Raw genomic sequence first — 144,179 nt, forward strand, 5'->3', positions numbered from 1 at the left:
CCTTCAGCTGTCTAGACGCATAGGCAATCATCCTACCATCCTGCATCAACCTCGCGCTGAGGCCAACACGCGACGCATCACGGTATACAGTGTAAGACCCCAAACCCGTAGGCAATACCAACACTGGGGTTGTAGTCAAAACTGTCTTGTTGTTTTGAAAGCTATCCTCACACTCGTTGGTCCACCTGAATGGAGCACCCTTCTGGGTTAATCTGGTCATAGGTGCAGCAATAGATGAGAAACCCTCTACGAATCGGTGGTAATACCCTGCCAAACCAAGAAAACTCTGAATCTCAGTAGTTGAAGATGATCTGGACCAACTCTGCACTGCTTCAATCTTTTTCGGATCTACCTTGATCCCCTCACTCGACACTACATGCCCCAAAAATGCCACTGAAACAAGTGTTGCTCATGATCCTCCCGGCTCCGGGAGTACACCAAGATGTCATCAATAAACACAATGACAAATGAGTCAAGATAGGGCTAGAATACACTGTTCATCAAGTGCATGAATGATGATGGGGCATTGGGTAGCCCAAATGACATCACAAGGAACTCGTAATAACCATACCGAGTCTTGAAGATAGTCTTCGGAATATTTGGCTCCCGAATCTTCAACTAATGATAGCCTGACCGCAAATCAATCTTTGAAAATACTCTGGCACCCTGTAGTTGATCAAATAGGTCATCAATACGTGGCAATGGATACCTGTTCTTCACCGCAACCTTTTTCAACTGGCGATAATCAATACACATGCGCATAGAACCATCCTTCTTCTTTACAAACAAGACTGGAGTATCTCAAGGTGACACATTGGGCCGAATGAAACCCTTATCAAGAAACTCCTGCAACTGCTCCTTTAACTCCTTCAACTCTGTTGGGGCCATACGATATGGTGGAATAGAACTGGGCTAAGTGCTTGATAACAAATCGATATCACTGTCGGGCGGCATGCCTGGAATATCCGCCGTAAATACATCTGGATAATCCCTCACTACCGAAACTGACTCAACGTTAGGTGTATCAACACTGACATCTCTCACATATTCTAGATACGCATCACACCCATTTCCAACCATCTGTTGTGCCTTAAGGAAAGACACCACCCTGCTAGGAACATAATTCAAAGTACCCCTCCACTCCAACCGTGGAAAACCTGGCATAGCCAACATCACCGTCTTGGCGTGACAATCAAGGATAACATGATAGGGCATCAACCGGTCCATGCCCAAAATAATATCAAAACCTACCATACTGAGCAACAGTAGATCGGCTATACAGTCAACAATAATGGAATCTCCTACATACGTGGAAACATAGACAAGAGAACTCAAAGAATCACGGGATATACCCAAATACGTAGCAAAATAAGACGATACATAAGAATAAGTGGATCCTGGATCAAATAAGACTGATGCATCTCTATGAAAAACCAGAACAACACCTGCGATAACTGAGTCGGATGCAACCACCTCCGTCCTAGCAGGAAGAGCATAATATTTGGCATGGCCTCCCTCTCTAAGGCGACCTCTACCTGCCCGACCTCCACCTCTAGTTGGTTGTGCAGGTGGAGTGGCAATCGGTGCGGTAACCACGACTTGAGAATCCTGAGGGCCCAGTGGAATACGTGGGGCCTGAGTAGTCTGTGGAGGTGTACCCCTCCTGAGTGGGGGGAAATACCTCACCATATAATGAGTGTCACCACACTCAAAATAAGATCTCAGAGGACGTGGCTACTAAGACTGACTCGGGCCTGGTCGGTTGGATTCACCGCTGAAAACACCCCATGTATGAGGTGCACTAGACAGTGGCAGTGCATAATAGGTGACCTATGGTGTGGGAGTGGCCGGAATACCGCTAGAAAATGGAAGTGGTGAATGAACATGGCGGCTCACATAGCCCTTATCATGACGGGCTGCAACTGGGGCACGGGCACCACTATATGTGCCGGAATCTCGAGTCCTCTTGGCCTCCCTCTCCTCTCTCTTCCGGGCCCACATATCCTCCAATCTCCTAGCGATCTCCACTACCTTCTGGAATGGGGATGTTGAATCTGATACCAGGGTTGAGCCCCTTCTATAAATCGATGAACTCGTTCTCTGACAGTGGAGACTAAAGTTGATGCATGCCTGGAAAAATCACTAAACCGGACTGCATACTCTGATACGGTCATAGAACCCTGGTGCAACTGCTCAAACTCTGAGCACCATGCATCCTTAAGACTCTAGGAAGCAAACTCCCTCATGAACAACTCTAAGAACTGAACCCACGTGAGTGCAGCTGCCTCGGCTGGGCTACCCAACGCATTCGCTCGCCACCACTGATAAGCCGCTCCCTTAAGTTGGAACGTAGTGAAAGCAACCCCATTCGACTCCATAATACCTATAGTGCGGAGGATACAATGGCACTCCTCAAGAAAACCTTGGGCATCCTCTGAAGCCAAGCCATTGAAAGTAGGAGAGTGGTACTTTTTGTACCTCTCGAGCCTAAGCTTCTCCCCTTCAGAAGATGTTGCCCTAACCTCGGGCTGAACTGGGACAACCGGTTGTACTTGTATGACCTCTAGCCTGGGACCTGGTCAACCTGGTCCCGCTGCTCAAGGGTACGGGTTATGGGAGTTTGTGCTCCTCCCCCAGCCTAAGATGTGGCAGGAGCTAGTGGAATCAACCCTGCCTGAGCTAAAGTACCAAACATGCTCAAAAATGGGTGAGAGTCTCCTGAAGTGTAGGTAGTAACAGACGTCTCAGTTGCCTTCTCTCCAACAGGAGCTACTGGTGGTTCCTATGTATTAACTCGTGCAGGTGATCTCGCTGCACCACGTGGACATCCTCGGCCTCTACCACGGCCCCGGCCTCTCGCGGCTCTAGCAGGGGTTGTAGGTGTCTGATCATCAAATCGAGTTGTGCGTGTCCTCACCATCTATGAGAGAATAAAAAGACATAGATTTAGAATTTTGAAGTCAACAAATTTGCACGATAAGAAATCAAAGAAGTGAAACTTTTCCTAACAGTTCCATAGCCTCCCGAAGATAAGTACATACGTCTCTGTACCGATACGCGAGACTCTACTAAAATTGTTTGTGACTCATAACACCTATGAACCTAGAGCTCAAATACCAACTTGTCACGACCCCAATTTTCCTCCGTAAGATGTCATGATGGAACCTAGTCTCTAAGACTAGGTAAGCCTAACATTCATACAGAAATAACTGAAATAATGTTTAAGAGTCTCAAAACGCAACAACTAATAATAATAAAATCTCCACAACCTAGTATACACATAATTGCCCAAAACCCGGCGAAATACAAGTCACAATCTCTATGAAGTAATATTGAATATCTCTATACATCAGTGGCTAATAAGGGATAAGGCAATAAAATAAACTGGTAGAGGGGGACTCCGAGGACTGCAGACGCCGGGCAGGTATACCTTGAATTCTCTGAAACTGAGCTCTCACTAGTGCTTGGTCTAGTAAGAGGTACCTGGATCTGCACAAAAAGATGTGCAGGCACATAACATGAGTATACCACAACGATACCCAGTAAGTGCCAAGCCTAACCTCGGTAGAGTAGTGACGAGGTCAGGTGAAGGCCCTACTGGATTAAATAAGAAACTGAACAAGTGTATAACAATAAAAATAATGATAACAATAGAAATGAGACAATTAAATAAGCATACAGAGAATAGCTACACTGAACTAAGGCAAATAATACTTCACAGAAGAAAACATGGGATACTATGACATAGAACAAAAAAACAAAAGCACAAGTGAAGAAATAGAAAGTATCAACAAGAGTCACTACGAAGGTATCGCCTCGTAGACTAAAATCACAAATTAATTCACAATCTCTTCTTATACCACCTCGGGCCTTGCATTTAGTTTTTAAATCATTTTTCCTGAAATAACATCCCACGTTTTAATCCACCTTATCACACCGTATGACTTCTAGTAGTTCCCCTACTAGCCACGCGTATCAAGCCCACCTTATTTCACTGCATGCGTTTCAACCCCAAAACCTTATACAACCGCATGCGTATCAATATCACCACATATCACAAATCGCACCTGAAGTGCCCAATGTCACCACTTACCAAAGAAACTAACAATAACAGTGTTTTCATAATAAAGAGCCCATGGCTCAATCACAATGTACACAAGAGTCTCAACAATAACAATTGGAAATGAATAACTCAACAGACTGGTATTTCACAACTTAACACTTTGTCTCAATGTGAATCACGGCCTTTATAACTCAATATCAATTTCAACAACAAGATATTCCAATAATAACAACTTCGAGTAAAGAGTTTAACGATTAAATAATGAATATGGAATAAAGGAACCAAGAACTTCAACTAAACATATAGGGCAATTAGCATGTAGAGAAAAGACAAGTAGAACATGTGAAAATGGACTAATAATGATGAATATAACATATTAAGATAACTCAATTAAGGCATGAAAGGAATCTATATAGCTAAACCGGTAAATTCCATATTTAACCCGTGTACACACTCGTCACCTTCCGTACACGGCTTCCACACATCACAATTATCACAAACAACCCCAAATCCTAAGGGGTAATTCCCCCACATAGGCTTAGACAAGACACTTACCTCAAAACACGGTAACTCAATCCACTAGTAGGCCTTTCCCTTGATTATCCAACTCCGAACGGCTCGAATCTAGCCAAAACAACTTCATACCATAAATATAAACTATAGGAAGCTAATTCGAATAATAAAGTTACGATCATTGCAAATAAATAAAAAGTCAACTCAAAAAGTCAACCCGAGCTCGTGTCTCGGAACCTGACCAAAATTACAAAATTTGAACACTCATTCGATAACGAGTCCAACCATACAAGAACTACCCAAATTCGACCATAAATAGCCTTTCAAAACTCAAAAATTTAGTCTAGGAAGTTTTACCATTTTCCCCCAAATTTCCAACTCAAATCCCTAATTAGATGATGAAAATAGTGATAGATTAATGGAATATAGAGAACCCAATCGCGAACGCGATGGCCATAAGATCTTAAGCATCGCGAACGCGAAGCCTTATTCGCGAACGCGTAGGCCAAACGTGTGATGTCCCCAGCCTACCTCTATTCTTTGCGAACGCGGCTCCCTGCTCGCGATCGCAGTGCACAAACACACTGACCCTTCGCGAACGCGTGGCCTTCTTCGCGAACGCGAAGGGTAAATCTCCAGCAACCCCTGAGCACTTTATGCAAACACGGAAAAACCTTCGCAAACGCATAGAAGGAAACAAGACCTGTAGAAAACCAGTAGCTTCAACAATCCTTAAGGTTCTGAAATGCGCCAAACATGGTCCGAATTACACCTGAGGCCCACGAGACCTCAACCAAACATACAAACAAGTCCTAAAACATCATATGAACACGCTTGAAGCGTCAAATCACATCAAACAATATTAGAACCACGAATCGTGTATCGATTCAAGCCTAATGAACTTATGAGCTTCCAAATTCCAAAACTAATGCCGATTCATACCAAAACAACTCCTATTGACCTCAAATTTTGCACAAAATTCATAAATGGCATGATAGACCTATTCCAACTTCCGGAATCTAAATCTGACACCGATATCAATAAAGTTAACTTTCGGTCAAATTTTTTAACCTTCCAAACCTTTAACGTTCCAACTTTCGCTAATTCACGGCGAAACGACCTACGGACCTCCAAACCAACATCCGGACACGCTCCTAAGTCTAAAATCACCATACAGAGCTATTGGGACCATCAAAACTCTATTCCGGAATTGTCTACTCAAAAATCAAACTACAGTCAACTCTATCAACTTAAGACTTTAACTTAGGGACTATGTGTCCCATTTCACTCTGAAACTCACCCGGAATCAAACACAAACACCCCGGCAAGACACATAATCATGATACAATATAGAGGAGGCAATAAATAGGGGGTCAGGGCTAAAACACTCAAAACGATCGCCGGTTCCTTACACTTACCTCAAAACACGCTAACTCAATCCACTAGTAGGCCATTCCCTCGATTATCCAATTCTGAACGGCTCGAATCTAGCCAAAATAATTTCATACCATAAATATAAACTATAGGAAGCTAATTTGAATAATAAAGTTACGATATTTGCAAAAACAATAAAAAGTCAACTCAAAACGTTAACCTAGGCCCGCGTCTCGGAACCCGACCAAAATTATAAAATTTGAACACTTATTCGATAACGAGTCAACCCATACAAGAATTACTCAAATTCGACCTCAAATCGCCTTTCAAAACCCCAAAAATTAGTCTAGAAAGTTTTCATAATTTTTCCCAAATTTTCAACTCAAATCCCTAATTAGATGATGAAAATATTAATAGATTCATGAAATATAGTCCAATCTGGGTTAGAATCACTAATCTTCTTGAAGAACCTTAAAATATCTCCTCACACCGAGCTCTCTGGGTCTAATATATGAAAAATGAGATGAACCCTCGTTTTTGAAATTTTATTCTGCTGCCCAGTGATTTCTTCTTCGCGAACGGGGAAAATGCCTCGCGAAGAACAAATTAAGTTGCTGCCCAAATTCCTCTTACGCGAACACAAGAACCCACTCACGAACGCGATGACCAAAAGACCCAAGCTTCGCGAACACGAAGCCTCATTCATAAATGCGTAGACCAAACGCGTGAGGTCCCCAACCTGCCTCTCTCCTTCACGAACGCATCCCCCTGCCCGCGATCGCGACGCACAAACATACTGAACCATCGCGAATGTGTGGCCTTATTCGCGAACATGGAGGACAAACTTCACCTGACTCCCAGGTACTCCTCGCAAACGCGAGACCTCTCCCGCGAACGCGTATAAAGACACCAGACACCAGAAAAATCTGCAGCTCCAAGGTTCTGAAATGCGCCGAACATGATCTGAATTACACCCGAGGCCCCCAGGACCTCAACCAAACATACCAACAAGTCTTAAAACATCATATGAACACGCTCTAAGCGTCAAATCACATCAAACAATACTAGAACCACGAATCGCGCATCGATTCAATTCTAAGGAACTTAAAAACTTATGAATTACAAACTAATGTCTTTTCATACCAAAACAACTCCGATCGATTTTAAATTTTGCACACAATTCATAAATTATATGACGAACCTATTCCAACTTTCGAAATAGAAATTCGATCCCGATATCAATAAAATCAACTCCCGGTCAAACTTTCCAATCTTTCAAACCTTCAATTTTTTAACTTTCGCCAATTCACGCTGAAACAACCTACGGGCCTCCAAATCGACATCCGGACACGCTCCTAAGTCCAAAATTATCATACGGAGCTATTGAGACCATCAAAACTTTATTGCGGAGTAATATACACAAAAGTCAAACTATGATCAACTCTATTAGCTTAAGACTCTAACTTAGGGACTATGTGTCCCACTTCATTCCGAAACTCACCCGAAACCAAAATCAAACACCCCGGCAAGTCACATAATCACAATATAACATAGATGAGGCAATAAATAGGGGATCGGGGCTCAAATACTCAAAACAACCGGTCAGGTCGTTACATATACTTACGAAGTTATATTAAAGTTTTATGTAAATTGTATATAAATTGTATTCTGTTGTAATTATATATATTTTTATTTGAATATTATATGAAAGTTAAAAAATAGTCGTATAATATATGAATCATTGTATAAAATTTATATTTAAGTTATAAATACTATCTTTTTATATAAAGTTGTTGATATGTATCAAAATTATTTTAAGAGATAAAGTTTTGACTAAAATTTCAGAGAGGAAGAAGAACACATCACTTACAAAATATATACAAATCATATACAAAATACATACAGAAGATATATTGTATAAAATTCATATAAAAATTATATTTAAGTTGTATGATGATGTAATTGTATTTAACTGGGTAAAAATAATGTATGAAAGTTGTAGATAAGTTATAAGTAGGTTGTATACTATATAATTAGTTGTATAAAATTTATTTTTACTACATATGTTGTTGTAGATATTCAAATTTGCATTAAATTTGTATGAAATTTATTTTTAATTTGTATGTTGATGCACCATACATTGTTCTTTTCTCAATTGATTTATTAAAGAAAGAAAAGTAGAGAATGAATTCCAAATCAACTCATGTGCACTAATTCATATTTGTTTGAACGGAAAAACTTGAATATTGATGGGAACTGAATGATTTGGGTGGAGAAATTTCGAGTTTCACAGTAAAAGCGCCACCGTCGTGCTTCGGAGAAACTGAGTTTTATTTGAGATTTTTGTGTGAGAAATTAATTGGGTAGCATAGATTCTTGTTGGAAATACTAATACAAAGTTGAATCCGAAATTTGGAGGCGATTGAATTTAATTTGAAATCTGCTAAAACTTCGAGTCTGCTCAATTATGCTTTTTGATTCAACTGCGATTGGTGCTGTAGTTTGACAATGTTGGTAAGAATCTATTCAGTAAAAGCAGAGTATAGCAATCGTAGATATGGAAATAGGGATAAATTTTGGCGACAATTGCGTTCAAAGCTGTTGTCATATTGTAGCGTATCTTTTTCCTTTTTTGTCACTGAAATTCCATTTGTTATGGCATAAAATAGGTAATACACATGTGGAAGGAGTCTTATTAAAAGATGAATGGAGAGAAAATAGAAAAAAGATGTAACTAAATCCCCTAATTTAAGGCACTAATAATGAATTTTATATAATTTGTAAATAACTCGTGTTTAGAGCGGGTAATATACAAAGTTAGGACAGTTTTGGTAAATAAATTTTAAATATTATATAGAAAAGAAAAAATCCCGTTAAAATATATCTCACCTCTATTTGGATTCATGTGAACCATTACCGTTGCCAAAAAGTCATATGCTGGTGTGGCCTGACTTTTAGCTTGGCTTAAAAGCAAAAATATTGCACAAATATGATACTTTTTTGGGATGATCTTTAATTTACGAGGACAGAACTTTAATATAAGTTAACATTTATTAAAATTAAATATTTTGCTCAAGCAGAGATAAAAGTTCAAGACTAACCACTTTAACATAAGTTAGCAAAAACTAAAATAAATTAAAAAGTGCTAAAAATTAGTTTGATCGGTTTTTAACCCCACCAAAATGCCCTCTTTAGTTCTATAAAACAGATTGTCTATATATAACATTTTTTTACAAAATCAAAAGTTCAAAATGATTCTTTTATTATATAAAAATTTAGTAATAGTTCTTCAAGTTTGTCAAAGTGGGTGGGTCAACAACAACAACAATAACATACCCAACAATATCCCACACTGTGGAGTCTAGGGAAGATTCTGTGTACGCAGACCTTACCCTTACCTTGTGAATATAGAGAGGTTGTTTCCATAGATCCTCGGCTCAGGAAAATATAAGCACCACATTAATGAAAATATAGACAAGAAAAGATAGTAACCAAAAGCCATATAAAAGCAGAATAAAAATAACAGGACGGTAAGGTGATCAACAATGAAAGAAAATGACGGTTAGTCATAAAAATCTATTACCAACAGAAAGCGAGATTGCGTGCCAATACTACTGTTATGAACACTCTAGACTACCTACTCTACTACCCTAATCCTCGACCTCCACATCTTCCTATCAAGGGTCATGTCCTCGATCAGCTGAAGCTGTGCCATGTCTTGCCTAGTCACCTCTCCCCACTTCTTCTCTGACCTACATCTACCTCTCTGTAGGCCCTCCAGTGTCAACCTCTCACACCTCTTTACCGGTGCGTCTGTGCTTTCCCTCCTCACATGACCAAACCACCTAAGCCACGCTTCCCGCATCTTGTTCTCAATAGGGGCCACACCCACCTTGTCGCGAATAACCTCATTTCTGATCATATTTAACCTGTTGTGCCCGCACATCCATCTCAACATTCTCATCTCTCCTACCTTCATCTTCTAGACATGAGCGATCTTGATTGGGCAACACTCATCCCCATACAATATTGTTGGTTTGACCACCACTTTGTAGAACTTACCCTTAAGTTTCAGTGGCACCTTCTTGTCACACAAAATACCGAAAGCGAGCCTCAATTTCATCCATCCCGCTGCAATACGATGTGTGACATCTTAATCGATCTCCCCATCCGCCTGAATAATAGACCCAAGGTACTTAAAACTCCCTCTCCTAGGGATGACCTGCGAGTCCATCCTTACCTCCCCTTCCCCTCCTTGAATCTCGCCACTTAACTTACACTCCAAGTATTCTGTCTTAGTCCTGCTCAACTTGAAACCTTTATATTTCAGGGCCTGCCTCCATATCTCTAATTGCGCGTTCATACCATCTCGCATCTCGTCAATCAGTACAATATCATCTGCAAATAACATGCACCACGACACCTCTCATTTGATGTGGCGTAGTACGTCCATCACTAGAGCAAACAAAAAAGGGTTGAGTGCCAACCCCTGATGCAAACCCATCACAACCGAAAAATGGTTTGAGTCCCCTCCCACTATTCTCACTCGGATTTTTACTCCATCATACATGTCCGTAATAAACCTAACGTAGGCAACATGTATACCTCTAGCCTCTAAACATCTCCACAAAATCTCCCTCGGAACTTTATCATACACCTTTTCTAAGTCGATTATCACCATATGCAAGTCCTTGTTTCTCTTCCTATACTGCTCCATCAATCTCCTAACAAGGTGGATAGCTTCTATAGTCGAACGCCCCGGCATAAACCCAAACTGGTTCTAAAAAATAGACACACTCCTCCTCACCCTTAGCTCTGCCACTCTCTTCCAGACTTTCATAGTATGGCTAAGTAGCTTGATACCCCGATAGTTATTGCAATTTTGGATATCACCCTTGTTCTTGTATACAGGAACCATCGTGCTCCACCTCCACTCGTCGGGCATTTTTTCGTTCTAAAAATTACATTAAATAACCTAGTGAGCCACTCCAAGCTTGCCTTGCCCACACTCTTCCAAAATTTCACCGGGATTTCATCTGGTCCGGTCGCTTTGCCCTTGCTCATCTTACGCATAGCCCTCTCAACTCCATCAACTTTAATCCGCCTACAATACTCAAAGTCACAATGACTCCCGGAGAGTTCCAAATCACCCAGGAGCTCCCAGAGAGTTTAATCCCGGGTGGGTCAATTAACAATATATTTTTGATGCATTTGTTTCAAACTATCCGGCATAACTTTTCGTACTACAAAATTCAACATAACATTTAGTTTTTATATAAATTAAGATATTTTCTCACGATATTTATGCACTCGTACATATTACTAATTATATTATACTAATCCCTGGATACACGCATTGTGAGTGTATCCCATATAATTAGTACAAAATTAAAAATATTATATTATTTTGTACATGAATGGTAAAAAAAGGAGAGGAGAAGATAATATAAGAAAAGTAAATGTTAGCTCAAAAAATTTATTATATGCATGGAAAGTTAAATTAGATAGATGTACCTTAATAAATTCTTTGACAATTTCAAGTCAAATTTAATGTTACAAAGTTAACTTTTGTAGCTTACATATTTTATTAATATTGAAAGTATTATTAATATAACCTTAAGAGCATAAAAGTTCATTAATATTATATGGTCATTAATACTATAGCTTTAAGGGCATAAAAGTGCAATAGTATGATTATACTTAGCGATTGACCCCAGTATTCTCTGGAGCGTTCTTTTCCCGCCAAAACAGCGTGAAGTTTTTTCCCTCGCGGAGAGCGTTGGACCAATCGCAGTCGCAATCGCCATTTCGCCATGAGCGGAGAGATGATGAAGAACGGGAAGATTCAACAGAGATTGACGGATTTTAGCGGTTTCTCTAAAATATTGTCTCTCTATTTCCCTAACATCGATTTCTCTCTCGATGACTCCAAGTTCAAAGTCTGCCTCTCTTCTCAGCTTGCTCGCTTCTTCTCTTCTCCTTCCGGCGAACACTTCGTTTCTCAGGTTAGCTCGATTTTAAACAAAATTGTAATGTGTACAAATTGAGAAATGGATGAATGTACATTGAAATTTATATGAATTGACCGTTGTACTCCAAATTCTGAGTATTTGCTGGTTCCTAGGATTTTTTTAGGCTAAACGGTTTGTGTATTTAATGTTTTCGAATGATAAACTTGATGAGTGGAGTCTGTATCTGACTATCTGTGCTGTGAATGAAGGCGAAATTGATATTATTAGTGAAAGAAAATTACTGATTTACTGATTTTCTAATGTAACATTACTTCTGAGTAATTTTCAATTGTTGTTTGAATGAAAAACTTTGTCCACTCAAGTAATTTTCAATTGTTGTTGTACTCAAAATTCCGAGTGCATTTGCAATTTTCCCTAGGATTTTGACTCTGCTAAACTGTTAGTGTATTTGATGCTTTCGAAGATGAACTTGATGATCGGGGTCTGTATCTGTGACTTTGAATGAAGTCGAGATTGATACTATTAGTAAAAGAAAAATTACTGATTTACTGATTTTCTTATGTACCATTACTTCTAAGTAATTTTCAATTGCTGTAGTTGAATGAAAAACTTTGTCCACTCGAGTCTGTGTCTGTCAATTTATGGCATAGCTTGGTACTAATAGTAAAGGAAAATGGCTGATTTACTGACTTTATCATGTAAGATTTTGATTTTATTGGCCAAGTTAGTTATTTTCAATTGCTGGATAATTATGATAATTAGAATTTTAAGATAAAGGTGAAGGACTGACATTGAATTGTTATTTCTAGGTGAAGGAGGTTGATGGCACGTTCTCATTGCCACTGGACTTTCTCCAGTTCCGTAAACTTTCTGAACTACAGGAATTTTGTGTAATTTTAGAGAGTAAACCTAAAGATGCTCTGTTGTGTATGAGTGCTTCATTACACAAGGTAGTAGGTTTATATTTATGAAATTCAATTTATTCACATATTTATATCGTTTTATCTTAGTTGTATCAGTGTGTTGCTGATGCTAGCAGGTTTTCTTTGAGAAATTGGGAGATGAAAGTTTTGATGATTTTGTGAAGATAAATATCCGTCTCCACAACTACCCTGAATCAGTGATTGCATTGAAGAACCTAAAAGCCGCTTATATTGGTAAAAGATGATATTCAACTTTACATTTACTCTTTAGATATGAAGTAGTTTAATGCAGCGTTATCAAAGTTAGGGCTTAAAGCGCACTTAAGCCCTAAAGCGAGGCTCAAAACGTGTTGAGCGCTTCGCCTCGCTTAGGGGGCGCTTCAATGCTGTCATCAAGGCTCTAAGGCATACTTTTCCTTACCGATGAGCGTAATCCTGAAGAGGCGACACTAAATAATTGATATTTTATTTTATAATAAATTTTCTTCAATTTCTTTGTGTACATTTGGTATTCATGCTTATAGATATTAGTCTTGGACTACACTACACATTTGTAGTTTTTCTCCATTTGCGCCTTTTTTTAAATTAAAGCTCACGCTTTATTTGCGCTTAGCCCCAGTAGACGTTAGAGCTTTTTTGCGCTTTACGTCTTTGATAACTCTGGTTAAATGCTGCTTAGATTCTAAATAATTGAGTATGATGCTTTCAATTGACAGATAGGCTTGTCTCTGTACGTGGTACAGTGGTAAAAGTCAGCACAGTCAAGCCTCTGGTGATGCAAATGGATTTTGCCTGTACTAAATGCGGAACCAGTATTACTCGTGACTTTCCAGATGGAAAATTTTCACCTCCACCAATATGTAAATTGCATGGTTGCAAAGGCAGGACTTTTAATCCCATAAGGTCTACAGCTCGACTTATCGACTTTCAGAAAATAAGGTAAACTCCTCTTCTTTGCTGTCTGCACTTAAACATCTTTATAAATCATACTATTTGAGTTAAAGATTTAACAGAAAATTCTTGTCTGTTATTCTTTTTATTCATCGTCTCACCTTGCTAATTTCATGTTCATTTCTTATCTTATAATTATCCGTTTCTCCTAGAATTCAGGAGCTGCTGAAATCTGAAAATCATGAAGAGGGGCGGGTACCTCGAACTGTTGAATGTGAACTAACTGAAGATCTTGTGGATGCATGCATCCCTGGAGATATTGTCACTGTCACCGGCATAATTAGGGTTATTAACAACTACATGGATATTGGAGGAGGTAAATGATTTTATAGAGGACACATCATGGATCTGTTTGGATTGTAGAAATGTACTTCCTCCACCTATAAAGCAAATTAATGCCTCTTGTGAGTCTCTTTGCGCCTTTCAACAAAAATTCTAAATGTTTTTCCCCAACAAAAGTTTCACAGTTAGGTTGCTGCATCTTATGAGCAAAATTTTCTACTAATTTCCTTCCATTCCATATAATATATATATATATATATATATATATATATATTATATGGAATGCATATACTGTAATATTGCTCCTGAGAAATGAAAGAAGACTTCATTCAATCACCTGCATGAAGCTTTACTCATATTTTAAATGTAGTTTGTTTCTATTTTAGTGTAGCAAAAAGCGTGTTACGTCTGATTTTCTCCATTGAGTTAGATGATATACGTGATTATCAACAATAGCATTCTTTGATTGGATTGTAACATATTCCCCTTCTGAATTAAGGATATAAAGGAGAAATTTTTGACAAAAGTTGATCCAGTGTGCTGACCTTGTTTTAACGCATGAGTCTTTTAATTTCATGTAAAAATATGTTTTTGGTCACAAGCTTCAAATGCACCTGACTGATAGGAAATAGGAATCAGATTCAATTATAGGCTTAAACCTGATGCAGACTAGTAACATCATCAGTGTTAATGAATCTTGTAGCTTATTGTTAGTATTGCTTTAAAGACTCTTTGAAAAAATCTGAACGACTTGGGTTAAATCCAAAGGGCAGTACCTTCTTATATGTTACCATCTTTTATTCTGAACCTATGTTATTAAGTACTGCTGCTGTCTGCATAAAGTACAATTGATAATGCACTTTGAAATTTCTAATAATGCATTAAAGTACGAACGCTGCTTTTGTTCCTCCGTGTTTGGTCAAAGTCTTGGGTGGATGACATCTATGCTTTTAAGGAAAATACCAATCCAGTGACCAAAATCGCCAGATATCCTCTTTGTTAAATGAGTTTATTTAGGAAAAGAAGGTTTAATGTCTTAATATACTTGTCATTCAAAATGCATATTACTTAGATCAAGTAACTTATGAGTTCTCTGTAAATTTCTTTGCACATAACACAATGGATTCAAAATGATATATTGATAGAGTGCCTTATAATAAATTGACATTCGATATAGTTATGTTTTAGCACCCTACATTGAGCCAAAAATCACAGATATTTTGCCTTTGCCTGAAATAACTGATATCTGGGACAGACAAACTCATTTTACCAATCTTCCTACTGCACTGGAGAGAAATATGGGATGGTTACATTGAATAATATTGTAGATGCTGTTGATAACTGGATCAAAAATATGCTTTTGATTTGCTGCTATGTACTTCATTTTCAGTTAACCTATGTCAGATGTTAACTGTAAGAGAACCTTGGTAAATGCAGGAAAGTCAAAAAGCAAGAATCAAGGACTTCATTATTTGTATCTAGAAGTAGTTTCTATTACAAACTCGAAGTCTCAATCAACACTGAAGGGTTCACAAGATAATTCTAATGCTAGATCTACAGAGCTTTTTGATTTATTCTCATTCACTTCAAAGGATTTGGAGTTTATTGTTAAGTTTTCTGAAGAATATGGTTCTGATGTCTTCCGACAAGTACTTCAATCTATTTGTCCCTCGATCTATGGTCACGAGCTCGTTAAAGGTATACATAACCACTGAGATGAGTTTTTATTATTATTTCTTTAATAAGCTATCTTTCTTTAATTTATTGATGTGTACTCTGCTGCATGGTGATGAACAAGAGCTTACCTGGTTGTATTAGGACATATATCAAATTGGGAGTCTTTGAAGATGAATTGAGTTCTTTGTATCCAACCCTCTTGTTGGACATTTGGCTTTTCTTTATATCTCATTTTCACAGCATAGAGTAATTATCCGGGGTAGGATTGTTTGTCTTTGGACTCAAGATTAATGCCTTCCAGTCGTAATCCCTTTTCATATGGTGATGTGTACCTTTTACTGCAGAATAGAAATCGAGTAGATTCACGTCTATTGGGTGGATGACTATTTTCTCCTTGACTTTTTGTTAGTTTTAGGAAAGCAATCTATATAGGTTTTAAGAGTTGACTTTTATTTCGATTAAGGATTTCTGTTATGAAACGGCCGAGTTTTTGAGGTCAAATATTCAGGTGGTAATCCTAGAAAGATAAGAGAAAGAAAAATGTTACAAGCTATGCTAGCTCTATTTTTTTTTACAGTTTGCACTACTCTACTATTAAACTAGAGAATCATGAACTTTTCAAAGCTCTGATGAGGGACAATGGTCAATTTTAATAGTCATGGCTAAATGCTTATATCTGAAGAAGCTCATCAACATTTACAGCAACTATCATGATGCAAGGTCCTATGTACAACTGATGGTGCTGAGATATGTCTAAGATCTCCATGATGATAAAACTTCTTCCATACTGCTGTGTTATGAACCAAGATATTGGGCCAAGAAGAACTATTGGGCCGAGAAGAAGCCACAGAGCCAGAAGGCCTTCGAAAGGGTTAATTTGGGATCCGGGTCCAAGAAGTGCAATCACGAATCGATTAAAAGGGACTAGGCGTCAGCACGGAGGGATTAGGCTGAATTTTGTAGAAACTTCCCCTCTCTAGTCTCTCTCTCCATTGACTATTTCTCTCTGTGGCTCTGTCTTCCCATCCCCTTTCTTTCTGTTGCTATCCTTAATTATTGCTACTTTTCAGTGTAGTTTCCTTTGTTATCAGTATCAATATACCAATCTATTATTTCTGTATTTGGTTGCGGATATTGGATCCATAACATTGGTGCTTTCATTGACTTGTCTACCATGGTAGACCACAACATCCAGCATTTTGGCTTTGGTTTTATTCGTCCATGGAAGCTACATCGGTGACAATACCCAGATTCAACGGCGATAACCCTAAGGCATGGATATTCCAGGTAGAACAGTATTTCACCCGCTATAATATTTTTTCTGATCATAAGTTGTCGTTGGCTTCTTTATATTTGGATGGCGAGGCTTTGGATTGGTATTGTTGGTTATATCGAAACAAACAACTTGCGGATTGGGACCATTTTGTGGCCAAATTGTTTATTCGTTTTCGGAATCGGGATGCACCTAAGGGGCATTCAGCCTTTCTCCGACAACTTACAACAGTAGACTATTATCCGACACGAGGTGCGGCTATTCCGCCATGGTGCACTATGGCCAATTCGCTTTTGCCCCAATCTTGTAATGCACAATCAGACTACAACAACTTCAACCTTGCCCACAAGGTGTTTGGTGAAAAGTCGGATACAAATACTGATATTGTTGTAGATGTTGAGACAATGCTACCAACGCCAGATGCTGTGAAACCAGAGGGTTGTGACGAGAATGCATCAATACTAATTGAAAATGATAGTGCTGGAATTTTGGCAACTCAAGCGAAAGAGGAGATCTGTCACTCGGTTTTAGATGCAAACACAGAGAATGCCGACTTCCCTTTGCCACAATACTTTGTTGAGCCATCTGTATACAACAACAATGAGGCGCAGAAGGTGTTCGTGGAATTATTTGATTGGTCTAAAGACACTACTCTGGACACCATTGAGGCACAGTTTCCTACTGATCCCGAGTGTCATGTCGCTCTAAGTGATGAGGCAAATGACTGTGCTAATGCTGTTGAAAATAAAGACAAAAATGACGAAGAGAAAATTGTTACTATTGGAAAAGAAATACTGCAATTTGTTCCTGCAATTATAGTGCAACCTTTATCATGGATTGGTTCTACATTTTCTTGTTCTGGTGACCTTGTCATGTTTAATACTCAACATGGACTTGAGCTAGCCCAATGCTTGAAGGAGATGTCTTGTATATTTTTAAATTGTAATTGCGACCAACTTATAAAAAGAGGTATATTTAATCACTTCAGTGGACTTAGTTATGCTGCGCCGATCTTAACTTTGCGTCTATTTCCACCTGACCGTTTGGGGTTAGATTTCCCATTTGACCCTGGCTCTAGTTTGCTTACTATGTTCCTTAGAGTTACAAGAATTTGTGTATTCTGTGCTGCTGTGGGCGTCTTGGAACTTGATAAGTTCATGGCATCAACCTTGTGGGATTCTTGCAATTGGGTTGATACTGAACATGAGCGAAATCTTCATGGTTCCTTGTTATCTAAATTGGGAGAGCTCGCTGTGGAGGACAAAATACATGGGGTGCTCGAGGCATTTGCTGGGCGATATTTTGAGCCGCCGCCAAATATTCTAGTCAACAGAGCACTCGGTAGTGAGGTTACCCTTATTGCAGCTCTAGATCAACTTATTCCAGGATTTGCTCTTGAGATTAGTAAGTTATCTCAACAGGTTCTGATACATCCTAAGAAAATTGAGCTAGGAGATGAACTTCATGGTCTTGAGAAAGAAACATACAAAGCTAGCAAAGCTCGACGTGTTGAAGTGACAAAATACCTTGTTTATTTGAGGGACAAACTGCAGTATGTGATTATGCGGTATAAGATAAAGAAGGAAAGAATTGCTGAGATTCGCAGGCTCAATCAAAAGCGCGACCAACTCAAATATGCTTTTCAAGAAACTAAAAGGGGATATGATATTGTTAGAGCAACAGACATTAAATATGAGGCTAGTCAACAAATGCGCGCTGCAATAGCAAAGCGTGAGATTAGTTCAAATGAGAATTCAATGTTAATCGAGACCCTTAGAGAGCATGGACTTGCTATACCTTTGGTTGAGCAGCTGTCAGATGATGGCAAGATGATTTTCAGCAAAGGCGTGGATTGCTGGTTGTATTATATATCCAATGCTTGCAAACCTCCCTTTGACCTTAGTTGTGCTCTTGATGGCTTTATTGGCATCCAATTGTCTTCGGCTTTTATCTACCTAGCACCCTGTCATGTGAATACAACATTTGATAGACCAGGAATAGACTCTACTGTGTACAGGAAGGATTTTATTTGGTAATCATTTTCTATGACACAAATCAACTTAACTACCATTGTTCTTTCAAAAGAGTGTCCTTTCTCGAACCTTGAGGACAAGGTTCTTATTGAGGACGGGAGTATTGTTATGAACCAAGATATTGGGCCAAGAAGAACTATTGGGCCGAGAAGAAGCCACAGGGCCAGAAGGCCTTCGAAAAGGTTAATTTGGGATCCGGGTCCAAGAAGTGCAATCACGAATCGATTAAAAGGGACTAGGCGTCAGCATGGAGGGATTAGGCTGAATTTTGTAGAAACTTCCCCTCTCTAGTCTCTCTCTCCCTTGACTATTTCTCTCTGTGGCTCTGTCTTCCCATCCCCTTTCTTTCTGTTACTATCCTTAATTATTGCTACTTTTCAGTGTAGTTTCCTTTGTTATCAGTATCAATATACCAATCTATTATTTCTGTATTTGGTTGCGGATATTGGATCCATAACATGCTGTTTGCTGGGGAGTAAATTTATCTCCAGCTAAAATGGAATAGAATTCAGGGCATCAAGGACAAGTTATCGGGATACAGTGGACTGAGAATATCTTCAAACATGAATTTTCTCTTTGATCTGCTCATAACTGTGTTTGCTGTTGAAAAGTATATCAAGCAGTTATAGACCAAAAAAAAAGCCCAGTGAATACCCACAAGTAGGGCCTGGGGAGGATAGTCTTTACGCAGTCCTTTCCTCTACCCTGGGAGGGCAGAAAAGCTATTTCCGATAGACACGGCTAAAGACAAGATGAAAAGAAGCAGTGGCAACAAGTAATAATAACAACTAGATATTAAGAAAATCGAAGCGAAAGATAGCAATCAAATAGTAGTTAGTAATAGCAATCTAAGAATAAAAGTGTAAAAATCATTTACATCCCCCAAGTTTACTCTAAAAATCAAACTCATCCTCCAACTTTAAACAATTGTCATTTTCATCCTTTTATCCTACGCAATGTCTATTGTACCCTTTGACATTTTCAACTCCCCATATACGTAATACCTTTTTTATATTATCTAGATATTTTTTAATGCATGTATTTATTTATTCATAATTTAAATAATATTATATCTTATTATATCATTTAATCCAAGTTCAATAACATTATAAATAAAATAATCGTATTATATATTTAATATAAGATGTATTGCTTTATTATTATTATTATTATTATTATTATTATTATTATTATTTTAATAATATGTAGATTAAAATGCATATAATGTATGTCAGTGTGTGTGTGTGATTTAAGTTCTGCTATTTTTAATATTCTTCATGCGTGTATAAAGTTTCGAGTTTTGATTGTTATTAGTAGAATTTTTCTAAATTATAATTAAAGTTCAGGTAACGTGTAATAGATAATTTTTGCAATTTTATTATATGATTTACCTCTATTTTTCGCCCATCATTTTATTATTACTTTCATTGTATAATTTATAAAATTCACTTTTTGTTGTAAATAGATTGAGTTTTGATTGCTATAAATAAAATTACTGATAAGAGTAAAGTATTTATTGTAATTTTTTTATTTTTCTCATTATTTCACTACTGAATGTCATTAACTTATATGCTTGACTACTACTTCTCACTTTTTTTGGTTTCGAAAAAGTTTCTTTAATTTGTCTATAGGTAAATCGATAACATAAATTGAAATTAAAAAAAAATCATTATATTAAAGAATAAAAATAAGAGATAAAAATTTTAGAGGGTAAAATAGGCATTTTAAGAAGTCACCTTTGATATGAGGAGCAGAATGATAATTGTTTAAAGTTGGAGGATGAGTTTGATTCTTAAAGCAAACTTGTGGGATGTAAATGATTTTCACCCAAGAATAAAAAGATACCATGCTAATACTAATGCTACCGGCCTGAGATACAAAAGGAAAACACTCAACTACCTACTAACCTTCCACCCTAATTTTCGACCTCCATACCCTCTTATCAAGGATCATGTCCTCTGTAAGCTCCAACTACGTCATGTTCTCCCCAATACTTCTTTGGCCTATCTCTACCCATGTCCCCTCCTCATACCCACCAAGGCCAACCTCTCACACCTCCTAGCTGGGGTATTTGTACCTCTCCTCTTCACATGTCCGAACCATCTCAGTCTCGCCCCCCGCATCTTATCTTCCACGGGGGCCACTCCCAGCTTATCCCAATAACTTCATTCCTAATCTTATCTAATTTGGTATGTCCACACATCCATCTCAACATCCTCATTTCAGCTACTTTCATCTTCTGGACATGAGAGTTTTTGACTGGCCACTATTCTGCCTCATATAACATAGTCGGCCTAACCACCACTTTGTAGAACTTACCCTTGAGTTTTAGTTGTATATTCTTATCACACAAGACACTGGAAGCGAGCCCCCATTTCATCCGCCCTGCTCCAAGTACGGTGTGTTATATCCTCATCAATCTCCCCATTTCCTTGTATTACTGACCCAAGGTACTTGACACTACCTCTCTTGGGGATGACTTGAGTACCAAACCTCACATCCATGTTCGCTTCCTAGGTTACGTCGCTGAACTTGTACTCCAAGTATTCTGTCTTGGTCTTCCTCAACTTGAAACCTTTAGACTCTAGGGTCTGTCGCCAGACCTCCAGCCTCTTGTTAACACCACCTCACGTCTCTTCAATCAGAACTATATCATCTGCAGTGCAAATAACATACACCACAACACCTCCCCTTGAATGTGTCGTGTCAGTGTGTCCATCGCCAAGGAAAATAAAAACGAGCCAAGGGCTGATCCTTTGTACAACCCCATCACAACCGGAAAGTGTTCTAAGTCTCCTCCCACTGTCCTTACCCGGGTCTTAGTTCCATCATACATGTCTTTAATCACCCTAATGTAGGCTACAAGCACACCTTTAGCCTCCAAACATCTCCAAGCAATCATAGACACATAACAAGAATTTTGTTCAAATTTTGATGGTATCGTGTGAACTCTCTTCCATAAATAGGAAGTATGATCCAGGTTGATTGACTAGTCCAATGCATCTCATGCAATTTTTCATCTTTAAACAAGAGTGTTCACAATTTCCGGCAGTCCTTATGGTAATTCATATCAAGGTTTACCCTCCAAGAGCGTCTTTCTGTTTTTTGGGTATACGTAAAGAAAAGCTTTATATTGATGAATCATTTTGTAATTTATTTATTGAGTATACTAATGGTTGAGAAGACAGGGGGCCTGCTTGGCCAACCACCATCAATCATACTACATTAGTTTTTGAAATTGTCAATACAATGGAGCAATTATATGATTATATTTGACGGTCTTTCCTTCAGACTTGTTCTCTGGTTAGGCATGGGAAGATACCCGACTTTTGTGCCCTTTAATTTCTTTGTAGTTGTCATTGTCATCGTTTCTGTTTCCCCTTTTTTGGCTTTGGTGTGCTCTATCTCATGAAGTAGGGACTTGATTTCTTGAGCTGTCAACTGTCTATCCTGCCACTTTTCTTGGAAATACTTCAAATGAAAGAGCGTCTTTTTATTGGATTCGTTAGGTATAAATATATCAAAGGTGAAACACAGCTATCTTCCACTTACTACTTAGATTTTCTTCATCTTTCTCCTCTTAACCAGAAGAAAAACACTGAAATAATCTCTTTGCCTGAACTAGTATGGAGGAGATTGTTATCACTTGTCCTACTTCCCAAGTGTTTGGCTCGCTTACTTTTGTGCCTTGAAAAACTCTTGCATTACTTTACCTTGCGTTTGCTTATTATAACTACGGGTATTTGAGTCATGGAAAAAGGACATACATACATTTGAAACATGATCGCATTCCTTTCTTGTTTTGTTTACATTGTGTTTTGAGGAATTTGTTTTGTTCCCATGAACTGTTTCAAGTGGTCATTCTGTTGGTTTGTAGATGGCTTGATCCTCTTTACTCTTTTACTTGTTCTCTTTTTTTCCTATATAGCGGGAATTACATTAGCTTTATTTGGGGGTGTGAGGAAGCATTCAATGGATCAGAATAAGGTTCCCGTGAGAGGAGATATCCACATAATAATTGTCGGTATGTGACAGAATAGTTTGACTTCTTTGGTCCTTGTGGAAATAAATTCTGGAAAGCAGTTACCAATTTTTTTTCTTCTGGAAAGCAATTTAGGTGATCCTGGATTGGGTAAAAGTCAACTACTTCAAGCGGCAGCTTCCATTTCTCCTCGTGGCATATACATTTGTGGTAATGCAACAACCAATGCTGGCCTTACTGTTGCTGTTGTCAAGGATCCTTTGACCGGTGACTATGCGTTTGAAGCAGGTAATGGTTTCTTTTTCTTTTTGCGTGGGATGCAATTTAGAAATTCACCATTCTATTGGATCTTTATGCAGAAAGTTATATTTAAAGCAATATTGAACACATAGAGGAACTAAAATGAACATTTGGTGTATCATAGTTATATGAGAATTCTTATTAATTTGTTTATTTTTGAGGGAGGGTGTGTCTTGTAAAAATGATTTGAACTTGTTATAGTTCCTTGTAATAAAACAGGTGCTATTATAATGGTTCCTAGTTTGTATGGTTGGTAGTGTCCTTTCTCACCTTCCAGATAGAGGAAAAATCATGAATAACCTGTAAATTTGTCTAGCTATATTCTTTTAGAAATTTATAATCTGTATTGTTGTATAGATTTTTTTTTCTTTGCCTTTTGATGTTATATACTCATTTGTCTAGCTTCAAAATCCAACAAAGAAACCTACTTCCCTTCTCAATCCGAAGAGGAAAAGTTGGACTAGTTGAATGTGACGAGTCTGTAATGTAAAACAAGTCCAGCTTCTTGTAATTCCCCAACAGTACTATCTTAGTACGGTATATCAATAAAATCTTACCTTATAAAAAAAAATTAGTGCGCGAACTATGTGAATTTTGGTTGTAGCTCCAGCTTATAACAGGTAAGCATATTAAACATCCTGCTGGATTAATGTTAAGAGCCAATATATCTTCCGGAGCTATAGGAATGGTATTTAGTTGTAATATCAAGTGAAGGGACAGCTAAGACTGTTGACCTAAAACATAAAAAGATATGTGTCTGATCTCTAATAGTTTAAGCTTTAAACAAGGCAGTTTACATAATTCTGTATGGAATGAAAAGGTATTGGTCTATAAAAAAGAACCAGGTCAGCATGTGATCGATCGTGTTGTAAACCTAAAATAACTAAATAAATGTGACCCCATTCTAGTATTTTAACTTCTAGACAAGGCGGTTCCCACATTTAATTAAAACATTTCTGGTGACCGGAAAAATATCAATATATATATCAATTTTCATACAGCAAGAGTTATCACAATCTTGAAGCACATCAGTGCGGGGCCTTGCAGCCTCAACCAGAATCATAGAAGTCAAAAAGGGATGCTCACAATTAGAAGTTAGTGACTGCCGATATTGTTAACTCATCATTGGTTGCTCATATGATTAGTGACTTTGCTAGTACTGCTGACTCATCATTGATAAGTTATGTGACAATAGAACACCACCACTGAGGATGGTGATTCTTTACAGCATTGAGTCTACAAAGAGGTTCCCCAATTGGGAGAAACTTGCTTGAGCACATGGAAGCTTCTGCTTTTGGTCATCCAGTTGATATGTATGTTCTAGCGAAGAAGATAAAACTGACTGTCAGTTATCTCATTATTAGCCTGTCAAGGCATCAGTTCGTCAAGGGAAAACTGTTTGGCAAACAATTTTTCCCGGAGAGTTCAGATTTGTTACTCTGAGTTCTGCATACTTGTAGATGCAACTGATGAATACTTTGCTCAGTATAAGGCTTTCTTTCTGCTCTTGAGAAAAGGCTTTTATATTTGCTTCTTTGATGTTGCCTCATCCAATCATCCTGTTGCCCTTTGGTTTTTAGTGTTAGGAATGGTTCGAGGAAACAAATGAATTTGCTACGGAGCAATGCTTGGTAATTAAAATTTCTAGGGCTTGCAATTGTGAGACTGTGAGGACAAGTATGTCGACAGGCATTTTGGCGACTTCACAAAGGTTAAGGCCCTTTCTGACTGGCGGCTGAGACTTTGTAAAAACGTGAAGGTTATATCAGTCAATGAATCATAGAGACTGAAAATAGGGTGCTTGGGATGAAAAGATCTGAATAAGAAATAAACATGGTAAATGAATCCATTTTGTATAATTAATCACCCAAGATTCACAAGTTAAGCACCTAGGCTACCAATTTAAAAAAAAAGACACGTAAGTGAATCACTGGGATAAATCTGGTACTAGAGTTTAACTGTGTTAGAGGAGCATGCATCTGAATCTGAAAGAGAAATTCAGAAAAGAATCTTATGAGGCAGAACCCAAACAAGAGCAAGTGTCTCATTGCCATTTTTTTTGTGTATTTTTCAGCAAAAGCAGTGATCCCAACCTAGGTTTGGTAGCCTATGTTCTCTCTGAAAGTTTTGGTCTTTCCTTTCCGTAAAGAGAGAGCTTCATTCACCCTTCCAATTTTCTGCCAATAGCCCAATAGACAAGATCTCTTGCCCATTAGCTGCAACATTATTATACCTTGCACATGTTCAGCTTGATCTTCTTCTAGCTCCAGAAGATGTAAGTCAGTCGAGACTTTGAAATGAAAGACTTTCTAGCAGCATAGGTCATAAGACATGCATTTTCAGACAACCAACCATTGCTGCGATATTTCTTGGCTTGACATACTCCTGAGGTAAACTGACCATGGAATTGAAGCTTGACAAGGAATAAAATAGTCAAAAACCAATATAAGCATGGAACTGGCGGATGGTTTTCAGATCATCATATCAATAGCGGCAAAGAGTTATATTCAAGTAGCTATATGGAGCACTGCATCATCACTTTTGAGTTTTGAGGAGTGAGTGTTGTAATTCCTGTCCAAGTACTGTTGTATCCTGTGTTTCTCATTGTAAAAGACATAAAGATTCCTCTATATTTCCTTTCCCCCCCTTTTTCTTTTCTTCTTTTTAAGTGGAAGAGAAGTTATGCCTTTAGTCATTGCTTATGGTAGTCATCTGGGTCCCAAAATGCTTAATTATACTGTCCTGCATTGCTTTTTGGCATGGTTAGGTGCTATGGTTCTTGCAGATCGTGGATTATGTTGCATTGACGAGTTTGACAAAATGTCTGCAGAACATCAGGTCTTTCTTATTAAATGAATTATACTATCAATTGGTATTTCACACTTAATATCAGGACCTAATTATTTTATCATGACTATAGGCCCTATTAGAGGCTATGGAACAACAGTGCGTCTCTGTTGCAAAGGCGGGACTTGTTGCAAGTTTGCCAGCACGAACATCTGTTTTAGCAGCAGCGAACCCTGTCGGTGGCCACTACAAGTATTTTGAAAAACTCACTCATGTTAATCATTTGAATATTATGGATGGTTGGTTTAATGATACTTGATGCCTTTAGATCACTTATTGGGTTATGTAAGCAAAGAATTATTGACAAAGCAGTGAAGCACGATGATAATGCTGGACATTACAAAAAGAGGGGATATCCAACATACAAGTGGTCATGCTATCCTCCTTATATACATTTCTTAGATTAGACCAGAGAGATTCCAAACATAAACACTTCACTTTAAGATAAGTAAAGTAGTAATTTCGCCCTCAAAGCATCTCTGGTTCCTTTCTTTCCATAGACCTAGCAGACACATGCTGGAATTGTTCTCCATATCTGTCTCAGTTCTTTATTGCATTTGCAGCCCATCCAGCTGCTAGAGAGCTCCTTAACAGACAGTGGCATCACCCATTCTATCCCAATAATCTTAATTGTTAAAAGACAAGTTCCAAAGTTGCCTAGCTAAAGAACAACACAGAAAGAGATGACTACTGTCCTCCACCTCCTTTTTACACATAAAGCATTTACTGCAAGTTCATCATTTCTCTTTTTTGCAAATATATCTGAGTAAGACATGCATCATATCCTAGCACCCAACAAAAACAAGCTACATTACTGGGGACTTTTGGATCTCCACATCTTCCTCAAGGCCATGAAGGGAATTGGACACCGATGGTTAGCCTCCTGTAGCATAACTTTACAGAAATGTCCCCGCTGCTATGTGAAGTCCAAAAGTTGATGTCTTTAGATCATTATTGGGCTAAAATGCACAAAAGCTCTTCATAATTTTGCTTATTTGTTTTAGTTGCTTTGCCTAATGCTTATTTTGCCCTATTTGATCTATTATCTGTTTACCCTTTCAAATTCCACGTGATCAAGATGTGCTTAATGGTAGGAGTGTAAATTAGCAGTTTAATGTAACAATCGCGGAGGAAATGAAAACAGAAGCAAAAACAGAAGTGGCATAATTGGTGGCTTGATGTACAACACAGGAGATAGAACACAAAGCAAAAAGAGCAGTGGCATAATTGGCAGCTTGATGTACAACAACGGAGGATAGAAAACAAAGCAATAGAATTGAGCAGGCGCAGGACTAGGCCTACGGATTGGATGGACGAGATGAAGAGAGAAAAGAGAAGAGTAATGAAGAAGAATGGAAGCTAGGTAAGGAGAAAAGGAGGAGAAGAAGAGGAAGGTGTCTGCCAGCTGGCATGGTAATAGGAGGGAGAAGAAGAAAAAGAAGAGGAGGAAGAAGGTTGGGAAGGTACAACTAGGTGTGAGAGAAATTATTGAGGGGAAGTTGAACTATGCTGATAAAATAGGACTTGAGTTGGGCAGGGCAGGGGGGAGGGGGAGATGGCAAAAGGAGCTGTGGGATGGGCTGGTGGTTGAAGGGTGACATGTTGAAGAAAGATGAAATAAAAAGGGGGAGAAAGAAGAAAGGAGAAGAATTGATCTCATATAATAATGAAAACTTAGATTCATAAGAATACTTGCATTATCATCTTGGTATTTTAAAATCTATTAATCCATGGTAATAACGTGTAAAATTATTTCTTGCAGCCGTGCAAAAACTGTGAACGAGAACTTGAAGATGAGTGGTGCTTTGCTTTCACGATTTGATTTGGTTTTCATACTACTTGATAAACCTGATGAAGTGCTGGACAAGCGACTCTCTGAGCACATTATGTCCGTAAGTGTCCTCACTCCTTTCTGCAAATTTTTATTCAAATTGAAAATCGTTGAACCTTTTGTAAGAAATCTCTAACTGTCAAAATCATTGCCTTGCATCCTTTTATTTCTTTCTATACGGAGACAATTCTTGTTGCAGTTGCAGTAATCACTTTCTTTTTAATATTCTACTTGACCAATATGAAACACTATCTAAATTCACTCATACTGCATTTTTTGATGTCATGAAAAATTATCTTGCATTGTCTTAAGCTTGATAGTGGAACTATGAATAAATACGACCTATCAACATTTGACATTCTCTCGTTAAAAATGAACCTGAGATTAGAGGGACAGGAGCACTCTATATTTTATTAGTCATCACGGGCAAAGAGGTGGTGTGCTATATGTGTTGTCTAACTGGTTCGAACTCTTTCTGAAATCACTGAGATAGCAATGTTGGAGTTCCATATAAGCCATTTAGCATGTTAACAGTTCAAGTGACGGCAGGCAAGCTAAAGAAGGGGAGGGGGCTTGATGGCAGATAACTCTTTGATGCCATCCTTGATTTGTTTGTCATAAGATTAGGATCCTGTCACTTGGCCTGCTGTTTTTTTCATTGTCTTCTTGAGTTTTTCGCGGAAAATGTCCTTTTACCATCACACATGTTGTGCAATACAATTGATTGAAATTTTATCAGTCAATGCAGTTATATGGTTATCATTATTCATGTGAAAAAAGGTATGAGTTAAAGCTTTTCCTTGTCAGCTTCATGCAAAAAGTGTAGAGCAGCCACCAAGCACGAAACGGTTATGTACAGGTTTGCCTTTTACCAACCACTATCTCAGCAGGAGATACTTTTATACAAATTGCTCTTATTTATTTGTTTTGTTTTATGCAGCCTTGCTGGATGTTAGAGAAATTGACATGAATGCAAAGCAGGGTTCTTTAGTCGCAAAACTGAAACTTGACCCTAAGAAAGACAGCGATTTTGTTCCATTGCCTGGCCCTCTTCTGCGTAAATACATTGCTTATGCAAGAACTTATATATTTCCTAGGTTGTTAAATCTGCTTTCTTTAGTTTTCAAAGTTTTATCTACTTTTTCAAATGTTTATTTATCTACTTGTCATTTGGTTCAAGGATGACAAAACCAGCAGCAGAAATCTTGCAGAAATTTTACTTGAAGTTGAGGGATCATAATACGTCCGCTGATGGTACACCAATAACAGCAAGGCAATTAGAAAGCTTAGTTAGGTTGGCACAAGCTCGAGCTAGAGTGGATCTAAGAGAAGAGATAACTGAGCAAGATGCTCTGGTAAATAGTTGTCTTCGTAGTTGCTCATTGCATACAATTTCTAGACAATACTTTGCTAATTACAATCATTTTCTAAAAGTCATTCCAGACTTACTATAATCTTGATCATCAAATTGCTCTATCCGGAGGCCCCTAATTCATGTATGATCAATTTTCAGGATGTTGTGGAAATAATGAATGAATCATTGTATGATAAGTATGTTGACGAGCATGGCTTTGTGGATTTTGGACGGAGTGGGGGAATGAGTCAACAGAAAGAAGCAAAGCGGTTTTTGAGTGAATTGCATAAGCAGTCAGAATCACAGCAAAAGGATTGCTTTTCAATTTCAGTAAGCCATCATTTCGTCATTGTATATTTTCTGGCAAAAGTACAAGTCAAGAATTGGAAAAAGCCTGATACGAGCATTTATTTTTCAGGAAATATATAGTCTGGCAGATCGGATTGCACTAAACGTTCCAGATATTGATACACTTGTGGATAATCTAAATACTGTTGGTCATTTACTAAAGAAGGGTCCCAAGACATATCAGGTATCGTAATGTCTGGCTTTTATATTTTACGAGATAGCCAAAAGCGCATCGGGAACCTAGTTTATAAGGTTGATACTTTTTTCTTCATTATACTTGTACATTATAATATAACCTTAAAATAATGTTAGTTTTCTTTTGTTTTAAAAATTGTTAAGATAAAGTTTATTTATTTATTTGTTGATTTCCTATAAAATGAAATAATGGCAATAAATTAGTTCACAGGAGGTGTGTTAACTATTAAGTAGCCAGGTTCGTGTTTTGTTTTGATATAATGTTAAAACTTAGTTGTTTTATTTCATTTTATATTAAAAAATTAAATATTTCTAAAACAGAAGATGGTTATTCTTTTACTTCAATACTCGGAGGACTTAATTTTGTACGCACCATTGAGGTAAGGGTAGACTTTGGAGCCAATTGATGGGTTTTATTTCATCTAAAAATAATTAAGAAATGATATAACTGAATCATTAACAAGACACATGATTTTTCCATTGAAAAGATAACACGTTACGAGGTCTTTTTGTTGCACGTTATTTTAAAGTCAGGTTATCATGTAAAGAGTTTAAAAGTAGAACAAAAAACAGGGCGTATCCTGTAGACTGAGTACCAAAAGCTCAATTTGCTCTTTACAAAGCACTGCCTGTTGAAACTCAATTTGCTCAAATTGTTTTGGTATTGTTTTGAATACCAAAACAATAGTTTTTCAGTATGTTTATCCCCCAACCGATCATTGAAAGTTCGAAACTCATTTGCTGCTCTTTGCTTCTTAGTTATCAGTATCTCATACTTACTGTCATGGGCGGCTTTCCAGCCATGCCCCATGATCCCTTGGACGCGCCCCGTGGCGTCCTGGCCAGCCTCCCAACGCCCGTCGCCACGGTCGGCCCCGTGGTCTCGGCAGCTCCAAGTGACAAGCGCGCATGTGCCTCTGTCGCCCCACCGATAGCCATCGCCAGCGCCCAGCCACAGGCAAAAGCCAACAGCGCCGCGCGCGCAGACAATGCCGCGCGCGCAGACCCTGATGCTAAAGACAAAGTTGCTGCCAACGGACTTGCTGCTGCTTTGTAGAAGACTAAGTCCTTTTCATTGTAAATATAGAGTAGTTTTGCTGCATTTTCTTTAAGTGTGATTTTCCAGCTTTCATAGGTCTAGTCATGTAACTTTGGTTTATTTTTTTAAGCATTATTAAGGGGGACCAAGCAATCAAAACTTTCAAGCAAGCAAACAATTCTCTGTACTGGTGTCTCTCCCCCCCGACACCGTCTTGTTTTCTGTAATAGCTTTCATTCAATGCAATCAAGCTTTCTTTCATTCTCAATTCTCTTTTCTGCTCTCTTTCAATTGCTCATGACATTGGTTTTCCCGTACGGCACTGACAATCTAGTCTAGCGTACGGAGGGGACCTCAGTTGGCAGACAGCAACCGTACTGACATCGGTTGCCTAGCCTTACGTCGCCCTTCCAAGGAACTTCAGGAAGGCGCCGCGTAACAGTTGGTATCAGAGCCTAGGCTCGACATCGGACGAGGGATTACATTGCAATTATCACCATTTCTGACCATGGTGAATTATGGGGATCGCATCGCGACCCTTGAGGGAACGGTTGACGCATTACGGCCCATCGTGGAAATGGTGCCCGATCTAAAAACCAGCCTAGTGCAAAGGTTGGACGACCTGGACCGCAGACTCATCCAGGCCGAAGTTGACATAGAAAACATCAGCCGCGACTCTGAAGGAGACCGGCAAACAGCAGCCACAGAGGCAGCTGAAATTTTTGGTAAATTTGAGGTCCTCCAGCAGGAGCGTGCCGAGGATTTAGCCAACAGGGAACAAGAGGCAGACAGGGTGACTGCCATGCAACAAACCATAGACAACTTGACAGGCCAGCTCAATGTTGTCAATGCTGCTTTACAAGGCCTACTTCGAGGAGGCGGAAACCAATTTGGGGGTGGTGTGAACCTCGCCCCCATGGCACAAAAGCTGAAAATTCCTGAGCCAAAGCCATACAGTGGAGCTCGGAATGCCAAAGAAGTGGAAAATTTCATTTTCGACATCGAGCAATACTTCGATGCCGTGGGAAGCCTGGAAGAAGCTAAGAAGGTAGCAACTGCTGCCATGTATCTTCAGGGTGATGCCAAACTCTGGTGGCGGGTGAAGTACGAAGCCATCAAGGCAGGTGAAGATGCCCTCGACACATGGGCGGAACTGAAGGCAGCCATACGCCTACAGTTCTTCCCCGAAAATGTTGAGTACAATGCCAGGAGAAAGTTGCGGGAGCTCCGCCAGACCAAATCAGTGCGAGATTACGTGCGGGAATTCTCCGCGCTCATGCTGAACATCCGTGACATGGGGGACAAAGACAAACTCTTCACCTTCCTGGAAGGGTTGAAACCTTATGCCCGGATGGAGTTGCAGAGACAAAGGGTAGACACGTTGCCTAAGGCAATCCAAGCAGCAGAGTGCCTTGGGGATTACCAAGTGGAAGCCCGGAAGGATAGGCCTCAACAGCCTGTCCGAGGAGGATACAAAGGGGGCCAACCAAACACTAGTGGCCCTAGCAGAAGTGGAGGAGACCGGAGTGCACCCAAATCCAAGGCTCCCTCTTCCGGCAGTACTAGTGCTGCATCTAACAACAATGATCGGGGGAGGAAGCCCCCCTCAGGATGTCGCCATTGCGGCGGACCACATTGGAATAATGAATGTCCACATGCACAGATGAACGCCCATCAAGCTTTTGAGGATGGGACGGATGACGACGCCGATGATGCGGACCAGACCGAGCCAGTAGGTGCATTCAATGCAATTGTTGGCTCTATTTCTGAGCCCTTAGCGGGAACCAGTGCCGGTATCCGCAAGAAGAAGGACCCCTGTCCAATTACCAGGAAAGGAAATAAGAAGGCGAATTTGAGGACTCCTCCTCATCAAGAGAGGACCCTAATGTTCGTTGACATGAAGGTAAATGGCAAGCCCATTCGGGCAATGATAGACACGGGTGCCACCCTCGTCTTCATCCTATTGTGATGTCATCTCTATTAAACCTGCTATTCCTATCATGCTATTGCTTCTGTCTTCCAAAAACAAAAGCCCCTTAGCGCAACTACTTAGCCTCGACTCAGGTGGAACGTCTTGGACTAGTTGTAGGAAAGGGCAAAGGTCGTGTGAAGGCTATCAACTCACCACCTCAACCAGTGGGTGGAATAGCCAAAGAAGTACCAGTGAAGCTTGGCCCTTATGAAGGAAAGTTCAACCTGCGCGTAGTGATCATAGATGACTTTGAGTTAATCGTGGGGTTGGAATTCCTGAGACAGACCAATACCATGCCGCACCGTATGCAGACATGCTACTGATGATGGGGGCAAATGGGGCCAAGCCCTGCATTATTCCGTGCATTCCCATGAAGATGGCAGCCGAGAACATCTCGGCCTTGCAGTTGAAGAAGGGGGTAAAAAGACATGAACCCACGTTCCTGGCTACCCTCTGCATGGAAGATATAGAACGCTCCTCGGGTCCCATTCCTGCACCCGTGAAGGAGTTACTTCTGGAATTTGAAGACATCATGCCACAAGACATGCCAAAGCGTCTTCCGCCTAGGCGAACTGTGGACCATGAGATTGAGTTGGTGCCGGGTGCGAAGCCACCTGCCCGGGCGCCATACAGAATGTCACAACCCGAACTCGCCGAGCTTCGGAGACAATTGACGGAAATGCTAGACACAGGGATCATAGTGCCCTCTAAGTCCCCATACGGGTCCCCTGTGCTATTCCAAAAGAAACATGATGGTAGTTTACGACTCTGCGTGGATTACCGGGCTCTAAACAAAATCACCGTGAAAAACAAGTACCCTATTCCGCTAATGGCAGACTTGTTTGATAGACTGGGTGGTGCGACGGTATTCACCAAAATAGACCTGAGGACAGGTTATTGGCAAGTTCGGATTGCCGATGGTGATGAGCACAAGACGACCTGTGTGACAAGATATGGGTCGTACGACTTCCTGGTTATGCCCTTTGGCTTGACTAACGCGCCAGCCACATTTTGCACCTTGATGAACCAAGTCTTCCGAGAATACATTGATGAATTCGTCGTGGTTTATTTGGATGACATTGTGGTATATAGCCAGACACTAGAAGAACACCTGGAGCATTTGCGGAAGGTCCTAGCCCGATTGCGGGAGCACGAATTATATGCGAAGCTATCCAAGTGCTCCTTTGCTCAGAAACAAATTGACTTCCTCGGACATGTCATCGAGGAAGGGAGGATCAAGATGGACCAGCAGAAGATTCAGGCCATTACAGAATGGCCGCCTCCTAAGGATATACATGCCTTGAGGTCGTTCCTTGGCCTATGCAACTTCTATCGGCAGTTTGTGAAAAGTTACTCCCTCATTGCAGTGCCGCTGACAGAACTTCTCAAGAAGGCCACCCCGTGGGATTGGGGCCCCAAGCGGGCAGAGGCCTTCGACGCATTGAAGATGGCTATGTCTAGTAGCCCAGTCTTGGCCCTCCCTGACTTGGCCAAGCCATTCGAAGTGCAAACGGATGCCTTCGACTATGCACTTGGTGGAGTATTGCTACAAGAAGGGCATCCAGTAGCGTACGAGAGCCGGAAACTGAAGGATGCAGAGCGGCGCTATGCCGCCCATGAGAAAGAATTATTGGCTGTCGTTCATTGCTTACGCCTTTGGAGGCATTATCTACTGGGAGCCCCATTCGTGGTCAAGACAGACAACACAGCCGTTAGCCATTTCATGACCCAGCCAAAGCTGAATGGACGACAGGCTAGGTGGCAGGAACTCCTAGCGGAATTTCACTTCAACCTGGAGTACCGAAGTGGAAAGACCAATCATGTTGCTGATGCACTCAGTCGGAGAGCTGATCTAGCATCGATGTGTGTACTCGTCGCCCTAAAGGGAAGCGAAGCAACCACCACCATAAAAGACCAGATACAGGATCTACTCATCAAGGATCCTGCTGCACAGTATTTGGTTGATTTGGTAGGACAGGGCAAGACTCGCCAGTTCTACACCCTGGGTTCCTGAAGGTGAAAGGGAACCGACTTTATGTTCCTAAAGGAGGAGATCTGCGACGGACTCTTCTTGCAGAATGCCACGATACTTTGTGGGCCGGTCATCCTGGCGAGGAACGCACCATGGCATTACTTCGCCGTGCATATTATTGGCCTCAAATGGTCGATGACGTCGCTCAGTATGTGAAGACTTGTCTAGTATGCCAGAAAGATAAGTCAGACCGCTTGACGCAGGCAGGGCTCTTGGAACCACTAGCTGTACCAAAAAGACCTTGGGAAAGCGTTTCCCTGGACTTCATCACCGGATTGCCCAAGGTCGGAGATCTCACAACTATCTTGGTTGTGGTGGATCGGTTTTCCAAGTATGCTACCTTTATAGCAGCCCCACAATATATATCAGCAGAAGATACAGCTCGACTATTCTTCTCTCATGTCGTCAAGTATTGGGGCTTACCTAAAGACATTGTTAGTGATCGCGACTCACGCTTCACTAGCAATTTTTGGACCCAACTCTTTAAGTGCCTCGGGTCAAAATTGAGTCATAGCTCAAGTTTTCATCCGCAATCTGATGGCCAGACGGAGCGATTCAATGGCATGCTAGAGGAATATCTCCGGCACTTTGTGACCGGATCGCAGAAGAATTGGGTGAAGCTTCTGGATGCTGCTCAACTGTGTTTCAATTCACAAAAGAGCTCAAGTACCAACAAAAGCGCTTTTGAAATTGTTACCGGACAGCAACCGCTACTCCCACACACAGTGAACGCACCAAACATGTCAAAATCTCCTCGGGCTGCTAGCTTCTCAAAAGAATGGAAGCAAAATTTGGAGATAGTGCGGAGCTATCTTGTCAAAGCCCAAAAGCGGATGAAGAGGCATGCTGATCAGAATCGTCGCTTTGTGGAATACCAGGTGGGAGACAAAGTGATGGTCAAAATCCCAAAGCGGTACTTGTTTGCAGGGGTCCATGACCCTCGCCTATTGCAAAAATATATTGGACCCTTGTCCATTGAAAGACGCATTGGGAAAGTTGCATACCGGGTGGATACCCCAGCTTGGTGGAAAATCCATCCTGTTTTCCATGTCAGTCTCCTGAAACCTTTTCGGGAAGATATGGAGGATCCTTCACGAAGCCAACTCACAATACCAAGTATTCGAGGCCCCAATTCAACCGGAAAAAGCGTGCTGAAGCTATTCTTGATGATCGAGTGATTCACGCCTCAAGAAAAGATCACCAGGAGTTCTTGGTGAAATGGCAGGGATGTGATGCAGAGGAGAATACTTGGGAGAGGGGAACAAACCTCAAAGCCTACAAGAGCCTGATTGATGATTACCTTGCAAGGAAGGCGCCGAGGACGTCGCCAACTCAGGTGGGGGAGAATGTCATGGGCGGCTTTCCAGCCATGCCCCATGATCCCTTGGACGCGCCCCGTGGCGTCCTGGCCAGCCTCCCAACGCCCGTCGCCACGGTCGGCCCCGTGGTCTCGGCAGCTCCAAGTGACAAGCGCGCATGTGCCTCTGTCGCCCCACCGATAGCCATCGCCAGCGCCCAGCCACAGGCAAAAGCCAACAGCGCCGCGCGCGCAGACAATGCCGCGCGCGCAGACCCTGATGCTAAAGACAAAGTTGCTGCCAACGGACTTGCTGCTGCTTTGTAGAAGACTAAGTCCTTTTCATTGTAAATATAGAGTAGTTTTGCTGCATTTTCTTTAAGTGTGATTTTCCAGCTTTCATAGGTCTAGTCATGTAACTTTGGTTTATTTTTTTAAGCATTATTAAGGGGGACCAAGCAATCAAAACTTTCAAGCAAGCAAACAATTCTCTGTACTGGTGTCTCTCCCCCCCGACACCGTCTTGTTTTCTGTAATAGCTTTCATTCAATGCAATCAAGCTTTCTTTCATTCTCAATTCTCTTTTCTGCTCTCTTTCAATTGCTCATGACATTGGTTTTCCCGTACGGCACTGACAATCTAGTCTAGCGTACGGAGGGGACCTCAGTTGGCGGACAGCAACCGTACTGACATCGGTTGCCTAGCCTTACGTCGCCCTTCCAAGGAACTTCAGGAAGGCGCCGCGTAACAGTAAGTATGAACAAATTCAGACTGTGAAACTGCGAATGGCTCATACCTATTGTGCAAAAAATTGAATGGTAAATACCCTTGAATTGACATCTTAAATCATCTTCATGCAGGTGGTATCATCATCTTATTCACAAACATCAAGGTCAAGAAGATAGTCGAATAACACTAACACAAAGGGGACAATTAAAATCATGTCTTGTTGTTTATTTTCCAGAAGTTGTACATAATTACTTGCACTAGTTTATGGAAAAAGCTTCATGCCTTTTTGGCTTCTTAATGTGTTAATTAATTCTTTTCATGTGAAAGGTTCTAACTATGCGACCTTCAGGTGATTCTGAAGAAATCAACCCATAATAGCAGGCGCCCTTGATATCATCCCGTTTTATGTTATTGCTATGTTACAAGCCTAGTTTTTAATATTTCAGCAAGAATTGAGCAAATAAAATTGATGAAGTTTTTGTCAACTCCTAAACATTCTTGAATAATGTGGAAGGAACACCAAGGTGGGTATTTTTTAACCATTCTCCAAAGAAAGCTGGAATTCGAATAACCAATAGGGAATGTAGCATCTTGTTGGCCAGCAAGATGTCAAATGATTTCCTTTCCAGGCTCCAGTCCAGGGAAGAAGAAAGTGAAGCATTATGTAATCCATCCAAACCTGTTTTATAGGCTTTCCTTTTGGAGGGGAGCTAAGGGTGTACCCCTGAGTTGAGTTTCTACTTGCAGCAGAGGCTAAAACAAGAAGCATATTATGCTAAATGAAACAAGAACCATATGATGCAAAGTTATACTCCGAGTGGTAGAACTTTTCTTTTTTGGGTTTTCCACCCAGTGTTCGATACTTGTTTTGGGCCCCGACTAATCTAGATTCACACCACGTAAGATTCATTAAAGAGGAAGTGCTCTCTACCGGGATCTTTTCGATTCCCTGGTCTTGAACCTGAGAACTTTGGTTAAGGGTAGAGGGGTTTTATTCATCCCACCACAATTCTTAATAGTGAGAGGCGAAAGTCTTGAACATGAATAGGTACGGTAACAGGAACTCTTGTAGTTGTATATGCCTCATGAAGTTTGGTAGCACATAAAAGTACTAATTACAATAGCTACTAGTACTACTACGCCTTCGTCCCAAACAAGTTGAGGACATAAAAGTATAATTGCTCTTTATCAAAGATGGAATACAATATGGTTAAATCAGGGCTTCATTACATTAAAGTCCTGCTGTCCAACTATACTAGAATTGAGTAGAAAGCTGTATCAAATTTATTCAGATGTATAAACATAACAAACTTTCAGATCTATATTCAAGTATAATATCTATGTTCTATAACACCTGATCCATTTCACCTTCAATTACTCAGATGCATATTCTTCGTCAATTACTGAATCAAGGCGCCACTCACTTCCATAATAAGAGTTGGGCAATCCCAACCAGAACTTGAATGCCTCAGCTGCTCGTTTTCGCTCCTTTCTCCTGTCCTGTCTAGCTTGCGATGCATGCTTGCTGGTAAACATCCTCGAGTGCATCTCAACGTAGATCCTAGTAAACTTAGTCTTATTTGGTGGTATCCCATGTTGCTCCATGCAAGCAACAATCTCCAAAGCTTTCTTGAAGAAAGCTGCCCTAACACATATATCTGCCAAAGTATCCAACAATCCTTCATCAGGTTCCAATGGTGGAAGACCTGAAGAAGGATTAGACTCCTCTCCTGTTCCCATCCCGCACCTCTGCCTTATCTCATTCCAAAGCAAAAGCGCTTCTCCCGGCTTCCTAGCCAAAGCAATTCCATTTGCAAGACTACCATAAGTAGCCACATTAGGGTAAATTCCATTTTCTTTCATCCTCTCAATCACACTCTTTGCTTCCTCAACCTTTCCAAGCCTAGAGTATACATCAACCAACATGTTCCAAGCGACCAAATCAACCTTAACTCGAGGGTCTTTAATCATCTCGTCAAATACCTTGTTAGCTAGCTTCGCCTGACCAGACGAGGCAAAAGCTTTCATCAAAGTGGTGTAACTTACTTTGGTCGGAGCAATACCTCTCGCTCGCATCTCATTGAAGTAAGAAAGAGCTCCTGCACTGTCATCTACCAATATACATCCATCAATAATTGTGTTATAGGAAACCACATCAGGCTCTATTCCAGTATCAACCATCTCCTTAATCAGCTCTTCTGCCTTGTCAATCTGCAGTTGCTGGCAATATCCCTTGATTAGAACATTATAAGTGACTCTATTAGCAGGCACACCAATTCTGGCCATCTCGGCCAGCACCTCGCGTGCCCTATCCATTAAACCTTGCTTCACAAACGCAGTAATAACCGTTGTGTAAGTGACATGATCCGGGTGGCTCTCAATATCGCCTAAATGCCTCATAGCCTCGAGCATCCTCACCATATCCGTAACACGGCCTGCGTTCATATAACCTTTCATTAAAGTCGTATACATCCTAGAATTCGGTTCAAATACTCGAGACAACTCAGGTGGCTCATTATCTCTTGAACTAACAGAATTCGGAAGCAACTTTTCAAACACATCCGTGTCACTCAAACACAGCTTTTCCTCATTGGCCTCTCTTAGAATCTTGCAAAGATCCCTCCTCCCTTCCCTCATTGCTTGAACCACTTTTTCAGCAGTTACCAAATCACCAAAACCAACATACGCAGCAACTAGAGACTGAAACGTCGACATACACAACGGAATTCCCTTCTCAAGTATCCTTTCCAATACAAACACAAGCAAATCCTTCCTATCAGCTCTTGCACAAAGCTTAATCATCACATTGTAAGTCAAAACATCAGGCTCACAATCAAACTCACTCATCTCATCAAATAACTCCAAGAACCTATTTTTATCACCAAGATTAGCACAAGCATTCAACACAGCATTATAAGCAGCTGTATCCGGTTTTGACAGCTTAACAACAGCAGGATCAGAAAACCTTCTAATCCTTTTAGTAACAGCACTAAAAATCTTTATAGCTTCCATTGGACTATCATCACCTAAAGAAGCAAGTTTACTAATAACAGAACTCCAAGCTTTAACATGTGGAAGATAACCTGATTTTAACATAGACTTAATAATAGAAGATGCATAAAGAACATGTCCACCTTTAGCTGCAGCACTGGCAAGAAGACCAAGGGAATTAGCATCAAGACGGTGGAGCTGGCGTTCGTGGCGGAGGCGTTGGATAATGGACTGAGCACGGCGGAGACTGACAGTGGAATTTTGATAAGATAATTGAGAAACTAAACGGCTAAGGCAAGTGGGGTTAGGGAGTTGTTGTTGATCAAGATTCTTGGTGTAGTACAACCAAGCTTCATCAGTTTTCCTTTGTTGCAAAAGGGTCAAAAGGGTATTATCAGGAGAAGCTAAAAATGAGTTCTTGGAAGTGATTAAGGAAGTGGGGTTTGAGGAATTTGAAGTTGGTTGTGGTTGAAATGAGCTGGTAGCTTTACAAGTGAAGTGGAAAGAAAGATTTTTGTGGGAGAAGGGAAATGGAGAAGATGGTGAAGTGGGGGAGGAGGAAGAGGGGGTGGGGGGTAGTAGAGTTGTCATGAATTCTTGAACATTTGGGAAAGAAGAGGAGAAAGGGGGAAGGAGCAGTGTTTAAATTGGGGGAATGGTGATAAGGTGGTATGAGATATTGTTATTTTTTTAGGGTTTAAAAGGGGGTTTTGGGTGGAGAAGGGATGAACTACGTCATGGGATATTCCCTTCCTCTTGTTTGGCAATCATTTATTGGGTGGCTCTTGTACTTTACCTTATTTTGTTGATTTCATTTTTTAGAAATTTTTATACAAAAAAAGATATTTTTCGACTTGGAGTTTGCCTAGATTATGACACATGTTTGGACTATCAAAGTGACTAAATGAAAGTGTGGCTGACATGATGAAAGAACATACGAGCAACAAATTAGCTTTTAATCATTTCTATTTCTTTCTGGTTTTACACTTCTTGGAAACCACAACAAAAGAAATTTTCATGGATCGAATGGAGATGTGATATAAAGTAAGAGATACATTTTAATTAAATATTTCTTTGTGATTTTATTTGCTTAATCAATTTTTTAATTGATTATGTTGAAAAACTACCGGAGAAGTAGAAGGAGTGTGAGATACATTTTAATAAAAAAATTCTTTATGATTTTATTTGCTTAGCCAAATTTTTAATTGATTATGTTGAAACACTGCAGGAAAAGTAGGAGGAGTGTTTTGGGGAAGTTTTATAATATAATTCATGTAAGATTCACTTTCTATCATATATCTAGGTTTTGAAATTACATCAAATATTCCAAAAATATTACACTCTATATCTCCAAATCTTCCCATATATTCTAGTTTGAAATACAATTCAAATCAAACACACCATAATATTCTAATTTGAAATACAATATTCAAACTAAACATACCACAATACTCTAATTCTGAATGCAATCTAAACCGAACATACCACAATAATCTAATTTGAAATGCAATATTCAAACCAAACATACCACAATATTCTAATTTGGAATATAGTATCCAAACCATATCATATTATTCTACTCAAGAATTCAATATTCAAACCAAACATACTATAATAATTTAATTTGGAATATAGTATTCAAACCAAACGTATCATAATATTCTAATTCAAAATACACATTATTTTATTTTGGAATATACCTATACAGGATAAAAATAAATATTTTAATGATATATGGTGTTAACTCCTGTTTCCGGTGGGCAAATCACGCAAATCTCCCGTTTTTGGTAGAACATGCACCTTATGGTCTAAGGTCGATTCTGTAACAAATTAGGCAACTCTAACCCTTGAAAGAAATATGATTAAACTGTTGAAGAATCGCATATATCAAGTTTTAATAATTTGGTACCCATAGTTTTCACAGAATTGTTTTGGTGGAAATAGGGGGGCATCCAATTGAAGAAAGAGGAATCAGAATAAAGATTTTTGACCCTCCATTTCCTTTAAGCCATAATCACTGGTTTGATCAATCCTCTTGTGACCAAATCATTACTATTATGGAAAGAAAGCCAAATTTAGTAGCAGAACAAAGTAAAGTTTCCTTCATAAGAAATGTTGAAGGGAACTATTGGTTGTGGTTTTGGCCTTCAGACCAAGTAAATTTTCTTGTTGTCCAACAAAAAAAAAAAGGCAGCCCGGTGCACTAAGCTCCCGCTATGCACGGGATACGAGGAAGGACCGGACCACAAGGATCTATTGTACGCAGCTTTACCCTACATTTCTGCAAGAGGCTGTTGTCCAACCAATTGCTATAAAAATCTTGCAATTTGGTTGAAGTTACATAGCAAATATACTTCCATCACGCTGTAACCTCAAGAACAGAAAAGAACGAAACGAAACAAAATAAGAGAGTAAATTAACCTATTTCACTTTCATCCTCCATCAAACCGACCTTAAGTGGAATATATAATCTGCAACTGTTTCCTGTACATAGTTTATATGTACCAAAAACTAACTGAACCAAGCATAAAACCCCACAAGAGCTTTTCACTGTACAATTCACCTTTAAGAACTGGACTAACTATTTTATTATACTACTTAACCATTGATTTACACAACCACCAAGTTTTAGTCAGTGCAGCAGCAGTAATCGGCTCCTTGTTCAACTCCACAACCAACCACCCGCTGCCGTGATTCTTCTCCTACGTCACGAATTTACACAGCCACCACCTACTCTGAACTATATATTCACAAGCTATGTACCTGATTGACCAAGACAGCGAGCCTATGAAAGGTAGAATGAGCCCTGTCCTTCAGTTATGGCATATAACAGTTTTTCCTTCATTTTCCCCTGCAAAATTTAGAGAGAATAAACAAAGTTATTTGTTTTGCCAAATAATAATAAACAAAAGAGACCTCACACAAGGCAGTGAAAGAGAAAGGACTCGACTTTTGAAGAGTAAGGTGGTAGCTTCAGATAATTGGCACATGTCATCACACTAGGCAGGTCAGCGTCAACCCAACCGCTGCAAGTCTGCGACAAACCAAAAGAGGTTGACATTAGAGCAGGAAGCAACATAATATAAGAAATATCTTCCTCTTGTCAATTGGACTATATTATGCACTCAGGATATCTACATTGTACGGACCTTCCGAACAATTGTTAACTTTGGGCTTAGAGATGCCAGACCCCCTGGAGGCAGTCTAGGTGCACCAGTCACAAACTGCAGGAATGCTCTCTGTTGTTTGCTGTCAAACTCCCTCATAATTTCGAGTAACTGCAAATTTCCAGGAGGTCAATTGTCATAAGAAGCAATTGGTTCCATGAATAAAATCTGAAAAGATAAGAATGGATACAAACATTTACAACTGGAGGACTGCTAGCAGTGTACCCATGATCAAACTTGATGTGATCCAGAAGCTCATTGGACTGCACAAAAGAATGATAATCAGTGAAAATGAAACAGGAAATTGAGCTTTTAAGGTAATATCAATAGCTGCTCGGGAAGCAAAACTTACGTTCCAAAATCCACACTCTCCACACAACAGTCGCTCTAATTCATCCTCTGTGAATACTTGAAGATGTTTGATGGGGAAAACCTGAGGAATCGACAACATTTAAGAGGACTGATATTGTACTGCTATAGAAAAGGCGAAGACTTCAGAGGAAAAAATGAGTAACATTTGAACTACTTTTAGAGTTCCAACCAAATGTTATGGCAATATAAGATATGTGGGACAACTGATTTTCTCATTTAATTTGATGAAGTAGCTCCAAAATGCTGCCATTTCAATAAGAAGAAATAACACTGGCATAGTATTTCAAATGCAAATGAAATAGCACGATCTTTAAAATACATAATTTTCTGGATAGTTCCCTTACATGCGAGCTAATATCTAAATACTTTAACTGGCTTGCTAGTGTTCATGTGCCGGATGACGCATACTTCAAAAGACCAGCAAATATTTTTGAGAATGTTTTTTTTTAATTTTTTTTGAGAATGTTATACAAATTCCATGTATGTTTTCATCACATTTTAAGATTTGCTGGTCAAAAAGACCAGCAAATCTTAAAATGTGATGAAAACATACATGGAATTTCTTACAAATTTCTGGTGTTGCAACTTCCAGAGAGTAACTAACAAATCATTCAATTGATTTTCCCCTGATGCAAACTATAGTTGCAGATCTATAACTACAAGAGATTATACTTAAAGATGGTTTGATTGACACAGACCTGATCAAAGCCCGACTTGAATGCTCCAATTTGCCTTGATATCCCAGAATTTAAAGAAGCATCCACAATGAGTGAAACATATTCCTCTAAGTTAGACATGTCAACCTAGAAAGCAAGTCATCAACTTCAATGATTAGCCTGTTAGAATCGCACAAAATATCACGCATCAACTTGTAGAGTGCCTAACCATTTTTGCATCGGATGCAGAATTAAAGACATAATCTGGATAGCCAGGAAGAGTATAGTCAAGGTAAAGATCATCAATTTTCGTATTCCCGAAATTAAGTTCAAGGTCTAACGATGGTTTTCCCTCAGATAGTGATTCCAGATGTCTTTTTCTTTCAACAAGAGCCTGAAATTCTAGGAGAGCCCTACCAAGTTCGGGTTCAAATGACTGGATGTCATATACCGTGAGTTCCTACAAAAAGAAGAGAACGTAAGGAAAACTTAAGAACCAGAACTAACAAAGTGGCCTATTAAAACATGGACCATACCCTCCCAAGAACAAGTTTGTAAAATGCTTTGGATAAAGGAAGATCCAAAACCCTGCCATCTTGGAGAGCCTTTGCAACTATCTGGCCCAGAAGCCCAAACTTTTTCAGCACTTCAGAGAACTCTAGGCCACTTAACGAACGGGATAAAGGTGACCATGGGCGAGGGAAGAGACCAAAAGAAGAAAAGAGCATTCCAGATTCCTGCTCTACACTCATGGTTCCACTAGCCATGCTATCACCTCTCCACATCCCTAGCCCAATCTTCTGGAACTCATGACCGACCAAGGTAAAAAATTCCAAGGTTGGGCCAAGACCAGTACCAACCTCATCACTATATTCCACCTCAATGACAACCTTCTGATCGGCATGGAGGTCCATCATCTGTGTTGCAGAATCCAAAATTCTATTTCGATGAACTAAGATTTTTTTCCGGCGGAGGCCACCATTGTTTTGATGCCTACCGCTCATACCCCCTGCCGTATTATGAGATGACGGTTCAGGATGGATTGGCGGTTGACCAAATGCAGCCAGGCGGAAATACTTGCATCTTGCCTCGAAACCAAACAAAAAGGGGCATGAATTAACCAACTGTCCACACCAAGGTGGCATGCCACCTATGGAAACAGAAAAAGGATTCCTCATTTGCAGTTCTAGTTTCTCTGTCAATTTAGAGTTCGCAAATTCATTCTGAGGGAGATCAGAATTTGTGACCTTTATATCACTAAAATCGGTGGTCTTCCCTTCTGCAAAAGCATATATTTTTATATGAGACATGAGATGAAAACTGAACCTGTTCATGCCTTCCAAGCTTTTCAGAAGAAATAAGATTTCATAAGTTGGACTTGATTTCTCAAGATCAACCATTTCGCAGCTAAACATGCTAGAGAAAAATGGGGTGTACTGCCACCACATTATAGGTTTCCCAGATGGAGTAGAATCTACAACGTGTTTGCAACTCTGAGCACATCCTGGTTTATGTCTCACACATCTTCTGTAGGTCACCCTGTGTACTTGACTCCACATGCTTGAATTAGTAATGATGTCATTCCCTGCTTTAATCTGCTGGTGGAGTACAGTTTGATATAGGGTTAACTTCTGGTTCAACTGCTGTCCCTCCAAGTAGAATATCAATTTAGGTGCAACATCTTCATCATCAGAACATCCAGTACACCCTAAACTTGTGCTACTATCATCTTCAGACGAACAAAGTTTTCCTTTCTCCAAAGACTCCTTCAAGGCAACATCAGAACATAACATCAGGGATATGTTAGAATACAGAGGAGTACGTTGACTTGACATAGTCAATAAGATTCCGCAGCTATTTAAACCGCAATATAGAATCACTTACAAGATAAAGAAAGTGCCACCCATTGCAACGAAAAAATTGAGGACATGCTAAAAATACATAAGAAATAACTTGTTAAAACTATTACCAAAGATAAAGACTTACTGCATTAATATTTGAAATATCCATTGAATCGCTCTTTGTTTTTTCTATGTCCATACTTTCCGCTTCAACAGATAGTTGTAAGTTACTCTTCACCTCCTGAGAAAAAACCGTAAGAATTTTGAATGAAGGAAGCTCATTACCATTAAATAAAAGATGTAAACATAACAGATTGAGAAGCAATTAGTACAAATAAAATTTTGATAAACAAACCTGCGTTTCATGGGCATTGGTGGATGTGGTGTCCAATTCCATGGGTCCTGGACTTTTGCCTTGAGACGTGCTTACATCTTGTGATGAACGAGACGATGACTCATCCTCCGTAGCCAGAGTGGGAGGTTTCAACTTCTCACTTTTCCTTCTACTCACTTTTGGCCACAAGTATCCCTCAATTGTTTCCAAAGGCGAAAAAGGATCTACATTCACAACACACTCTGTATAATCTCCAAGTGAAGACTCCCCGTCTCCCTTCACAAACTGGACCTTCAGACAAGGATATGAAGTACAACGCCCATATGGGACAGTAGCATACGAGTTTCGTAGCTTAGATGCATGACTCAAGATGACTGGGAAGTTTTCCACTGAGGAAAGTGCACTATGCAATCTCTTTATCAGTGCAAGAAAGGTGGAGTCCTCCAGAGGAGGGACTGAGTTATACAAAAGTAATCTACCAAACAGCTCAAATCTCTTTTCTACAATGTACAGCTGATCTACTGAACCATCACCATCTACCTTTTGTCCCAAGTATCGGCCATTGGAAAGGTAATTCACTAGAGACTTTACAACTCCACTTTCAATGAACTCAAACGTGGAAATGGCATCATTTCCATTTAACTCTGACATAATTTGATGCAAAACAGGGTACAAGTCTTCTTTCTCTTGAAGAGGAGCAATGCTGCTACTAGCTTTGTGGACCAGATCAGTTAATGCAGAAGAGAGAGTCTTCAGCTTCTGTAGAACATTGGTTATTCCTAAATCAGGATTCATTGAGTCTGTTGCAAAGTAATTGGTCCTGATATGCCTAGCAAGATTTTGAAGAGTCTCTTTCTCTATCTTGCAGGTCTTTGCTTCGGGTCCTGTTGGAGACTCAGAAGCAAAACAGAGACATTTTACTGCAGCACATGGTACTGATCCTTGGCAGGTTTCATCTGAAAATAGAAACTGCGAACATTTTTCCGGAGAAAGAAGTGCATCAACAGCAAAGAGAACACCTTCCTTTACAAATGAGTTCAAGAAAACATGAGAGAGCTTCTCTAGAAGCTTATCAACAATCTGAAGGGCTAGTATCAGAACATGAGGATCGTTGCGAGTAAAAACTCCAGCTAAGAAGCTGCTAGATACAGAGAAGTCAGTTTCGCCTAATAGAAAGAAGATATTAAGATTTTGCTTAAAGCAGGGAGTAAATGAAACCATCTCACCTTGAAATATTAGTATTTTGAAGAAATTCAAGCATGTCAGATTTGCTGAAATAAACTAACTTATTGATAACAGATAGACAGCTGTAACAAGCATATAAATTTACACCAGAACTGACCACCTGTTCGATGATTAAAAAAAAGTTAGTTAAAGCAAGAATGCTAGAAACTATAGCAAACTAATGTAGATACCACATATAAGAGAAACCACCTGGATTAACACAGGAAATAAATCAAAGCCAAATTTCTGCAGAAGATCAGGGTGATTGATGAGGAAGTGTTCTTTGTCTGCAGCTAGTTGGATATTCTGCTCTCTGGATATGGGAGGAAGAAGTTCGTTTAACAACTTGAGAACTTCGTCTACCTGAGGAAGACAATAGAACTCTACTGCTTCAGCAATCATCACATGTAGAGACATAACCATCTGACAAGATATGAGCCAAGGCACTGACATTTCATAAATTGACATTCTAAACTTATACATAGCTACCAAAAGACAAGAAACACTTCAAATTAATGCTTATGTAATTGAAGGTATTCCCAATAGGGTGGAATTGCTACAACCCCAAAAGTAATGGAACATCTACTGATATTAAACAAAACAAAACTAAAAGAAGTTACTTGACCGACAGACAAAGTTCAGCACTATTTCATCATAATTGAGCAGGGGCACAAAACGATGAACTCCTGATGATCCCACCACTGTATGCTAGCTGTTTGTTTCAGCGATCAGACGCATGATTTACAATGTTTTTATATGAAAAGATCCATATAACTCCTATTCAAACGTTGAAGTGATTTTTCTTCTTTGGTTTTCAGCCACCTTTCAACCATTGTCTTTTCCTATTTCCCTCTCCTAAAATCTAAGACTAAAAGGTATAAAATGCTAATTCTTTCAATTAGCATAGTATGGAGGATGAGAAATAGGAGACCTTTTGAATGGAAAGAGCTTGATTTTGTACATCTGAGAAATAGCCTCCTTTTTTTTTTTTTTTGAGAAGGTAACATATTTGTATATTAATATATAGACTTCACTAAATTTGTGAAGTCACCCATAATTACAGAATGAGTGCCCAAAAAGAAAATTAAAACACTTATAATCCTTGGTCTTCTCACAAGGAATCTAGCACATCAAAAATGGATTTATGATCCTCCAAAAACTTTCCTTTACACCAAAAATAGAAAAGAGCTAGACATTTCATCTTCGTCTTCTGGATGTTACTGGGTTTGTCTTCAAAACATCTCTGATTTCTCTCTTCCTAAATTGTCCACCATATGCAAGCTTGGACAATTCTCCATCTCTCTTTATAACTAGAAAGGTAGCCCTCTTTATTCCAGCAAGCTAGAACATCAAGAATTCTTCCCGGCATTGGCCATAAAATTCCCCTAAAATTGATAAAAATCCTCCATATTTGAACAGTGAATTTGCAATGCAAAAAGAGATGACTAATTGTCTCCGCCTCCTCTCCACATAAGTAACATCTAGAGCACAAATGAAAACCTCTCTTAATTAGATTATCTTGTGTTAGAACCGCTTCTTTTGCTAGTAACCATGTAAAGCAAGCAACCTTGTAAGGGATTTTTACTTTCCATATCATCTTCCATGGCCAACATCCAACCAGGTTATTAGACAGGTTGAATTCCTTATAAGCAGACTTAACAGAAAACTTCCCCTGCCTATTCTCTTGCCATATGATGAGATCTTGATTAGAGTTGATTCCACTGAATAGCTCCAAAGTATTGTAAAACTCTATTACTCTGTCAATCTCCCAATCATTTAGAAGTCTTTTGAAGGTAAGATTCCAACCTTGATTAGTCCATGCCTCATCTAGTGTTGCTTGTTGTTGTTGATTCAAAGTATATATGCCAGGAAAAAGTAGCTTCAATGGACCTTGGCCTAACCAATTGTCATCCCACAAGGAAATTTTCATACCATTTCCTACTTTGAATCTGGACTTCTTAATCACTTTTGGCCACAAATTCCTAATTGACTTCCACAAACTGACACCATATGGACTTCTCACTGGTTTGGTTGTCCATTTTCCTTCCATTCCATACTTCTCCCTAACGACCTCTCTCCACAGTGATTGCTCATCTGCCGCAAATTTCCATAGCCACTTCATCATCAAACTATGATTCTAGACTCTCAAGTTTTTGATTCCCAATCTCTTCTTGCTAGTAGTAAGAGAATTCCATTTAACCAGATGCAACTTCTTCTTCTCACTGTTGCCTTTCCATAAGAAATTTCTTCTTAATGCATCAATTCTTTTCACTACATTGGCTGGAATTGGGAATAGAGACATCATATAAGTAGGCATGGCATCAAGTACAAAATTAATCAAGATTAGTCTACCCCCATAGATAGATATTGATTCTTCCAATTTGCTAGCTTCTTTTCACATTTCTCCAGCACACCATTCCAAATTCCTTTTGATTTGCTCTTGGCTCTCAATGCATCCCCAAATATACAGTAGGTAATTCACCTACATTCCCACCAAGAATATAGCAAGACTTTGTAGCTCCATTACCTCATTGACCGGATAAATGAAGCTTTTGTGCCAATTTATGTGTAGCCCAAAAATGACTTCAAAGAGAATGAGGATCACCCTTAATACTTTTAGTTGTTCTCTATCAGCTTCACAAAACACCAAGGTGTCATCGGCATACTGCAAGTGGGAAATCATCATATTGCTATCAGCCCTACAATTCACATTGAAGCCCCTTATCCAATTATTTGTCTGAGCTCTTTTCAACATATCATTCAATCCTTCTATGGCAATAATGAATAGGAAAGGGGAAAGGGGATCCCCTTGTCTCAGACCCCTCTGAGAAGGAAAAAACCAGCTGGTGCTCCATTAATGAGTACTGAAAAGTTCACAGTAAAAATGCAGAATTTTATCCAATTAATCCATCTTCCACCAAAGCATATTTTCCTGAGGGTTTTTAGAAGAAAATTCCAGTTCAAATGATCATATGCTTTCTCTATATCCAGCTTGCATAATATCCGAGGTTCCTTGCTTATTTTCCTTGTATCAATGCATTCATTGGCAATTAGGACAGCATCCATAGTCTGTCTGCCTCTTATGAATGCCATCTGAGAAATAGCCTCCTGTTTTTAATGTCTTTTTGGTACACCCATGAGGTTCCTAATTGTATAGACGATTGGATGTCTTTCATAGAGAATCATATCTTTCTACCGATTCTCTACTTTTGGCATACCTCTTGTATATAGGAGCTTTCCCAGTATCAACAAAATTATAATTACTTGATAAAAAATCAAGACTTGCATATCAAATTTATGGTGGTATTCCTCTACACTCCCTTTTATTAATTCATACTACTCTTATTCCTTCTCTTTCAAACGAAGAAGCAGCCCTTTCAACCATAATCTAACCACAGCTCTTAGCTTCCATAAACTTGGTTAACTATGCAGTTGTTCCAGATCATACACTTGAATAATATTAAATTTTCATCATGATAGCATCACTCTTCCACATTCTATCTGTTCCAACAAGAACACCCGGCAGCTCCTCTAATAGCAATCCATGAGTTCATACTAAAACAGAATGAAGCCATGACGGATCACTTATTTTCCACATAAAAAAGAAGATATTGATATCACTCAAAAACTATAGTGCAACCTTATTGGTCCCTCTCTTTTTTCAACTTGACAGGTAAAATCTGAGCAAGCGCCTTTGAATGAGTCAACAGATAAAGCACAAAAACCATGCTCGAGGCAACAGAGAATTATCTGGTCAAAGTTACCAACAGTCTTTGAGAAACCAAAAGTTTAACTGGTTTCATGACTACCAGATGTAAGTAGATAACATACCAAGAACTATGATTAATCAAAAAAATTTCACATGAAAACTCCCCATTGCTTCTTTTTTTTCTTTGTGATCAAATCTATGCTACAATTCCCTTTTCACATGTATAGCTGCGAAACAGAATTTCATTTAAAATAACTTAACAATCAACAATTAAAAGAATAAGGAAACTATGTAAAGCCAAGACCTGATTATAGTGCCCATCAACCGTCAGAGTAGAAGGCCCCCCATGTGAGAAGTCACAAGTGGATAAAATGTCCTTTGATATGCGGCTGATGTTAAGTTCAAAGAGAGTCCTGACGGCCACAATAGATCCAGCAGCCAGTTTGACAAGTAACCCAATTAAACCCTAACATGGGAAAAAATTACTTCTAAACCAAGACAATGAAGAATGTAGACAAGGGATATTCATATCTGATGACTGCAACTAAAACACACAACAGCTTACAACGTAAACTGATTGGCAAACTGTTGTTCGACCATTCAACTGTATGAGATGTGTGGCTTGCTGAACCAGACCGTGTTTACATAGTTCATCCAGCATATCGGAAGAGCGACATACTTGCTCCACTATTCTAATTAAGCAAGTGGCTACACTCTCAACAAGCTGAAAAATGAAGAAACCATTTCAAAGTTATAAAATTGTAACACTAAATAATTAACAGGAATCAATAAAGGAACAGTTCTTGGAACAAATTATACCTGTCTATCCTCGTATAGAAGAAGATTACACAAAATGGGAACTGCATCCATCAAAGGTGACGGACATTCAGAGGGAAGCTTTTTACAAATATTTACTACAGTTGAGAGTGCCTTTCTCTGAAACAGATAAATAAAAACAAAGAGAAGAAGATCAACTTCTCAACCTTCAATTCATCAGTTTATCAATAGCAGATTCTTAATGTTATTGCTTTACCTGCACACTTGTCGAAAAGAAATCAATATAACTTAGAATGGCCATGATAGCCCCAGATTGCAAACAAACAATCGGCTGGTCATGTGAAATTTTCTCCAGTGCTTGCAAACACTATGTTAAAGAAGAAGAAAAAATCAACCACAAGAATCCACCTATAAAGCTTTCTACTATTTACTTTAATACAAAGAAGATAAATTATTGATAAACCATTTCGCACACCTGTTCAGCCACATCCAAGTACTCAATGGCCATTAACCTTTGACAAAGGGCAGGAACTGCATCATGTCTAACTAGGTAGGCCGAAGAACGAGGATGACCTTCACACAAATAAGTCATTGCCCTGATAGCTAATAGCATTATATCAGGATTGCTCTCATGTCTAGCCAATCTTACAAGAATGGGAGAAAATGAATCTGCCATTAAGTTTGAAATCGAACTATCAGGGGAAAAAGATAACAATTCACATAGCTCAGTAAGAGCAGCCAACAGTGCTGATTCGTCAGATAATTCCTTGCTCAAACTTGACAAAATTCCTTTGAATTTGCCCTGATTGTCCAGCGATTGCCGCCTGTAATAGTCCCTGAAGCTATTATCAGATTCACAAGATCCGTAAGCAGAGTCCTTTCCACCTTCACTTGACCCTGAACTTGATGATGATGTGTCCACATCGCCATTGTTGCTTTCGTGTATAGAACTCATTGTAGTATGAACCACTGAATTAGAAGTACTTGGCCTGAATTCCGTGGAGCTACAGGCTCGCTTATCGGCAGGCAGTTCATCAACAGTTTCAGTTCTTTTCTGCCCCCGGTTTCCCATTAAACAACACCAAGCCAGTTCTATAACGCAGTCCTGTCAATATTATAAGCACTTCTCTCTCAACAACCCATAATCATTCACAAATGCACCGAACATCAACAGGTTTAGTTTTTTCAGCCATCTAAACAAAATTTTGGATAAAAATTTCGAACAAGCAAAATGGATATAGAGGACTCATAAGGCCAATTTATCCTTGTATAAATAGCACAAGTTGTGGATATAATCCACTCATTGATTAATCCATGGAAACAAAATTTTGGACTTCTCTAGTTATGAATTACAAAATATGTCACAATAAATTAACCGGTAACAAGGAGAACCTCCCAAACGTAGTCATCATAGTGTTATATGCTGATCATGTAGTAGAACAAACAGACAGTACATGCTTATAGCAATAGAGTGAGTTTATGTTATGCACGCTGACGGCAGAGGCGGAGTTAGGATTTCAAGCTTATGGGTTCGAGATTCTAATTGTTTTAAGTTACTGGGTTCGAAATTAATAATTTATACATATTCAATGGATTTTTAAGACAAATACAAGGTTCGAACCAAAGCTGCTGGGTTCGGCACTCTAGCTCTGCCACAATTAACGGTGTAAAAAATATTTATAGAATCAGGTTATTTATAAGGTAATTACCGGTAACTAACATGCTATAATAGGTTAGATTTCACTGCTAAGTGTAAAAGAATCTCTAAGAAGTCAGTGTATAACTTAAATCCATTACAATAGAAGAACATATCAACGTTAAAACACTAGAATTAGCAACAACAAAAAATGCATTCTTTCGACTAAAAAGCCTCTTTAAAAAAAAGCACCCAGAAAAAAAGTCCAGAGTGATTTAAGCAAATACATACACATACAAACATCTATACATAGTTTCTGCAATTTAAAGGAGGTGATCAGCTTGAAGCAATAGGAAAAAGCACAAAGTATGCAATTTCTGTAGAGGATAAATAGCCTTTGCCCAGATGATTAAAAAGTGTAATAAGATGAAAATTACAAGACCCATAATCACTTTTTAACCAAAAATAAGAAGAAAAATTAATTCTTGGGGTACCTAAAGGCGGTGGAGTTTAATCGATCTTTTGTTTTCTTTTCTATTTAATTACTTCCCCTTTTATCTTCTTCTTCTTCTTCTTCTTCTTTTTCACAAATTCTGCGTTGAATATTTACACATACAACACCAAGTTCAGTGTGTGTGTGCGTGTTTTAAATATATACAATGGAAAATAAAGGATGATGATGTTTGATGATAGATAATGATGAAAAACAGAGTAGCGAAAAGAGGGGAGGGGCGCGGGGTGGGGTGGGGTTTTGGGGGGTGGGTGTTGAGTGTTAATTATAGGAAGAATGAAATTCTCTAAGGTAAGAAATTCTATGAGATTAAGGTATCTACGCACTAGAAACTATCAATGTTGATGCAGCTTCACCATCAAAAGGTAACACGTGATAGACTATATCGAATTTTGATCATAATTCATATGCTTTACAAATACATGTCAACCATAGAGAGTGTTTTAGTAACATTAGTATTAGTCTACATGCGTTGTATACTGTAATTAATATAAAGTGTATATAAAAAGAATAAATTATTGCGTCTATATCTTATACTATTGAATACATATGTTTTAAGAAATTACATAAAATGTTATTAACTAATATATATATAAGTTATAAAATAAATGTCAAAATAAAAAATTATAGGTTCCTCAAAAATATTGAATTGATCCGATTTAGCTAAAATAAATGAATAAGTCTTGCTCCAATCCCTCATACTTTAGATGTCTCATTATAACTTCAAACTTTACCTCCAATTATTGAAGTTATCCGATTTTCTTCTTTCTTGTGGTATATAATTAATAAAATATACTTGATAAAAAAATTAATAACAAATTATAACATAATTTATTCTTATTCTCTAAAATTATGTTGTAACTTGACATGATGTCCTTTCATAAGTACTTCTATAAGTTGATGTTGAGTTAAAGAGTTTGCCAAAAGGTAACGAGATAATTTGTATCTAAGGAGTAGTATTTATTAGAATATATACTGATCTTTTGTACACAAATATTATAGAATGAGTGTTTAATTAAAAGTTTAGAAAATCGTGCAACTTTATATGTGCATGCATTTTGGTCTATCGATTTTTCACATTAGATCCTTCCATTTTTATAGTAATCTAGTTTTCATGTACGTTTTTTTATGTTTTTTGTGTGCACCTCATTTCAATGAGTATGCAATTTTAAGAAATCACATAAATAATTTTTAAAAATACCAAATTGATGTTATTGCTATTATCTAATACAAAAAAAAAAAAAGTTATCCAAAATATTTTCTTGGACTTAAGAGAATTATTATATGAAAATTGTTGTTGTTCCTAGTACCTAATACTAAACACAAATATATAACACAAAAGTACTTTTATCACAACTATTCAAAGATTTATCAATTAATACAGATTAAAAAAATAAATCTTTTGGCCTTTTAAAAATGTGAAATGAAAACATTGGGACCTGTTATTTGTTGGAATAATGCAAAAAGAAAAAAAATGATGACAACTCATTTAGAATAGATTTTTTCTTCTATTTCATGCTTAATTATTGCTTCAAGTTTACCTTTTTATCAATGACTCTTGATATTATACTATAAACGGTTTTGCTCTATCTTCTAATTCCTTTCATTGTTCTTCTTACGCAGACAAATTTGTGTATCCTAGGATTTTTGTGATAACCCGATAGGTCATCTTATGTTTTAGAACCCAATTCTGCGTTTTGAAGCCTTAAATACCTCATTTTAGCCTTTTTCGATTTGTGCGCGCAGTCCGGGTATTTTTCCGGAAAGCTTTTATGTTAAAAACTAAGAAAATATAAATTTTTTGCCTTAAAATCCACTTGAGTTGATTTCAGTCAACGTTTTAAGCAAACGGACCTGGATTCATATTTTGACAGTCTCGGTGGGTTATCATGATTTGGGACTTGGGCGTATGCCCGAAATCGAATTCGAAAGTCCCTAGCCCGAGTTATCGCACTTTGTTGGAATTTGAAAGTTAAAAGCTTAATGACTTTGAAATGTTTGACCAATATTTGATTTTTTGGATACCGGGTCCGTATTTTGGTTTCGGAATACAGTATAGGTCCAATACTATATTTATAACTTGTCTGTCAAATTTGGGGAGAAATGAAGTTGGTTCGACGTGATTCGTACGTCCGGTTGTTAATATAGCAATTCTAAAGTTTCTTGAAAATTTTATTTGATTTTGGTGTCCGATTCATAGTTCTAGGTATTATTTTGACGATTTGATCGCGCGAGCAAATTCGTATGATGTTTTTAGACTTGTGTGCATATTTGGTTTAGAGCCCCGAGGGTTCGAGTGAGTTTCGGATAGGCCACTGAATGAAAATGGACTTAGAAATATTGCTGGTGTGTTTCAGTTCTGGTGCAAGCCTCTGATCTCGCATTTGCGAGGTCAGGCTTCGCATTTGCGACCTCTGATGGGTTCGCATTTGCGAAGAGTAGCTGGAGCACTTCAAGTTCGCATTTGCGAACAAATCTTCGCATTTGCAAAGTGGGGGGGGGAGGGGGTATAGGATTGCAATTGCAATCAAACAGTCGTATTTGCGGAAGATCAGAATTCGCATTTGCGAACCATTCATCGCAAATGCGATGAAAGCAGAGATGGGATGGACTTCGCAATTGCGATAGTTTCTTCGCATTTGTGGTGTTCATATTTGCGAACCCCAGGTCGCAAATGCGACATCTGCAACTGATCAAAATGGAAGTTAGACGGGATTTTTGTTCATTCTCTCAAATGTTCAAACTTAGAAGCCCTAGAGGCGATTTTTCAAAGAACTCTTCTTCCCCAAATCATTGGCAAGTGATTATAAACTAGTTTCTTTCAATCTTTCATTTCATTTCCTAAGATTTCAACCTAAAATCTTGTGTTTTCATGGTGGAAATTGGGGGTTTGGGGTAGAATTAGGGATTTTTATAAAATGGGGATTTAGACCTCAAATTGAGGTCGGATTCCAAAATAAATTACATAACCGGGATCGGAGGTGAATGGGTAATCGGGTTTTCATTCAATTTTCGGGATTGGACCAAGCGGGCCCGGGGTTGACTTTTGTTGACTTTTTTAATAATGACCTAAATTGAATCCTTTGCAATCGTGGGTAGTTCCCAAGGCTCAATTTGAATCGTTTGGTTAGTAATTTGCTAGATTTTATTGGTTCGGAGGCTTGTTTGAAAGGCAAAGCTATGATTGAGCTTTGAGTGGACCTTTTGGAGCGAGGTAAGTGTCGTGGTTAACCTTGACTTGAGGGATTAAGACTTGTTTGTCTATTTGCCATATGTTTAGATGTTGGGTACAATGTATATGTGAGGTGACAAGTACTTATGCGTTGTTATCGGGTTAAAGCATGAGGGTGGGACATGTTTCTTGTAATTATTGCTTACTTTGATCGTGTTATCCATGCTTAGACTAGTTATTTGTTAAACTGATCGTTCTTACCATGTTTATGGGTCTTTGTGATAATTGAGTATTAATTCCAAAGTTGAGATTGGTATTGTTGAACCATTGTTGAAGTAAGGCTTGTTCTTGTTGATCCTATCTCCCTGTTATTGTTTGTTCATTGTTATTTGGTAAGGGAGAGTGTTAAAGCACGAAGGGTGATGCTGTGCCATATTGTGAGTGTTAAAGCACGAAGGGTAGTGTCGTGCCATATTATGAGTGTTAATGCACGAAGGGTGATGTCGTGTCATGTTATGAGAGTTAATGTATGAAGGGTGATGTTGTGCTGTATCTATTGATTTAAATTGAGAGTGAGAGTAAAAACACGAAGGGTGATGCCATGCAATATCATTGTTTCATTGTGAGGTTGAGAGTAAAAGCATGAAGGGTGATGCCATGCCATTTTCTTCATTGTGCCTAATTGTTTTACTGGTTGAAGGCATATTGACTGTTTCGGGTTATTATTTCCGCTGTATCTCTTATATCTTGTACCCCCTTAGTATGTACCCCTCCCAATAGTACATGTTTAGCTGTTATTTGTTGTTACCTTATACATATACTGTTATCTACACAGGTTTATTATGTGGGTGTCTTGTCATAGCCTCGTCACTACTTCGTCGAGGTTAGGCTCGACACTTACGAGTACATGGGGTCGGTTGTACTCATACTACACTCTACACTTCTTGTGCAGATTTTGGTATCGGCCCTAGCTGTTCGTTATGCGTAACAGCTTGGACTTGCTTACGGGAGACTTGAGGTAGATTTGCTGGCGTCCGCAGACCTTGGAGTCCCCTTCTATTTTCCTATTTTACTGTTTCTTCTCATTCAGAACAGTTGTATTTCTTTCAGACTCTGTTTGTAGAAAATCTTAGGAGCTCGTGAGTTGTGACTCCAGATCCGATTTGTAATAGATATTATGGGAAATTATGTTATTTCGCACTCGGTTTTATTTCATTTTGGTTTAATTGACTGTATCTATTGAATTGAATAATAATTGACTTAATGTTTCTCTAACGTTGGCTTGCCTAGCAAGAGAAATGTTAGGCGCCATCACGATCTCGAAGGTGAGAATTCCGGATTATGACAAGTTGGTATCAGAGCACTAGGTTGCCTAGGTCTCATAAGTCATGAGCAGAGTTAGTAGAGTTTGGAGGATCGGTACGGAGACGTCTATACTTATCTTCCAGAGGCTATGAAGTTTAGGAACAAATTTCACTTCTATTCTTCTCTGTCGTGCGATTTTGTTCTCTCATTGCTAATTGAACTCTTCTACTCTTGTTCTCTCGCAGATGGCGAGAACACTTACCGCATCTTCAGCTGAGCAGCAGCCAGAGCCCCCAGTGGCAGCTCCTACGAGGGGCAGAAGTCGAGGCCGAGGTCGTGCCATAGGATGAGGCAGGGGCAGAGCTCAGCCCAGAGCTCGAGCACCAGCACCAACAATGGAACCTCAAGTGGATCTTCAGAAGGAGGTTCCAGTTCAGAATGTACCGGTTGGACCAGTTCAAGTTCCGGATGGATTCATAGCTACTCCAGTGCTTCAGGATGCTCTAGTCCGTTTGGTAAGTCTTATGGAGGGCGTGGCCCAGAATGGTATATTTCCAGTGGCACCAGTCGTCTCACAGGCTGGGGGAGGAGCACAAACTCCCACTACTCCCGCTCTGGAGCAGTTGGCTCCCCAGTATCAGGCTCCAACAACCCCGCCAGTTGGGGTAGTTTAGCCAGTTGTTGTGGCACAGGCCGATGATAAGCCCGCCATGTCTTCTAAGGCCTTATTGAGACTGGATAAGTTTACTAAGATCTTTCCAGCTCACTTCAGTGGTATACCTTCTGAGGACCCACAGGATTATCTTGACCGTTGCCATGAGGTATTGCGGAACATGGGTATAGTTGAGACCAATAAGGTCGATTTTGCTGTATTCCAGATGACAGGATCCGCCAAGAGGTGGTGGAGAGATTATACGTTGACCAGACCAGTTGGGTCGCCTACAATGACTTAGGAGCAGTTCTCACGACTATTTCTAGAGAAGTTCCTCCCTACCACATTGAGAGAGGATTACTGCAAGCAATTTGAGCGTCTACAGCAGGGCAGTATGACTGTCACTCAGTACGAGACCTGTTTTATGGATTTAGCCCGTCATGCTCTCCTTTTACTACCTACTGAGGGAGAGAGAGTGAGGAGATTTATTGAGGGACTCACTCACTCTATCAGGCTACAGATGGCCAAGGAGACCGGAAGTGAGATTTCCTTTTAGGTAGCGGCTAATGTTGCGAGGAGGATCGAGATAGTTCTTGCACAAGAGAGAGGGCATGGGTCTGATAAGAGGCCTCGTCAGTTTGGTAGGTTCAGTGGTGCCTCGTCTGGAGGCAGGGGTAATTTTGGTAGAGGCCATCCTCCTAGGCCGTTTCATTCAGCACTATAGGCATCCCACGATGTTTCAGGTAGACGTGGCCCTTATATGCCTTATTTCGACCAGCTAGCCTACAGTGCACCCCCAGCTCCTATTAGTGCACCTCCGCTCCATAGCTTTTAGGATGGTTACTCAGGTCGACAGAGTCAGTTTCAGGGTCAGCAAGCACAACAGTCGAGGTCCTGTTATAGCTGTGGTGATCCGAGGCACATTGCTAGATTTTGCCCTCGTGCATCAAGTAGCTCACAACATCAAGGTTCTCGTGCCATGGTCCCGGCACTGGGTGCTTCACCGCCCGCCCAGCCAGCTAGAGGTAGTGGTCAGACAGCTAGAGGTGGAGGTCAAGCCATTAGAGGTGGAGGCCAGCCAGCTAGGGCCTATCCTAGAGATGTAGTTCAGAGTGGTGGGGCTCAGCCCCGATGCTATGCTTTTCCAGCCAGGCTTGAGGTTAAGTCATCTGACGCTGTTATCACAGGTACTATTTCAGTTTGCAGTAGAGATGCTTCAGTTCTATTTGATCCGGGTTCTACTTATTCCTACATGTCATCCTATTTTGCTTCATATTTAGTTGTGCCTCGTGATTCTTTGAGTGCTCCTGTGTATGTGTCCACACATATGGGAGATGCTATTATTGTAGATCGTGTTTATCGTTCGTGTGTGGTTACCATTGTGAGTCTTGAGACTAGTGTAGATCTTCTACTTCTTGATATGGTAGACTGATGTTATCTTGGGTATGGATTGACTGTCACCTTATCATGCTATAGTGGATTGTCACGCCAAGACGGTGACCTTAGCCTTGCCGGGGTTGCCTCGATTAGAGTGGAGAGGGACTCCTGGAAATTCTACCAGTAGGGTTATCTCTTACATGAAGGCTCGACATATGGTCGAGAAGGGGTGTCTAGCTTATTTGGCTTATGTCCGCGATTCTAGTGCAGAGGTTCCTTCCATGGATTCAGTACCAGTTATCCGTGGGTTTCCAGAGGTGTTTCCTGCAAACCTGCCGGGGATGCCTCCCGACAGGGATATTGACTTCTGTATTGATTTGGCTCCAGGCACTCAGCCCATTTCTATTCTGCCATACCGTATGGCCCCGCCAAAGTTGAAAGAGTTGAAGGAGCAGTTGCAAGATTTGCTTGATAAGGGTTTCATTAGACCTAGTGTCTCTCCCTAGGGTGCGCCCGTGTTGTTTGTGAAGAAAAGATGGATCGATGAGGATGTGCATAGATTACCGGCAATTGAATAGAGTCACTATCAAGAACAAGTATCTATTACCGAGGATTGGTGACTTATTTGACCAGCTTCAAGGTGCCAAAGTGTTTTCAAAGATCGATTTGAGGTTTGGCTACCATCAGTTGAGGATTAGGGCATTTGATGTCCCTAAGACAGCTTTTCGAACTCGGTACGGGCATTATGAGTTTCTAGTGATATCATTTGGGCAGACTAATGCCCCAGCAGTATTTATGGATTTGATGAAGCAGGTGTTCAAGCCCTATCTGGATTCCTTTGTGACTGTGTTTATTGATGATATCTTGATCTACTCCCGCAGTCGAGAGGAGCATGAGCAACATCTTTGGATTGTACTTCAGATTCTGAGAGATAACAGTTATATGCTAATTTTTCAAAATACGAGTTTTGGTTGGACTCAGTCGCTTTCTTGGGGAATGTTGTATCAGTAAAGGGCATTCAGGTGGATCATAAGAATATTGAGGCAGTTCAGAACTGGCCTAGGCCCACTTCAACCACGGAGATCCGGAGTTTCTTGGGATTAGAGGGTTATTACCGTCGGTTTGTGGAGGGGTTTTCATCTATAGCAGCCCCGTTGACCAGATTGACCCAGAAGAGTGCCCCGTTCAGATGGTCAGATGAGTGTGATGCGAGCTTTCAGAAGCTCAAGACTGCCTTGACTACGGCGCCAGTGTTGGTGTTGCCCACAGGTGCATGATCTTATATGGTATATTGTGATGCATCTCGTATTGGACTTGGTGCGATGTTAATGCAGGATGAAAGGGTGATTGCATATGTGTCGCGACAGTTAAAGGTTCACGAGAAGAATTACCCTGTTCATGACTTAGAGCTGGTAGCCATTGTTCATGCGCTAAAGATTTGGAGGCACTATCTTTACGACGTATCGTGTGAGGTATTCACGGATCATCGGAGCTTGCAGTATTTGTTCAAACAAAAGGAACTCAATTTGAGGCAGAGGAGGTGGTTATAGCTATTGAAAAACTATGATATCACCATCTTGTATCATCCCGGGAAGGCCAATGTGGTGGCTGATGCCTTGAGTAGAAAGTCAACGAGTATGGGCAGCCTTGCGTACATTCCAGTCGGTGAGAGACCGCTTGCATTAGATGTTCAGGCCTTGGCCAATCAGTTAGTGATATTGGATGTTTTTGAGCCCAGTCGTGTTCTAGCTTGTACAGTCGCTCGGTCTTCCTTGTTTGAGCGCATCAGGGAGCGGCAATATGATGACCCTCATTTGCTTGTCCTTAGGGACACAATGCGGCACGGTGATGCCAAGAAGGTTACCGTAAGAGATGATGGAGTTTTGAGGATGCAGGGTCATGTTTGCGTGCCTAATGTGGATGGACTTCATGAGGTGATTCTTGAGGAGGCTCACAGTTCCCGGTATTCTATTCATCCGGGCGCCGCCAAGATGTATCAGCACTTGCGGCAGTATTATTGGTGGAGGAGGATGAAGAAGGATATAGTTGTGTATGTAGCTCGGTGTCTAAATTGTCAGCAAGTAAAGTATGAGCATCAGAGATCGAGTGGTTTGGTTCAGAAGTTAGAGATTCCTGAGTGGAAGTGGGAGCGTATCACTATGGATTTCGTTGTTGGACTTCCATGGACTCAGAAGAAGTTCGATGTAGTTTGGGTCATTGTGGACAAGCTGACCAACTCAGCGCATTTCATTCCTGTGGCAGTTACCTATTCTTCAGAGCGGTTGACAGAGATTTATATCCGCGAGATCGTCCATCTTCACGGTGTGCCCGTGTCTATCATTTCTGATCGAGGTACGCAGTTGTAACGACCCGGCTGGTTGTTTCGAGAGTTATAACCATGTTTTCCCCATTTCTACTTCTTTTTGTATTATTCGGCTATATTATGTTATATCGGGTTACTTGGTTCGAGTCCGGAAGGAACTCGGAGTGAAATGAGACAGTCTCATAATTGAAAATTTTAAGTTAGAAAAGTGGACCGGATATGGACCTATATGTAAACGACCTCGGATTTGACTTTTGATGATTCCAATAGCTCCGTATGGTGATTTTGGGCTTAGGAGCGTGTCCGGAATATTATTTGGGAGTCCCTAGAGGAATTAGGCTTGAAATGCCGAAAATTTTATTTTTGAGAAGTTTGACCGGGGGGTTGACTTTTTGATATCGGGTCGGAATCTGATTTTGAAAATTGGAATACCTCGGTTATGTCATTTAGGACTTGTGTGCAAAATTTGAGGTCAATCGGACGTGATTTGATAGGTTCCGGAGTTGTTTGTAGAAATTAGAAATTTCAACGTTCATTAGGCTTGAATTGGGGTGTAATTCATGATTTTAGCGTTGTTTGAGGTGATTTGAGGATTCGACTAAGTTCGTATGATGTTTTAGGACTTGTTGGTATATTTGGTTGAGGTCCCGAGGGCCTCGGGTGAGTTTCGGATGGTTAACGGATCAAAAATTTAACTAGAACAGTTACTGCAATTTCCTTCTGTTGGAAATTGCTTCTGCCCAGAAATCGAGCCCATATGTGAGCCCAGATCGAGCTCAGGGTCGAGGGCCACGATCGAAGCCCAGATCGAGCTCAGGGTCAAGGGCCACGATCGAAGCCCAGATCGAGATCAGGGTCGAGGGCCACGATCGAAGCCCAGATCGAGCTCAGGGTCGAGGGCCACGATCGAAGGCATAATCGAGGGCCACGATCGAGAACCAGGATCGAGGGGCAGGACCGAGGACCAGGATCGAGGACCTTGGTCGAAGGCCAAGATCGAGGGCCAAGATCGAGGCAGGATCGAGGACCTCGATCGAAGGCCAAGATCGACGGCCAAGATCGAGGCAGAACCGAGGATGTCTGGGCAAAATTATAAAAATAGGGACTTCGTCCCATTTGCCATTTTTGACAAATTGGAGCTTGGGGAGAGGCGATTTTGATATATTTTTAAGGAAAACTTGAGGTAAGTCCCTTGTGATCATTTCTACTCCATAATATTGAATTATCATCGAATAATCCGATTAGATTACATGATTTTGAGGTGTAAATCAGAGATTGGAACTTGGAAAATTTGGAGATAAGATTTGTAGATTTGAGGGTCGAGTTGAGGTCGGATTTTGGTAAAATTGGTATGGATAGACTCGTGGTTGAATGGGCTTTCGAATTTTGTAACTTTTGTTGGGTTCCGAGATGTGGGCCCCACATGCAATTTTTGAGCCAATTTCGGGTTTTGGTTTAATTTTGAAGCTTTTCTTGTGGAATTCATTCCATTAGCGTATATTGATGGTATTATACTGTTTGTGAATAGATTTGGAGCATTTGGAGGCAGAGTCGAGAGGCTAGAGCATTGCGGGGTAGAGATTTGACCGGTTTGAGGTAAGTAACGATTGTAAATCTAGTCCTGAGGGCATGAAACCCCGGATATCGTATCATTCTATTATTTTGAAGTGACACACATGCTAGGTGACGGGCGTGTGAGCGTGCACTGTTGGGGATTTGTGACTTGGTCCGTCCCGTAGCAACTCTAAAGTTGCATACTTTGTTGAAACCATTTTATACTTATATGTTTTAGAAAGAATTTCTGTAAATTAGGCTGAATGCCATGTTTGGGCCTTGCGCCAATGCTGTTTGGACCCTTATGGGCTGTTTCTTATCATCCTCTCACTGTTTTCGATTGAAAATCTATACTCAGTCATGCTTATATTTATTTACTGCATAACTCAGTTTTATGACTCTATTTTGATGCATATAAATGTTTTGGGCTGAATGCCCTGTTTTACTGAAATCCTCGAGGGCCTGATTTGTGAGGAGGAGTGTTGATCGGGGCTACCCGCCTACAGCATACTTTATTATTATCGCCCGTGAGTTGTCTGTGCAGATTATAGTACTTGGGCTGAAGGAGCCCCTCCGAAGTTTGTACATACCCTCAGTGAGCACAGGTACCTACTAAGTGCGAGTTCCGAGTGCTGAGTGACTGGGAGGCAAGAGTGATTGTGAGGTATGCCCGAGTGGCAAGAGTGATTGTGAGGTATGCCCGAGTAGCAAGAGTTATTGTGAGGTATGCCCGAGTGGCACGAGTGACTGTGAGGTTTGCCCGAGGGGCTATTTATGATTTCATCATTTTGCTCACCTTTGCATTGAGCCTTTGTTTGAAAAACTGTTGGAAAAATGTCTTTAAATGATTTTTACTGAAACTGGGTTTAAACGAGATGTTTGATTCAAATCCTGATTTTTAAAAGCATGTGGTATTTTACTGAGATTTCCTGATATGAACGTTATATGCTTTATTTCTCGTCACTACTGCTCAGTATTTATTTATTGTTGTTACTTACTGAGTTGGCGTACTCACGTTACTCCCTGCACCTTGTGTGCAGATTCAGGTATAGCTGGACACGGTAGCGGTTATTGAGTGTTCTGGTTGCAGATTTTCTTGGAGATAGCAAGGTAGTTGTTTGGCGATCGCAACCCCTACTCTTCTCCCTCTTATCTTCCTCTAGTAGTATTTAGCTATTTTTCCAGGCTGAGTTAGCCTTGATATTGTTAGACAGATTATAGTAGATGCTCATGACTAGTGACACCCCGATGTCGGGCTTTTCTTTTTCGCACTTCTATTTTTCTTTGATTTGAACTCTTTAAATGGAGGTTTTATGTTAAATAACCTTGAAATTATCTTTGAAATAAAAATATCGTTTTGTTTTGGAAATGAGTCGGCTTGCCTAGTTCCACGATAGGCGCCATCACGACAGGGGTTAGTTTTGGGTCGTGATAGCAGTTCACCTCGCACTTCTGGAGGGCAGCACAGTGTGAGTTGGGCATGCAGGTTGAGTTGATCATAACATTTCATCCTCAGACGAATGGACAGTCCGAGTGCACTATTCAGATATTGGAGGATATGCTCCACGTTTGTGTTATAAACTTTAGAGGTTCTTGGGATCAGTTCTTGCCGCTTGCGGAGTTTGCCTACAACAACATCTACTAGTCGAGCATTCAGATGGCTCCCTATGAGGCATTATACGGTAGGCGGTGCCAATCGCCGGTTGGATGGTTCGAGCCAGGGGAAGCTCAGTTGTTGGGTACAAATTTAGTACACGATGACTTGAATAAGGTCAAGATTATTCAGGATTGACTTCGCACAGCTCAGTCCAGGCAGAAGAGTTATGCCGATCGTAGAGTTCGTGACGTTGCATTCATGGTCGGAGAGAGAGTATTGCTCCGAGTATCACCCATGAAGGGTGTAATGAGGTTCGGAAAGAAGGGAAGTTGAGCCCTAGGTATATCGGGCCTTTTGAGATTCTTGAGAGAGTGGGAGAGGTGGCTTACAGGTTTGCATTGCCACCAGGTTTATCAGCAGTTCATCCGGTGTTCCATGTGTCCATGCTCCGGAAGTATCATGGTGACCGTCCCACGTGTTAGATTTCAGCTCTATCCAGTTGGACAAGGTTTTGACTTACGAGGAGGAGCCGATGGCTATTCTAGCTTGGCAGGTTCGTCAGTTGAGGTCGAAGAGTTATCCTTCAGTCTGAGTGAAGTGGAAAGGTCAGCCCGTCGAGGCAGCTACTTGGGAGTCCGAGTCGGACATGCGGAGTAGATATCCCCACCTTTTCACCAACCCAGGTACTTTTCTATGTCCGTAAGAGAATGAACGATTGTTTTAGAGGTAGAGAATGTGATGACCCAATAGGTCATCATATGTTTTAGAACCCAATTCTGCGCTTTGATGCCTTAAATACTTTTAGCCTTCCTCGATTTGCGTGCACAATCCTGGTATTTTTTCGGAAAGCTTTTATGTTAAAAACTAAGAAAATATAAAATTTTTGCCTTAAAATCCACTTGAGTTGATTTTGGTCAAAGTTTTGAGCAAACAGACCTAGATTTGTGTTTTGACAGTCCCGGTGGGTTTGTATCATGATTTAGGACTTGGGCGTATTCCCGGAATCGAATTCGTAAGTCCCTAAACCGAGTTATCGCACTTTGTTAGAATTTGAAAGTTAAAAGCTTAATGACTTTGAAATGTTTGACCAATATTTGACTTTTTGGTTATCGGGTCCGTATTTTGGTTCCGGAACACAGTATAGGTCCAATAATATATTTATGATTTGTCTGTCAAATTTGGAAAGAAACGGAGTTGGTTTGATGTGATTTGGACATCTGGTCTTTCATATAGCAATTCTAAAGTTTCTTGAAAATTTCATTTGATTTTGGTGTCCGATTCATAGTTCTAGGTGTTATTTTGGCGATTTGATCGAGCGAGCAAATTCATATGATATTTTTAGACTTGTATGCATATTTGGTTTAGAGCCTCGAGGGCTCGGGTGAGTTTCGTATAGGCCACATAGTGAAATTGGACTTAAAAATATTGCTGGTGTGTTTCAGTTCTGGTGCAGGCCTCTGATCTCGCATTTGCGAGGTCAGGCTTCGCATTTGCGACCTCTGATGGGTTCGCATTTGCGAGCAACTCATCGCATTTGCGAATAGTAGCTGGAGCACCTCAAGTTCGCATTTGCGAACAAATCTTTGCATTTGTGAAGTGGGTGGGTGAGGGGTACAGGATCGCAATTGCGATCAAATGGTCACATTTGCGGAAGATTAGAGTTCGCATTTGCGAACCATTCATCGCAAATATGATGAAAGCAGAGATGGGATGGACTTCGCAATTTCGATAGTTTCTTCGCATTTGTGGAGTTCACATTTGCGAACCCCAGGTCGCAAATCTGACATCTGCAACTGATCAAAATGGGAGTTAGACGGGATTTTTGTTCATTCTCTCAAATGTTCAAACTTAGAAACCCTAGAGGCGATTTTTCAAAGAACTCTTCTTCCCCAAATCATTGGTCAGTAATTCTAAACTAGTTTCTTTCAATCTTTCATTTCATTTCCTAAGATTTCAACCTAAAAACTTGTGTTTTCATGGTGAGAATTGGAGGTTTTGGGTAGAATTAGGGATTTTTATAAAATGGGGATTTAGACCTCAAATTGAGGTCGGATTCCAAAATAAATTACATAACCGGGATCGAGGGTGAATCGGTAATCGGATTTTGGTCCGAATTTCGGAATTGGACCAAGCGGACGCGGAGTTGACTTTTATTGACTTTTTCAATAATGACCTAAATTGAATCCTTTGCAATCGTGGGTAGTTCCTAAGGCTCAATTTGAATCGTTTGGTTGGTAATTTGCTAGATTCTATTGGTTCGGAGGCTTGTTTGAAAGGCAAAGCTGTGATTGAGCTTTGAGTGGACCTTTGGAGTGAGGTAAATATCGTGGTTAACCTTGACTTGAGTGATTAGGACTTGTTGGGTACAACGTATATGTGAGGTGACGAGTACTTATGCGTTGTTGTCGAGTTAAAGCATACGGGTGAGACCTGTTCCTTGTAATTATTGCTTACTTTGATCGTGTTATCCATGCTTAGACTAGTTATTTGTTAAACTGATCGTTCTTACCGTGTTTATGGGTCTTTGTGATAATTAAGTATTAATTCCAAAGTTGAGGTTGGTATTGTGGAACCATTATTGAAGTAAGGCTTGTTCTTGATCCTATCTCCCTGTTATTGATTGTTCATTGTTATGTGGTAAGGGAGAGTGTTAAAGCACGAAGGGTGATGTCGTGCCATATTGTGAGTGTTAAAGCACGAAGGGTGATGCCGTGCCATATTGTGAGTGTTAATGCACGAAGGGTGATGTCGTGTCATGTTATGAGAGTTAATGCACTAAGGGTGATGCCGTGCCGTATCTATTGATTTAAATTGAGAGTGAGAGTTAAAGCACGAAGGGTGATGCCGTGCAGTATCATTGTTTCATTATGAGGTTGAGAGTAAAAGCACGAAGGATGATGCCGTGCAATTTTCTTCGTTGTGCTTAATTGTTTTACTGGTTGAAGGCATATTGACTATTTCGAGTTATTATTTCCGATGTATCTCTTATATCTTGTGCCCTCTTTAGCATGTCCCCCTCCCAATAGTACATGCTTAGCTGTTATTTGCTGTTACCTTGTACATATACTGTTATCTGCATATGTTTATTATGTGAGTGTCTTGTCATAGCTTCGTCACTACTTCGTCGAGGTTATGCTCGACACTTACGAGTACATAGGGTCGGTTGTACTCATACTACACTCTGAACTTCTTGTGCAGATTTTGGTACCAGTCCTAGCTGTTCATGAGGCGTAGCATCTTAGACTTGCTTACGGGAGACTTGAGGTAGATCTGCTGGCGTCCGCAGACCTTGGAGTCCCCTTATATTTTTCTATTTTACTGTTTCTTCTCATTCAGAACAGTTGTATTTATTTCAGACTCTGTTTGTAGAAAATCTTAGGAGCCTGTGAGTTGTGACTCCAGATCCGATTTGTAGTAGATATTATGGGCATTTATGTTATTCCGCACTCGGTTTTATTTCATTTTGGTTTAATTGAGTGTATCTATTGAATTGAATAATAATTGACTTAACCGTTCTTTAACGTTGGCTTGCCTAGAAAGTGAAATATTAGGCGCCATCACAGTCCCGAAGGTGGGAATTACGGGTCGTGACAGTTTTATCAACTTGAAATTTCTATGATGAATTTGGAGAATAACTAAATTAATTTTTTTTCTAATTAGTTTATGTAAACACTTAATTTTCTTCTCAATACTAAATAGAGTTTAACTAATTTTTTCTTAATATTAAATATAGTTTAACTTTTTTGGATTCAAATTCTTACTATTAGCTTATCCTTTAATTATTTTAAATATTTAATCATAATTATTCTTTATTCAATAAGAATTCTATTTTTAAAGACAAAATTTATCGGATACTTTACTTTTAATATATATATATATATATATATATATATATATATATATATATATATATATATATATGGAGAGAGAGAGAGAGAGAGAGAGAGAGAGAGAGAGAGAGAGAGAGAGAGAGAGAGAAAGTGATTGGCAAGAGTTAAAAGTAAAGTATCCGATAAATTTTGGAAAAGTTATTTGTCTAATTATTAAATGCAATTTTTGTATATTATAAAAATATCTATAAACAGAAAAATATTGTATAAGTATGAAAGTAGTAATCCTAATATTATGTTAAATGTATTATCTATATAGGAATTACTAAACAAAATGATTGATTAATTTTTTATTCTTATATTGGATAAAATGGTAATAAGTATGATTTTGTAAAAAACATATATATTTAGAGAAATATTATACCAAAAGTCAAGAACTTTTTTCCCTAAGTATTAAGGTCTTAAAATCCAAAATTTGAAGCCAACCATTTGTACTTTGACTACATTTGTGAATTCACTGCTTGTTTCTTCTAAAAGAAACAAAAAAGTTGGGTTATTGAAGTATTCCTTCATGTTTATCAGAAGTATAAGATATAGTAGGTTATATATTCTGCTAAAAGTAACATAAATATTAAGAAAATTAATATGGAAGATATTATATAAGGTAAAATCTTAATAGAATTTACGGTTCTAAATATTAGGAGTTTTTATTTAACTCAAATAAGGAAATATTTAATAACCAAAATTTTAGGTAATCTCAGATTCCTAAATATTAGAAAAATTATTTAAATTATAATTTTGTCCAATGTGAAATATACTTTAAGGGGTAAAAAAGGCAAACGATATTTCGCTAAGTGACTTCGTGCTTTTAATATAGTATAGATAATTTTCATTCTTAAACAAAAGTTCCCCGAAAAATTTTAATAGTAGATCATGCGACTCAAATGAAGAAGTGCACAAATAGTCATTTTTATGATTGCTATTTTATAAATAGTCGAAGTTTATAAAGTTTTTTAAAAATTTAATATGATTTTCGAAGTTTCAACTATCAAAGCTCTAACTTCATATATTAGGTCTCCACTTCGAACGCAATTCTTTCCTTGTGCTGAGGTCTATCGGAAATAACTTTTCTACTTTTACGAGGCAGGACTAAGGTCAATATACACACTACCTTCTCCGGATCCTATTTGTGAGACTACGCTAAATATGTTGGTGTTGTTGTAATTTGAATGCAGTTCAAAGTCCAGACCTATAGACGGAAGATAGGCTCTAGCTAGATCATAAGGTCTGAAGTTTAGATTTGGCAGTTCAAATTTTAGACTTATGAATATGAGTTAGGTATGACAGTTCAAAACTTTAGACCCCAAAGACAGCAGCAGCAGAAGCATGAGTAGTCCGAAATTTGTCGATACTGACTAAACTTTAAATGCTGTTAAAAACTAGAATACATTTTAAATAGGGGTGCTTAGAACAACTTAAGTACATTTTTGCGATAAAATCTACATTAGTCGTGTTATAAAACTTCAAATATCGAATGGTTATACAGAGAGGATAAATATATGCCAAGAAAATTTTAGTCAAAGTAGTGCGCGCTTCTGACAATGTTAATAAAGTAATAAGCTGAAGTAATAATATATATATATATATATATATATATATATATATATATATATATATATATATATATATATATTATTTAATCATACTTAAGTGATAAAATTATATAAAAATACATGTCATATAGTTATTAATTTATAATTATTAAATGATAAAATGAAGAGAAAATACATATTAATTTCATGATTAAGTGATAAAATTTATCTAAAAATACATATCACATATTTATTGGTCTAATTATATACAACAAATACGAATAAATTTCCATGTGCACCCTCTCTATCCAGCTTCAATTAATTTAAACTTCTTTATCTAATTTGGACTTGATCTTCATCTAGTTATTGAAAATTAAATTTTGAATATTTAGAGACAATAGGTGAGAACGAGTTGTATGTCTAGATTACACCTTGAGAAAATAAAATAGAGAAGATATCCATTTGTTTTGGTAATGGACTTGGAGATTAAGAAAGTAAGGAAGAGGAGAGCAGTGAATGGTCAACCCAAGATCAAGTGGGGAGCCTTGACTAAGGACAAAGTTTAGGAGTTGGGGGAGAAGTTATTGTCTATGGGGGCTTGGAGGAGCAATGGGGATGCGAGTAGTATGTGGACAACGGACTGCATTAAAAAAGCTGCTAGGGAGGTGCTAGGGTCACGAAGGGCCACTCTGGAGGTCACAAACGTGACTGGTGGCGGAATGGGAAGGTCCAAGGATAAGTGAAAGCCAAGAAAGCGACGTTTATGAAGCTAATGGAGAGCGCTGGCGTAGAGGAGAAGAGGACAAATATGGAGCACTATAAGAAGACAAAGAAAGAGGCGAAGTTAGCGTTCACGGCAGCTAAGACTGCAGCCTTTGAGCGCTTGTATAAGATACTTGGGGCCAGAGGCGGTAACAAGAAACTGTTCAGGTTAGCCAAGGCGAGAGAGAAGAAGGCTCGGGACCTGGACCAAATGAGGTGCTTTAAAGACGAGGAAGGCAACGTATTGGTGGAAGAGGCGGATATTAGGCGCAGGTGGCAGACATAATTTCATAGACTCCTGAACGAGGATGGGGACATGAGCATTGTACTCGAGGAGTTGGAGAACTCAGAAAGCCAGCGAGATTTCAGGTTTTGTAGGCGTATTGAGATTGAGGAGGTTGAGGAGGCTAAACAGAATATGAGTAGGGGTAGGGCGACCGGACCAGACGACATTTCAATGGAATTATGGAAGGATGCAGGCCGGACAGACTTGGAGTGGCTTACTGGATTATTTAATGTCAATTTTAGGACGAAGAAGATGCCGAAATAATGGAGGTGGAGTTTGATGGCCCCGTTGTATAAGAACAAGGGTGATGTCCAGAACTGCACCAACTATAGGGGTATCAAGTTGCTGAGTCAAACACTGAAAATTTGGGAGAGGGTAGTAGAGAGGAGGGTGAGAAGGAGTATGTCTATTTCGAAGAACCAGTTCGGATTCATGCCGGGGAGGTCGACTACAGAAGCCATCCATCTTGTGAGGAGGTTGAAGGAGCAGTATAGGGAGAGGAAGAAGGACTTACATATAGTGTTCATTGACCTAGAAAAAGCCTACGACAAAGTCCCTAGAGAGATTTTATGGAGATGTTTGGAGGTTAGCGGCATTCCTGTAGCATACATTAGGATGATTAAGGATATGTATGACAGAGCTAAGGCTCGCGTGAGGACTGTGGTAGGTGACTCAGATTATTTTCCAGTGGTGATGGGGTTGCATCAGGGATAAACTCTTAGCCCATTTTTATTTTTCCTAGTGATGGATGTGCTGACGCGACACATACAAGGGGAGGTGCCATGGTATATGTTATTTACAGATAATATAGTGCTGATTGACGAGACATGCCTGTCACGATCCAAAATCCTGCCTTAGGCATCGTGATGGCACCTAGTCTCTAAGACTAGGTAAGCCGATTACTTACAACAATTTTAGCGAGTTTAACAATAAAATTTTAAAACAGAGTTTAATATAAAACCGAAATAAAGGTGAACAAGCCTATGCGGCATTAATTACAACAACCTCCCAAGACTAGGTAATACAGAGTCACGAACTCTAGTTAAATACATAGAAATATCTCAAAAATCAAAATACAATACTGTTCGGATATCAAGCTGACAGTACAATAAAAGGAAAGGACTCCAAGGGACTGCGGCGACCAAGTAGCTCTACCTTGAATCCTTGCGATTGATAAGCTAATTCTGCCTGAGTCTGATATCTCCAATACTTGGATCTGCACAAAAATATGCAGAAGTGTAGTATGAGTACACCATGGTCGGTACCCAGTAAGTATCAAGACTAACCTCGGTAGAGCAGTGACGAGGTACAAGTCAAGACACCTACTAGTCAAAATAGCATGTGCAATATAAAAGTATAAAGCTAATAATGAAAGCAGGAATCAGTAAATGGCAACAAGAATCAACATATAATATGAACAGTAAAGTAATAAGAACACCGTTAAAGTACCAGTGAAAAACATATAAGGAAAAATCAACTAATCAAGCTGTTCTAACACAAGTCTCACAATGAATTACTCTGAGATACCTCATCTCATAATCACAAGTCATGAGTCTCAACCATAAATCATATGCTCACGACACCTTGTACCCACATTTCTAATCACAATTGCATAGACAACTCACGTGTCAATATCTTGATCCGTCCGGTATGATCACAGGTTTACAATCACAATCCGCCTGGCGTGTCACAGTCTCACTATCACAATGAAAGCACATAATACAAGAATACATGGGCATGATCAATAAATGTCAAGTTTCATACTCCTGAACTAGTATATGTGGCATGCTATGGTGTATGCTTGTGCGAGTGTACTATTACAACCCAAGTTAACAAGTAATATCAAAGAAATCGATTAGCTCATTGAAGCAACACAACAAGTCACGTAAGGTGTATGGCATATACAAGGAAAATCACACCATCACACGAATATCGTCAATATAATGCCCCCAGGCCATCACACATCATCCCTGACATTTCCACCCTTATCTCTCTAATAGCCACCCGTATCACTCAACCCTAACAGTATTATTAGCCACCTATATCACTCTAATAGTCACCCGTATCATTCCGCATAATAGCCACCATTATCGCTCCACCCGGACAATAACACATTAGCCACCCGTATCACTCCGCACAATCAATAATAGTGAGATGCCATCCTTATACACCGCATAACAATAACAGTGAGATGCCACACTTATACTCCGCATAACAATAACCAATCCACACAACAATTTACAAATGCTACCATCACAACAACATGACATATTAACTCATACCACAGGTGCCCATAGGCCACAACCTTTCCAAAACAACGATACAAATATCACCATATCAAATGGCCCACGACTCAAACACAATGGGTATAGAATCTCAACAACAACAAAATGAACGGGAAAGTAACTCAACAATTAACAACACCACCTTCAAACACAACTTCAATGAAAATAGATTAATGACTTTCAATATCATCAACTTCAATTAATTTCTTAAGAAGAAACTCAATAATAAAGGTATTTCCATGAAATGGCAAATTTCCAAATTCTAGTGTGTGAAATAAGCTAACAATGAAAGAGATAGCATGAACTAGCAACTACGTCTAAATGCATGAGAATAAACCGACAACGAAAGGATATCATGTAACAATAATTTCAATTAAGAGTAACTCAATAATAATGGAGTTCGCATTACAATAAAAGAGGTAACAACTTCAAATAAAGCATATAAGAGTAAACTTGACAAGTAAAGGATATGACATGTGCTAACAATTTCAAATAAATACATGAAAGAAGCCTACGTGTCTAAACCGGTTAATTTTCACATATAAGTCCGAGTACGCACTCGTCACCTCGTGTACACATCTTACACATAATTCAAATAAAATAATAAATCCCAAATCCTAAAGGGTAGTTCCCCCACATAAGGTTAGGCAAGATACTTACCTCAAAAAAGCTAAATCAAAACTCTAAAATGACCTTCTCATGTGAAACAACCTCTGGACGGCTCGAATCTAGCCAAAATAACTTAATATTATAAATAAAATCCATAGGAAACAATTCCGTATAATAAAGCTTCAATCTTTAGTGAAAAATAAAAAGTCAACCCAAAACGACAACCCTAGGCCCGCACCTTGGAACCCGACAAAGCTCATAATATTCGAACATGCATTCCGATACGAGTCCAACAATACCAAAATTATCCAATTACGACATAAAATCGGCATTCAAATCATCATTTTACATTCTAGAAAGTTTTTACAAAAATTCTCATTTTCTCTAATTCAAATCACTAATTTACTGATAAAAACAAAGATGGAATTATGAAATATAATCAAATCCGGGTAAAGAACACTTACCTCAATCCAAAGCGTGAAAATCGCCCAAAATCGAGCTCTCTAACTCAAAAAGTGATAAAAATAACAAAGCCCTCAAAATAGAGTACTTTTATATTTTGCCTAGATATTACACATCGCGATCGTGGAACTTTCCTCGCGATCGCGAAGAACAAAACCTTCAGCTGCCAAATCATGCTTCGTGAAAGCGACTCAACAGTCGCGAACGCGGTGACCAAGACCTCAGTCCCTACGCGAACGTGTCTGCGTACCTGCGAACGTGAAGGTAAATTGCCTGATGCCCCTTCCTGCTTTATCTTTTGCGCGATCGTGAAAGACAACATGCGAACACAAAGCCAAAAGTTTTCCAAGCTACCCGAACGCGGTCACACACTTGCGAACGCGAAGTACAAATATTGCATGCCTCCAATTTACCTTCTGCAAACGCGACATTACACTCACGATCGCGAATAAGAAGGCACCAGATATCAGATCAGCAATACAAAACATGAGAAAATGGCCCATAGCCCGTCCGAAACACACCCGGGGCCCTCGGGACCCCATCCGAACATACCAAAAGGTTTTATAATTTAATGCAGACCTGCTCAAGGCCTCAAATCACATCAAACAATATAAAAAAACTACGAATCACACCTAAATTTAAGCCTAATGAACTATGAACTTCCAACTTCTATAACTCGTGCTTGATCATATCAAATCAAATCGGAATGGCGTCAAATTTTGCATGCAAGTTCCGAAGGACACAACAGATCTATACCAACACCCAGAATTATAATCCGAACCCGATATCAACAAAGTCAATTCCCGATCAAACCTCTCAACCTTCCAAACCTTCAGCTTTTCTACTTTCGCCAAAAACCATCATATCAAACTACGGACCTCCAAATCCAAATCCGGGCATACACCTAATTCCAAAATCACCATACGAAACTGTTGGAATCATCAAAATACCATTCTAGAGTTGTCTACATAAAAGTTAAACTCCGATAAACTCTTCCCACTTAAGCTTCTAACACAGGAACCATTCTTCCAAATCAATCATGAATCATCCGAAAACTGAATCCAACAGCACAAGCAAGTCATAATACACAATAAAAAGCTACTCGAGACCTTAAGCCACTGAACAAGACATTAATTCTCAAAATGCCCGGTTAGGTCGTTACAACGAGATAGGGATAATGCTAAGCTGGAGGTGTGGCGACAGACCCTGGAGTCTAAAGGTTTCAAGTTGAATAGGACAAAAACAGAATACTTGGAGTGTAAGTTCAGTATTGGGACACATGAAGCAGAAGAGGACGTGAAGCTTGATACACAAGTCATCCCTTGTTGATACTCAATTTTGCCCTCATATTTTATAAAATATTCTATATACTTTCAAAATATCATTTTGCATGATTACCCAATTTACAAGAGTCATATAAGTATTTTCTATAATTTTTAAAATTTTAAAATTAATTTTTTTGCATTTAAATTATTCAAATATTTAATATTTATCCCTTCAAATTACTTTGGGATGATTTAATCATCCAAATTTATTATTTACACCTACACGTATGTTTTATAATATTTTACTTCATTTTATATAATTACATTTGTATTTTCGAGCTATTTATACAATTTTTACAATAATAGCCTATATTCTATACATAATTATATTTATTACATTATTTATGCTAAAATAGTATTTTTTAAAAAATATTTTTATAATGTTAAGATATTATTTTCAAGTATTTTACTGCATAAATAATATTTTTATTATTTATTAATCATTTTTTATAAATTATTTTAAACAAATTTCGTGTATTTAAACTATGGCCCATTTCTGAGTTATTTTCTGATCCAATACACCAGCCGAGACCCCCAAAACCTTAGCCCAATAACCCTAAATCTCAAACCATATGACCCACTACTCTATACCCATCCGCTAATCTGATCCGCCTCTAATTAAATCCTGGTCGTTGATCTCTCAAGATCAACGGCCCACAAGCCATCTCCTATCTTTAACTACTCAAACCTGGAAACCCTACCTCATTTCCCACCTAACAGCCACCCCCAAACCCTCTCGAATGTTCTCTCTTCTCTGAAAAAAACCCTAGCTGCTTCCATTCAAACCCTAGCCCCTAACTGATATCGCATGGAAATCTTCCATGTTCCCCTTTCCTTTTTCACACACATGATGGTTCTTACCATTTCCTCAGTGTTACAGTGTTTGGTACTCGATTATTTATCGAGGCTGAGTTAGTGGGTGTTCGTACAACTCCGATTCTGTATTATCTTCATGTTCTTGACTTGATACATTCACTACCAGACTATATGGGTCCGATTCAGTGAGATTTTTGACTATTTATGTTCTTTTTCTTGAACTAGGGTTTACCCGATTGTTCTCCTAAATTGATTCTGAATTGATTTTGCATGCTTTTCTTTCTTTATTTGTGTTTGATTAACTATGTTTTCTTGTGTGTTCGTTCAATTCTTACTAATATATATACCTCCCTTCCCCGTTCCCCTCCTAAGACTTAACAACTATTACTTAACTATTGCTACTACTATTGTTCTCTTAACTCTCATTCTCCTATACTTTCTGCACTTTTGGATCTTGGCCGGCTGAAAGCCAAGGCCACCGGAATACTCTATATCGACCTCCCTAGTGCGAGCATTGCTCGGGGCTTATTTGAAGCTCCTGTGAACTCTGGCGCACTAGGATTTGAGTCTTTTGGTTGTTCTCTTCGTTGTTGATATTCAAGTTGTTACTGGCACTTAGTCTTCTCTTCTATTTTGTTTGTTAAATCTGCAAACTTGTGAGTATCTTGACTTTTGAAATTCTATCTTCTTTTGCTTGTGTTCAGTGCTCTGCATATCCATGTTGTTTGAATTTGGTGAACCAACATGACTTCAGTATTGTGTTGTTTTCATTGGCAATTTTACTTGCTTCAAAGTTATTCTGTTGTTCTAAATCTCCTAATGTCACAACCTGCCTGGACTTTAAACTTCAATGTATGCTCAGTATGTTTAGCTTGAGTGATTTTGTATGTCGTTAAGTCTGCGCTACTGTTCTGATCACTTATTCTTTATTGTGAGTTTTTCTCATGCCCTGTCTTGGATTCTCACATTGAAATTCTTTGGGAATCATCTCCTACACAGAATTTACTTTAATGAACTTCTCCTGGTAGTTCCCTTATGTGGACTCTACTTTTACCTGCTTACATGAACCCTATTGTTGTCGCAATATTTTAACCAAACTTGCTGCTTTGCTGTTGAGAGCTGTAATGTGATGTTTGGTCAATCCTACATTCTTTGGTATTGCTTATGCTTCTAATTGAATCCCAATACATTTAGTTACCATGATCATGCATAGTCGATTGTCTTAAGTTCTGAGTCTGCCTGTTCTATTTAACATTAAGATAATATGTCTTCCTGCCTTGACACCTTTGGACTTGGGGATCTTTGTGTTATACTCAGCATGATTATTTTTCTTTTTTGCTTGCTTGCCTATTTGTTATGTGTAATTTTCATTCCCTAGCCACGACTCTGTCTGACCTTCATGACTTAGACTCCTAGATTTGAAATCCTTTTTAGGCTAATTATGGATCATGCTCTATTTTGTACTCACTTAGCATGTGCATCTTGTATGTGTCTAATATGTTTATCCTGTTAATCCCAAAAGGCATGTCTCCCTAACTCTCCTAATGTTATGTCTATCTTTATCATGTTGTCACCTGCTTAATGATTTGACCTATGTTGCATTTACCATGTTGGAAATCAAGTCTATTGACTCTCCTAGTTTCCCGTTCTTTGCTTAATCAATCCTGCTTATGAAATGCCAATGTGTTTATGAATCCTGCTAAATGTCACCCAATCCTGTCTCTATGAAGTATTGCTTTAGGGATGTTTAGTTGATTTCCATGTATGGTCCATTAACTTATTTGGTAAAATGGACAATATTGTAATTGTTGGGCTTGATATGAGTCCATGTGTGGCTTTGGGTTATGAAAATGGACATACTCTCCTGTTTTGAGATGCGTTTGGATCTTGTACCTGCTATTCGGGTGAAAGAGTCTATTGAAAGCCCAGTCATTACTGAGTTACTTTTGTTTGGGCCTGTTCTTGGGCCTGCCATGGTTCCTTGTGTAATATTTGTACTTGTATTTGTTATCTGGGCATGTAATAATTTGTAAATAAATGATTGGGAAGTTAGTGAAATGGGGGAAGCGAGTATACTTTAATTTTTACCTAAATGGGTAGAAAACCTGTCCATAGGATTTATTTGCTTCGCCTACTATTTGTTTGACGTGCTTCAACTTTTTGCACACATAGAAACCATGCCTATAGGAAATCACACACTTCACTTAACTTGTCTAATACCTGTACACTATTCAAAGCATGTTGGTTTGAGTAATTGTTGTACATGTTTCCATGTCTACTATTGCGCGCTATTAGACAACATGTCTATAGGAATCAAACGCCAATAATTTCTTGTTTAGTTATTAGACAACATGCCTATAAGATGCAATAATACATGCCTTCGCTAATGCTCATCTAGATACCATGACTATAGGGCTTTAACTAATTGACTAATCGACCACTTCTGTTGTTTTATTATACTGCCCGCCTAGATGACATGCCTATAGGAACAATCTTGATAAAATCGAGTTCAAACACCAACTATTAGAAATCCTGCCTATAGTATACTGTTACTTGCCTAGGAAGCATGTCTATTAAATCAAACGGTTTTACTACGTCATTGAGCAAACAATTTAGAGATCATGCCTATAGGGTTTGTAATACCTGTAATTTGCAAATTCGTTGGTCTAAAATAGCAACACTGCCTGTACGACACTTGAAATCAAAATCACATAGAAGCCATGTCTATAGGACTTAATGACTCTAATACGTCTTAATTCTGAAACTGTCTACTGCCTAATATAAGAATCTCCCCACGTGCATTTGTTGTTTATGTGTGGAAGCTAACTTGAGCCATCTTTATCTTTATGTGTATTCTATATATTTTGAATGTGCGCCTAGTTTTATCTTTTGAGCACCCTAAGTATAGTCTAGAACCACCTAAATAGTAGGCCCAAAGTGTCACGACCCGAAATCTCACTTGCCGTGGTGGCACCTATCTCAATACTAGGCAAGCCGACAATCTCAATAAACCACCATATCTTTTAAGTTTGAAAACATAATATCTAAATTTAGCAGAAGAAAACTTACAAATACATATATAAACACTCCAAAAACTCGGTGTCACTGAGTACATGAGCATCTAAATGAATACAAAGCCTGACTAATAAAATCATTGTCTGAAAATATAGAACAGTACAATAACTAAAAAGGAAGGGAGTCAAAGTCTGCGGACGCCAAGAAGCTACCTTGATAATCTCCACATAATGAATTCCGAAATCTAGCAACCGTCGTATCCGGGAGCACTTGGATCTGCACACGAGGTGCAGAGTATAGTATGAGTACAACCAACTCAATAAGTAACAAGACTAACCTTTGAGTTGAAAGTAGTGACGAGCTCAGCAGGTACAGTCCAGTATAGAAATAACAATGCAGAAATGTATGCATGCTTTCAAGTTCAACAGTTACTCTCAGTGCAAATAAAATAGATCAATTCCGAACAATGTGAGGAATATGACATCTCTGTATCTACATGACAATGTACATACTGTATGTGATGCACCTTAGTGAAAACTCTGTGTACTCACGATCTAAAATACTCAATCACTCAGTACTGTATATAGCCAATCCAGCCCAGGGAAGATCCATCCCAAATATATATGTATATCCATCAACTGACAGTCAGTCACCCAGTACTGTATAAGGCCAATCCAGCCCAGGGAAAGATCCATCCCCAATCATCAATGATTCGGACAAGATCCATGTCCGGGGAAAATCCATCCCTCAATATAAATGCTTTGGGCAAGATCCATGCCCAGGGAAGATCCATCCCTCATTATAAATGCTTCGGGCAAGATCCATCCCTCAATATATATATATATATATCAACTATATATATATATATCAACTACGCTCACTGTGGGGGTGCAGACTCCGGAGGGGCTCCTTCAGCCCAAGCGTATAATAGCCAGATCCAGGCATAAATAAATAAACATAACTATCACTCAGAATCTCCAGTGTCTCGGGCTCTCAATAACATGAAAAATCAACCCGACATGATGATATGAAGTATCAATAAATGACAACAGAGACTGAGATATGATATGTAAGTGATAGATGTGAGTGAGTACAAAATTATAAATTTAACAAATAGTTCAACAACAATAAGACCCATGTGGGTCCCAAAATATATCGGCGCGTAGCCAAATAGTGATCTTTAACATGAGTCTCAGCTCAATTTCTATAACATGTGGAGGATATGTGGATAATGATATTATTTAATTATACAACTCCACATATACAATTATGTCACAATTCTTATGATGTACGCTCACACGCCTGTCACCTAGTGTGTGCGTCATCTCCAAATAATTCCTACAACATGTAATTCAGGAATTCATACCCTCAGAACCAAGTTTAGAAGTGTTACTTACCTCAACCCGTGTAATTCTTTATTTCGTTATGCCCTTGCCATGAGAATTGGTCTCCGAAAGCCTCGTATCTAGCCACAATTAATTTGATTCAGTCAATACCAATTATTGCAATTAATTCCATAAGGAAATACTAATTTTCCAATAAAATTCAAAATTAACTCAAAAATACCCGTAGGGCCCACGTCTCGGAACCCAACAAAAATTACAAAATATGAACGCCCATTCAACCACGAGTCCAACCATACAAATTTCACCAAATTCCGACATCAACTCGATCCTCAAATCTTCAATTAAAGTCTTTGAAGATTTTTCAACCCAATCTTTACCCATTTGAACTCAACACTCTTTCCATAAACCTTATTTATACGTATAAATAATACTCTTACACCCAAGATTCATATAATTAATCACCCATCTTTACCCAAACTCGAAATTGAAGATTAGGGGTTAGAACCTTACCTTTTGGGTGAAGATATTGTGATATTTCTTTGTTGGATTCCAAAGCTTGAATAAGATCTTGATGAACAAAGCACTTGAGATTCTTTCTCTCTCTAAAATACTCTCCCTTCTCTCTAAAAATGTCAGATTTTTGTTCTAAAATGAGCTTCAAGGGCTATAAATCGAAGTTGGGTCGGGTTATAAAAACCCGAAAAATAAAGCTCCGGACAGGATATACGATCGCATATGCGACCACAGATTGGATATGCGGTCCGCATATCAGCCGCAAAATTGTCCTCCATAACTGGAAAAACAACTGCCTGGGTTTGCGGTCACTATGCGGCCCGCAGACCTGTTCTGCGATCGCATAATGAACCACGGAATAGTTCTGTGGTTGCATAGTCGACCGCAGAATGGCATCCAAAACGGCCCCTTACCTGCCTCACTCTGCGGCCATTATGTGGTCCGTAGAGTGATTCTGCGGTCGCATAATGGACTGTAGAAATGCATTTTTCTGCCATAAATTTCCTTTACTCCCCAGTGCATTGTTCAACCCAAAATGTCCGAGCCGCGGCGAGCTTAATTTCTATAACCTTTGTATTAATTGATCTACCTCGATACCACAAAACCTTAATTTCCTTAGCAAAAATTCTCCGGGGTCATTACACATAAGTCAACATCCGATCAACCTTTTCAACTTAAATTCTAAACCTTGGAATTAAGTGTTTCAAATCATTCCAAAACCTCACCAGACCCGAACCAATTACCCCGGCAAGTCAAATAACAATCATAAATCACAATTTGAGTAGTAAATGGGGGAACGGGGTTGTAATACTCAAAATGACCGGCAGGGTTGTTACATAAAGCCTCCTGGACCATAGGCATGGGATGGGTAGTGCACGCATAGGACACAGTTTAGAATTGAATTAGCGCGCTTTAGGTAAACAACTTTAACATAATAATTGGGTAGCAGAAGATGATAGTCTGTGCCCGCTAAATAATATGAGCAACCCCTACCCTAAGGGAGTTGCAAAATATTATTTATGTTGCACAGGATGATCCTTTAGGCTAAAAAACTTAGGACCCCCCTTCATTTATATGTTTGTTGTTTGCACTTTGTCTCTTCAACTTAGAAAAGTTAAGTTGTATCATGTAACCTCTAAAGACTTGTATTCATAGTTTAATTCTTTTGTGATTGTCTTTACACTTGTTTACATCATAGTAGAACTTTTAAAATTCCATGTCTTCCCTCACTTACGCGATCACATAGGACAATTATAATCCAATAATCCTACATAGTGTAAATTTTGGCCGGGACCCACAGTTATGGACCTTGAAGAGTGACTAACACCTTCTCTTTGAGGCAATTTGAGTCCTTACCCAATCTTTGGTGACGTAGACTAATTAAGCAGAATCATTTGCAAATATGTGCCCTAACGCACCTCAAAATCATTAGGTGGTGACTATTCTCTTTTAATTCCCATTTAAAAGAGTTGTCACATGTCGAAATCCGCTTTCGAGAGAAAAAGGGGTGCGACAACATGGCGACCCTGCTGGGGATATACTTAGGATCTTACCATAATGAAGTTGGCTTATGTAGATTAATGGATTATTTGATGACATGTGCATCCCTTCCTTATTTCCCTTACTTGCTTAAACTGTTATGACATGTACATCCTCTATCTATTTCCTTTATTTGCTTAAACTGTTATGACATGTAGATCCTCTTTCTATTTCCTTTATTTGCTTAAACTGCTATGACATGTACATCCCCTTTCCATTTCCTTCATCTTGTTTAAGACTGCTATATCATGTCTCTCATATCCCTATCCCCCTTGCTTTATTTAATTACGTTCTCACACATTTTCATGAGTTAAACTGACTTATCTCTTTTGTCTTTCCTTTTTTTCTTTTCTTTCTCTTGTTCATATTATTTGGTGTTTTTACGCACTTTCATCATGAAAACATTTGGCAACATGTTACTATTTTTGCATAAAGCATGTTTCCCGCATCATACTCCACCCGTGCTCATTATCAACATAGTGGCTCTTGATGAGTGTCCGCACTTCCCTAAAAACACCCTTTTTGAACCAGAAAGGCTTATTAGCAGTAGACTAGTCGATCAACGGTACAGTCGACGATCCCATGCCTTTCTCTCTCAAGTTATCCACTTGAGAGTACCAGTCTAGACCCTTCTAGAAACCACACTCTGATTTGAAATTTACATGCATCATGCTAAACCTAGTATGGATTGAGAAGTCATTGACACATCGACCCGCTTAGATAAACCTTGTCCAAAGTCCAACAGGATTTCCCTAATACCAAAGGAGACCATCATATTATGTGTATTATTTGGAGAAAACGTGCCAACATGTTGACCATGATTGTGCAAATAGTTGAATCTAGAGGGGGGGGGGGCTAACTTTTATTTATTTGCAGAAAATGAAGCATGAAATTCTCATGTTTTGTATGGTCCAGAATATCCTGCCTCTGCTAATTGACTGGTGGAACGACATTGCACCATGTGACATAAATCATGTGAGGAGAGTACTGGGTAACTTTCCATCTTTGATGAATATCCAACCCAACATGGGACTAATTGAGGGAGTCACCATGTTTTGGGATAAAAATAAAGTTGTTTTCCGATTTGGTAATATAGAAATAAATCCTCTCCGGGAAGAAATTGGGGGCTTCGACAAGTTGCCATGGGATAGTCCAGGTCTATTGGTGCCAGAAAATCGCATCCCACGTGATTTTCTAAAGATGTTGGGTTTTAAGAATAATGACAAATTGGCCTGCCTGAAGAATCATATATCCCCTTTGAATTTCTATATGAGCTGTATAGGCATAGCAAATCATATCGCCTGCATCATGAGGAGCTATCCATTACCTCTTTGGGATGGGTGCACCAACGGGTCTATGTCTTCATAGTCTATTTCTTGGGTGTTTTGATCTTTCCAATGCAAGGGGGAAGAATTCATACTTGCTTAGCCATGGTCGCCAGGACCTTAATGGAGGGTATCGAGGGGCAGAAATACACTATCATTCTGATGATCTTAGTTGAGATATACCGTGATCTTGATCGGTGCAAGCATGAGTTCGGATACTTCGAGGGTTGTAATCTCTTGCTACAAGTTTGGCTGCTGGAACACTTTCAGAGAGGTGATTATCTGATGGTAGGCTATAATTGCGTATTTTGGACATTAATTTCACTCTAATTTGCTACACTTTACTAGTGTTTGAGCTTTAAATTGTATTATTTTGCACTGAGTGTGTGTTTTATATTTTGTAGGAGTGATTCCGAGTTCCGATGAGGTTGTGGAGCTAATTCGCGCTATTCTGGAGCTTTGAAGTCTGAGTAAAAGCCTATGGATTAAGTTGGGATCGTGTTTGGGGATCAACGGACAATAGTGCACTTAACGAAAGAAATGAAGAAGTGAGCAGAAAGCCACCCAGGTGCGCGAGCGTGCATTGGGCATGCAAGTAGAACAGAACACTGTCCAAAGTGCACGACCATATGCGCGATCACCTGCCCAGGAGCCCGGCCGCGCACGTCCAGTTCCAAAAACTTTTCCCAAACCTATTTTTGTAATTTTGGAGGCGACTCCTTTTGATCTATATGAAGCCCAACTCATCTAAAAAGAGGGTATCTTGGATTTTGAGAGAAACGTTTGGGGAGAGGAGACGGAAGGAAGCAACGAAAATGCAAAATACTTGATCCAATTCATTCAATACGGAAGTTTGTTTGATTTTGGAAATTGTAATGTCTTCTTGTTCTTCTAATACTCCTGTGATGAATAACTTCTCCACTATGGAGTAATCTTTCTTAGGGTTATTGACGGATGTTGTGATTTGACTTGGTTTTGGGTTTTACTCTCTGTTAATTGTCCGAATTCATTAAATGAGCTATTAATTGAATTGCAAGGCTTATTGTGGTTTTACTTTAATCGAAAGAGAAGTGTTGCTGCAATTTGCATTGTGCTATATTGTGTAGGTTGATTTTATGCCTTTTCTAGGTAATCGAAGGATCTTAGAGAGTTATCAATTAACCCAGTTTAGAAGAATAATCGAGAGGTGTTCTTCGAAGGATCATTCATTCAATGTATTTGTGCATATGTCCACAGGACCTGTTATTAGGTTGATAAAGGGAACTCTCATTCATTCAGAAGAAAAATTTGAATCTCAAGGTAGCTTAATCATCTGTTGAAATCGAAGGAGTCAATAAAAGTTAAGAATGAACTTAACTTAGAGTTACCCGGAACAATAGTTGATTACATATCTTGTCACAACCCTTACTTCTCATCCTGTTATTCAATTGTTGCTACTTAGTCAGTAAAGTGCCATTAGTTTCTTACAATAGATAATCTTAGTTTTATTAGTAGTCGATAATAACATCAATCAAAGGTTTATCTTTGACTAGCTAGCCTAAGATTTATACACCAGTTTTCCGCTCGTCAATATTTGGCGTCGTTGATGGGGATTGGCGATTAATAGTCTTTAAATTAATTTTCAGTGCTAATTCAGGAACAACTTTATTTTATTTTCCTTTTTTTACGCTCTTCTCATCTGTGTGCAGGCAATAGGTTAAGTTTAGCGGTGTATGACTCGATCCTCTTCAAAGGATTTGGTGTCGTACGACCCAAAGTTAGACAAGCACCTGAGGCTATTGAGAAGAGAGAAAGGATCGAGTGGATTGTTGTTGGGTCAGTCTTCAACTCAAAATACAATGGTGAACAATGAAGAGGTAGTGTACCTAGCTGCGAGAGAGGCGGCTCAGCAACATGAAGCATAGTTAGTAGCTGAAGCAGCCAGCAGAATTGCGGATGAAACGGTCGACAGGGAGCGAAAGTTCAATCCCAATCGAAACATGATCGAAGATGAATTTGAAAATACAGCTCCTAGACCTGGGAGGTCGCTTAGAGATTGTGCCAGACCGGTGTACAACCAACAACAATCTAGTGTGAGACCCCTACCCATTGATGCCAATAATTTTGAACTAAATAGGGAGTCATCCAAACCATTCAAAATAATTGCATGTTCAGAGGGAAACCCAATGAAGATCTCAACAACCATCTGATGGACTTCGACGAAATTATGAACACATTCCATTACAATGGAGCATCACATGCTGTCATCTACCTTAGAGCGTTCCCGTTTTCTCTTAAGGATGATGCAAAGCAGTGGTTGAGAAGTCTTCCCACATGCTCAATCTGTACGTGGGAGGAGATGTCTACCAAGTTCTTAGAAAAATATTTCTCTGCCACTAAGACTGGACGAATGAGGAAAGAGATTCACAACTTCAGCCAAGGTGAAGGGGAGACAGTGTTCGAGGCATGGGAAAGATTTAAGGAGTTATTGTGGAGGTGCCCTCATAACGGAATAGAGCAATGTATGCAACTCCAGGACTTCTGAGATGGTTTAAACCCCGTCATCCAGAAGATTGCTGAATAGTGCGGTTGCAGGTCCTCTGATAAAGAAAACTCCTGAAGAGATTGTCACTCTTCTGAATGAACTATCTGAAGACACAAAACAATGGTCAACTGATCAAGGGGACCGAAGAAGATCAACGGGGGTGCACCAAGTAAAATCACCGGTAGCAACGCAGGCCCAAATTGCAGCTATGGCTAAGGACATCAAGCAACTGACGATAGCTCAGGTGCAAAATAAACCACAAGTGGGATGTGACATTAGTGGATTGGGACACCTGACACATGAGTGTCAAGCTACAACCGAGGAAGTCAATGCTGTGGGGAACTTCAATAGAGGCAACTACGAAGGAGGTGGTAATTTCAATTCTATGTGACAGAGACATCCTGGGTTCTCATGGAGTTCTTCAATTGGTAGTTTGAACTCATGGCAGCAGCAAAATCCTATAGCACCAATGCAAGGACCTTATGGTTTCCAAACTCAACATAGGCAACCATACCAAACTCTACAGCCCAACAACTCAAGTTTAGAAGATCTAATGAAGGCATTTATAAATAAATCTGATGAGAAACTTGAGACTCAAAGGACCGCTATCAGGGAGCAAGGCACAGCCATCCGGAATCTGAAAAGACAAATGGGGCAGCTTGCAACATTGTTGTCAGAAAGGGCGCCGGGGACTTTGCCGGCAGACACTGAAAAGAATCCAAAAGAAACAATCAAAGATGTGTCTCTTAGGAGTGGAAAAACATTAGCATAGCCAAAGGAAAAACCAAGGGATAAGAAGGATATCAACTCAACCAAGATAGCTGAAGAACAAAAAATCGGTGAATCTTTGCCTAGGAGAATGTTAGCAGCAAGGATGTTGATAAGCAGAAGGTGAACATTGCAGTTGAGGAAAGCAAGCACATGCCATTATTACCTTTTCCTCAAAAGATGAAGCGGGAGAAATTAGACAAATGCTTTGGGAAATTCTTGGAGATGCTGAAATAGTTGTATGTGAACATCCCGTTCACGGAGGTGCTCACACAGATGCCAACCTATGCAAAATTCCTAAAGGAATTCCTCTCTAGCAAAAGGAAGCCCGAGGAAACGAAAGTGGTCAAACTCAATACCTATTGCAATGCCATTCTACAGAACAGAATTCCCAAGAAGTGTGGGGATCCTGGCAGTTTCACTATACCCTGCTCGTTGGGTAGTAAAAAGTTTGACAAAGCCTTATGTGATTCAGGTGCATCCATTAACTTGATGCCATTATCGGTGTTCAAGAAATTGGAAGGAAAGCTAGGAGTGATCAAATCTGTGCCAGTATCCTTGCAACTGGTTGATCAGACCACGATCATATCGGAGGGCATAATTGAGGACATTCTGGTAAGGGTAGACAAATTTGTTTCCTAGTAGACTTCATCATGTTAGATATAGAAGTGAATAATGAGGTACCTCTAATCCTGGGGAGACCATTCCTTTACACTGGTTGGGCTATTCTTGATATATATGAGGGGCACCTCATGCTACGAGTGGGAAACGAAATAGTGGTGTTTCAAATGAATAGAATGATGAAATACCTATATGATGAGGCATCTGCCTATGCTTGTCTCAAACTAGATGTGGTGGGAGAGTTAGCTGAACAATACAAACTGGATAACTGGTAGGTGACTCACTAGAGAGATGCATTAGTCAATCAAGCACAACAGAGGATGAAGATCCTGAGATCAAGAAGGAAGTTGAGGTGCTGGAAGATGAGAACCAGGTGGTAAATAAAGAAGAATTCGAGAAAGAAAAGAGCAAGCCAAAGCTGGAATTGAAAGTACTCTCAACACATTTGAAATATGCTTTTTTAGAGACTAACAATTTTCCCGTGATTGTTGCTGCTGATTTGACAGGTGAACAGGAACACATGCTTGTGGAGTTACTACGAAAGCATAAAAAGGCAATCAGTTGGAGTATAGCCGATATTCAGGGAATCAGCCCTGCAATCTGCATGCACAAGATCCTGTTAGAAGAATGGAGTAAACCAGTGGTGCAACCCCAACGCAAATTGAGAAAAACTCTTAAGGAGGTGGTTCAAAAAGAGATACTCAAATTGCTGGATGCAGGCATAATATTTTCCATCTCTAACAGTCAATGGATTAGCCTCGTACAGGTTATTCCAAAAAAGGGGGCATAATGGTGGTAAAAAATGAGGACAACGAGCTAATTCCTACCAGAACAGTTACTGAATGGAGGATGTGCATAGATTACCAGAGATTAAATGATTCAACAAGGAAGGATCACATCCCTCTTCCTTTCATTGATCAGATGTTGTAGAAGGTGGTGGGGCGTGGATGTTACTGCTTCTTAGATGGATATTCAAGGTACAATCAAATACCCATTGCTCCTAAGGATGTTGAGAAAACCACCTTTACATGCCCGTCCTGAATCTTTGCATACCGTAGAATGCCTTTCGGACTATGCAATGCACCAACTACTTTCTAGAGATGCATGATGTCAATATTTTCATATTTGAATGGGAAGTGTCTGGAGGTGTTCATGGATGACTTTACTCTATTTGGAGGTGACTTTGAATATTGCTTGAGGAACCTCGAACTTATTTTGAAACGATGTGAGGACACTCACCTAGTACTCAATTGGGAAAAGTGTCACTTCATGGTTAAGAGGGGATAGTCCTGGTCCATAAAGTCAGAGCTGAAGGTATTGAAGTCGACAAAGCTAAAGTAGATGTGATAGCCAAGCTCCCGCCACCGACCTCAGTGAAGAGCATAAGAAGTTTTTTGGGGCATGCCGGTTTCTATAGAAGGTTCATGAAGAATTTTTCTAGCATTACCAAGCCCTTAACTACATTACTTGCCAAGGATGTGAAATTTGTATTTGATGTGGAGTGTCTCAAAGCATTCGAACTGATCAAGGAAAAGCTAGTGAGTGCCCCCATAATGGTGACTCCTAACTGGAGTGAACCTTTTGAGATATTGTGCGAAGCTAGTGATGTGGCAGTAGGAGCAGTGCTGGGGCAGAGGAGAGATAAACTATTCTGACCCATTTACTATACAAGCTAGACCTTGAATGATGCTCAGGTGAACTATGCTACCACAGAGAAGGAGTTCTTTGCAGTAGTCTTTGCTTTTGACAAGTTTAGACCCTCTTTGGTGGGAAGAAAGGTAATAGTGCATACTGATCACTCAGCGCTAAAATATTTGCTGATTAAGAGAGAGTCCAAACCATGTCTGATGCGGTGGGTATTGTTGCTGCAAGAATTTGATCTAGAAATCCAAGGATAGGAAGGGCACGAAAAATCAAGTGGTCGACCACCTATCGTGATTGGAGAAACCACTTGTTGAAGCAGTGGACATTCGGGAAGAGTTTCCAGATGAGCAAATTTTTTCCATTGCAGCAGTCTCTAATAGACCACCACGGTTTGCCGATATAGCCAACTTCTTGGCTAGTGAGTGGCTACCACACGACTTGACATCCGATCAAAAAAAGAAGCTGCAAGGTGAGGTAAAATATTATTTTTGGAATGACCCTTTCTTGTTTAAACTGTGTGCAGATGATGTGATTCAAAGATGTGTGCCTGAAGGCGATATGGCAAACATTCTGTCTCATTTCCATGATGGAGCAGTTGGAGGACACTATGGTGGGAATTGCACTGGAGCAAAGGTCATGGAAGCTGGTTTCTTTTGGCCTACCTTGTACAAAAATGCGAGAGCGTATGTAGCTTCATGTGACAAGTGTCAAAGGGCAGGTAATATTAGCAAGATGGATGAAATGCCTCTCAATTCCATTATGGTATGTGAAATTTTTGACGTTTGGGGCATTGACTTCATGGGTCTGTTCCCATCGTCACACTCTCATGAGTATATCTTAGTAGCCGTTGACTACGTCTCTAAGTGGTCGAAGTAATCCCTACTACAACCAATGATGCTCGGGTGGTGTGTGAGTTCTTAAGGAAAAACATCTTTACCCGCTTTGGGACACCTAGAATGATTATCAGTGACAATGGGTCACACTTTGCGAACAAGCAGTTTGATGCACTGCTGTCCAAGTATAGGGTCATACACAAAACATGAACCACGTACCATGCCCAGACTAGTGGGCAAGTTGAAGTGGCTAACCGTTAATTTAAACGAATTCTCGAAAAGTCAGTTAGTGTTTCTCGTAAGGATTGGTCGGTAAAGTTGGAAGAAGCTCTATGGGTGTACAGAACTACATTCAAAACAACCATAGGGATTTAAACATTCAAACTAGTGTATGGAAAATCATGCCACCTACCTGTTGAGACAGAACATAAAGCTTATTGGGCAAATAAGATGCTTAATCTTGATCTTAGTCTTGCAGGTAAACACAGGTTGGTGCAGATGAACGCATTGGAGGAGTTTAGACTGGACGCGTATGAAAATGCGCGGATTTTCAAAGAAAAGTCTAAAAGGTGGCATGATCATCTGATTAAGCCTAAGTAGTTTCATGAAGGGGATAGAGTGTTACTGTAGAATAGTAGACTCAGATTGTTTCCTGGAAAATTTAAGTCTAGATGGATAGGACCGTATGTGGTGAAACATGTATAACCATATGGGGCAACTGAGATGTAGAACCAGGACGGAACGAAAAGTTTCAAAATGAATGGGCACAGACTAAAACCGTATCTTGCTGGAGGATTTGCTCAACAATCCTCGAGCATCAAAATCAGTTGAGGATGCCCGGTTGAGTCAAGCTGATGACTATACCTCAGAACTACCTCTAACTCTTCTACTAGTTGGAATTTTCACTTTTGTTTATAGCATATAATAGATATAAATTAGTGTATATTATGATGTGGTAGTTGCAGGAAGGTACATCTAGCGGAAGGTAAGAACTGAGGTGTCTAAAAGGCCTCTTTTGAATGTATCCGTGCACGACCGCGCACCTGTGGGGGGGGGGGGCACATCGCGCATATGGTCGCGCAAAAGGCACTGTCGGTTGAGGCGAAACGTGCGCGGCACATGATCGCGCATATTCAGCAATTGCACGCGGTATGACCCGACTGCGCATCATGTAAGTTGTCCTTTTTCCTTTTAATTTCGGACTCCCCCCTCATAACCCCTAATTCTAATTTTTCCCTTCTCTCCCCCCCCCCCCACACTAACGAACACTAAATCGCCATTCCCTTTCTCTTCTCTCATCTTTGTAAGAAAAACAACACCACACCACTACCATACTCCTCTCCCTTCACCCATCCTCACGAGCTCTCTTCCACAAAGAACCCTCAGGTATCTGAGATGCTTTCTCTCTCTTGTATTATTTTTTATTTTGTTTTATTTTGTTCTTTCTTTTTTGTTCTCACTTTTCGTATGGGGGGAGGTTGCGTTTCACCATGGTGACCGACCATATAGTTGCTAGGAGTGAAAGTGGTGTATTCTTAGTCAAGCTAGGGCTAAAATTGCTTTGTGGGGGGTCAGGACCAGTTGTGCATGTCAAGTGTTTGTATAAATGCCACAATGATATTGAGGATATAATTTTGTGTCCAACTGCGAGGGTGAAGTCTGAGTAGCCTCTCTTGGTTTGCCATGTGATTCATTAGCTAATAGTTGGCAGTTTGTTACATGTACTATGGAGCCATCAAAGAAATGAAAAACCACATGTGCCTCCACAAGTGGTCAAGCGGGCACATCCCAGTCATGAGCTTCAGCATCTGCTCGCCCGTATGATCAGAACAAGTTTGTCTCCTAGGAAGCCTAGAAACGATTCCAAAATCAATCAAGCAAGAATCCCATACTGAAGAGGGGAAATTGATATTGGGTCTCTCCATAATGACTGCCCCAGAGTGTATAATGAATTCATCAGGCGAGGCTTGGGGGTATTCTTTGAAGAACCTGATGAGGCAAGCTTAATAGTTGTTCAGGAGTTTTATGCAAACTGCTCGGAACATGACAATCATGTCTGCACGGTCCAGAGGAAGAGAGTGGACTTCTCCAAAGAGGCCATCCGAAGGGCCTATCATTTACCGGAATACGTGGAAGACCCTGATACAGGTGACTACTACGCCACGCACTGCGGAGAACCAGACATGTGGCACCTATTCTTTGCAACCATTTATGTACCTGGGTAGGAGGTAGTGTGGATAAAGGAGGGGCACAAATTTCACTCGGCTTCGCTTACCTTCGAAGGGAAGTGTTGACTCTACATCATCAATAACAACATGTTGCCTTCAAAAAACACCACTAAGGTTAATGGTCCCCGATGTGGTTCAGATCATTCAAGACGAGATGATAATTCATTGTCCTGTGCAGAGGTATGGGTTCTTTTTCCCATCATTGATCACTCGATTATTCCGTGAGGTACGGGTACCAAAAAATAGGGCCACAAATGGAAAAGTTAAGCGCGAACAAATATTTTGGGTTGGTAAAGCTGTTATTGGGAAGGAACCTGCTAGACCTGCTAAGGCAGATAGTGAGGAATCCGATGAGCCTGACGAGGGAAATGAGGAGTACGGTGAGGATGTCGTTGCTTCTCCACCGCATGAGCAGGGTGTTGGGGAACCTTCAGGTGGCGGATGGGACACGAGAATGAGCGCTTTAGAGCAGGAGATGGCGGGGGATTCCGTCACTGAATTGGGTACTCGAGTGGACACCCTTGCTACACAGAATGCCAAATCCAAGAAGAAGATCATGGCATGACTGCGTGCACTTGGCAGGGCTTGTCATCTGGACCCTGGCACTGTCTCCGACACAAACTAACTTTGTCAGGGGAGTTTTTCTGCACCTTTGCATTTTTCTTTGTGTCATGGGGACATTCCACCATTTAAAGTGTGGGGTGGGAGATATTTGTATGTTGTATGTACATGAGTTTTATTTTTGTTAGTTGCAGTAGTTAGAAAAAAAAGGTTTTCATTTGTTAGGTAGTGTATTAACTCTCCCTTGATTTTTCTTTGTGCCACGGTTCTGTTCCAAGGGTTTTGATTGAATTTGGTGTAGTTAGTTTTTAGTTTGATTAGGATTAGGAACCTTGAGCTATGTTTTGGATGGAAGGCAATATCTCTTGACTCTATTATGCCTTGAGAATAGTAAGTGCTTTAGTTGTGGCGCTTAGGCTCAGTTTTTGACTCTTGTATAAGTACCTTAAATTGTATGATCTTAACTTTGCTTTGACTAGAGTGTCTTGATAGTCCAATCCTAAGTGAGTTATGTGCCATGTGTGTGTGAGATTTGTATTATTCATTGCATTGCATTTGATGTCTAGAACTTTCCCCGTATGTTTGCAAAGCAAAATAGTAGTTGTATTCAGTCTTGGAAGTGATATAGGCATTTATTTGTTGAGCTAGTTATATACCTTATCCACCTAATTATTAAGTATCTTAGTTAACCTCTTTGAGCCTGTAATCTTGTTTCTTTGGCAACCACATTACAAGCCTTACCCATTTGTTTGAATTGATACTATATTTGAACCTTTTACTCTCACAAACACTTGAAATTGTTATGAACTTTGTAAGAGTTGAAGTATGGGGTGGTTGGTTTGGTCTTAGAGTGAAACTAATGAAATCAGAAGAATGGTGTATTGTATTGAGAAAAGTGAGAGCCACTTGAATAAAAAGAGAAAAGAAAAAAATGTTGTATTGTTGTGCAAAATATTCTTTGATAGCGGCGACTCTTGATATAATTGTGCTTAAAGAAGTAGGGAGTTGATATATATTGATGTTAAGGTGGAGTATGGTGTGACATAAGTGTGGGGTTATGAATGGTTAAGTATATGTATTAAAAGTGCTTAGGTAGATGTAGTCACTCTTATATCCAAATGTATCCTACCCATCCCGCAGCCTACATTACAACCAATTAAAGTCTTATTTGATTCTTGACTGAATGAACTCAATTAGTAGAGTAATACACTAAGGGCAAGTCTATGGTTCATCTTTTGTGGCACATGAATGTTGTTTTTGAGAGTGAGTGAATTCTTCCTATCTTGACCTCCTAATTGTTCTTAATATTTATTATGTGTGGAACTATTCTCTATTAAAGTGTGAGGGCACTAGATTCATGAAGGAAAGGTAATGCTTGACCTCTGTGTTAGAGTACATGAGCGGATTATAAATAATGTGTGATTCTTTTGAGACAAATCTTGAGGTTAAGATGTTACGATATTGCACTTAATCTATTTTAAAGAGTCTTGGTGTGATGGGTCATGAGAGTTGTTGAAAAAAGTCACATTTTAGGTGAAGTGTAGTTTGATTGCTCGAGGACGGGCAATGATTTAAGTGTGGGGTATTGATGATAGGCTATAATTGTGTATTTTGGCCATTAATTGCACTCTAATTTGCTGTACTTTACTAGTGTTTGAGCTTTAAATGGTATTATTTTTCATTAAGTGCGTGCTTTATGTTTTGTAGGAGCGATTCCGAGTTACGATGAGGTTGTGGAGCTAATTTGAGATATTCTGGAGCTTTGAAATCTGAGTAAAAGATCATGGATTAAGTTGGGATCGTGTTCGGGGATCAATGGACAATAGTGCACTTAACGAAAGAAATGAAGAAGTGAGCAGGAAGCCACCCAGGTGCGCGAGCGTGCACTAGGCGCACAAGTAGAATAGAACATTGTCCAAAGTGCGCGGCCATATGCGCGATCACCTGCCTAGGTGCGCGGCCGCGTACGTCCAGTTCGAGAAACTTTTCCCAAGCCTATTTTTGTAATTTTGGAGGCGACTCTTTTTGACCTATATGAAGCCCAGCTTGTCTAAAAAGATGGTATCTTGGATTTTGAGAGCAACTTTTGGGGAGAGAAGACGGAAGGAAGCAATAGAAACGCAAAATACTTGATCCAATTCATTCAATACAGAAGTTTGTTTGATTTTGGGAATTGTAATGTCTTCTTGTTCTTCTAATACTCTTGTGATGAATAACTTCTCCAATATGGAGTAATCTTTCTTAGGGTTATTGACGGTTACTGTGATTTGACTATGGTTTTGGGTTTTACTCTCTGTTAATTGCCCGAATTCATTGAATGAGCTATTAATTGAATTGTAAGGCTTATTGTGGTTTTACTTTAATCGAAAGAGAAGTGTTGCTGCAATTTGCATTGTGCTATATTGTGTGGGTTCATTTTACGCCTTTTCTAGGTAATCGAAGGAGGTTAGAGAGTTATCAATTAACCCAGTTTAGAAGAATAATCAAGAGGTGTTCTTCAAAGGATCATTCATTCAATGTATTTGTACATATGTTCATAGGACCTATTATTAGGTTGATTAACGGAACTCTCATTCATTCGGAAGAAGAATTTGAATGCCTAAGGTAACCTAATCATCTGTTGAAATCGAATGAGTTAATAGAAGTTAAGAATGAACTTAACTTAGAGTTACCCGGAACAATAGTTGATTACATATCTTGTCACAACCCTTACTTCTCATCCTGTTATTCAATTGTTGCTACTTAGTCAGTAAAGTGCCATTAGTTTCTTACAATAGATAATCTTAGTTTTATTAGTAGTCGATAATAACATCAATCAAAGGTTTATTATCCTGGATAGTGTTGAGCTGAAGATTTATTGGAACATTATTTAAACTAATCCACGTGGAGACGATTTAATAGTATACTATATTTGACTAGCGAGCCTATATTTTATACACCAATTTTGCGCTCGTCATTATCGCCAGGAGCTTCTACGCAGGCCGCTGAATAACTACATATCCAGTCATCATCAAAAGAAGATGACATTCATTCCAGACAGGTTTGCAAAGCCTAAAAATATTGTAGGCTGGGTGCGTTTCTTTATTAATCTGACAGACGAGCAAGTGCATTGGATGTTTGAGTGGTTTTCTAGTAGTGAGTTCATCATCAGGTTCAAAGGAACCACTCACTTAGTATTGATCGGGCTGCGAGGCATCTACCCTTATGCTCCTATAAAGGTAATGAGGCAAGTTGGGAGGAAACAAGTCATACCTCAGGTTTCCAACATGGTTTAGTATAAAGCAGATTTCAAAGGAGATGTCATCCCATTCAAGTTTGAAGCCCAACACATGTGGAACCAAAACATCATCGTGGGGGGAGAGACTATTGAGCCAAAAACGTATCACGCTGGTCATATATACTACTATCTATCATGGTTAGAAGACAACATAACCGGGGACGTCAAATGGGGGTTCAATCTGAAAGATATGATCATAGGTGAGGTGGCTGAGGCCCATGTGAAGTACAAGAGGCTACGTAAAAGAGTGTTCGAATCTAAAGCTAAACATCTAGAACAGCATAAGGTGGATATGGAGGCGATCAAAGAATGGAAGGAGAATGCAAATAAGTCGACAGAGAGGTTAGATCATCTAGAGAAAGGATTGATGGAGCTAGAGGGGAATATGAGAAAGAGGCTTTGGGATTGTCAAGGCATGGACCAGGATGAAGGAGGGAAGTTGGCAAGCTTATTTTCTACTCGACATGCGCGATCTAGGAAATGTGATTGATGGAGTCAAAAGAGCCAATCATGGAGAAGGTCCTTCGGGGACCAAGTATACTAAAAGATAATGTTCTTTACTGCTTTCTAGATTAGATTTTGTTAGATTTCGATGTAATAAGTCTTAATGCCATTAGTGACTTTATAATTATTATTTCAATTAAGTGAAAGATTGATTTGGCTTATTTTTGCATTAATGGAATGTGGAAACGTTGGTATGAATTTTCTCCAAGTCTATGTATCGCTTAGGCCTACCTCAGGCACAATGAGGTCCCCAAATTAGGACGCGAATTATTGCATGACCTTACGTGATACATGCTTAAATATTTGCAAACACTCTTTTACTTCGTCTTACTGACTTGGTTACCTTTTATTTATTTTTTTCTTTTGATTACTCCCATTCCTAAAGGTTGGTTCGTGTATTCTGGCATCATTAGCATACTACACCAGATCCAGAGGCCCTCCACCTAGTGACCCAAAAAGCAAAGGCAAAGGCAAAAGGAAGATGGATGATCTAAGTGGTAATTGACAAGACGATGCTACCATGGCAGAGAATGTTGAAACCTCAGATGGAAGAAGTACTCCAGGACAGAATGAGTTGGTCCTAGAGTTGGAACACAAAATCTTGGAGTTATAAGGTGAGCTTGAGCAGGTCCGAAATCTCGCAAACCTCTCCCTCACTCTAAATGTTTCTAACATCAACCATCAAGACACAACCACTTAGAATCAAACACCACCGCAAAGCACCCAAGCCCAAAATTCACCACCCATAGCTCCACAGAATCCTCCCGCAATGCACTAGTATCACAATCCTGCACTCCTTCAAAACCTTAACCACCACCAGTGCAAACCCTTCAACAACACCACCATCACCCAACCCAGTATTCGCAAACCACCACTTATCACACTCCTCAAAACGCACCAAAATCTACCCCTGATCCCTAAACTTCGTTCAATGATCACCCATATACCCAAGTTCCAGGAACACATCAAGGCAACCCGATATACGTGAAAACCTTACCCCATACCCCACAATAAACTCTATACATACCTGAACCAACTGAGAAGGACATGCTCATCTGAAACATGACGGAGGAGCTAAAGAAACTGACAGGGAGAGTCCAGAGTGTCGAAGGCGGGAAGGACATTGAAGGTTTGAACTACGAAGACTTGTGTATCCAGCCAGATGTACACTACAACAAAAAAAGCTTTTTGCGGCAATAAATATATATTTTAGCGGCAATAAAAATTGTCGCAAATACATTTACCGGCAATTAATTATTTGCCGTTAAATCCAGCATCGCTAAAAGCTTTAGCGGCAATTATAGTGAATGCCAGTAAAGGTCCCAATTATTGACGCTAAAAGTCTGATCTTTTTGCGGCATTTATTTATCGGTAATTATAATGGCCAATAAAACTACCCCCAAATTAGCCTTTTAATGGTTTTAGTTTCAATTGTTATAGAAAGTATCATTTATTGCCAGGTAAAAAAGAACCTTCTAGCGGCCATTTTTCTTACCCTTCTTATTGGTCATAAAACTATCCACAAATTAACAAATGGTAATACCGAGAAATATTATGCCTATTTATCATTTAAAATGATTCTAACATCATTCTTTGGCAGTGATAACAATATTCTCACATAAATAATAACATTAAAATATTCCTAAAATTCATTCTATAAAGCACAATATGTATCATTAATAGTGTCAACAACATAAAAGAAAAATATACATTATTTGAATCCAATATCAATTGTTTCTCTATCGGACAAGCCTTATTCCACACTATTCTAATTTCAACATCTAATTCTCTAAGGACATCATACTTAGATATGGTAGAATAAAGCATCTATTATGATTCTCAATCGACTTTCTATCTTGAATCAGATGATACCATGTCATATGGTGTGTCCGGACAAGTTTAAACCAGCATGGATGGTTCTTGATTAGGCAACAAGTTGCATTCGTCGGACATTGATTCTATAGCCATGACATTTATGAACTGTAGATTCAAATCAAACTGCACAACAGATGTTGCAAAAAATTTAGTGCATCTACTCATGAAAAGGGATTAACTTATCTACAGCTGAAACGTAGACTATGAAGGATAAATGAACCTTGATTCTCTTCAAGTTCTCATTCCTAGCTCTTTGTTCATTGAGGGTCACATGTATCGATGCTAGTTCCTATCAAGTCAGTAAGAACACACATTCAGACAAGAAAATTTTGATTTAGTTTTCGAAAAATACAAGGTAATCAATAAAATTGCTGGAAACTGACCCTCTTCCAAGAAAAATGAAACTTAAATGGCGCTTCTAAGAGAAAAGAAAATCTTTTCTAGAACCACAATTTCTTCCAGGAAATAGGTTTTTACTAGAAAGATTCTTCTTGGGAACAATAACTTAGTACCAATTCAGCGCAAAGAATAACAAGAAATTGATTATATTTTTGACATATTTATTTTTATTAGATTTTACTTATTTTATAATAAAAATATAGCAATAGATGAGACAACTCGATGAAACCTTATATCATCACAGAAAGAATAAACAAACGTGTGCAGATACCAAATGAAAGTTCAAGCAATGTAGTTAGTTTAGGTCATAACTCATAAGTTTTATCACATTCGTCCAGTCATTTTACTGGCATCTCAAAGTTCACCTGAATGTGACTAGAACAGTGCTATAAAAGAGAAACTTCTGATTTAGACAGTTTATCTCTATTAAATCAATTAGTGAAACAATATATACCAACCTGGATACCATCGGTCTTGCCATCTTGATCCAATTGAATAATTTCCTTATATAGCTCCATTTTTTTCTCCTATAAAAGGTTCAACAAAATAATATTTAAATGCAAGCTCAACTAATTTCACATTATTTACAAGAAAGGAGCATACCCCAGAAGAAGGGTACATTTCCATCGGCATCATATAGCAAAGAACAATGTGCAGTAAGTCTTATTCAAGACGATTATGGATAATTTGAGATCAAGATCAAGATATATAGAACACTCACAGTAGTTAAAAAGACAGTTATTCAAGAGTTGTCATAGAGAATAAAAGAAAATTCTCCATGAAAATCTCTAGCAACTTGATTTGCATAATAAGGACCTCTATCTCTCAAAGTCCTGTAAGTCTCTACAACAATAATTACTTTATTTGTTATATTATTTAACCATATTGTTACTTTAGATGTTATACATTCTTGATATGGCCTTAAAAAAGCAGAATATGCCATCCACAACTGCAAACAACCTAGCACAAACAAAATATTGATAATAAAAATGGCCTATCATCCAATTACTTATTTATAAATAAATATATCCAAATAATTGTTTATATATGGCATGCTAGAAAATGGATTAAATAAAGAGTTATCAATGTGTGCTAATCCCCGAAAAGTTCTCGTTTTTTGCCTCTCCCTCTCCTGAAATATAAACAATAAGGAAAAATGTTCATTGAGTAGAAAGTTTCCCTTATTTGGGTTCAAGCTAACAAGGTAATTTTAACTAGAAGGAGCTTCCATTCAAATCATCACCCACAGTATATAACTAATCCCTACTTAGACTCTCGCACTATATCTTTAAAATTCAACCCTACGCCCACAAATAATGAATTAACACCAATAATTTAACCTGTCAATTGCTTACTAAGTTAAACAACATATAATTGGATATATGGTTTCCTATGTTTAGAATTTTTTTTACCTCTCTTTAGCGAGCATCAGTACTTTGAGTGGTCTCATTTAGTCTATTGTTGCATCAGCTTTTGTATAGAATCTGGTAAATTAAACAACAGACACATGCAATTATATTTCTCCTCATTTGGTCTATTGTTGCATCTGCTTGCGCTCTATTTCTCTTCTCTCGGAGCATTTGTCTTTAAAACTTTTCAAATCATACTAATATAACTCAAGGTCACATGAATTAAAACTTCTCAACCTACAAATGTCAGGAAATAAAACGATGTCGGGACATTCAAAGATTTATAGAACTACTAGTAAAACATCATACACATTGATCATTATTATCCAAGTAAACATATCTCTTTGTGATATTTTATCAAATACTGAATAGGTTTCTTAATTTTGTCCTCTAGAAGAAACTCCTAAAATAATATAGAATACTCAAATGATTCATAATCAAATCCCATGCAAGCAATATAGTAAAAGGCAAATGAAGGAACTAAACCCAGTACGTATTATTACAAAATGAATATCGAACAAACGCAAAGCTAAAAATGAAAACCAAATTTGAGAACAGTTAATTTCTACCAAAATGGAATACATAAAATATTCTATCTATATAAGGATGTGGTTAGCAAATGAAAAATACAAGTAGAAAAATTTACAAAAGTATCGGAGAGGTAACTGACAGTGATGGAGATGCCGACAATAGTGGTAAGGTAGAGGGTTTTGATCTTTAACTGGTTAATCGGGCTTTGACAATGCTATAATGTCGGTGTTCATCATTTTTCTTTCTTTTGGGTTGCTGCTATTATCTTCAATATTCATTGATTGCCAAAAGGTCTAGAAATTATGAGATGCTTTAAATGGGAAGAAAAAAGAGAAACAATACAAAAAGAAAAAGGAAGAGGCGTGAGGAGTAAGTGAGAGGAAAATGAAAAACATAAGTTTGCTTTTGGAGGCAAGATTAAAAAGTTCTTTTACTGGCAATTTCTTTTAATTACCCGTAAAAATATAGCTTTTCCCGTCTAATTTACATTAGCCGCTAACAATTTGACATAAGGAACTAAGCAATTATTTTATTTTTACTAAATAATTACCGCTAAATTTTTTTTTTTGTAGTGGTAGAACTGTCGGAGGGTTACAAACCTCCTAAGTTTGAGATACTTGATGGCACCGGTGATCCTAAGGTGCATTTGAGAACCTACTGTGACAAGCTTGTAGGAATGGGCAAGAATGAAAAAATCCGCATGAAACTGTTCATGCGAAGTCTTACAGGAGATACTTTACCTTGGTATATTAGCCAGAATCCGAAGAAGTGGACGAACTGGGTGAGCATGGCCTCTGATTTCATAGATAGATTCAGGTTCAACACAGAGTACGCGCCAGACATTTTCTATATCCAGAACCTCAAGAAAAAGCTAACAGAAATCTTCCGCGAGTATGTTACTCGTAGGAGATCAGAGGCCGCCAAGGTGAGGCCACCACTTCAAGAAGAACAAATGAACAAGTTATTCGTCAGAGCTCAGAATCCATAGTATTATGAAAGATTGATGGTTATAGAGAATCACAAGTTCTCTGATATCATGAAGTTGGGAGAAAGAATAGAAGAAGGGATCGAGAGCAGTATGGCGACCAACTTCGAGGTATTGCAAGCCACCAACAAAGCTTTACAGTCATAAGGTATTTCGAAGAAGAAGGAAGTGGGTGTCATAATGGTAGCCCAGGGCCCTAAGAGTCCTCTTACCTATCAAGCACCTCCACCCATATACCAACCCTCACCTCCAAAATACCAATATCCTACCACCACCTACCATACCTATAACACCCAACTTGTATATTACCATTCACCTCCTCTCGCCTGCCAAAACTACCCAAAGCCACGACTAAACTTTGAACGCAAATAGACAATACACCCATATTGCTAAATCCATAGCCCAATTGTATGAGAGACTAAAGTCCACTGGTTACGTCACCCCCATTCCTGCTATTGTTGTTGAAAACCCTTCCTAATGGGTTAACCCCAATAAAACTTGTGCCTACCATTTAGACATGAAGGGTCATACCATTGAGGAAATTTGCATGTTGAAGGACAAGATCCAGACGCTGATTGACATCAAAGTTATACACGCCAAGGAGGCCGCGCCGAATGTCTGCAATTACCCTCTTCCTAATCATAGAGACGAGGGAGTGAATGTGAAATAAACTGATGAAGAATGGGATCAGGAGGGATCCATCGGACTTATTCGAGAGGGGGACGCTCCCAAAACATCTCATGTTACCCTCTCACCGATCGTGGTGCAAACCCAGGCACCGTTTGAGGTCGATGTAGTTACGCCCTTCACTGTGATGGTAGATCCAACACTGTCCTATAAGTCTGATGCTGTCTTATGTGGCAGAGGCGAGAATAAAAGGAAAAGAGAAGATGGAAGAGATAGGTGTTGCACAAGGAATGACCAGAACTGGCAGAGTTTATACACCCGAGAATCTTGGAGGAACAAGTAAGGAAACCACATCTAAGCCACATGTCATGGAGACAAATACTGATGATCTTTGGAGAAAGGTACGAGCAAGGGAATGCTCGATTGTTGATCACCTAAACAAGACGCCCGCCCAGATATCCATCTTATCGCTATTGCAAAACTCAGATGCGCACAAGAATGCCTTGATGAAGGTATTAAGTAAAGCTTATATACCTACCGGTATCACTAGTGGGGAGATGGCTAATATGGGATGACTGGTACTAGAGAGACACAAGATTAATTTCCATGAAGATGATCTACCACTGGAGGGGTTGAGTCACAACAAAGCATTGCACATTACTGTGCAATATGAAGAGAAGTTCATTGCCAGGGTTCTGATAGACAAGGGTTCGAATTTGAACATATGCCCGCTAACTAATTTGAAAAGACTAGGTAAAGGACTGCATGAGATACGGATGGGAAGTATGAACGTGAAGGCATTTGATGGGTCTCAAGAGCTACTATCGGAGAAATCAACCTTTATATGCAGATGGGCCTGACCTGGTTCGACGTTGAATCCAAGTGTTAGATATATCTGCCACCTACAACTTATTATTGGGACGACCATGGATACACGCAGCTCGGGCAGTCACTTCTACTCTGCACCAGGATGTGAAGTTTAGAGGTGGGCATAAAATTTTAAAAATTAAATTTCTAACCGAACCGAATTAATATGGTATTTCGGTTTCAGTTTTTTCGGTATATTTCAGTACAAAAATTACGGTATTTCGGTAGTTCGGTACGATATAAAGTATTAGGTTTTTGATATTTAGGTATTCCAAAATACCAAAATATTTTAGTCCAAGCCCAACTCTATTTTTATTTTCCAGCCCAATAAGCCTAAGACCACACTCCAAGACCCCTAATTCCCTAATCCCTTAGAGGCTTAGAGCTCAAGTAGACTTACGGGCAATATCTGCTCTTATCCCCTTTCCCTTTCTATTTTCTAACCTAGACTTCTCTCAAAAATTCCAACATTACTTGGTTGTTGCCGATTCACGACTACAATAGCAGAGGGCGACGACGACTTCACGACCTCGATGAGCTGCGACGGCGACTCCTCTCCTCGACGACTGCTTGTTTGCTAATTATTGACCTTAATTCAGGTTCATAACTTCTTCATTCTTCATTCTTCAATCTTGAGGTTTTATGTAAGTCTTCAACTACTTCTTTTGTCCTTTTTCACCTTACGATTTCATTGTCTAGTTGGGTGGGTAAAGATACTTGTTTGTTGACTTGGAGATATAATTGTTTGGATTTAAACCCAAGATACTCTATTAAGTGAACACTGTCCGATTATAATCTGTTGTAAAATTAAGCACTTTTCCTTGATTTTCAAGGTATGGAGACACTGCCTAAATCCTCTCCACTTCAATCAAATAGTAAATCAGTATAACTTAATACTCTTAATCAATGGATAGTTAAAACTTATGTGTGAACATGGTTTATCAGAAATTCAAAACGGATCTGTTAAGATTTAATTATAATCTTTTGAAAAGTCTTTTAACATTTTGAGTCTGTTTGGTAGTACTTGGGCAGTTTGGTATAAAAAAATGGGGAAAATGTAAATTAAAAATTAACAGAGTGTTTTGTAGTGTTGCTTGTAGTATTTTGTTTTTAGTGTTCTATTTAGTGTTTTTCTTTTAATAATTTGTGTTTTTATTTATTTTAATTTTGTATAGATGGTGGATGAAAGTAGAGTAAGTGATGTTGGTTCAACTGAAAGCTTACCTATTACTGATGATAGCAATGCCAACATAATTGATACTCAAGATTCTAAGAAAAGAAATGCCATAGAACCTAGATCTATTATTTGGAAACATTTTGAAAAATTTCAAGAAAATGGGGTCGGTAAAGCGCGGTGTAAATATTATAAGCAAGCTTATACTGCTAATCCATCTAAGAATGGAACAACATGATTGAGAAGTCATTTGAATAGATGCAAAGAATACCCACCTAACATTGATAAAGATAATACTTAAATAAGGATAAACTTTCAATCTTGCCAAAATGATGGAGAATCGCTTTGGAAATTTGATCAAGAATTGATTAGGAGGGCTTTAATTGAGATGATAGCTATTGATAAACTACCATTTAGCTTTGTAGAAAAGGAAGGCTTTATGAGTTTTTGAGCATAGCTCAACCACTATTTCATCTTCCTTCTCGTAGAACAATAACAAGGGATTGTTATGAAGTTTATAGTGAATTGATGTAAAATCTAAGAAGGTCTTTTAGAAAAGCACAATCAAAAATTTGCCTCAAAACAGACACATGGACTTCATTGCAAAGAATAAATTATATGTGTTTGATAACCCACTTCATTGATAGAGATTGGAAGTTGCATAGAAGAATACTCAATTTTTGCCCTATCACTAGTCATAAGGTTGAAGAGATGACTAAAGCTATTTGTATTTGTTTGCTTGAATGGAAATTAGACAAGGTGTTCACTGTTACCGTGGACAATGCTTCTTCAAATGATATCAAAGTCAAAGAATTATCTAAAGAGTCAGATATGTGGAAAACTAATATGATGAGTGGTAAAGATTTTCATGTGAGATGCATGGCTCATATGCTTAATCTAATTGTGCAAGATGGTTTGAAAGAAATTGATGATTCTGTCACAGGTGTTAGAAATACTGTGAGGTATGTGATATCGTAGCCTACAAGGACCTTAAAGTTTAAATAATATTGTGCACATGTAAAGCTAGAATGTACCAAAATATTGTGTTTGGATATTCCTACTAGGTGGAATTCCATCTATTTGACGTTGGATACGGCGCAAAACTTTGAAAAGGTCTTTGACAAGTTTCATCTTTTTTATGATGGATTTTCTGCTTATCTTTGTTCTCATCTTTGTGAATATGGTAGTAGTGCATGTCCTCTTGAATCTGATGATTGGGTGAATGTGAGAAACGTGATAAAGTTTCTTGCAATATTTCACGAGCTCACCAAAAAAGTTTCGGGTTCACGTTATGTCACTTGCAATGCTCATTTTGAGGATGTATTTGAAATTTATTGTCATTTAAAAATTTGTTTAATTAGTGAGGATGAGAGTTTGAGAAAAATGGTTGAGCGGATGCAAGAAAAGTTCAAGAAGTCTTGGGGTGAGCCTTAAAAAGATGAATAAAATAATTTTTATTGCTTCCGTTTTGGATCCACGTAACAAGTTTGGATATGTTAGCCTTGCACTTAATGAACCTTTTCGGGAGGAAAAATGGAAAAAAATAAATAATGAGGTGTATGCTTATATTAATTCTTTGTTTCTAGAGTATCTAAAAAAGTATTCATCGGGATCTTGTCCTCAATTTTCATCTAGATCTACTTCATATGATAACATAAATACATCTAGTGGGAGTGTTATAACTGCATCATTAATAAGGAAGAAGCTTCACTTGAAGAAATAAAAGGAAGACAATGGAAGTGGGGGTGCTAAATCGTAGTTGGATAAATATATTAGTGAAGAACAAGAGCCTTTTAGTGAAGAATTTGATATCTTAAGTTGGTGAAAAACACATGCTCCTAGATTTCCTATTCTTTCAGAGTTGGCTCATGATGTGTTGGCCATTCCAATTTCTAGTGTGGCGTCGGAATGTGCGTATAGAATCGGTGGCCATATTCTCAATTTATTTAGGAGTTCATTGACTCCTAAATGTGTGCAAACTATTATTTATGTTCAAGATTGGCTTAGAGAAGAGAAGAATCCTATTAGTGTTGAAGACGAGTGGGAGTATCTTGAGGAACTCAAACTTGGTAAGCTTTAATATTTTGTATGTGTTTTAGTTCAAAATAATATATTACACTTGCTTATGTTGAATGACATATTTGGTCGAATTATCTTTAAATATGAAAAATAATTGAAGTACTACTAGAATTGTTGATGTATAGTTGCAACTTGAGTGGTAAGTTTAATACTCTATTTATTTGGACATGTAGTTTTGTAGTTTTGTTCTTTTATCATAAAAAAATTATATTCTAACTTATGATTTTATCTTCTTTTTTTAGGTTCAAGTTCAATCATGCCCCTTGTTCCTAAAGTGTCCTCACATGTTTGGGAATATTTTGAGGTGGTAGAAGATAACGAAGAAGTTCGCAAAGTAGAGTGCAAGCACTGTGGTCGAGTCTATATTGTTTATCCAAAGAGGGATGGCACATATAGCTTAAGGAAGCATATCGGGGGCTGTCTTGAGCGTCTTCAAGAAATTCGTATTTAAGTTTATTTGAGACAATGTGTTATTTTGAATTTGTTAGGATTTTTAAGCTTAATATGTTAGACACTTAGACTTATGGGCCGGCGTTCTCATATTGATGTTGTTGCTGCTTGTTAGTTACAATTGCAGCTTTATGTTTTGGCAGGTGTATGCCCTCTCTGTTTTTGTTGCATCTGAATATTATTGAATTCTAATTTCTGCTGATGCTTGTTAGATGGCAGATGTTGTTGTTGTGTTGCATTCTGCTGCTCGTTTAAAGAAGTGCTTGAATGGACAACTTCTCTAGTCATCTGTATTTATTGTTTAATGTACTTTAATTCTGTTGATGCTTGTTGTTGTTAGCCTCGTTAGTTGGCTTGTTTCTTAGTTACCGTTGAATCCATTTTGGAGATGCACGGACTGCTTGGAGCCTTGGAATGTTGGTTTTGTTGTTTCTCTATTTCGTTAGTTGGTTGATTTCTGCTGATGATTGTTAGATGGCAGAAGCTTGGAATGTTGGTTTTGCACTTTTGTTGTTACTCTATTTCTTCCAAATATCATATCAAACATAAATTCTTTTAAAGTTCAACCAAACACAACAACCACGAGTATTGTCTAGCAGGCAGCAACTAGCTTAGCAAATCGTGTCTAGACGTCCAGCCCACTATCCACTCCATCTATAACATCTATTCTGTTAATGTATCAAACTGAAACCGTACCGAATCAAAATAAAAAATATCGAACCATACTAAAATACTTGGGTATGGTATTTGGTATACCAATTGATAAACTGAATACCCAAATACCGAACTAAAGTACCGAATGCCCATCCCTAGTAAAGTTCGAGTGGAATCATCAAAAGTTGATTATTCATGAGGACTGAAGTAACCCTATCTACACCAACCAAACTATGCCAGCTATCGAGAACATGAGGAAATTGGGAGGAGAAACATACCACAACATTGAGCGAGTAAACGCAATCGAGAAGGGTCGATGGTAGAGCAATAAGATAGAGAACATACTGATGTGGTTGGGGTATGAACCAGGCAAGGGTCTTGGCCCAAAACTTCAAGGGATCATAGAAACCATACGGCCACAATATGATGGCACAACCTTTGGTCTCGAGTTTGAATATACCATGCAAGAATATCAAGACTGGATGTCGTCGTGGTGCGTCGCTTAATATCCATTGGAACAACCCATACCATCACTGCACCAGACATTCCACCAGACTGATCTAATTTGGGGATCCGAGGAAGACGAGGTTTTGGCCGGTATGGGGAAGCTGTTTCTGGATGAGGAAGATATGGGATGCAGTGCAATCTTTGAGGAGGAGGAGGAGGAAGACTGTACCATTCAGACAATGGGAGAAGGAGTTGCTCTTAGTAACTGGACTATTGCATCATCCCGGGCATGCCGAGTACCTGGGTAGTCTTGGCAGAATTAGCATGATTTATTTTTAAATTGTGTTTGGGCATTTAAGACATTTTCAGTGTTTATCTTGAAATAATTACTCGAGACATCGAGTCGTACTTGTTGACAATTTTAAGTTTTATTAATGCATTATTGCTTTCGTTTATTCATTATTATCTTTCTACATTCTTTTCAGCATAATTATTATATATCCTGATGAACCTACGACTATGAAATGTAATGAGACAACACAACATAAGGAAAGTGATTCAGAAGATTTGGAAGAGGATATAATACCTGAGGAAATTGTCAAAGAGGTAAAGAATTTTGAGAACAAACCAAAGTCCAAATTGGAAGAAACTGAGGCAGTTAACTTAGGGGATTCTGAAACATTCAAAGAAACTCGCATTAGCATTCATCTATCGCCATCAGAGAAGGAAGAATGCATCATATTTCTAAAAGAATACGAGAATATTTTTGCATGGTTTCTACGATGACATGACTGGGTTAAGCACGTCCATAGTGGCTCATAAGCTACCTGCCAACCCCGTGTGTTCCCCGGTAAAGCAGAAGCTCAGGAAGTTTAAGTCAGATATGAGTCTGAAAATAAAGGAAGAGGTTACCACGTAGATCAAAGCCAAGGTCATTCTAGTGGTTGAGTATCCAACTTGGTTAGCCTACATCGTACCAGTTCCGAAGAAGGATGGGAAGGTTAGGGTGTGTGTTGACTATCGAGATCTGAACAGAGCAAGCCCTAAGGATGATTTCCCATTTCCCAACATACACATATTGATCGACAACTATGTCAAGCATGAACTCCAATCCTTTGTGTGTTGTTTTGCAGGATATTACCAGATTTGGATGGACGAAGAAGATGTCGAAAAGACGGCCTTCATCACGCCATGGGGGATATATTGTTACAAAATGATGCTAATTGGTTTGAAGAACGTTGGGCTACTTACATGAGGGTCATGACTACTCTTTTTCACGATATGATACACAAGGAAATAAAGGTGTACGTGGATGACGTTATCATCAAATCTAAGAGAAGTTTGGATCACATAGCAGACCTAAGAAAGTTTTTTAACCGACTTTGAAAGTACAATCTAAGCTAAATCCAGCAAAATGTGCTTTCGGATTCCCTACTGGAAAATTGTTGGGTTTCTTCGTTAGTCACCACGGTATTGAGCTAGACCCGTCAAAAATCAAAGTTATTCAGGACTTGCCACCGCCAAAGAACAAGAAGGATGTGATGAGTTTTCTGGGACGTCTCAATTATATCAGTCGTTTTATAGCACAATCAATGGTAATATGTGAGCCGATCTTCAAAATGCTGAGGAAAGATGTTGCGATGAGTTGGACCGAAGAATGTCAAAGGGCTTTTGATAAAATCAAGGAGTACTTGTCTAAGCCGCCCATGTGAGTCCCACTAGAACCCGGAAGACCTTTATTATTGTACCTATCCATGTTAGGTGGAGCTTTTGGTTGCGTGCTGGGGCAACTTGATGAAACCGGGAGAAAAGAGCAGGTGATATATTATCTGAGTAAGAAGTTCACACCTTACGGAGCCCGGTACTCTTTATTGGAACGCACCTCTTGCGCCTTGACATGGATAGACCATAAATTGAGACACTAATTCTGTGCATACACTACGTATCTCATATCAAGGATAGATCCACTGAAATACATCTTTCAGAAACCCATGCCTACGGGTAAGCTAGCAAAGTGACAGATATTGCTAAGTGAGTTAGACATCATGTATGTGACTCAGAATGCAGTCAAGGGGCAAGCATTGGCTGATCACCTGACAGAGAACCCCGTAGACGAAGAATACAAACCATTGAAGACGTATTTTCCCGATGAGGAAGTGACGTTTGTAGGAGAAGATATTGCCGAAACATATGATGGTTGGAGGATGTTTTTCGACGAAGCCGCAAACTTCAAAGGAGTGGGCATCAGAGTAGTTTTGGTATCAGAAACCGGTTAACATTACCATGTATCTGCCAAGCTCAGGTTCCCATACACCAACAATATGGCAGAATATGAGGCTTGCATCTTGGGACTCAGATTAGCCATTGACATGAATGTTCGGGAATTACCGGTAATCGGAGATTCAGATCTGTTGGTACACCAGGTACTTGGAGAATGGGCTAGAAAGAACACTAAAATATTGCCATACTTGCATTGTATATAATATTTGATCAAGAGGTTCACGAAGATAGAATTCAAACACGTTCCGAGAATTCAGAACGAGTTTGTAGATGTGCTGGCTACCTTGTCTTCCATGATACAACATCCAGACAAGAATTTCATTGATCCTATCCTGATAGAGATTCGTAAGCAGCCAGCTTATTGGGCTCATGTTGAAGAGAAGTTTGATGGAAATCCATGGTTTCACGATATCAAGGAGTATTTGGAGAAAGGAGAATACCTAAAAAATATTACACGCACTCAAAAGCACACGCTCTGGAGATTGGCCAACCACTTCTTTCAGAGCGGAGGAATTCTGTATAAAAATACTCTTGACTTGGGATTGTTGCGATGTGTCGATGCCAAAGAGGCATCTAGATTGCTCGAAGAAATACACGTCAGAACTTGCGAGCCTCATATGAACAGGTTCTTCTAGCTAAGAAGATATTAAGGGCAGGGAATTTCTGGATGACTATGGAGACAGACTGCATCAAATATGTACAGAAGTGCCACCAATGCCAGGTACATGCTGATATGATACGGGTGCCACCCAACAAACTTAATGCAATAAGTTCACCCTGGCCTTTCTCTGCTTGGGGCATGGACGTCATCGGACCAATTGAACCCGCTACTTCAAACGGACACATATTCATTTTGGTGGCTATAAATTACTTCACAAAATGGGTCGAAGTCGCTTCCTATAAAGTTGTGACTAAGAAGGTCATAACAGACTTCATTTGGGATCATATTGTTTGTCGATTCGGAGTGCCTGAGTCAATCATTACCGATAATGCCTATAATCTCAACAGTGATCTGATGAAAACCATGTGTGAAACATTCAAGATAAAGCACCAGAATTCTATAACATATAGTCCGCAAATGAATGGAGCCGTGGAAGCCTCTAACAAGAACATCAAGAAGGTATTAAGGAAGATGGTGGACAACTAAAATCATTGGCATGAGAAGCTACTATTTGCTTTGCTCGGGTACCGCACCACAGTTCGTACTTCACCTGGGGCAACCCCCTATCAGCTGGTCTATGGTACTGAAGCTATTATACCAGCCGAGGTGGAGATTCCTTCCTTAAGAATTATACAGGAGGCCGAGCTCAGCGATGCGGAATAGATACAGAGTCGGTACGAGCAACTGCCTCTCATTGACAATAAGAGAATGAACGCAGTATGCCACGGTCAACTCTACCAGAATAGAATGGCAAGGGCTTTCAACAAAAAGTTTAGATCGAGGCAATTCACACAGGGGCAATTGGTGTTGAAGTGGATCTTCCCGCATCAGGATGAAGCAAAGGGAAAATTCTCACTTAACTGGCAAGGCCCTTACATGGTCCACCGAGTATTGATAAGAGGAGCGCTTGTACTTGCAGATATGGATGGAGAAATATGGCCAAAACCTATCAATTCGGATGCAGTCAAGAGATATTATGTTTGAGATTATGTTTGCGCTTTCTTTGATGTAACCTAAACTACGCTTGACCTGATTCCCGTTTAAGAGGAGATACATGAGTAGCCATGTGGGTTCGGTCACAACATAATAAAGCCTTCATTCCCCTCTACGGTCAGGAACCGGGGAAATATTTTGAGTTTTTGTAAATCTCATTATGTCAAGGATCGCCAGGAAGTGTATTGATGGGACTATGCATTTAAACTGGGGCAGAATTTTGAAGAGGGTCCTCAAAATTCCGAGTTGAGAAGGTTGCAATGTCTCAAAACGTGTCACAGTCTCCGATTCGACAAAATTATTTGTTTTATGCATAATCACATATTTTGAACAACTGCATTTCTCACAAATGATTTATCACAAATGCATATTTTTGAAAATTTCATTTTTGTAGTAGCCATACGTTACCCAGGGTGACTCGAACAAAGCATCAAGACAAGGAGCAAAGGCAAAATGAGGAATCAAAGGCACAAACTGACCTTTCCCAAAAACTCACAATTTTCTTTGGATGTAGGCATAACATAACAAGAACGTCCATGAATATATAGCCAGAATGCTATCTTCACACCGACAGAAGTCACCAAGAACAAACGCGTCAAGCTAAGGGCCACTTTCCCTCTCACATTTAATCGTTGATTTCTCTGCATAGGGCACTGCCCTCATTCTTTGCATGAGGCTAAACACTGTCTCCATTATTACATAGGGCTAAGTAATACCCTAATTCTTTGAATAGGGCTAAGCACTGTCCTCATCATTGCATAAGGCAAAACACTGCCATTTTCTGCATAGGGCTAAGCACTGCCCTCATTCTTTTCATGAGTCTAAGAATTGTCTCCATTATTGCATAAGGCTAAGCACTGCCTTCCTCCGCATGAGACTAAGCATTGTCTCCATTGCACGAGGCTAAGAATTGCCTCCACTATTACATAAGGCTAAACGTTGCCTTCCTTGCATGAGACTAAGCAATGTCTCCATTACATATCATGAGGCTAAGCATTGCCTCCACTATCGCATAAGTCTAAGCATTGCCTTCCTCCGCATGAGACTAAGCACTGTCTCCATCACATTGCATGAGGCTAAGCATTGCCTCTACTATTGCATAAGGCTAAATACTGCCTTCCTTGCATGAGACTAAGCACTGTCTCTATTACAGGACATGAGGCTAAGCATTGCCTCCACTACTTCATAAGGATAAATGCTACCTTTCCTTACATGAGACTAAGCATTGTCTCCATTACTGTAACGACCCAGCCGGTCGTTTCGAGAGTTATAACCTTGTTTTCCCCATTCCTACTACTTTTTGTGTTATTCAGCTATATTATGTTATATTGGGTTAGTTGGTTCGAGTCCGGAAGGAACTCGGAGTGAAATGAGGCACTTAGTCTCATAATTGAAAATTTTAAAGTTAGAAAAGTGGACCGGATATGGACCTCTATGTAAACGACCTCGGATTTGAATTTTGATGATTCTAATAGCTCTGTATGGTGATTTTGGACTTAGGAGCGTGTCCGGAATATTATTTGTAAGTCCGTAGAGAAATTAGTCTTGAAATGCCGAAAGTTTTATTTTTGAGAAGTTTGACCGGGGGTTGACTTTTTGATATCGGGGTCGGAATCCAATTCTGAAAATTTGAATACCTCTGTTATGTCATTTAGGACTTTTGTGCAAAATTTGAGGTCAATCGGATGCGATTTGATAGGTTCCGGAGTTGTTTGTAGAAAGTAGAAATTTCAAAGTTCATTAGGCTTGAATTTGGGTGTAATTCATGGTTTTAGCATTGTTTGAGGTGATTTGAGGATTCGACTAAGTTCGTATGATATTTTAGGACTTGTTAGTATATTTGGTTGAGGTCCCGAGGGCCTCAGGCGAGTTTCGAATGGTTAACGGATCAAAAATTGAACTAGAACAGCTGCTGCAATTTCCTTCTGTTGGAAATTGCTTCTGCCAAGAAATCGAAGTCCAGATTGAGCTCAGGATCGAGGGGCACGATCGAAGCCATGATCGAGCCCAGAGTCGAGGGCCACGATCGAAGGCATGATCGAGCTTAGGGTCGAGGGCCATGATCGAAGCCATGATCGAGCCCAGGATCGAGGGGCAGGACCAAGAACCAGGATCGAGGACCTCGATCGAAGGCCAAGATCGAGGGCCAAGATCGAGGCAGAACCGAGGATGTCTGGGCAGAATTATAAAAACAGGGACTTCGTCCCATTTGCCATTTTTTACAAATTGGAGCTTGGGGAGAGGCGATTTTTGATATATTTTCAAGGAAAACTTGAGGTAAGTCCCTTGTGATCATTTCTACTCCATAATATTGAATTATCATCGAATAATCCGACTAGATTACATGATTTTGAGGTGTAAATCAGAGATTGGAACTTAGATATTTGGAAATAAGATTTGTAGATTTGAGGGTCGAGTTGAGGTCAGATTTTAGTAAAATTGGTATAGGTAGACTCATGGTTGAATGGGCTTTCAGATTTTGTAACTTTTGTCGGGTTCCGAGACGTGGGCTCCACAAGCAATGTTTGAGCCAATTTCGGGTTTTGGTCTAATTTTGAAGCTTTTCTTGTGAAATTTATTCCATTAGCGTATATTGATGGTATTATACTGATTGTGAATAGATTTGGAGCATTTGGAGGTAGAGTCTAGAGGCAAGAGCATTGCATGGTAAAGATTTGTCCGGTTTGAAGTAAGTAACGATTGTAAATCTAGTCCTGAGGGTATGAAACCCCGAATTTTGTATCATTCTACTATTTTTAGTGATGCACATGCTAGGTGACGGGCGTGTGGGCGTGAAATGTTGGGGATTTGTGACTTGGTCCGCCCCGTAGCAACTGTAAAGTTGCATACTTTGTTGAAACCATTGATACTTATATGATTTAGAAAGATTTTATGTAAATTGGGTTGAATGCCATGTTTGGGCCTTGCGCCAATGCTGTTTGGACCCTTAAGGGCTGTTTCGTATCATCCTCTCTCTTTTTTTGATTGAAAATCTATACCTAGTCATGTTTATACTTGTTTACTGCATAACTCAGTTTTATGACTCTATTCTGATGTATATAAATGTTTTGGGCCGAATACCCTATTTTACTGAAATGCCCGAGTGGCTTGATTTGTGAGGATGAGTGTGGATCGGGGCTGCCCGCCTGCAGCATACTTGTGACTGAGTGAGGCCGAGGGCCTGATTGGTGAGGATGAGTGTGGATCGGGGCTGCCTGGCTGCAACATACTTTATTATTATCGCACGTGAGTTGTCCGTGCAGATTATAGCGCTTGGGCTGAAGGAGCCCCTCCGGAGTCTGTACACACCCCTAGTGAGCGCAGGTACCTACTGAGTGCGACTGCCGAGTGCTGAGTGACTGGGAGGCAAGAGTGATTGTGAGGTCTGCCCGAGTGGCAATAGTGATTGTGAGGTATGCCTGAGTGGCAAGAGTGATTGTGAGGTATGCCCGAGTGGCACGAGTGACTGTGAGGTTTGCCCGAGTGGCTGTTTATGATTTCATCATTTTTTCTCACCTTTGCATTGAGCCTTTGTTTGAAAAACTATTGGAAAATGTCTTTAAAATGATTTTTATTGGAACTGGGTTTAAATGAGATGTTTGATTCAAATCCTGATTTTTAAGAGCATGTGGTATTTTACTGAGATTTCCTGATATGAACGTTATATGCTTTATTGCTCGTCACTACTGCTCAGTCTTTATTTATTGTTGTTACTTACTGAGTTGGCGTACTCACGTTACTCCCTGCACCTTGTGTGCAGATCCAGGTGTGGCTGGACACGGTAGCGGTTATTGAGTTTTCTGGTTGCAGATTTTCTTGGAGATAGCAAGGTAGCTGTTTGGCGATCGCAGCCCCTGCTCTTCTCCCTCTTATCTTCCTCTAGTAGTATTTAGCTATTTTTTTCCAGGCTGAGTTAGCCTTGATATTGTTAGACAGATTATAGTAGATGCTCATGACTAGTGACACCCCGATGTCGGGCTTTTCTTTTCTTCACTTCTGTTTTTCTTTGATTTGAACTCTTTAAATGGAGGTTTTTATGTTAAATAACCTTGAAATTATCTTTGAAATGAAAATATCGTTTTGTTTTGGAAATGAGTCGGCTTGTCTAGTTCCACCATAGGCGCCATCACGACACGGGGTTAGTTTTGGGTCGTAACAGATTGGTATCAGAGCTTAGGTTACATAGGTCTCACGAGTCATGAGCGGGTTTAGTAGAGTCTTGCGGATCGGTACGGAGACGTTTGTACTTATCTTCATGAGGCTGCAGAACCTTTAGGAAACTCCACATTCTTGAATTCTTGTCATGCGAATCTGTTGATTCTAGTAACTGAACATCTTTTATTTCATTCTCTCACAGATGGTGAGGACTCGTGCTACCGGTCAGGAGGGCCAGCTACTAGTACCACCAGCCAGGGCCGCGAGAGGACGAGGCTGCAGTAGAGACTGTGGTAGGGGCAGAGGTGCAGCCCGTACAACAGCTGGGGTAGTACCTACAGATCCACCGGTTGTCCCAGATCAGGACCAAGTTCCAGTTGTTGATGCACCAGCTTAGGCACCACATGTGCCTATTGTGATTCCAGGCCTTCAGAAGGCCCTATCTCAGATTCTGACAGCGTATACTGGCCTTGCTCAGGCGATCTCTATTTCGACGGCCGCAACCACTTCTCAGGCCAGGGGAGGCACTCAGACTCCCGTCGCTCGCACACCCGAGCAGGTTATTCAGGGACTTCAGACACCAGAGGCACCACCAGCCCATCCGGTTGTTGTTGCTCAAGATTATGTGGTTCCTATTATGCCTAAAGATGATCAGTGTAGGTTGGAAAGGTTTGAGAGACTTCAGCCACCACCTTTCAGTGGCACAGAGAGAGAGGACACTCAGGACTTTTTGAACAAGTGTCAGAAGATACTCCGTACTGCTGGTATTTTGGAGACTTGTGGGGTCTCGTTCACTACCTTTCAGTTTTTTGGGGCTGCACTCAGATGGTGGAAGACTTACGAGAGGCGTAGGCCTGTTAGCGCACCACCCCTTACTTGGCAGCAGTTCTCTGTGGTCTTTTTGGAGAAGTTCGTGCCTCGATCCCACAGAGAGGAGCTGCGTAGACAGTTTGAGCGGCTACGCCAGGGTGATATGTTTGTGATGTAGTATGAGATGCGGTTCTCCGAGTTGGCCCGTCATGCTATCTGGTTGGTTCCCACAGACAGAGAGAGGATCATGAGGTTTATTGATGGCCTCACTTATCAACTACAGTAGCTCATGACCAGGGAGCGAGTTTCGGGTGCCACCTTTGATGAGGTTGTCGACATTGGTCGGCACATTGAGATGGTTCGCGGTCAGGAGAGGGTTGAGTGGGAGGCCAAGAGGCCTCGTGGTCAGGGTGGATTCAGCGGTGCTCATTTTGGGGGTCAATTCCAGCATGGTAGAGGTCGTCATTTCAGACATGCTAAGTCAGCTCGGCCATTTCATCGGGGTGCATCATCTGGCCATGGTTCTCACAGTTCTCATCAGGGCCACTCATCACTTAGTGCCCTTCCAGTTCAGAGTTCATCCCGTGCTCCACCTGTTCAGGGCTCTTCTATGCCAGGTTCTTCTACTAGTCATCCCGGTGCTAGGGGTTCCCTTCAATTTCCGCCTCCAGCACCAGGTAGTTGTTTTGAGTGTGGGGAGCTTGGGCATATGTGGAGGCAGTGTCCTCGTCATCATGGAGGTCTATCTCAGCATAGGAGTCAGCCTCCGACTACAGCCCCAGCTACCTCACCATCCGCCCAGTTAGCTCGGGGTGGAGGTCAGTCAACTAGGGGTCGCCCTAGAGGGGGAGGCAGATCAGGGGGTGGTCAGGCCCGTTTCTATGCTCTCCCTGCCAGACCAGATGCTATTGCTTCAGATGCTGTGATTACAAGTATTGTCTCAGTTTTTCATAGAGATGCTTCAGTATTATTTTACCCTGGTTCCACGTATTCATATGTTTCCTCATATTTTGCCCATTTTCTGGATATGCCCCGTGAGTCCTTAGTTTCATCTATACATGTATCTACTCCTGTGGGAGATACTATTATTGTGGACTGTGTATATCGGTCATGTGTGGTGACTATTGGGGGTCTAGAGACCCGAGTAGATCTATTGTTGCTCAGTATGGTTGACTTTGATGTGATATTGGGTATGGATTGGTTATCTCCATGTCATGTTATTCTAGATTGTCATGCTAAGACGGTGACGTTGGCTATGCCGGGAATTCCTAGGGTTGAGTGGAGTGGTTCTATAGATTATGTACCAAGTAGGGTGATTTAATATTTGAAGGCTCAGCGCATGGTTGAGAAGGGTTGCCTATCTTATTTGGCTTTTGTGAGGGATGTTAGTGTAGAGACTCCTGTCATTGATCATGTTCCGGTGGTACGTGATTTTCGGATGTGTTTCCTACAGACCTACTAGGCATGCCGCCTGACAAGGATATTGACTTTGGTATTGATTTGGTGCCGAGCACTCAGCCCATTTCTGTTCCACCATATCGTATGGCACCGACGGAGTTGAAGGAATTGAAAGAACAGCTTCAAGAACTCCTTGATAAGGGGTTTATTCGGCCTAGTGTGTCACCTTGGGGTGCACCGGTTCTGTTTGTGAAAAAGAAGGATGGTTCCATGAGAATGTGTATTGATTACAGGCAGTTGAACAAGGTCACAGTCAAGAACAAGTATCCTTTGCCTCGTATTGATGATTTATTCGACCAGCTTCAGGGAGCGAGGGTGTTCTCCAAGATTGATTTGAGGTCCTGTTATCACCAGCTGAAGATTCGAGATTCAGATATTCTCAAGACAGCTTTCAGAATCCGATATGGCCATTATGAGTTTTGGTGATGTCTTTTGAGCTGACCAATTCCCCAGCAGCGTTCATGCATGTGATGAATAGTGTATTCCAGCCCTATTTGGACTCATTCGTCATTGTATTCATTGACGACATCCCGGTGTACTCTCGTAGCCAGGAAGAGCACTCTCAGCATTTGAGGGTTGTATTGCAGAGATTGAAGGAGGAGAAGCTTTATGCAAAGTTCTCTAAATGTGAGTTTTTGCTCAGTTCAGTAGCATTCTTGGGGCACGTGATGTCCAGTGAGGGTATTCAGGTGGATCCGAAGAAGATAAAGGCGGTGCAGAGTTGGCCCAGACCGTCCTCAGCCACGGAGATTAGGAGGTTCCTTGGTTTGGCGAGTTACTACCGTCGCTTTGTGGAGGGATTTTCATCTATTACATCGCCCTTGACCAAATTTACCCAAAAGGGTGCTCCATTCAGGTGGTCGGATGAATGTGAGGAGAGCTTTCAGAAGCTCAAGACTGCTTTGACCACAGCTCTAGTGTTAATTTTGCCATCAGCTTCAGGTTCTTACACCGTATATTATGATGCCTCGAGGATAGAAATTGGTTATGTTTTGATGTAGGAGGTTAGGGAGATTGCCTATGCCTCGCGCCAGTTGAAGAACCATGAGAAGAACTATCTTATCTATGATCTTGAGTTAGTAGCCATTGTTCACGCCTTGAAGATTTGGCGTCATTATTTGTATGGGGTTCATTGTGAGATCTATACTGATCACCGGAGTCTGCAGTATCTGTTAAAGTAGAAGGATCTTAATTTGTGTCAGCGGAGATGGTTGGAGCTTCTTAAGGACTATGATATCACTATCTTGTACCATCCGGGGAAGGCCAATGTGGTGGCCGATGCTTTGAGTCGCCGGGCAGAGAGTTTGGGGAGTTTAGCCTATCTTCCAGCAGCAGAGAGACCTTTGGCATTAGATGTTCAGACCTTGGCAAGCCAGCTTGTCAGATTGGATATTTCGAAGCCTAGTCGGGTATTGGCTTGTGTGGTCTCCAGGTTTTCTCTTTATGACCGTATCAGGGAGTGTCAGTATGATGACCCTCACTTGCTCGTTCTTCAGGACAAGGTTCAAAGAGGTGATGCTAGGGATGTGACTATTAGTGATGACGGGGTGCTGAGAATGCAAGGCCGGATATGTGTGCCTAATGTAGATGGGCTTCGAGAGATGATTCTTGAAGAGGCCCACAGCTCGCGGTATTCCATCCATCCGGGTGTCGCGAAGATGTACCAGGATTTGAGGAAGCACTATTGGAGGAGGCGGATGAAGAAGGATATAGTTGGGTTTGTGGCTCGGTGTCTAAACTGTCAGCAGGTTAAGTATGAGCATCAGAGACCGGGTGGCTTGCTTCAGAGGTTAGAGATCCCAGAGTGGAAGTGGGAGCGGATCACTATGGATTTTGTAGTTGGGCTCCCACGGACTTCGAGGAAGTTCGACGTTATTTGGGTTATTGTGGATTGGCTGACCAAGTCCGCGCACTTCATTCCATTTGGTACTACTTACTCTTCAGAGCGGTTGGCTGAAATTTACATCCGAGAGATCGTTCGCCTGTCCCAGTTTCCATCATTTCAGATAGGGGTACTCAGTTCACAGCGCAGTTTTGAAGGGTCGTGCAGTGAGAGTTGGGTACTCAGGTTGAGTTAAGCACAACTTTTCACCCTCATACGGATAGGCAGTCCGAGCGCACTATTCAGATATTGGAGAACATGTTGCGTGCTTGTGTCATTGATTTTGGGGGTTCATGGGACCAGTTTCTGCCACTCGCGGAGTTTGCATATAATAACAGTTATCAGTTAAGTATTCAGATGGCTCCGTACGAGGCTTTGTATGGGAGAAGGTGTAGATCTCTGGTTGGATGGTTTGAGCCGGGTGAGGCTAGGCTCTTAGTTACAGAGTTGGTCCAGGACGCATTAGATAAGGTAAAATTGATTCAGGAGCGGCTTCGCACGGCGCAGTCTAGGCAGAAGAGCTACATGGGTAGGAAAGTCCGTGATGTGTCTTTTATGTTTGGGGAGAAGGTTTTGCTAAAGGTATCACCCATGAAGGGTGTTATGAGGTTTGGGAAGAGGGGCAAGTTGAGCCCCCGGTTCATTGGGCATTTTGAGGTGCTTCAGAGAATTGGGGAGATGGCTTATAAGCTTGCCTTGCCACCCAGATTGTCGAGTGTGCATCCAGTGTTTCATGTTTCCATGCTCTGGAAGTATATTGGAGATCCATCCTATGTTTTGGATTTCATCACGGTTCAGTTGGAGGGTGATATGACTTATGATGTGGAGCCGGTGGCTATTTTGGATCGTCAGGTTCGAAGGTTGAGGTCAAAGGATATAGTTTCAGTGAAGGTGCAATGGAGAGGTCAACCTGTGGAGGAGGCCACTTGGGAGACCGAGCGGGAGATGTGGAGCAGATATCCACGCCTATTCGAGACTATAGGTATGTTTCTAGACCCATTCGAGGACGAACGGATGTTTAAGAGGGGGAGGATATAACGACCCGGCCGGTCATTTCGAGAGTTATAACCCTGTTTTCCCCATTCCTACTTCTTTTTGTGTTATTCAGCTATATTATGTTATATCGGGTTAGTTGGTTCGAGTCCGGAAGGAACTCGAAGTGAAATGAGACACTTAGTCTCATAATTGAAAATTTTAAAGTTAGAAAAGTGGACCGGATATGGACCTATATGTAAACGACCTCGGATTTGAATTTTGATGATTCCAATAGCTTCGTATGGTGATTTTGGGCTTAGGAGCGTATCCGGAATATTATTTGGAATTCCGTAGAGGAATTAGGCTTGAAATGCCAAAAGTTTTATTTTTGAGAAGTTTGACCGGGGGGTTGACTTTTTGATATCGGGGTCGGAATCCGATTCTGAAAATTTGAATACCTCTGTTATGTCATTTAGGACTTGTATGCAAAATTTAAGGTCAATCGGATGCGATTTGATAAGTTCCGGAGTTGTTTGTAGAAAGTAGAAATTTCAAATTTCATTAGGCTTGAATTGGGGTGTAATTCATGGTTTTAGCGTTGTTTGAGGTGATTTGAGGATTCGACTAAGTTCGTATGATGTTTTAGGACTTGTTGGTATATTTGGTTGAGGTACCGAGGGCCTCGGGTGAGTTTCGGATAGTTAACGGATCAAAAATTGAACTAGAACAACTGCTGCAATTTCCTTCTGTTGGAAATTACTTCTGCCTTGAAATCGAAGCCCAGATCAAGCTCAGGATCGAGGGGCACGATCGAGCCCAGAGTCGAGGGCCACGATCGAAGGCAAGATCGAGCTCAGGGTTGAGGGCCACGATCGAAGCCATGATCGAGCCCAGGATCGAGGGGCAGGACCGAGGACCAGGATCGAGGACCTCGATCGAAGGCCAAGATCGAGGCAGAACCGAGGATGTCTGGGTAGAATTATAAAAACAGGGACTTCGTCTCATTTTCCATTTTTGACAAATTGGAGCTTGGGGAGAGGCGATTTTTGATATATTTTCAAGGAAAACTTGAGATAAGTCCCTTGTGATCATTTCTACTCCATAATATTGAATTATCATCGAATAATCCGACTAGATTACATGATTTTGAGGTGTAAATCAGAGATTGGAACTTAGAAATTTGGAAATAAGATTTGTAGATTTGAGGGTCGAGTTGAGGTCGGATTTTGGTAAAATTTGTATGGGTAGACTCGTGGTTGAATGGGCTTTCGGATTTTGTAACTTTTGTTGGGTTCCGAGACGTGGGCTCCACAAGCGATTTTTGAGCCAATTTCGGGTTTTGGTCTAATTTTGAAGCTTTTCTTGTGGAATTTATTCCATTAGCATATATTGATGGTATTATATTGATTGTGAATAGATTTGGAGCATTTGGAGGTAGAGTCCAGAGGCAAGAGCATTGCATGGTAGAGATTTGACCGGTTGGAGGTAAGTAACGATTGTAAATCTAGTCCTGAGGGTATGAAACCCCGGATTTTGTATCATTCTACTATTTTTAGTGACGCACATGCTAGGTGACGGGCGTGTGGGCGTGCACTTTTGGGGATTTGTGACTTGGTTCGCCCCGTAACAACTGTAAAGTTGCATACTTTGTTGAAACCATTGATACTTATATAATTTAGAAATATTTTATGTAAATTGGGCTAAATGCCATGTTTGGGCCTTGCGCCAATGTTGTTTGGACCCTTAGGGGCTGTTTCGTATCATCCTCTCATTTTGTTTTTGATTGAAAATCTATACTCAGTCATGTTTATACTTGTTTACTGCATAACTCAGTTTTATGACTCTATTTTGATGTATATAAATGTTTTGGGCCGAATACCCTATTTTACTGAATGCCCGAGTGGTTTGATTTGTGAGGATGGGTGTGGATCGGGGCTGCCCGCCTGCAGCATACTTGTGCCTAAGTGAGGCCGAGGGCCTGATTGGTGAGGATGAGTGTGGATCGGGGCTGCCCGCCTGCAGCATAATTTATTATTATCGCACGTGAGTTGTCCGTGTAGATTATAGCGCTTGGGCTGAAGGAGCCCCTCCGGAGTCTGTACACACCCCCAGTGAGCGCAGGTACCTACTGAGTGCAACTGCCGAGTGCCGAGTGCTGAGTGACTGGGAGGCAAGAGTGATTATGAGGTATGCCTGAGTGGCAAGAGTGATTGTGAGGTATGCCCGAGTGGCAAGAGTGATTGTGGGGTATGCCCGAGTGGCACGAGTGACTGTGAGGTTTGCCCGAGTGGGTGTTTATGATTTCATCATTTTTTTCTCACATTTGCATTGAGCCTTTGTTTGAAAAACTATTGGAAAAATGTCTTTCAAATAATTTTTATTGGAAATGGGTTTAAACGAGATGTTTGATTCAAATCCTGATTTTTAAGAGCATGTGGTATTTTACTGAGATTTCCTGATATGAACGTTATATGCTTTATTGCTCGTCACTACTGCTCAGTCTTTATTTATTGTTGTTACTTACTGAGTTGGCATACTCATGTTACTCCCTGCACCTTGTGTGCAGATCCAGGTGTGGCTGGACACGATAGCGGTTATTGAATGTTTTGGTTGCAGATTTTCTTGGAGATAGCAAGGTAGCTGTTTGGCGATTGCAGCCTCTGCTCTTCTCCCTCTTAACTTCCTCTAGTAGTATTTAGCTATTTTTTTCTAGGCTGAGTTAGCCTTGATATTGTTAGACAGATTATAGTAGATGCTCATGACTAGTGACACCCCGATGTCGGGCTTTTCTTTTCCACACTTCTGTTTTTCTTTGATTTGAACTCTTTAAAAGGAGGCTTTTATGTTAAATAACCTTGAAATTATCTTGAAATGAAAATATCGTTTTGTTTTGGAAATGAATCGGCTTGTCTAGTTCCATGATAGGCACCATCACGACAGGGGGTTAGTTTTGGGTTGTGGCAGATTGGTATCAGATCTTAGGTTACATAGGTCTCACGAGTCATGAGCGGGTTTAGTAGAGTCTTGCGGATCGGTACGGAGACGTCTGTACTTATCTTCAGGAGGCTACAGAACCTTTAGGAAACTCCACATTCTTGAATTCTTGTCGTGCGAATCTGTTGATTCTAGTAACTAAACATCTGTTGTTTCATTCTCTCACAGATGGTGAGGACTCGTGCTACCGGTCAGGAGGGCTAGCTACCAGTACCACCAGTCAGGGCCGCGAGAGGACGAGGCTGTGGTAGAGGCCATGGTAGGGGCAGAGGTGCAGCCCGTACAGCAGTTGGGGTAGTACCTACAGATCCACCGGTTGTCCCAGATCAGGACCAAGTTCCAGTTGTTGATGCACCAGCTCAGGCACCACATGTGCCTATTGTGATTCCAGGCCTTCAGGAGGCCCTAGCTCAGATTTTGACAGCGTGTACTGGCCTTGCTCATGCGGTCTCTATTTCGACGGCCACAACCACTTCTCAGGCCAGGGGAGGCACTCAGACTCCCGTCGCTCACACACCCGAGCAGGTTATTCAGGGACTTCAGACACCAGAGGCACCACCAGCCCATCTGGTTATTGTTGCTCAGGATTATGTGGTTCCTGCTATGCCTAAGGATGATCAGTGTATGTTGGAAAGGTTTGGGAGACTTCAGCCACCACCTTTCAGTGGCACAGAGAGAGAGGACGCTCAGGACTTTTTGGACAGGTGTCAGAGCATACTCCATACTGCTGGTATTTTGGAGACTTGTGGGGTCTCGTTCACTACCTTTCAGTTTTTTGGGGCTGCACTCAGATGGTGGGAGACTTACGAGAGGCGTAGGCCTGTTGGTGCAGCACCCCTTACTTGGCAGCAGTTTTCCGTGGTCTTTTTTGAGAAGTTCGTGCCTCGATCCCGCAGAGAGGAGCTGCGTAGACAGTTTGAGCGGCTACGCTAGGGTGATATGTCTGTGATGCAGTATGAGATGCGGTTCTCCGAGTTGGCCCATCATGCTATCTGGTTGGTTCCCACGGACAGAGAGAGGATCATGAGGTTTATTGATGGCCTCATTTATCAGCTACAGTTGCTCATGACCAGGGAGTGAGTTTCGGGTGCTACCTTTGATGAGGTTGTCGACATTGCTCGGTAGATTGAGATGGTTCGCGGTCAGGAGAGGGTTAAGCGGGAGGCCAAGAGGCCTCGTGGTCAGGGTGGATTCAGCGGTGCTCATTTTGGGGGTCAGTTCCAGCACGGTAGAGGTCGTCATTTCAGACATGCTCAGTCAGCTCGGCCATTTCATCGGGGTGTATCATCTGGCCATGGTTCTCACAGTTCTCATCAGGGCCACTCATCACTTAGTGCCATTCCAGTTCAGAGTTCGTCCCGTGCTCCACCTGTTCAGGGCTCTTTCATGCCAGGTTCGAGGGGCACGATCGAAGCCATGATCGAGCCTAGAGTCGAGGGCCACGATCGAAGGCATGATCGAGCTTAGGGTCGAGGGCCACGATCGAAGCCATGATCGAGCCCAGGATCGAGGGACAGGACCGAGGACCAGGATCGAGGACCTCAATCGAAGGCCAAGATCGAGGGCCAAGATCGAGGCAGAACCGAGGATGTCTGGGCAGAATTATAAAAATAGGGACTTCGTCCCATTTGCCATTTTTGACAAATTGGAGCTTGGGGAGAGGCGATTTTTGATATATTTTCAAGGAAAACTTGAGATAAGTCCCTTGTGATCATTTCTACTCCATAATATTGAATTATCATCGAATAATCCAACTAGATTACGTGATTTTGAGGTGTAAATCAGAGATTGGAACTTAGAAATTTGGAAATAAGATTTGTAGATTTGAGGGTCGAGTTGAGGTCAGATTTTGGTAAAATTGGTATGGGTAGACGCGTGGTTGAATGGGCTTTCGGATTTTGTAACTTTTGTCGGGTTCCGAGACTTGGGCCCCACAGGCGATTTTTTAGCCAATTTCGGATTTTGGTCTAATTTTGAAGCTTTTCTTGTGGAATTCATTCCATTAGCGTATATTGATGGTATTATACTGATTGTGAATAGATTTGGAGCATTTAGAGTCAGAGTCCAGAGGCAAGAGCATTGCATGGTAGAGATTTGACCGGTTTGAAGTAAGTAACGATTGTAAATCTAGTCCTGAGGGTATGAAACCCCGGATTTTGTATCATTCTACTATTTTTAATGATGCACATGCTAGGTGACGGGCGTGTGAGCGTGAACTGTTGGGGATTTGTGACTTGGTCCGCCCCGTAGCAACTGTAAAGTTGCATACTTTGTTGAAACCATTGATACTTATATGATTTAGAAAGAGTTTATGTAAATTGGGTTGAATGCCATGTTTGGGCCTTGCGCCAATGCTGTTTGGACCCTTAGGGGTTGTTTCGTATCATCCTCTCTCTCTTTTTTGATTGAAAATCTATACTCAGTCATGTTTATACTTGTTTACTGCATAACTCAGTTTTATGACTCTATTTTGATGCATATAAATGTTTTGGGCCGAATACCCTATTTTACTAAAATGTCCGAGTGGCTTGATTTGTGAGGATGAGTGTGGATCGGGGCTGCCCGCCTGCAGCATACTTATGACTGAGTGAGGCCGAGGGCCTGATTTGTGAGGATGAGTGTGGATCGGGGCTGCCCGCCTGCAGCATACTTTATTATTATCGCACGTGAGTTGTCCGTGCAGATTATAGCGCTTGGGCTGAAGGAGCCCCTCCGGAGTCTGTACACACCCCCAGTGAGCGCAGGTACCTACTGAGTGCGACTGCCGAGTGCCGAGTGCTGAGTAACTGGGAGGCAAGAGTGATTGTGAGGTATGCCCGAGTGGCAAGAGTGATTGTGAGGTATGCTCGAGTGGCACGAGTGACTGTGAGGTTTGCCCGAGTGGTTTGATTTCATCATTTTTTCTCACCTTTGCATTGAGCCTTTGTTTGAAAAACTATTGGAAAAATGTCTTTAAAATGATTTTTATTAGAACTGGGTTTAAACGAGATGTTTGATTCAAATCTTGATTTTTAAGAGCATGTGGTATTTTACTGAGATTTCCTGATATGAACGTTATATGCTTTATTGCTCGTCACTACTGCTCAGTCTTTATTTATTGTTGTTACTTACTGAGTTGGCGTACTCACGTTACTCCCTGCACCTTGTGTGTAGATCCAGGTGTGGCTGGACACGGTAGCGATTATTGAGTGTTCTGGTTGCAGATTTTCTTGGAGATAGCAAGGTAGCTGTTTGGCGATCGTAGCCCCTGCTCTTCTCCCTCTTATCTTCCTCTAGTAGTATTTAGCTATTTTTTTCAGGCTGAGTTAGCCTTGATAGTGTTAGACAGATTATAGTAGATGCTCATGACTAGTGACACCCCGATGTCGGGATTTTCTTTTCTGCACTTCTGTTTTTCTTTGATTTGAACTCTTTAAATGGAGATATTTATGTTAAATAACCTTAAAATTATCTTTGAAATGAAAATATCATTTTGTTTTGGAAATGAGTCAGCTTGCCTAGTTCCACGATAGGCGCCATCACGACAGAGGGTTAGTTTTGGGTCGTGACAATTACATTGCATGAGGCTAAGCATTGCCTTCATTATTTCATAAGGCTAAACGCTGCCTTCCTCTACATAGGGCTAAGTACTGCCCCCGTCATATACAAGGCTAAGTGCTTCCATGACTCACTCTCGCATATGACTAAGCATCACCCGTTCCCTCTATCAAATTATCGATATCGCCACATCTTTGCATTTCATGGGCTAAACATCACCACATTGTCCGAAGGCGTCATAGTCTGAAGGCATCATCCTCATAGCTCGAAGACGTCATGCCATGGCCTAAGGTTCTCTGAAAACTGCAAATCATTATTCAAAGGCGTCATAATCCAGAGGCACCATCCTCATGGCCGGAGGACACCATTTTATGGCCTGCGAATCTGTCACGGCCCAAAATCCCAACCTGTCGTGATGGCACCTATCTCAATACTAGACAAGCTGATAATCTCCATATACAACAATTTCTCTTTAAGTTTGAAAATGCAATATTTAAATACAGTACAAAATCCCACAAATACTGATATGAACGCTTCCCAAAACTTGGTGTCACTGAGTACATGAGCATCTAATATGAATACAAGTCTGGAAAATATGGTCTATGATAATCTGAGGCCAAATACAGTAACAATGAGATAGGGAAAGAGAGACAAGGTCTACGAAACACGGCAACTACCTCTGAATCTCTGGAAAATCAACTGTGCGAGAGAATCAACACCCGCTATGTCCGCACTTGGATCTGCACGTGAAGTGCAGGGTGTAGTATGAGTACAACCAACTCAGCAAGTAACAATAATAAATAAGGAACTGAAGATAATGACTAGCTACACAGTTACAGTTCATTTCCAGTAATTCTAGCAAAGAGTAGACATGCTTTCAAATCCGGCAGTTTAAGTCAAATTAATTTTATATAGTTCAAGTTCACGTAATCCAGATATAAAATCTTTTAGAGAATTTAACAACAATGACGGATAGCAACTAAGTGCAACAACAAATAAAAAGCAAGTACAGCCTCTCAGGCAATAGATACTAAACTTGTCACAATAGCTCAACCATTCGGCTCTCAGCCTTCAACACTCACACTCAATGGGTACCCGCACTCACTGGGGGTGTACAGACTCCAGAGGAGCTCCTACAGCCCAAGCGCTATAATCTGCACGGCCAACTCATATGCTGCACGGATAACTCACGTGCTATAGTATCAATATCTCACAATCAGGCCCTCGGCCTCACTCAGTCATAAATCTCTCCAATCTCTCGGGCTCTCAATAATCATGAAATCAGCCCAAACAACAATGATATGATGCATCAATAATGAACAATAGAGACTAAGATAAAATAAACAAGTAAACTATGATTGAGTATCAAACTACCATTTAGCAGATAATTCAACATGTACACGACCTATGTGGGTCCCAGTAGTACCAACATATAGCCTAAACATGGTTTCTAACATGTCTTACAGTCAAATTTCCACAACACATAGAGAGCATATAGCTAACAACAAATTATTTAACTTTACAGTTTCACGGGACGGACCAAGTCACAATCCCCTCGGTGCACGCCCACACGCCCATCACCTAGCATGTGCGTCACCTCCAAAGTAATCACATGATACAAAAATTCGGGGTTTCATACCCTCAGGGCCAGATTTAAAACTGTTACTTACCTCAAACCGCGTATTCTTTATTCCGCTATGCCCTTGCCACGAGAATTGGTCTCCGAAAGCCTCGAATCTAGTCACAAATAATTCGTTTCAGTCAATAAAATTTATTAGAATTAATTCCATAAGAAAATACTAATTTTTCCATAAAAACCCGACTCATATTCTGGATTTTAGTACAGTACAACTGGGCGGTATTTTAACTTAAGATGTGGAGCCGGTGGCTATTTTAGACCGTCGGGTTAGAAAATTGAGGTCAAAGAGCATAGCATCAGTGAAGGTGCAGTGGAGAGGCCAGCAAGCCGGAGAAGCTACTTAGGAGATTGAGCAGGAGATGCAGAGCAAATATCCACACTTATTTGAGACTCCAGGTATTATTCTAAACCCGTCCGAGGACGAACGTTTGTTTAAGAGAGGGAGAATGTAATGACCCGACCGGTCGTTTTGTGTATTATAATACTGTTCCCCCATTTACTGCTCAATTTATGCTTTATAGTTATTTTATGACTTACCGGGTTAGTTGGTTCGGGTCCGGAAGGAATTTAGAATGAAATGAGATATTTAGTCTTATAATTGAAAATTTAAGTTAGAAAAGTTGACCAGATGTGGACCTATATGTAAAAGACCTCGGATCTAAAATTTTATGATTCCAATAGCTCTGTATGGTGATTTTAGGCTTAGGAGCGTGCCCGAAAAAGTTTTTTAGAGGTCCGTAGAGGAATTATGCTTGAAATGCCGAAAGTTAAATTTTTGGGAAGTTTGACTGGGGGGTTGACCTTTTGATATCGGGGTCGAAATCCGATTCTGAAAATTTTAATAGGTCTGTTATGTCATTTATGACTTGTGTGCAAAATTTGAGGTCAATCGAACGTGATTTGATAGGTTTCGGCGTTGTTTGTAGAAATGGAAAGTTTCAAAGTTCATTAGGCTTGAATCTATGTGTGATTCTTGTTTTTAGTGTTGTTGGATGTGATTTGAAGACTCGACTAAATTCGTATGATGTTTTAGGACTTGTTGGTGTATTTGGTTGAGGTCACGAGGGCCTTGGGTGAGTTTCAGATGGTTAACGGATAAAAAATTGAACTACAACAGCTACTGCAATTTCCTTCTACTAGAAATTCCTTCTGCCAGAAATCGAGCCCAAAAATCGAGCCCAGAATCAGGCCACAATCGAGCCAAGGGTCGAGGACCATGATCAAAGCCATGATCGAAGGCCAGGGTCGAGGGCCATGATTGAGGGCTAGGATCGAGGGTCAGAATCGAGGCCCAGGATCGAGGCCTAGGATTGAGGACCACGATCGAAGGCCAAGATCGAGGCAGGACCGAGGTTGTCTGGGCAGAATTATAAAACAGGGGACTTCGTCCCATTCACCATTTTTGGCAAATTGGAGCTTGAAGAGAGGCGATTTTTGATAGAATTTCAAGGAAAACTTGAGGTAAGTCCCTTGTGATCATTTCTACTCCATAATATTGAATTATCATCAAATAATCCGACTAGATTACATGTTTTTGAGGTGTAAATCGGAAATTTGAACTTAGAAATTTGGAAATAAGATTTGTAGATTTGAGGGTCGAGTTGAGGTCGGATTTTGGTAAAATTGGTATGGGTAGACTTGTGGTTGAATGGGATTTCAGATTTTGTAACTTTTGTCGGGTTCCGAAATATGGGCCCCATATATGATTTGACTTATACAGTGTGTAGTTGTGAGATTCGGGTCTTGAAAAGAAATTCTGAATGTTGGAAATTGAATTCCAAGGTTTATGGGCTAATATTGAAGTAATGATCTTCGATTACGTGGTATTGTCGGGCCAATATGGAATAGGGTGGTGTGGGATCACCCCCGGGTATGTGCGAGGTAAGATGGAATAGTTATGTGATGGCTTGGAAACAACTCTTGGCACGTTCGAGGACGAACGTATGTTTAAGTGGGGGAGAATGTATCAACCCGGCCGATTGTTTTGAGTATTTCAGCCTCGTTCCCTCATTTATCGCTTAATCTGTACTTTACAATTGTTATGTGACTTCGCGGGGTGATTAGTTTGGGTCCGATGAGGTTTTTTTTGAATAAATTGGAATACTTAGTTCCAAGGTTTAAAGTTTAAGTTGAAATAGTGATGGATGTCGACTTATATGTAAACGGCCCTGAAATAGAGTTTTGATGATTCTAATAGCTCCGTATGGTGATTTTGCACTTAGGAGCGTGTCCGAAAAATTATTTTGAGCTCCATAGCTAAATTAGACTTGAAATGGTTAAAAATAGAAATTTAAGTTTGAAAGTTTGACCGGGGAGTTGACTTTTTGATATCGGGATTGAAATCCAATTTTGGAAATTTGAATAGCTCTGTTATGTCATTTATGACTTGTATGTAAAATTTGAGGTCGATCAGACTTGATTTGCTAGGTGTCGGCATCGAATGTAGAATGTGCCAACGTCGTTTCTTCAAGAATAGGTGGTATCACATTCAGCAAATGAGATCCAAATTTAGTTTTGATTGAAGCATTAGATCCGTATTGAAATTTTGGAGCCATAGCAAAATGAATCGTTGAATTCGGACAGTGGATGAAAGATTTATGCCCATTTCCGTGTCAAGAAAGATTTCCTGTCGCCGCCAGCGCCCAGGGTAGCGTGGGGTGCTAGCTCTGACACTGGGAATTGTTGGGATTCTGAAAACTGCGCCACAGGCAGCGCTCCACGCTACATGTGCCGCTCGAAAACAGCAGAGGCTCTATAAACGGGAGTTTTAGCCATTTTTGACAAAAATAGAATTGGGAGCTCGGTTTGGGCGATTTTCAGAGCCAAACATCACAAATTGGACTGGGGTAAGAAATCTTAACTTGATTTTGTCCGTTATTCATGAATCTAACACTATTTCCAGCACCTCTTTTTGCGATTTGGCGGATTAGAATAGAAATTTTTCAAAAATTGATTTGAGGGTTTGAAGGCCGAATCAGAGTCGGAATTTAGTAATTTTTATATGGTTGGACTCGTGGTTGAATGGGTGTTCATATTTTGTAACTTTTGTCGGGTTCCGAGATGTGGGCCCCACGATTATTTTTGAGTTAAATTTCAGATTTTTATTATGAAATTTAGCATTTTCATATGGAATTGATTCCTATACCTCGTGTTGATTGTTTCGAATTATTTTGACTAAGATTCGAGACATTCAGAGGCCGAATAGCGAGGAAAAGGTTTATTGGAATAAAGAATTTCTCGAATTAAGGTAAGTAACACTTCTAAACTTGGTTCTGAGGGTATGAATCTCTGAATTACGTGTTGTATGAATTGTTGGGAGATGACGCACATGTTAGATGACAGGCGTGTGAGCGTGCATCATAGGAATTGTGACTTAATTGATTCCGTGGAGTTGCATAATTAAATAAATGTCATTATCCGCATAATCTCCACGTGTTAGAGAAATTGAGTTGAGACTCATATTAAAGATCATGTTTAGTCTACACGCCGATATATTTTGGGACCCACATAGGTTGTATTGTTGTTGAACTATTTGTTTAAAATATAACTTTGTACTCAGTCACATCTGTCACTTGCATATCATATCTCAGTCTCTGTTGTCATTTATTGATATATCATATCATTATGTCGGGTTGATTTTTGTATCATTGAGAGCCCGAGAGACTGGAGATTCTGAGTGATATTTATGTTTATTTATTTATGCCTGAATTTGGCTATTACAGCGCTTGGACTGAAGGAGCCCCTACGGAGTCTGCACCCCCCAACGGAGCGCATATATATATATATATATATATATATATATATATATATATATATATATATATATATGGGATGGATCTTTCCTGGGCATGGATCTTGCCATAGACATATATATTGAGGGATGGATTTTCCGTGGGCATGGATCTTGCCCGAAGCATTTATAATGAGGGATGGATTTTTCCTAAACATGGATCTCATCCGAATCATTGATATTTGGTGATGGATCTTCTCCTGGGCTGGATTGGCCTTATACAGTACTGGGCGACTGACTGTCAGTTGATGTGTACATATATATGAGGGATGGATTTTTCGTGGGCTGGATTGGCCATATATAATACTGAGTGATTGAGTATTTTTAGATTGTGAGTACACAAAGTTTTCACTAAGGTGCATCACATACAGTATGTACATTGGCATGTAGATACAGAGAGGTAATATTCCTCACATTGTTCAGAATTGATCTATTTTTTTATGTGCTGAGTTTAACTGTTGAACTTGAAAGCATGCCTACATTTCTGTACCGTTATTTCTATACTGGATTGTACCTGCTAAGCTCGTCACTACTTTCAGCCAGAGGTTAGTCTTGTTACTTATTGAGTTTGTTGTACTCATACTACACTTTGCACCTCGTGTGCAAATCCAGGTGCTCCTGGATACGGCGGTTGCTTGACTTGGTGATTTATCTGTTGGAGACTATCAAGGTAGCTGCTTGCGTCCGCAGACTTTATCTCTCTTCCATTCAGTTATTGTGTTGTTCTATATTTTTCAGAGAGTGTTCTTATCAGTCAGACTATTATTATTATTTAAATACTCATATACTCAGTGACACCGGGTTTTGAGAGTGTATTTTATATCAGTATGTGTGAGATTTTTCTATTAAATTTATATATTATATTTTCAAACTTAAAAACAATTGTGGCTTATTGAGGTTGTCAGCTTTCCTAGTACTGAGATAGGCGCCATCACGACATGAGAATTTTGGGTCGTGACAAAAATCCACCTAGTCATGATGGCACCTAACTAAACCAGTCAGGTAAGCCAATTAAAAACTATCCAATTCAATTAATATTTAACTGACTCTAATACACTCTCCAAGTACTGGTAGTATAAATCATGAGCTTCTAAGATTAGAATTTACAAAGCATCATCCGTTCGAAATGTACATAAACAAATTTTTATAAATCTAAGGCTACCATGAACAAGAGGCAGTTACAACCAGAACGCAGGTACGTTTTCAAATCCATCTCCCCATCAATCACAGCAACATCAACATCCAATATCTACACACAAGGTGCAGAAGTATAGTATGAGTACAACCGACCCCATGTACTCAATAAGTAACAAATCCAACCTTAGGTTGAAAATAGTGATGTGCTGGAACACAAGTCGGGGTCCAACACCAATAGCCAACAACAGTTCATAACAACATAATGGAAGTAATAAAAGAAGTAGCTCAGAGATAAAATGCTCAGCTCGTTCACAGTTCCAGAAAAATAGGCCTGCTTTTCAAGTATATCAGCGAAAATCCAAATCTTTTTCCAAAATCATTAAAATATGAGTACGATTTGTAAAACTGTGATTTTTCCCAAAAATTTTTCAACAACGGATAAGATGTTTCACTTTCAAATAGCATGAGGAAAATACATCTCTATGCCTACATGTCAATGAGTATATGAAGTCATGAAAGATGCAATATCGTACAACATGAGGAAAATACATCTTTATGCATGTATGTCAAGTGTGCATGTCAATGCGATGCAACTCAGTAATAAAACCATATGCATACTCTCAGAGTATTATTTCACTCAGTCCTCCCAATCACTCAATCCTCACAGTCACTCAATCCTCCAAATCGCTCGGCACTCGCACTCAGTAGGTACATGCACTCACTAGGGGTGTGTACAGACTCTGGAGGGGCTCCTTCAGCCCAAGCGCTATAATCTGGATCAGCACGGATAACTCACGTGCTTCACGGACCACTCACGTGCTATAGAATCAATATCGGGATCCGCACGGACAACTCACATGCTGCACGGACAACTCACATGCTATAGTATCAATAACCTCAAAATTACGCCTTCGGCCTCACTCAGTCATCAATCTCTCCAGTCTCTCGGGCTCATAATGTCATAAAACTAGCCCAAAATAAAGATATGATATATCAATAAATAACAACAAAGACTGAGATATGATATGCAATAAATGTATATGACTGAGTACGAAAGTACAATTTAGACATATAATTCGACAGCATAAATGACCTCAGTGGGTCCCAATAATATCAACATTTGCCTAAGCATGATTTCTAACATGTGTCACATCTCAGTTTCTCTAACACATAAAAATACATAGAAAGATATATGTTAATTGACTATACAGCTCTACGGAATCAACCGAGTCTCAATTTCTACGGTGCACGCCCACACGCCCATCACCTACCATATGTGGCACCTCCAAATAATTCACATAATACATATAATCAGGGTTCATACCCTCAGCTTCAAGATTAGATATGTTACTTATCTCGAACAAGACAAATCTAATACTGAGCAAGTTGTACAATACTCCGTAAATTCTATTACGCATATATCAACCTCCATACGCCTTCCTATCTCCTCAATTCAAGCCAAACGATTCGTATCTATTCAAACAATATGCAAATTAATCACAATTTACTCTAATGCTTACAATTTAGCAATTTATAAAAATTTCCAACTCCGCTTGAAAAATAGATAGTGGGGCCCATATCTCGGAATTCGACCAAACTTGCAAAATCCAATAACCCATTCAATTACGAGTCCAACCATACTAATTTTACTCAAATCCGACTCCGAATCGATGTTCAAATCTTGAAAATTTATTTCATGGAATTGTAGAAAATTCCTCCGATTTCTCTTGAAAGAGCAATAATCTAACGTTGAAAACGAAGATTAATTCATGAAATATAATCACAATGGAGTCAAGAACACTTATCCCAAGTTGTGTGGTAAAATTTGCCTCTGAAAATTGCCCAAACCGAGCTCCCCAACTTTGTTTTCGTCAAAAATGCCAAAACCTCCCGTTTATAGGGATTTTTACTATTTGGGCGCCACAGGTGGCGTGGGGCAACTCACATGCTATAGTATCAATAACCTCAAAATCAGGCCATCGGCCTCACTCAGTCATCAATCTCTCCAGTCTCTCGCGCTCACAATGTCATGAAACTAGCCCAAAATGATGATATGATGTATCAATAAATAACAACAGAGACTAAGATATGATATGCAATGAATGTATATGACTGAGTGTGAAATTATAATTTAGACATATAATTCGACAGCAAAAATGACCTCAGTGGGTCCCAATAATATCAACACTTGCGTAAGCATGATTTCTAATATGAGTCACAGCTCAATTTCTCTAACACATAAAAATACATGGAATGATACATGTTAATTGACTATACAGCTCTACGGAATCAACCAAGTCTCAATTTCTACGGTGCACGCCCACACAACCGTCACCTAGCATGTGCGTCACCTCCAAACTAATCACATAACACATATAATCAGGGTTCATACACTCAGCTCCAAGATTAGAGATGTTACTTACCTCGAACAAGCCAAATCTAATACCGAGCAGGCTGTACAATACTTCAGAAATTTCATTCCACATGTATCAACCTCCATAGGCCTTCCTATCTCCTCAATTCAAGCCAAACGATTCGTCTCTATTCAAACAATGTGAAAATTAATCACAATTTACTCTAATGCTTACAATTTAACAATTTATAAAAATTCTCAACTCCGCTCGAAAAATCGACAGTGGGTTCCACGTCTCGAAATCTGACGAAACTCACAAAATCCGACAACCCATTCAATTACAAGTCCAACCATACTAATTTTACTCAAATCCGACTCCGAATCGATGTTCAAATCTTGAAAAATTATTTTATGGAATTGTAGAAAATTCCTCTGATTTCTCTTGAAAAACCAATAATCTAACGCCAAAAATGAAGATTAATTCATGAAATATAATCACAATGGAGTCAAGAACATTTACCCCGAGTTGTGTGGTGAAATTTGCCTCTGAAAATTGCCCAAACCAAGCTCCCCAACTTTGTTTTCGTCAAAAATGGCAAAACCTCCTGTTTATAGGGATTTTTACTGTTTGGGCGCCACAGGTGGCGTGGGGCGCTGCATGTGGCATTGTTTCCAAAATCTTTAAATATCCCAGAGCCAGGGCTAGCGCCCCACGCTACCCTGGGCGCTGACGGCGACGGAAAATCGCTCCCGATACGGAAATGGGCATAACTCTCTCATACGATGTCCGAATTCGATGATTCTTTTTGCTATGGCTCCGTAATTTCAATACGGATCTAATAATTTAATCAAAACTGAATTTGGAGCCCATTTGCTTAAGTTGATATTACGTATTCTTAAAAACTCGACGTCGAAATATATCAAAACAATCCGGAATGAACTCAAATTTTGCGTACAAGTCATAAATGACATAACAAAGCTATTCCAATTTCCTGAATAGGATTTCGACCTCAATATCAGAAATTTAAATCCCCGGTCAAATTTTCAAATTTTAAATTTTCTATTTTCGCCATTTCAAGCAAAATTTAACTACGAACTTCAAAATGAATATCCAGACGCACTCCTAAGTCAAATCGGTCAACTCTTTTCATTTAAACTTCTAAACAAGGATTGTTCTTTCAATTAAATCCCGAATCATCCGAAAACCAAAGCCGACAATTCACACAAGTCATAGTACACATTACGAAGCTGTTCAAGACTTCAAATTGTCAAAAGGAGCGTAGATGTTCAAAATGACAAGTCGGGTCGTTACAATTTAAATCCATAAGAATTTGGATTTTACTATACATCAAATATATATTAGTTCAACCAAATATTTTGGGCTAGTATAATATGGTTATTTATTTAAATCTAATTAAATTGATCTAAATAAAAGTCTAATATTATTGGGCTAACCCATTTAATTGATTTTCTACTAAATGGATTGACCCATATAAAGCCCCAAGTCCAATGGCCCATGAGAGTTTTCTTGGAGGTTACTACACCCTACACCTATATAAAGAGGTGAAAGGAGAAGGTTACAAAGACAACAAATAAGTAGAAAGAAAGGCTAAAGAAGCTTTGAAGAATATCATCAAGGTTTTCATCCACATCTGCAATATTCGCCTGTGGTCAAATCTGAAATCTGTCAAGTTCAAGATCAAGCTCTCAAGCTCTTGAACCATCGTTCGTGAGGAGAAGAATCATAGGACTACATCTCTTTAGATTTGATTTATTCTAGAGATTGTAACTCCATCACTTGAAATCGAATATAATATTTGTCGCTATATTTCTTGTCTAGATTATTATTTTTCAGGAGTGAAATTTAGTTGTTACACTAATTTTTATAAAAAGTATGTGTAAATGTCAAAACGTGTATTTTGATTGTTTCCTTGTCAAAAATAATACTTACGGTTATCTATATTGCACACAAATAAGGGTAGATACAGCAAAACTTGTACTACATTTATTTTCCAAATAAAGAATTATTATTTTAACTTAGAAGGAATGTGTAAGATACAAAACGAAAATTTAATTGATTCTTTCTCAAAAAAGAATACCTACCATAATTGAATTATATACAAAACTTTAATTAAAGATACCTAAAGTAATGTATATTGTACACAAATAAAGTCAGATACAAAGCTTGTACTAAATAAAGAATACTTTATCAATCTTTAATTGATTAACCAACAGACGTTCCTACCATAATTATAGGTTAACTAAATTATACTACATATCTTATTTATTTTTCGAATTAAAATCCCTATGATTCTTTCTATTAAAAAAAAACCTACCATAACTGAATTATATATAAAAGTTTAATTAAAGATACTTACAATAATGTATATTGTACACAAATAACGTCAGATACAAAGCTTGTACTAAATAAGCTACTCTATGTTATTTATTTTTTGAATTAAAATCTATATTTAATAATATAATATAGTTTTCAAATATATTTCCTATCATAAGTAAAAAAAATAATTCTCATTCAACTACTATTTTAATTAATTATGTTTCATTTATAATTCTAAATTATCATTGTTGTCTTATAATTGCCAAGTGGCTTCATTTTAGCTTGCCACTTAGCTTAACAACATTGCCAACTACCCAACTTTTAATATAATATCGATTTTTAGCAGATTTAGGAGCCTTAAATATTAAAAATAATAAAATGACTATTTTATCCAGTGTAAACTCTATTTTTAAAAGGTAAAAAAAGGCGAACAATATTTCGCTAAAGATTTTCATGCTTTTAATATAGTACATAATAGACTATAGATAAACAGACATAAATAGATAAGGTATTAGGCGCTAGCTAGAGTGAAAAATATAGGTCATGTTTTAAGTTCATAAACATTAATTTGAAATCGTTTATAATTAATGGCTGAAAAGGGAATATCTTCAGCCACCAAATTGAAATATGTATCACATAATCAAATTAGATCTTTATTAAATAATGATAGAAAGAGAGAACAACGGATACAAACGGAAAGAATATTATCATATAATCAAATTAGATCTTTACTATTAATGATAGAAATTAGAGATACAAACCGAAAGAATATTGTGATACAAATTAAGGTAAGAAAATCTCCTAGCAAAAGGGGTGTTTACTTTTAACTTTAAAGCAAAGAAATAAAACAATTTCATCTTCGAGTTAATTTGTCATACTTACATTTCGTACGTGCACAAATCAAGACTTAATCTAGTTTAACATTAACTTCATCATCTTTAAATTAAATATGTAGATCACCGTCAATAACCAATTTAAACAACCAGTGAATGCAACATATTGAATTAGTTATCGTCAAACTAACACAAAGCATGAAGTTTTGCTAACACTGAATATGTGATGTACCTGAATGCATAAGACGTTCGACAAAAATAAAAAAAATTCAAGACCTAATTAAGTAGAATAGTGCATATTCCTAGCACTAAAGCAACGCCAATACTCAAGCTTTTTTTCTTAATTAAAAGTAAAGCGCAACAATCCACAAGTAGGAAAAAGAATGTTTAATTTCTTCCAAAATTCAAGGTTTAATTCTCGTAAAGGAATGTTTTTGGTTTTTAAATTAAGGAATGTAAGAATCCACACCCATTATAGCTTTAATTCTATTATAACTTAACAATTATCTCATCCCTCCCAAATTGTTCAAAGTTAATAACCCAAAGCTATGAAACAAAAACTATACATAATTAAATACCATCAGGCTATATCAAGAACACTGCACGTAAAGATTATATATATTAAAGAATGCATATTCGAGTTTATAAACTAAAGCTTCAGATATTATAATTGGTTTGATGCCAAACCGAGAATCAAACCAATTATCTTTGCATAAATAATAATTATAAATGAGATACCGATAGACGATAGTCAAGTTGGAAGTGCGGGAAGATTTATTCGTAATACGGAATAATCCTCGAGTGAATTGGACTTTTAGCGTCTTCCTTTCACAGATTTTTACTTGTGAATTTAGAGGCATGTAGAAAATAAATGGTGAGGAGGCTTTGTCGATCTAACCAATTGCCTTTTTACAGATCATATTTCATTTTTTAAAAATTCTGTTCTCTACAGATTCAATAATGAACACGACGGAAAATTAATAAGGTCCGCTAAATTTATTTTTATACTAATTAGCTCCTATCAATTCAAACTTGAGGTTTCAATCTCAATTCAAAAAAAAAAATTAGTTTTCTGAAAACCTAATTTTTATAAAAGGAATATGTAAATGTCAAAAAGTGTATTTTGATTGTTTTCTTGTCAAAAAAAATAAATACTTACAGTTATCTATATTGCACACAAATAAAGTTAGATACAGCAAAGCATGTACTACTTTTTATTACTTATTTTTCAAATAAAGAATTATTATTTCAACTTAAAAGGAATGTGTAAGATACAAAACGAAAATTTAATTGATTCTTTCTCAAAAAAGGATACCTACCATAACTGATTATACACAAAACTTTAATTAAAGATACCTAAAGTAATGTATACACAAACAAGGTCAGATACAAAACTTGTACTACTAAATAAAGAATACTTCATCAATCTATAATGGATTAATCAACAGACATTCCTACCATAATTATAGGTTAACTAAATTATACTACACTATGTTATTTATTTTTCGAATTAAAATCCCTATGATTCTTTCTAAAAAAAAAAAAACCTACCATAACTGAATTATACAAAATTTTAATTAAAGATACCTACAGTAATGTATATTCTACACAAATAAAGTCAAATGCAAAGTTTGTACTAAATAAGCTACTCTATATTATTTATTTTTTGAATTAAAATCTATATTTAATAATATAATATAGTTTTGATTAGTCAACAGACGTCAAATATATTCCCTATCATAATTAAAAATAATAATTCTCATTCAACTACTACTTTAATGAATTATGTTTTTATTTATAATTCCAAATTATCATTGTTGTCTTAAAATTGCCAAGTGGCTTCATTTTAGCTTGTCACTTGGTTAAATCACATTGCAAACTACCCAACTTTTAATATAATATAGAAGATATAGATATAGATTTTTAGCAGACTTAGGAGCCTTAAATGTTAAAAATAGTAAAAATGACTATTTTGTCCGGTGTAAACTCTATTTTTA

General features: G+C 39.5%; 5 protein-coding genes across 10 annotated transcripts; 3 read left to right on the forward strand and 2 right to left on the reverse strand.

Annotated features, from left to right (window-relative positions):
* The first annotated feature begins 11,661 nt into the window (after nucleotides 1–11,661).
* Nucleotides 11,662–37,368, forward strand: LOC104094491 (probable DNA helicase MCM8). 5 transcript variants are annotated; one of them, XM_070181868.1, is made up of 17 exons: nucleotides 11,662–11,955; nucleotides 12,732–12,872; nucleotides 12,959–13,079; nucleotides 13,562–13,784; nucleotides 13,949–14,112; nucleotides 15,516–15,776; nucleotides 22,990–23,085; nucleotides 23,179–23,331; nucleotides 26,111–26,181; nucleotides 26,264–26,382; nucleotides 27,953–28,082; nucleotides 28,829–28,880; nucleotides 28,962–29,118; nucleotides 29,202–29,376; nucleotides 29,535–29,705; nucleotides 29,794–29,907; nucleotides 37,119–37,368. In XM_070181868.1, the coding sequence occupies exons 1-17, from the start codon at nucleotides 11,764–11,766 to the stop codon at nucleotides 37,161–37,163; spliced, it is 2,385 nt and encodes a 794-aa protein (XP_070037969.1). In that variant the 5' UTR covers nucleotides 11,662–11,763; the 3' UTR covers nucleotides 37,164–37,368. The 5 variants fall into 5 exon arrangements, with proteins under 5 accessions (XP_070037969.1, XP_070037970.1, XP_009598733.2 ...); XM_070181869.1 differs by having other exon boundaries at nucleotides 12,962–13,079; nucleotides 37,119–37,367; XM_009600438.4 differs by lacking the exon at nucleotides 37,119–37,368 and adding an exon at nucleotides 30,678–31,228.
* Nucleotides 37,369–38,145: 777 nt separating this feature from the next.
* Nucleotides 38,146–40,664, reverse strand: LOC104114087 (pentatricopeptide repeat-containing protein At3g09650, chloroplastic). The gene has a single exon (XM_009624448.4). It carries the CDS (start codon nucleotides 40,567–40,569, stop codon nucleotides 38,362–38,364), a length of 2,208 nt encoding a protein of 735 aa, XP_009622743.1. The 5' UTR covers nucleotides 40,570–40,664; the 3' UTR covers nucleotides 38,146–38,361.
* Nucleotides 40,665–42,416: 1,752 nt separating this feature from the next.
* Nucleotides 42,417–54,431, reverse strand: LOC104114086 (E3 ubiquitin-protein ligase UPL4). 2 transcript variants are annotated; one of them, XM_009624447.4, is made up of 18 exons: nucleotides 54,189–54,431; nucleotides 52,534–53,163; nucleotides 52,315–52,425; nucleotides 52,101–52,217; nucleotides 51,847–52,005; nucleotides 51,586–51,747; nucleotides 47,783–47,935; nucleotides 47,575–47,693; nucleotides 46,370–47,486; nucleotides 46,160–46,255; nucleotides 44,710–45,936; nucleotides 44,403–44,633; nucleotides 44,216–44,320; nucleotides 43,498–43,578; nucleotides 43,340–43,408; nucleotides 43,128–43,256; nucleotides 42,929–43,012; nucleotides 42,417–42,829 (listed from the first exon to the last, which is right to left on the reverse strand). In XM_009624447.4, exons 2-18 carry the CDS (start codon nucleotides 53,128–53,130, stop codon nucleotides 42,764–42,766), a joined length of 4,623 nt encoding a protein of 1,540 aa, XP_009622742.1. In that variant the 5' UTR covers nucleotides 53,131–53,163; nucleotides 54,189–54,431; the 3' UTR covers nucleotides 42,417–42,763. The 2 variants fall into 2 exon arrangements, with proteins under 2 accessions (XP_009622742.1, XP_009622740.1); XM_009624445.4 differs by having other exon boundaries at nucleotides 44,710–45,939; nucleotides 54,189–54,430.
* Nucleotides 54,432–103,152: 48,721 nt separating this feature from the next.
* On the forward strand, nucleotides 103,153–104,052 carry LOC138896246 (uncharacterized). The gene is made up of 2 exons (XM_070181039.1): nucleotides 103,153–103,228; nucleotides 103,637–104,052. Exons 1-2 carry the CDS (start codon nucleotides 103,153–103,155, stop codon nucleotides 104,050–104,052), a joined length of 492 nt encoding a protein of 163 aa, XP_070037140.1.
* An 8,616-nt stretch (nucleotides 104,053–112,668) lies between these two features.
* Nucleotides 112,669–118,833, forward strand: LOC138896247 (uncharacterized). The gene is made up of 4 exons (XM_070181040.1): nucleotides 112,669–112,770; nucleotides 112,843–113,223; nucleotides 113,349–113,747; nucleotides 118,639–118,833. Exons 1-4 carry the CDS (start codon nucleotides 112,669–112,671, stop codon nucleotides 118,831–118,833), a joined length of 1,077 nt encoding a protein of 358 aa, XP_070037141.1.
* Nucleotides 118,834–144,179: the final 25,346 nt, after the last annotated feature.

Source organism: Nicotiana tomentosiformis, chromosome 7 (assembly GCF_000390325.3).
Source record: "Nicotiana tomentosiformis chromosome 7, ASM39032v3, whole genome shotgun sequence".
Taxonomy (NCBI): Eukaryota; Viridiplantae; Streptophyta; class Magnoliopsida; order Solanales; family Solanaceae; genus Nicotiana; species Nicotiana tomentosiformis.

Coding starts and splice junctions, on each gene's coding strand:
- LOC104094491 (XM_070181866.1), top strand. CDS start 11,764: ATGAGCGGAGAGATGATGAAGAACGGGAAGATTCAACAGAGATTGACG. Junction 14,113..15,515: donor CTACATGGATATTGGAGGAG/GTAAATGATTTT, acceptor TGGTAAATGCAG/GAAAGTCAAAAAGCAAGAAT. Junction 26,383..27,952: donor CCTGTCGGTGGCCACTACAA/GTATTTTGAAAA, acceptor TATTTCTTGCAG/CCGTGCAAAAACTGTGAACG.
- LOC104114087 (XM_009624448.4), bottom strand. CDS start 40,569: ATGACAACTCTACTACCCCCCACCCCCTCTTCCTCCTCCCCCACTTCA.
- LOC104114086 (XM_009624445.4), bottom strand. CDS start 53,130: ATGGGAAACCGGGGGCAGAAAAGAACTGAAACTGTTGATGAACTGCCT. Junction 44,634..44,709: donor ACAAACTTGTTCTTGGGAGG/GTATGGTCCATG, acceptor TTCTTTTTGTAG/GAACTCACGGTATATGACAT. Junction 42,830..42,928: donor TACCACCTTACTCTTCAAAA/GTCGAGTCCTTT, acceptor TAAATTTTGCAG/GGGAAAATGAAGGAAAAACT.
- LOC138896246 (XM_070181039.1), top strand. CDS start 103,153: ATGAAAAATACAAGTAGAAAAATTTACAAAAGTATCGGAGAGGTAACT. Junction 103,229..103,636: donor TGGAGATGCCGACAATAGTG/GTAAGGTAGAGG, acceptor TTTTTTTTGTAG/TGGTAGAACTGTCGGAGGGT.
- LOC138896247 (XM_070181040.1), top strand. CDS start 112,669: ATGGCAGAATATGAGGCTTGCATCTTGGGACTCAGATTAGCCATTGAC. Junction 112,771..112,842: donor CAGATCTGTTGGTACACCAG/GTACTTGGAGAA, acceptor TATTTGATCAAG/AGGTTCACGAAGATAGAATT. Junction 113,748..118,638: donor CTAACAAGAACATCAAGAAG/GTATTAAGGAAG, acceptor ATTCTCTCACAG/ATGGTGAGGACTCGTGCTAC.